At 40.5% G+C, this 121,896-nt stretch overlaps 2 protein-coding genes and 1 pseudogene across 3 annotated transcripts; 1 reads left to right on the top strand and 2 right to left on the bottom strand.

Annotated features, from left to right (window-relative positions):
* Positions 1-42,759: 42,759 nt before the first annotated feature.
* Positions 42,760-67,169, bottom strand: RIOK1 (RIO kinase 1). Of its 2 annotated transcripts, XM_087820658.1 has the most exons (17): positions 66,795-66,903; positions 63,839-64,049; positions 59,024-59,114; positions 57,887-57,956; positions 56,444-56,486; positions 53,793-53,885; positions 52,865-52,977; positions 52,683-52,763; positions 51,705-51,791; positions 51,165-51,302; positions 50,821-50,924; positions 50,498-50,604; positions 48,015-48,080; positions 46,887-47,006; positions 46,094-46,147; positions 44,613-44,765; positions 42,760-43,312 (listed from the first exon to the last, which is right to left on the bottom strand). In XM_087820658.1, the coding sequence occupies exons 1-17, from the start codon at positions 66,863-66,865 to the stop codon at positions 43,202-43,204; spliced, it is 1,713 nt and encodes a 570-aa protein (XP_087676784.1). In that variant the 5' UTR covers positions 66,866-66,903; the 3' UTR covers positions 42,760-43,201. The 2 variants fall into 2 exon arrangements, with proteins under 2 accessions (XP_087676784.1, XP_087676783.1); XM_087820657.1 differs by lacking the exons at positions 42,760-43,312; positions 66,795-66,903 and adding an exon at positions 67,080-67,169 and having other exon boundaries at positions 43,377-44,765.
* Positions 66,864-118,840, top strand: CAGE1 (cancer antigen 1). The gene is made up of 13 exons (XM_087820728.1): positions 66,864-66,882; positions 67,170-67,304; positions 69,451-69,668; positions 71,263-71,350; positions 75,028-75,551; positions 83,386-84,441; positions 86,424-86,570; positions 88,574-88,684; positions 91,046-91,126; positions 91,357-91,464; positions 108,748-108,852; positions 110,575-110,645; positions 118,768-118,840. Exons 1-13 carry the CDS (start codon positions 66,864-66,866, stop codon positions 118,838-118,840), a joined length of 2,736 nt encoding a protein of 911 aa, XP_087676854.1.
* Positions 92,568-92,897, bottom strand: LOC107529123 (small ribosomal subunit protein eS26 pseudogene; annotated as a pseudogene).
* Positions 118,841-121,896: the final 3,056 nt, after the last annotated feature.

Raw genomic sequence — 121,896 nt, forward strand, 5'->3', positions numbered from 1 at the left:
AGTAGAGAGGTGCTTGGTAGGAACAGCACGTGAATGCCAAGTGTTCATGAATGACTGAAGGAACGAACAGATGAATGTGCCTCCCTCTTGCCAATGCCCTATTCATCACTTGCCAGGATGAGGCAGATTTCTAACATACCTCTCCACACTCCAATCCAATTTATTTTCCACATTTCAGTTCAAACTATCTTTTTTAAAAAATTATTTTATTTATCGATTTGAGAGAAAGAGAGAGAGAAACATCAATTTGTTGTTCCCCTTATTTATGCACTCATTGGTTGATTCTTGTATGTACCTTGACGGGGGATGGAGCCCACAACTTTGTCGTATTTGGATGACATTCTAATGAACTGAGCTACCCAGCTAGTGCCTCAAATTATCATTTTAAAAAGAAACCCTAATCATGTCATGCCTTGGTTTAAAATCAATGGCTGTGCACTTCTCACAAGATAACGTACAGGCTTTCTCATGGTTTTAAGGCCCATTATGATTTAGCTCCTACTTACCTCTTCCCCCAACCAAAAACTAAACTCCAGCCCCACTGACCACTGTTGGCTCTTCCCACAGGTCAGGCTCTCTCTTGGCTCTGGGCCTTTGCACATGCTCTCTTTTGTCTAGCCTATCCCCACTTGATATTCAAGACCCAGCTTAGCAATCACTTCTTCAAGGAAGCTACCTCTGAGTCCTCAGTTCCTTGACAAGTAGAATTGGGTACGTTTCTGTGGTTCCCACTACACCACAGGGCCTTGAACCAGCCTTCAGTCACAGCCCTCATCAGCCTGTAGATGAATACCATGTGATGCCACAATTCTTGAGAGCTCAAAGGCAGTCTTTCAATCCTAGCACAGTGGCCTAAGTGAGAAAGGTAACAGATAAATAGTGAGATCATTAACAAAGAGCTATTTTCAAAGTATTTTGAGGATAATTGTGGCCCCTGATTACAATCATGTGTTAATATCTCAGCAGTCACATTACATTGTCTGTGGTGGGAGAGGAGGGGGACAGGCATGGAAGCAGGGAGAGGAGCCTTGTGGTCAAAATAAGACTGACCACAAACTGAAGAGAATAGTTAACTTCACTTTCTGTACCTTAAGCTTCATCCTACCTTTAAAGCATAGCTAGGAGAGCCTATAGATTTTACCATATTCTTTTATTTAGTCCAGTTATCTAAAAATTGGGTATAGGTTTGTTTTTTTGATAAACAGAATATTTTGATAAATATTTTTAAATATTGCCATTTAAAAGAACCAAGATACCTCACACCCACTAGGATGAACTACTTAAAAATACAAAAACAAAACAAACAAACAAAAACAAAAACCAGAAAAATAACATGTTGGCAAGGAGGTGGAAAAATTGGAATCAAAATAGTGTGGTGGTTTCTCGAAAATGAAGACATTATGTTAAGTGAAATAAGCCAGCCACAAAAAGACAAATACTGAATGATTCCACTTATATGCGGTTCCTAGAATAGTCAAATTCATAGGGACAGAAAGTAGAATGGTGCTGGCAGTGGGGCTGGGGGAGGGGGGAGGGGGAGTTGGTGTTTAATGGGGACAGAGCTTCAGTTTGAGAAGACGAAAAAGTCCTGGAGATGGATGGTGGTGATGGTGGCACAATGTGAATGTACTCAAATGCCACTGAACTATACACTTAAAAATGGTTAAGATGGTTTTATGTCATGTGTATTTTTCACAATAAAAAAAAAGAGCCCATAGATGAGTCCCTTTATAAACAAAGAGCTCTTGTATAATGTGAGGAGTCACATCTCTTACCCCTAACTACTCTGTTTTGGAAATCCAAGTTTATGTACATTGAATTTCTTAAAGCTGGGCACTCTTGAGATATGTTTTGCTGTGGGAGCTGCCTGGTGGCAATCACTTCTTCAAGGAGATTCTGTGAGAGGCACTCATTTACAGATACTTTATTCTGTGCTTGTGTCTAAAAATCACTTTGAGAGTCGTAACCATTTACTCACCTCCATCACTATGTGTTGACATGTGTGTGACGACCAACCTGCTACTTAGTGATGTCATTCTGTAATTGTCCCTACTGCAGGGGACTGGTATGTGGCTACGTAGTCCCCATCACATCACCCAGGTGCAGGCAGAAACTCCTGCTCCTCTCAGCCAGCAGTGGGAGTGCCGGCTGGTGACTAATGGACCTGCGACCACAAATGAGGCTTCCTCTGACTCATCCACACACAAGCTGCTTTATCTCCCCCGTCCCACCCACATGCCCTCCCTGTCCTTTCCCCCAGAGAAGCCGGGCACTTAGAAGAAAGTGGGCACACTGCGCCCCCAGTGCAGGGAGGTTGCTGAATCAGGAGCCCGCTTCACCTGCAGCGTGGCCCCAACACCTCCGCCTGGGCCACGTCTTTCATCACGCTTCCACGGCTTTTAGAAAACCTGTCCTCCTGAATCTCCAGGAGCCTCTCCTTCCTGAAAGCTTTATTTCTTCTCATGTCAGCATCTTTTTGGAAGGTAATTGCCTCCAGCTATAAGACTGTTTTCCAAACTTTAATGTGCAGAAAAATCACTTGGGGATCTTATTAAAATGCAGGATCTGATCCAATGTGTCTGGGTGGGGCCTGAGACTCTGAATTTCTAGTACACTCTCGGCTGCCGATGGTGGTCCGGGGACCACACTCAGAGTATCGAGTAGAAAGCCACCCGTAGACAAGCAACACTTGAAGCCTATCCATTCCTTCTCTTAGCAGCGGCTTTCTGGGAGCTTAATTATTTGAGTCTTTAATTATTCTGAGTTAAATCATCCCGACTCTTTAGAGCCTAATTTGCAAACCGTGCTAATGTTAGCGTATCACAGCACTGGAAGGTGCTAAGAAAGTTATGGTTGTTTAAGGACTATGCAAACTAGGGATGTGGTACTATATCTGATCGTACTTCACACAGTTAACAGACATGCTCCTTTAAGGAGCAGTGCCAGGAATAATTGTTTCCTAAGCAACATTCCAACGTAATAGACTAAAAAAAGAGCAAACTTAACAGGCGGTCTCTTGGGGTGAAAAGAAAAATTACTTTCAAACCAACCGTCTAATGCATGTCAAGTACATAGTCCAGACACAGAAGAGGTTTTACTACATACATTTATCAGTGTCGACATGACCTTTCACCCCCAGCATGTAATTCACATTCCCCACCATCGTCATGGCAACACTGATAACCAGCTGTGGCCTCTCAACACCGTGGAATGCCCGGGTCCCCCGAGCAGCCTCGTTCTGCAGGCTTCGGGCCTGTGACCCTACGAGAGGCGATCAAGGCTCCAGGGCATAATTTCTAGGTAATAAGCTGCACAGCAAAGGCTGAGTCCTCTCAGGCTGGAGCCTTCAGCCCCCGGCCGGCCCAGAGCAAGGGACGTGCACCACGGCAAAAGCTTGGCCTGTGCTCCTCTAGCCCGGACGTCAGGGGTAGGGACAAAGGGTGCATCTGGTCACATCTGCTGCCCACCACCATACCCACCCCACCCAGCCCCCTCCCGCCCCGGTGCCTCTGCTTGGGGAGTGTGGAGGGGACAGCGCTGACAGTCCACCCAGGGGCTCCCGGCTGGGGTGGATGGAGCAGCTGATCTCTTCTATATGAGACTTTCATTTTCTTCACAAATTCCCACAGCCTGACGACATGAAACTTTACCTTTTTCTTTAATATTTCAAATGTACTGAGAAGTGCAGATAATACTGCAAATATGCATAGATCCTAGCTTTATCAACTCTCAACATCACATTTTTTTGAAAGAAGCAAATATGCAAGTGTAGTTGATGTTCCCCAGGTAATCCTCCCAGCTCTTTCCCTGCCTCCTTCCAGAGCTAGCCATTACCATGCCTGTGCTATTTGTCATTTGCATGCAGTAGTGTTTTACACTGTTACTTTATATGTTATGTGATAACAAAAATGTGTTATTGTTTTGCTTGGTTTTATATAAATGGCATACCACTCTATGCACCTTCTTGAAAACTTGAGTTTTTTCACTGAGCATTCTCTTTGTGAGATGTGTCTATGTAATTCATTCATTGTAACTTGCTCTATAGTATTCTATTGCATGGATTTAAAACAGTTTATTTACCCATTCTCCTGTTCATGGGCATTGAAGTCACGTAAAATTTTCCCTCTTATAAATAAGGTTGCCATGAACATACTTATAAAGTCTCTTTGTCCACATGGCCTAGACTATTTACCTAGGAGTGGAGTTGTTGGGACACAGCAGACAGATCCTCCCTGGGTGTTGTCAATTTGCTCTCCTAAGTCGACCAGCTTACACTTCCACCAGCTGTGGGAGAGTTCCCATCTCCCCACACTTTTCACTCTCTGGTAGGAAAGAAATGGTATCCCCATCACTTTTAAAAAACAGCTTTGCCCAGCCGGCCTGGCTCAGTGGTTGAGCACCGACCTAGGATCCAGGAGATCATGGTTGGATTCCCGGTCAGGGACATGCCCAGGCTGTGGGCTCGATCCCCAGCGGGGGGCATGCAGGAGGCAACCGTTCAATGACTCTCTCATCATTGATGTTTCTATTTCTCTCCCCCTTTCCCTTCCTCTCTCTGAAATCAATAAAAACAACAACAGCCTTATTGAGATATAATTCCTACACCATACAATTCACCCATTTAAAGTGTACTGTTCAATGGCTTTTAGTATAGTCACAGAGTTGTGCTTCCATCACCACAATCAACTGTAGAATATTTTCATTACCCCAGAAAGAAATCCAGCTCCTCTTAGCCACCTCCCCAATTCCATTCCCCTCCCCTATCCCCAGCCCTAGGCAACACTGATCTCCTTTCTGTCCCTATAGATTTGCCTATCTCTCCTGGGCATTTCAAACAAGTAAGATCATACTTTCATTCTCTTCACAAATCCCTACAGCTTGACTACATAACAATTCCCTTCGTGTCTTGAATGCTGGGAATGTTTCAGTATGTGGCTAGTGCCCATTTTCATTTGAATGTCCCTAATTACCTGTATGGCTCATGAGGTTTTCATATGCGTATTGGTCACTTGGTATTCCTCTTCTCAAAACTGTCAATTTACATTTTTTATCCATTTTTAAATGGGCTTGCTAATCTTCTCTTGTTTATTTGTAGGAGTTATTTAAATATTCCGTATCTGAATCCCTTTTCGGTTGTATATGTTGCGGGTGTTGTTGGAAGGCAACCCTCCCTGGGTTTGTGTGTTCCTGCTCAGTCCAGACCTTCCAGAGCAACAGAGAGTGACAAGCTACAAAGATAGAGAGTGCCTCCTTTCTCCCCAGGCCCTTCACTCCCCATTTTCTACAGGTGATGAACCCAGAGCCATTTGTTTACATTCCAAATGGTTATAGAAACCAGAGCCCTCCCCTCCGCTCCCCAGAGTGGATTCGTTTACGTTAGAGAGCAGAGGGCTCTCCCTCCACCCCCAGAGGGCAGCGGGTGTGCTGGCAGCACCTACGCAGGCCCTGGCAGCCGGTTGTAGAGCTCTTCCCTGTGTCGCAAGCCCTGTACCTGCAGGGTACATCCGGCCCTCGCCCCGTTGCCTGGTGGGAAGTGGTAGTAAGACCAATATGTGAGCAAATAATTGGTCTGTTCTCCATCCAGAAACCTCATGTTTCCAGTCGGGGTAAATAAATGTATGTAGATATAAAAACTTAGATATCTTCTCCTAGTCTGTACCTTGTCTTTTCCCTGTTTATGCTGTCTTTTTTTTCTTCATTTTGGTAAAATATGTATACATAAAATTGATCATTTCAATGATTTTTTAGGATAAATTCAATGGCATTAATATATTCACACTGTTCTGCAAGTATCACCACTATCTATCTGCAGGACTTTTTCATCTTCCCAAACTGAAACTGTCCCCATTAAACACTGACTCCCATCCCCCACTCCCCTCAGCCCTGGCAACCACCTTGCTACTTTCTGTCTCTGTGAATTTGACGACACTAGGTACTCAATATAGGTGGAATCATATGTTATTTGTCTTTTTGTGACTAGCTTATTTCACTTAGCATAATGTCTTCAAGTTTCATTCATGTTGTAGTAGCATGTGTAAGAATGTCCTTCCTTTTAATTGTGGTAAAATACATATAACAAAATTTACCATTTTAGCCATTTTTAAGTGTAGGCTTGAGTGGAACTAAGTAGATTCACACTGATGTGCTGTCATCACCACCATCCATCCACAGAACTCTTTTCATCTGGCCAAACTGAAACTGTCCCCATTAACAATAACTCCCCATCACCCCCAGAGCTCATTCCTTTTCAAGGCTGAATAATATTATACCTATTGTTTATCCATTCATCCTTTAATGGACACTTGGGACATTTCCACCTTTTGGCCGTTGTGAATGATGCTTCCACGAACATGGGTGTGCAAGCATCTCTTTTGAGTCCCTTCTTGTTTATGCTGTCTTTTGGCAATAAAAAAATAAAATTAAATTAAGTTTTAGCATTCACTTTTTTCACCCTTTCCTTTATGGTCTGTGTTTTTTATGGTCCACGAAGCATCATTTTTTAAAGCTGCCATCCTTGCTATAATGGCCTGCCTTGTTTCTGGTTCCCATTGCCCTGTAATCATAATGCTGAGGCTGTTCACCTCCAACTCAGGCTCTAGGAGCCAAGCCTGCCCAAATTAGGGCAAACATGGAGCCTGGTTCCACTCAAGCCTTCTGCCTTGGACCCTCTCCTGGGATTCTCCCCATTAACACTCCTTGAGTCCAACCCTAGTCTAGCAACTCCAGCCTCATGTCTGATTCCCCTTGGCTGAGTCCTGTCTACTCTCATGGTTCTTCTAATGAACGGAATCTTGTGCCTGAACTCAACCTCAGGGTCCAGGCCTTGTTGTGTCCTATGCCTGGACTGCCTGCCCTGCCCTGTGCAGATTGTCTGAGTGCCTGAGTTTTATTCCTGGCTTGCTCCAGGGATCTTTTGTATCTCCCTCCCCAGGTCAGTGAGGTCTTACTTGACCAGGGTCCTGGGTCACTGCCTCCTCCCCAGCACTGTTTAGACTACAGCCAGAGGTGCCTATATTCCTCATGTAAACAAACTGATCACTATCCATTCTACCCTTTTTTATACCACCTACTATGTGCCAAGCACTGCTTGGATGCAGACAAGCAAGATCCACGTCCTCATGGTGCTTACAGGGTGGTTGGGGAGCAGACAGTATATAAGAAAATGTGAACAAATGACGTCGTTACAACCTATGATAAGACTCTAAAGATTATAAACAAGGTATTATGCTAGAGAGAAACTTGGATATGGAGATGCTGCTTCTGTGGTGGTTGGGGAAGTTCTCTTAGAAGAAGAGATAAGAGATCTGAGAACTAAAGGAAGTGAAAGAGCTGGAGAAGAAGATGCTAGACAGGCTCACTGCAGCTGCGTGTTTCAGAGGCCAGCAAGAGTCAACAGGCTGCTGCCTGGGACTGAACTTCCAGCTGGGCCCCTCATCTCAGCAGCCAGCTCTCCAGGGTACTGATCATGTGGCCTGGTCCAGGTCCCCTCATCTCCACCTGGACCTTTGGGAATCCCTCCACTGTGAGCCTCAGCCAAGCTGCTGTGGCCATTTCCACTGCCAAGAAATTCATTCGTAAAGATTTTAAACAAGCATTTACTGAGTAGCTAACACATCGCCAACCTGGAAGAGCAAAATAATTGAAATCAGGGTCTCAAAGTGATATTTTTAAAAATATGTTTTTATTGATTTCAGAAAGAGGAAGGGAGAGGGGGAAAGAGGTAGAAACATCAATGATGAGAGCCATTGATCGGCTGCCTCCTGCACGCCCCCTACTGGGGATCGAGCCCACAACCTGGGCATGTGCCCTGACCAGGAATCAAACCATGACCTCCTGGTTCATAGGTCGATGCTCAACCACTGAGCCATGCCGGCTGGGCTCAAAGAGGTTTTTTTGTACTTATGTTTACAGCAGCACTTCACAAAAGCTGGAAATAATCTAAGTGTCCATTGAAGGATGAATGGATAAACAAAATGTGGTATATACATACAATATAATATTACTTAGACTTTAAAAGGAAGGAAATTCTGACATGATTCACCTTGGATAAATCTTGGAGATGTGAAAATTAATAAAGACGACCTCAACCAATATTGGAGTAGGGAAGGCCTATAGGAGGAGCTCTTATGCCCTACTACTCTTTGAAGTTTGCTCCAAACAGGAGATGCTTTCTACTCTGCTACCCCAGCAGAGGAAAGGAAGATTTTCTTCTCCCATCCCCCCACCCCACCCCACTACAGCTTAGCCAACAGACTGCCACAGCCCATTCAACGCAAAGCCACCACACTTCAAACTCCCAGTTTTCCTCCGATGGGCTGTTTTTTATCAAGCTCCTCCTAACTGCCCCTGTCTCTATAAGAACATTCCTCTCCTTTGTTCTCCAGACTTGCCTATGGTCTTGTCATAGCTCACACGTCCCAAATTGCAGTTTTATTGCTCTTTCTGAATAAATCCACTTTTGTTGGTAGATTAACTGTTTTATTTTTAAAGTCAACAGAGAACTTACGCTAAGTGAATTAAGCTAGTCACAAAAAGAACAAATATGGCATGATTCTACCTGTACCTAGAGTACTAAAATTCATAGAGACAGAAAGCAAAATGTTGGTTGCCAGGCACTGGGGGGAGAAAGGAGTGGGAAGTTTGTGTTTAATGGGTACAGAGATTCAGTTTCGCTAAATGAAAAAAGATGGAAGATGGTGAATGTACTTATTGATGTCACTGCGCTGTGAGAACTCCACAGACACTCCCCTTGAAGGGCTCCATTCAAACCCCTGCACTAAGAGACGTGACCAAGCTCTAGCAAGGGTTCCAACAGCGTAAGACCTGACCCCTGGGAAGACCCAGTCCCCCCTTGAGATTCTTTTCTGGAAAAACTCAAGACTGACAAAAGAATTTACCTTTGTTCTCAGCCAAAAACCTAATTAATCATTTTCTTAGAGCATTTACAAAAAAAAAAAGTTTACAATTGTAAATCTTTCCTCATTTGAGACGCATGTTTCCGCTGCCACCCAGGAGTATCTTTCTAAAGGAACCAAGGATTGGGCCTCTGGCCCCCCTAGTATCTGTAGGAGGGTAGAAACCTAACTTTGATAAATGCCAGTTAGAACACACAGCTGGCCTGATTGCATTTAGAGTGAACAACCCTCCTAGCAGCTTTTAGTAATGTTTCACTCACTTCCCTGCTGTATACAATCCTCCTGCTTCCTCCCCAAGTCCCCCTTTAAAACATCCAGTCATTTTTGGCGAATCAGAAAAGAGCTGTTACTTCTCTACCACAGTAGTTACTGAATAAAATGTGTTTTTACTGCTTTAACTAACATCCAGTTTGGTTTGTCATTAACAACTATGTATTTAAACATGGTTAACATTGTAAATTATATGTTATTGTATTTTATCACAATTAAGATTAAAGAGTCAAAGTGGAAAAAAAAATTACTTTAAAAAAATAAAGCAGACAGGAGGCTTTTACTTAAAGAACGTGGCTTCTAGTTGAAGAAATTCGACATCTGAGGAAGATAGTGAAAGTGTCATATTCGAGGTATAGAAAAGTGACCAGGGGTGTCTGGAGAAGGGAAAGATTACTTCTAGTGACAGGGTTGGGAGAGGGACAGAAATCAGGAAAGCTTTCATAGACACATGAAGAAAGAGTGTTGTCATTGGGGAGCTCTTGGTGTCCCACCTGTTGCTGGTGGAAGTGGGCTTCTTGCAGTGTCACAGGAAAAGGAATTTTCTGAGGCTTCCATGGGAGAACGAGTGATATTTATTTGTGTGGAATTAAACCCCTGAGTTTCCAAGTTCCCTTCTCCCTTCATCCCACCAAGGTAAAGTCCAGCTGTGTCTTCAGCAGAGCTAGGATTAAAGCCATTGCCCAAAGTTTCCACTCCATGTTGGAGCACAGTCCAGTCCAGCATCAAGCCAGCTTAGCCTGAGTTCTCAGCTGTAGTTCATTGCGTGTGGGGTCTGCATAGCCTTGGGCCATGTGGCTTCTGGGGCTACGTGGCTATGGAGGGAACACAGATGAGTACAAGGAAGCAGGGGCAAAGCCAGAAGAACAAGAGAGAGAGAATGCCTTTGTTTGTGGATTTTAACCTTCTAAGATTTCTCACGATTGCAATGGCTCCACCCCAGCTAGCCAGTTATCTTTGTTCCAGACTAGACTGACAGGCAAGCACCTTCCTTATCACCCCTACGTTACTGTGCATGTGCCCAGCTTCCCCTTTGTCCGGTTCCTCCCCCAGTGATCTTTAGGGAATGGACTAGTGGTTCCCTGGAGAGTGTGAAATTGCAGCTTCCTAGTGAAGCTGCCCTGATGGCCGTGCTTATAATGTCTGGCCTTCCCTTTGCTTTCTTCCCATTATTAATAACTAGCTAATTACAATTGTAACAAGAGAAGAGAATTCCAAAAATCCAAGGAGCCAAAGCTTCGAGGTGAGAAAGCAAAGGTATGCCCAGGCAACAGCAGGTACTACCATCTGGTGGAAATTGGAAAAGTTCAATTTGAAAGGTGTTTAAAGGAAGGAAATATTGAAATGGAAAATAGAACCAAATCAGAAAATATCTTGATTTTGCTCTGTAGGCCCGGGAGAGCCACAAATGGTTTTTGTTTGTTAGTTAGTTTGTTTTTAAATTGATTTGAGAGAGAGAGAGGAAGGGAGAGAGACAGAGAGAAACATCAATTTTTTGTTCCACTTATTTACATATCCATTAGTTGTTATTATATGTGCCTTGACCTGGAATTGATCCTGAAACCCTGGCATATTGGGACCACGCTCTAACCAACTGAGATACCCGGCCAGGGAGTAGTTTTTAAGCAGGAAAGGGAGTGATCTAAGTCATACAAAGAGGAAATACAGAGTGCCACCCCAAAATATGCCTTTTGGAATACTGATTGTTTTAAGCTGGCTATTTTAAAGAAAGAATAGACTCAGAGAGAAACTTTGAACGGCTTCCTTACCTGCCTAAAGGAATTCAGATAGAAAAACCTGCTTAAAGGAAGGGAGCGACAGCTTATCATCATAATAGGAACTAAGTGTGGCAGACAAGGAAGAATAAAGTCAAGTCTATTTGTTAGACTCCTCTCTGTGCCCCACTATTTCTAGGTGGCCCAGCAAGAATTTGTTTACCACACACTCATTCTTTCTCATCTACCTGTGAATTGCCTACTTTCCCTTTGAAGTCCCAGATAAGCCTCAACTGCCTGATTTGTCCTCAGGTCCCCATATTCTTATGGAATCCCCATATGTACATACATAACAAGTTTGGTTATTTTTTCCCGTTAATCTGTCTCATGTTAATTTGATTATTAGATCAGCCAGAAGAACATATAAATGTAAAAGGAAAATCAGTTTTTCTCCCTCACAGTACAAAAGGCAGAGGATGCCAGTGGTCTGGCTGTACATTCTAGAAAAAGCACAGAGGCTGGGAAGAAAGGCTGGGAGCCAACACCACTGTCCAGGTGAGCCAGCAGTGGAAGGGAGCACAGAGAGAAAGGTCATGGCCCTAGCAAGTAGCTGATGTGAGAGATCCTGGAGGAAGGCCAAGCCAAAGGAATGCCCAGGATGGGGGAAGGGCAGGGATAGGAAGATGAAATGCAAGAAGAGGAATATATTTGGGGGTTCAGATTTAAACTGGAGAAGCCAACAGGAGATCCATTAATTTATAATGTAAGTCTAGTACTGATTCATTAAATAAAAGCTCTTCTAATTCTTAAGCTGGAAGGGAGACGCCCATGGTAGAGTTGATCAGGTTATTGATTTGACAACTGCTGCCCAGCCCCACTCCTTCTACTGACACTGGGTCTCCTGGAAATTGGGTGCATACTCTAGATTGAATGAGACACCCCCTCCTCAACACACACACAAAGAAAAGATAGAAACTACGTAATGACTCTATTTGTAGGAGTTGCATTACCAGTTCCTGGATAGAACGGTTTGGAGTTGTGACCAGACTGTGGTTCTCAAACTTTGATGTGAACACAAACCTTCTGGGGATCATGACAAAAGGCAGATTCTGACTATGTAGGTGAGTGGCGCCTGAAGTTCCCTCCTTGGTATCTGGATGCTGCTGCTCTGGGAAGCAAGAGGCTAGAACACGCTACTGAGATTTTGAGAAGGCAGGAGGGAAAGAGAAGGGAAATGATAGGATACCTGTCTACTCAGCCCCAGAAGTCACCTGTGCAGCCTCCATCCTGCAAGTGCCTCTGAGTTCAAGATTGCCCCAAGGGCAGTGGACAAGTAGTGGTAAGGAAAGAATGGGAAGAGCTCTGAAGTCAGGCAGACTTGGGTTTGGATCCAAACCGAAATTTGTTAGCAATGTAACCTCTGGCAAAGCACTTCCTTCTAAGATTCCTCAATCTGTAAATGACACAATGAGGGTTACTCTGGATATTTAAAGTAAATGGAATCATACAATATGTAATTTTGTTTGCAACTGACTTCTTCCACCGAGCATATTTTCAAGGATCATCCATGTTGCAGCATGTATAAGAATGTCATTCCTTTTTATAGCTAAAAAAATATTCCATGGTATGGATACGCCCATTTTGTTTGTCCGTTGATGTACAGTTGGGTGGTTTCCACTTTTTGGCTATTCTTAATAATGCTGCAGAAATGCAAAATTTTGGAAGGAGATTTTACTTGGGGTGGTGAACACACAATACAATATACAGATGATGTGTTATAGAATTGTACACCTGAAACAATTTTACTAACCAATATCATCCGGATAAATTCGATAAATAAAAGAAGAAATAAAAAAAAAGAAATGCAAAATTTTGATCCACATTGATTTCAAGATTTCCTAATACTCAAAACAAGAATTGGACGGCATGTACTGCCACATAATGGATATTTTCTAAAACATTTTCAAAAACATTTAAAATACATTCTGGTCCAACCATGAAAAGGTGAAATTTTCATTTAAGTCAGATTTGCCTTTTCCATCCCATGCACTTTAGGCCCACCTTCCTTGTTTCCTCTGGTCTTTTCCTCTCCTCTGTCCAATGCTACCCTCAGCCGCCTCTCCCCCTGCATTCCCAGCTGCTCCCTCCTCCCTCCACACACCTTGCTCCTTTACCGTGGATTTTTCATTCCCCCTCTGTTTGCCAACGTGCATCATCAACATTGCCAAATTAATTCATCCTGGAAAAAATTTAAAAGCTGCCACGCCCGAGCTTCCTTTGAATAGTCATTTTTGCCATTAGCTCTTGGCCTGCAGGCCAGGGGGTTTGTTGAAACCCGCCCTGCCCGCCTTCTCCCTCCCGCAAGTCTGAAGCTGTGGTATTTTTCAAGGCCAGGTTTACTGAGCCCCAGACACTCTCTTAAAAGAGATTGGGATCAGCAGCAACTGGAGGGGAGTGTTTCGCTCCAGATAAGATGTGGAGAAGCAGGAGGCAAGTCGCACAGGGGCACTCGCTCCCCCCAGAGAAACCATTTTGCCTGGAGTTCCCTGAGAGTCAGAGTAAACACAAAAGATAAGAGCTCAGATTCTCGGCCCTCTCCATCCCGCCAGGCTCCAGAGAAAATCCCTGCAAGCGCCAAGGACAGGCCTCACTCACAATAGTGGCGTCCTTGGGAGTGATAGATGGGTTCCAGATCAGTTCAGAAACTTGTGTGGATTTCTGAATTATAAATGTCACTGCCCCAATCAGCGGCTAAAGTGCTCTTACATGGAATACATACCCATTTTTTAACCATATTTTTGCCTTTATGTTTCTGGGAATAGCCAGCATTGAGTCTCACCGCAGTGATTGCAACAGTGCTAACTGCTCTCTCCTCCTCTCCTCTCCCCTGCCCTGTCCCGTGTCCTACCTACAGTTGCACAGGTTGACGCTCCTCCCACGTGTCCCTCACAGACCCCTGTTCTAACCCGCAGGACAAAGTCCCGATCTTAGCCGGGGCTCGGACACATCGGACCTGCCACAATTGGGCCCTGCTGCCTTTGGCGGCTCTCCCACGCACACCCTCTGCTCCGCTCTCCTCAGGACGCCCAGGCGCATTCCAGCCTCTGCTCACACCGCACTATCTACTCTCTGTCTACAAGGCTCTTACCCCCTCATTCAACAAATATTTACAAAGTCCCCACTATGTGCCAAGAGGGGGGGCTTCGCAGTGACCCAGGGCGAGCGAGGGTGGCAGACAAGGCTTCGGGCAGTTCTAGCAGTGTGAGAAGGGATATGGGACTGCAAACCAGTGGGGGGGAGGGTAAACTAGTGGGGGGTGGGGGGACCACGAAAAGATAACGTCAGCCACAGTCAGGGCATGCTTCCAGCAACCTAGAATGGCAGGTACAGTCCTCCCATTCCAGAGGGGCTGGGTTAGCAGTGGCAGCCGGTAGGTGCTGCTAGCCACTCTGGGCATCTCACTTGGTGGCCCACGGCTTCCACCAGCCTCCCTGGATCAGATGGACCTAAGTGATAGCTCCTGACACCAGAAACTCGTGCCTTCCCATCTCATTTAGAAGCAGTGGCACTGGCCCTGGTTCTCTGCAGTGTTTTCAAACTTTGTGTGCGAGTTGTATCTTGTCTGCCCAGCTGGCCATGTCCCTGTGGGCAGGGCATAGTTTCACACACACTATTTGTACAGAGTAGGCAGCCAATAAATATCTGCCGAATGAATAAGTGAATGAATGTATTCATACCACCTGGTTATCTATCCAAAATCATCTGTCCGTGAAATAGCTCCACTGAAGAGAGACAGCTGCTCTTTCCTAGTTCACAGGGAGTGCTGAGTAGATTAATTCATTGGTGTCCCTAATGAAACTTGAGAGCTTCAGTTGAAGACCACTAAACCTTGCTGGATGACAAAAACAAACGTATAAAGTAAAATATATTTTACTTTGTAGTGGAGCCTCAAGTACTCTCCTTTAAACTCATCTAAACTCATAACAAAAAGTGAAGAGCATAGAATAAGCGCGGGGCGGGGGAGGGGGAGGACACTTATTTTTCCTCTTTAAATGCTTTTGCAGTGTCTAGAACGATTTCTGAGCGCTGGTTGTATGCTGCCAAATCGGAAGAATTGTACAACGCGAAGCACAGCTCAGGGCTGGCCCCTCAGGAAGGGTGGATGGCCTGGCTCCTCCAAGGCCTGGACTCTGCAGGAGCTTCTCACTCAGCAATTAAGGCTGCGGGAGCTACACCCAGGCCCCAAGCCTCCAGCTTAGTCTCTGGGAGAAAATGCTGCTGAGCACTGACGAAATCTGCAAGGAGATTAAAAGTAATGACGGAGCTCCCAGCCTGGCTCTCCTTGCCTTCCCCTCCGGGCTGCGGCGGCCCTCCCAGGGTGCCCAGTGCAGAGTGGGTGGTGGCCTTGCAGGGCGACGGGAGCACGGTTGACCACACCCTTCTTCAAGGCTGTCCTCCGTCTTCTCGCCAGTTGTCTTGTCCCACCCACACACTCACCGTCCCCTGCCTTCAAGGCTGCAAGCAATGTTCCCTTCCCTTCTCTACCTTTCACACTCTGTCCCGGCAGCTTACTAATTCCTGCGGTGTCAAATACCCACCCCACCCCGAGTGGCCACCCCCACAGCCTACACCCCCCCATTTACACATTTGCCTGCTGACAGTGAAAACTCCTTATGCCCCAAAGTCTCTCGTTCTCTCTCCCGGAACCGGAGCCTCTGCTGACTTCCCATCCTGATGCCTGAACCACTGTCCACCCTGCCACCGTGGGAGCCAGGAACCTGAGTCACTGAGGCAGTCCCCTCCCTCTCTACGGCTCCTGGTGCTGGGTGCGGCTGGCTGCTGGCTGTCAAGCTCCATGCCCGGCACTGACAGCACTGTCTTAGCTCAGGCCACTTTCTCTCTCGTCAGCCTACACAACAGCTTCTCTGTCTCCAGTCTCGCTCAGTCCAACTTCCAAATCTTGGCCAAAGAGATATTTCTAAAATGCTTATGTGATATGTTCTGCCCCATTTCAATTCTGTCACTGGACTCCTACTGCCTAAAGCAGTGTTTTCTCAACCTGGTTATAGACCTGGGTGGGAGCTTTCAAAAACTAGGGATTCGGAGGACCCAACAAGGGCTGAGCCAGGATCTGCCTCAGACCTGATTTTCAAAGTTCTCTTACCAAAAGAATCAACTTCAAATTTCTTTGAAGTACCTTGGCCTCAACACTCCTCAGCCACCTTAAATGACTTCATTCCCCGCAGGCCCACGCACTCTCGGCCCTGCTCTCCTGCTGCCCAGATGTTCTCTCCAGCTGCAGGCTTCCTTATGCCCCCTGGCAAAATCAAGTCCATCCACCTCTGGGCCTCCTCCTTGCAGTCAAAAACAAAACAGACAAACAAATAAACAAGCAAAAAACCCCGCTAGGGCTGAGGGAAGGGATTAAGAAGTACAAATTGGCAGTTATAAAATAATCATGGAGATTTAAAGTACAGCATAGGGAAGAGAGTCAATAATATTGTAATAACTATGTATGGTGCCAGGTGGGTGCTACACTTACCGGGGGGATCACTTTGTAAGTTATGAAAATCTGATGGCTATGTTGGACACCTGGAACTAATATAATATTGTATGGCAACTATAATTAAAAACAAAACAGAAAAACAGGAAAAAAACCAAAAACCTACTCACTTATCACATTGTACCTATATTGCATTTAAAAAAAATAAAAGATGTTGATCTCTCCAGCTAGATTACAGACGAACTCCCCAAGGGAAGTCTTCAAAAGCTTTGCATTCCTCAACTCCCAGCACAGCACTGGCACACAATTGGTTCTTAATAAATATGTATTAAATGCATGAATATGAAGATGAATATAAGAAAATACATGATTTCCACATGCTAAAGAAAAAGAAACAACAGGCCCAAGGTGGGGTCACTTGCCCCCAGGACAGCAAACCCAGACTTAATTGCAGTTTCAGCCCCTCCCAGGAGTGGAATTTGAAACTAGAATTTCCAGATCTACACTAGTGAGGTAATCTGCCCACAGGACCCTTTCGCCTTTCCCCAAAGACAGACAAGCTTGACACTCCCCAGGGATCCACTGCACCTCTGTCCTTTGTAGCTAATCCCCAAAGCTGGGCAGGAAGAATAGTCCTGGTCATTAGCCAGGATCACTGAGGGGAAAACAAAGCAGCAGGAGAAATTCCTGTGCTGGGGCATGCCCAGCAGAAGCCAAGATGGCCCAGGGGGAAATAAGCACCCGAGCAGTAAGAACTAAGATAGGGACCATAGGGGGCAGGGCCTAGCCTGAGAAAAGGGGCGGACTGGATAAGGACACGGAACCCCCCCACCTGGAAGCTCAGGGAAATGGAGTGCTTAAGGGGAGGACCCGCTGGAAACCCACAACCATTAGCAAGTTGATTGGTTAGTTCCAAAGGGCCTCTGGCCCTTCCCAAGCCCGAGGTACTATAGCAGCCTGACAAAGGCCAGCGCGTCCCCTCCCCTCTCTACGCAGGCTCCAAGCAGGAGCCTGGGTACAGTGACAGCACCCGCCAGAGCACAGCCAGGAACAGGGGCTACGCGAGCCCGACGGGGACAAAGGTTGAACTGGACTAAGCTTGGATATGGGCTGAGCCAGTGACGCAGAACTTCCGGACGCTGGCAAGGCTGGATTCTTTCCACAGTGGGACAAACGGAGATGAGACACAAGGAACCCGGGGGCAGCCTTCTATTTCTACCCCAATAAATCCTACCACAACACCTCGACCTTGCATGCATGCCCTGGAAACGGTTTCCTCGTGCCTCCGTGAAAGAACCCCATTTCCACCAGCAACAGAGTCATTGGCTTAGGTGCAGCCACTAAGGGGTGGCTTTGGCTATGACAATTTTAAAGAAGACAAGAAGGCAATTAAAACCCATTGTTTTTTATTATCAGTATGTGCTGGCAATTCTAAACGAAGTCAGTGATCAAATTCTACTGGTTTCCCCGGCCCTCCAAGTAACCCTGTCCTCTTGTGACTCTTTTTTTCATTGTCCTAAGTGAAGCTGTGTTTGATCTTTAAAGCTTAACCAATTAGAGAGAGAGAGAGACCAGACAAAGCTCTTGGACACTACCTCCTCCTTTACCTTCCTTGGCCTGCTCAAAAGATTCTTAAGAGCATGTGAAAGAATTAAGCATTTATCTCAATACAATGTTTTAATTTCCTTTTCTCTTAAGGGCTGATACTGTTGAAATAAAAGATTGCCAGGCCATTTCTGCTGTGTTTGTAAAGCCTTACCTACAATAAACAGTGCGTTAGAATATTTGATGTCGTTCTGGGTAAAGATAGGTGATAAGCACACACCTAATTTCACTCCCTCTTGAAATGTTAAAATGAACAAAACCTACACAGGGAGAAGGAGGGCAGAAGCAAATAAAACTTTGGAAGCTGGAAAACAGATGGACCAGTGGTAAACTACTTTGCTGAACTGAAAAAGCTGTATGCTCAGCAAATGGCGAAAGCTGAGAACAGCTTGATTCACACCCCAGAATCCTCAAAAGATTCTAGAAACAGGGATAAATGAGGTGTGACCTTTATCCCAGGGAGACTAGCGTAAAAGTTGTTTAAGAAGCAGTAAATCCATGGATCCCCTCCCTCCCTCCCCCACTGCCCTCCCTCACTGCAGAAGGAGAGAGGTGTAGTATCAGGGGAGGGGGCAGGGGAAGTTCTCTGGACTGGGGAACACCTGGCACAGTAGGGGTGAAGAGACTCTACAGAAGGGGGAGGATGGCGTGAATGTTTACACACTGAGGAGTCAGTGAGGCAGTTAGTTAAAGCTTCCCTGCACTAGGCTTCCAGACGCTGGAGCCAGGCCCTCACCTCCAAGCAGGATGCTGCACTGTCCTGTGTGTGTGTGCACCTGTGTGCATGTGTGTGCACGTTTGTGTGTGAGCGCGTGTGCGACATGCACGTCTAACCTGACCAACTCAAAAAAAGACCTAAAGACATGGACTTAGCAGGTCCCATCAAAGGGCCCATCCAAATCACCCTAAAATGTTGCCCTCAGTCACCAAACCTTTTTGGTGTTCTCAGAGGTCCCAATCAGGGGCTTAGTCCTAATTCTTAATTAGAAGCAGGCCAGCAAGAGGTAAAGATATTTGAGGAAGGTCTCTAACATGCCAGAGAACAAAACAAAGAAGGGGGAAAGCAACTTGGAGGAAAGGGGCCACTACAGGGAGAAGATAACTTCCAGAACCCCCTCTAGCTTTAAGAAGGGGAGCTGTCCAGCCTCCAGCCAGGGCCTCAAAACTGGGGCAAGACAGCATTTAAAACAAACAAAACTATATTACAGAGATACAGAGAAAAGAGAGTGTATTCTTGAAAGGAGTGGGAAAATATCAAAAAATTGCATTCAGATAATAAAAGAGGAGCTATTAGGAATTAAAGCAATCAGAAATGGAAAGTTCAAGGTAGGATTGGAAATCTCCCAGAGCAAAAGGCAGAGATGAAAATAAGTCAGGGAACTGGCAACCCAACATAGGAGAGAGGTGAAGAAACATCGTAACTTTTCCAAGCACAGAGCAGCAGTCAGACTTCTTAGGAGAAACATGGCTGTTGAGTCCTAAGGAAGCTCAAGTGAGATGCTAATTTTGGTTTATGAATATCATGTTTTAGTAATAACTATTAACTCACTTAGCAGGTGACTAGTAAGTAGCCTTCACCATATTTAACAATGAAAATAGCTGGAATCGTGCATCATTCACCCATGAAATCAAAGCGGGGACTCAGGCTTTTGGATCAAGAAGATGTTTGGCAGTGATTTCAGAATCATTGGTACAGTAGAAAGAAAACTGATGTGGGACCCATGGATTCAAATCCTGACACTGCGTCTTGGCAGTGGTGGGACTTTGAAAAAGCCACATAACTGCCGAGGCTCAGTCTACCTCTCATTCAAAAGCATTCACAGGAAGGATTGTGTTGATGTTGGGGATACAAGGGCAAGAAAAGGCTCATATGTGTCTCACAATGCATCCGAGAAAAGAGCCATGAGAACTATTTATTCAATTATTAGTTTATTTAATTGGGGTAATGAGTATATCTACCCTACAGAGACAACAAGTGAAAAGGTAGCTCACAGAATGGGAGAAAACATTTGAAATAAAGTATTTGACAAGGGCCTAATATTCAAAATATATAAGGAACTTCTACAACTTAAAACAAAAAAACAAATAACCTGATTTTAAAATGGGCATACTTGAATAGACAATTTTCCAAAGAAGACATACAAATGTCTAGCAAACATATAAAAAGGTGTTCTTTATCATCAAAGAGAAATGCAAATCAAAACCACAATGACATAATACCTCTCACTCGTTAGGATGGCTACTATCAAAAGAACAGAAAATACCAAGTGTTGGCAAGATGCAGAGAAATTGGAATCCTTGTGTATTGTTGGTGGGAATGGAAAACAGTATGGAAGTTGCTCAAAAAATGAAAAATAGAATTATTTGATTACATATCACATAATTATATAAAATCACATAAAATTACACGTAATTATTAATAGAATTATATGATCCAGCAACTCCGCTTCTGGGTGTATATCCAAGAGAACTGAAAGCAGCACCTCCAAGAGATATTTGTATGCTCATGTTCATAGCATTACTATCCATAACAACCAAAAGGTGGAAGCAACTCAACTGTGGATCAATAGCATAATAAATGGAGAAGATGTGGCATAGACCTGCGATGGAGTATTAGACAGCTTTTGTAAAGGAAATCATGTCACATGCTACAACACGGATAAACGTTGAGGACATTATGCTAAATGAAATAAGCAGTCACGAAAGGGTAAATACTATATGATTTCACTCATGTAAAGTATCTAAAGTAGTAAACGTCATACAAACAGAAAGATGAAAGGAAGAAGGGGAAATTAGTGTTTAGTAGGTATAGAGTTCCAGTTTTGCAAGATGAAGACTTCTAGAGATCTGTTGCACAACCACGCAAATACATGTAACACTATTGAACTGTACAGTTAAAGATGGGTAAGATAGCAAATTTAATAATTATGTGGTTTTTTTACCATAATAAAAAAAAGCTTATTCCACAGAATTCTTGTGAGAATGAAGAAATTAAATGAGAAAACCTGCCTGGCGAAATTCTTCACATATAACAGGTGCTCACAATGTCATTTCACAGTGGTCCAGACCCTCACCATCTCCGAGCAGCATCCTTTCCCAGCTTCCCGACTGGTATTCATGCCACCAACCTCTCTGCCTCCCAATCTGTCCCACGCACCACTGTCCCGCAGACGTCGCTTGTGTAAAGTCTGCAGGGCACAGACCCCCTCTGGCACTCAGTCCCATCGCTGCAGGGGCTCCTGAGGACTGGGTGAGATGACACATGTCGAGTGTGTAGAATCCTGTGGACCATGGTGCGAATGCGCGTGAAATCGGTTACGGGAAACGGTGCGGAGGCCCCACAGCCAGTGCTCACCAAGTGGCCGTTTTCAGGACACTAATGGTTTTCCTGACGAAACCAGAGCTTCTCCACTTGGAGAAGGCCTCCTGTAAATGGCTCCCTCTCACTTCATGTACCAGGTGGGCTCACACGGTTGGTTGCCAGCTCAAGGCCATTTCCTCTTCTCCCCCTGAGAGAGCCCAAAGTTCATCAGAGTACATGTGCACCTCGGGGTGGTGACTGTGCTTCAGGGAAAGTGGCCCCTTGAGATTCCCATGAGATCTGAAGGGAGGCTTCTGGAAGACATGTTCTTGGCTGACAAAAAGAGAAAGACAAGTCCATTTTCTGCCTCTGGATACTGTCGTGAGAATGAGATGCACTAATGGTGGCAGGAGAGGATGCTCTGAAGAACCAGGCCCTCGAAGGAGACCTCGGGCTGCTGAACTAACCGTCAGAATGGTCCTACCCCTAGAATTCCCCCCTCGAGTAAACACATTTGTCTCATTCAGGCTCATACTCAGAGGTTCACACTGGAGCAGCATGTGGGTTGCCTGCCTATTGCATATTCCTGTGCTGCTCTGGTAATAGCTGCTGTTCAGAGCCCCCTGAGTGACTCTATCACCCAGTCTCATTCCTCCCCTGGAATTTGCTAGAACTTCCCATAGGCCTCTGCCATGGGAAAATGCTGGTCATAGCAGAGGCCTCCAAAAACTCTATTCCACCATCACAGCCAGGGTCCATTCTGATTGGTTACAACATTAAAAAAGATGTCAAAACAGTTATACAATAAAAAATTTCGATATGATGATGTAGCTGATTAAGTGGGAGGAATTGAACTTCTAGATCCATGGAGGTAAGATGCTTCTTTCTGGTTGCCTCTCAAGTCCACCCGGGTTTTGCTATAACAAAAGTTCGCCTCAGTGGGTAAATTTTTAGCTCATCCTCTGTGAGTCTGACATTATTCTGAAGCAGAAAACTTGAAATTTTTGAAATAATGATCCTGCGTACCCTAACCTTTTTAAGATGCAATGAGAGTAGAAGTTTTAAAAATTATCCATATTCATTGTTGTTCTCATTGCCTGTCAATGCATAGGAATTTTTTCTTGTACATTTTTTCCTTTCTGCTTAATTTCCATAAGTTAATCACCATTTTCTCTCATCTTCATACCCTCTGACCTACCTTTTTTTTTTTTTTAACCCCTAGCAAATTCTTTTGAAATGTCTAAACCATGTTAGCTCTCTTTTTTCCTTCCCAGAATATTAAAAGTGATTTTTTTTTACTGGGAAAAGGAGAACACTTTAAAGATCTACGTTTGTTATGAACTTTAGCCTTGCTGAAAATAAACACAAAATTCATTACAAAAAGAAAACAAAAAAAAAAACACAACAACACACGACATCAAAACAGTTATACAATAAAAAAATAACTACTTTTGTCCTTACTGTTTAGTCCTTATGAGTCGGGGTCCATGGTTACTTGCAACCAAAAGCACGTTAACTGACACACTTTCCCACCCACCCCAGAAGAGCAGCTCTTCGAGGATTGCTCTCGGCCACTCGTTCAGCGTTTCACCCTCCTGCGCCCCGACCCCAACTTAGCCATCCCTCAGTCTAGGTTCCAGCCCCGGCCACTCCAGCCCATGTGCCCCGCTTTGCACATCTGTTGCCTGCACCACACAACTTAACACTTAAAAAGTCTCGCATTATTTCCTAATCGCTTTGTGTATGAGCGTGTGTGCATTTTATTCCATCAGAAATATTAGCATTAAGGGCAGGAGCTAAAGGGTAGCCTTCGCATATCCCCCAATAGCATACCATCGGTAATCTTACAATAATATTAATTTCAGAATGAGAAAAGTAAAGGAACTATATAGTTGTGTTGATTTTAATTGGCTTCCTATTTGTCTGCAGGGGGATTGGTTTTCATTTTATTTATTTTTTGGTGGGGGATGGGTATTGGAAAAGAATCTAAGGTATGCAAGTCTGTGTTTATTGCAAAAATTTACTCCCAGCTCTTAAACCTCTTTTGCAACCTCAGACCCAACTCCCTGTGGCCAAAGCCTCTCTGGGAATGCAGGGTGAAAGATACACAAACCAGAGCCCAAGGAAGGCTCTGGGTGGCATTTCATACCTCTGTTCACATTTTCTACTCCAAAAAAAAAACCCACCACCACAAAACCCAGAACAGACTTACAGGCGTCTGAGAGGCTTGTCAGCAGCCCGGTGGCCTGTGGCGCTCAGGGGCAGCCCCAGAGCAGCCTGGCCACGTCCTTGGGAGTCAATCAAGCTGCCACCGTCAGACCACTGCCCTCAGGACAAGGGCAGAGTGCTGGCCGCCCTGTCTTTCTCTAGTCTTCTCGGAATCGTGTGTGACAGAGCATCCAAAGGCCCTTCAAGAAAGATCCTAAGAGACCATGGAAAAGCAGACCCCATGTCCACATCCAGGGCATAAATCCTATGGCAGCCCCGCCCTAAGCTGGACCAACACAAAGGGCAGCGGCCAGGAGCCTCCTCCAAGCGCCGGGACCTCCAGGCCTTCCCCACCCACTTCAAGGAGGTGATCTGAAGAAGGGGGGCACATGCTCTAAGGGCAGCCCAAAGGCCACACCACCAAATCCACGGCCGCCTGATCCTCAGGTACTTCCATCTCCCCACGGGGCAACCCGGGCTGTGTGAGGCTGCGTCTGCGCTTCCATGAGTGTCTGCAGCGCTGGCCGGGCACACCCCTGAAAGCATAGGTCCGGTGGATCCTGCACCACCTGCGCCATGCACTGCAGGCCGTCCTCATCGCCCTTCACTGTCTGGGGGCTGGGCTTCCACGTGCACAGGTGTGCATGCGCTGCCTCAGTGGGACTGCAGCTCCGGACGGCAGGACAGCCAACCCCAGCCACGCCCAGCCTCCAGAAGCGTCCAAAGCACCCCTATATGCCTGTTGAGGGGGAGATTCTTCTTTGGAAAACAGACCGCTATGTTTGTTGGGGTGCTGATACTGGCTGGCACTTTGCCCACCAGAAGGCCTGAGGCCCCAGGAGGTGGGTGGACTAGAGAAAGCCCATAAGGCTGGGTGGGGCCTCCCTTGGGCTTGAAGACAGAAGCAGCTGAAATTTCAAACCCAAAGTAGAACATCTTGTAGGGGCCTGTTCTTTCTTTGTTACAAAAATGTTTTCCCCTAGTTAAGATCTTTGAAGGATTTTTTTCCAGGACTGCCTTGTCTGCAGCAAGCCGGTTCCAGTCAGAGAGTGAGATTTCCATCTTTGGGACACCTTCGGAAACTCTGCCTCACTCTGGAGGGCTGTGCCCCAAGAATCCGCTCTGCTCCCCATCCCCAGACTTCAGATGCAGGAGCATTTACCCACTCTGGGTCATCCCAGGGACTCCCCAAGGTCAAAGGTATTTCAGAGAGCTCCTTGCAGAACGATTCCAGCTAATGCCACCACTGCTCACTGCTTTTTTGGTGAGGACACTTTCTTCCTCGGCGGGTACAGGCTGAAAGCAGCAAGCATGAAACGTGTCCTGGTTCACAAACTGGGAAAGAAGCAGCAACACCACTGCAGGAGGGAAGGGGGAATCCTAACCAGAGGGGGCCGTCCCACAAAAGGAAGAGCTACCAGCTCTCTGCCTCCACCGGGCTGGGTAACCAGATGCTCCACGAGGCTGCCGTGAACCTACAACAAACAAAGCAGAACCAACAGAAAGCTGCCAAAAAGCAAAAACAAACAAAAGAACCTCCAAAACAAAACCAACCCACGCTCTACTTGAGAATCCTAATCACAACTTTCATGCCCAGAGGAACTCTGGGGTCCCAAGGGGGAGTGGAGTGGGATGCCCAGCCCATTTCCCAGCCCAGGCCGAGCACACACCCCCTTCACCTAATGGGAAGGGCCAGCTTCTGCTCAGGTGCCCTGGTGGTGCAAGCTCCCTGGGCCAGCTCCACGCCCGCGCAGGGAGAGCTTTCCCAACAGGATGAGAGAGCTCGCTCCTCTCACTGTCCTAAGCCAGGGCGGGGCTGGCCACGCAAAACTAGGAAGGCAGGAAGTTTGGCTTTTGGGCTTCTCCACCCTCTCCCTTCTGTGCCTCTCTCCCCACTTCCCACCACACCCCTTCGGCCATTCCCCTGCCCAGCCCCCCCTTGTTAAGATTTGGTCAACAGAAATTAGCCATTTACAATTTAGTGTGAATTTATCTCCAATTAAAAGAAACCCCTTCATATGCTCTGAAAAACATTTTCCAGGAGCAGAGTGTTGGTGGTGAAGGCCATTTTCTTGGCCACACTCCTATGGACTTAAAGACCACAGGGGCCGTCTATGGACTTAAAGACCACTGGCTCTGGAGCTCTTGGTTTTTAAGTTTCAGGGGCTCCTGATTGTAAAGTAAAACGTATTCATTTTGGAAGAGGGTGATAGAGCAGTTAGGGGACACTGCACGTGAACTTGAGTTAGAATTTCCTGGGCATCTGAGAGGAAACCAACACTAACTGAGGACTTTCTAAGTGTCAGGTTTGAGCTTGCACTGTCATCACAGTGGACTTTCATACCATCCTCATTTCAGATGAAGGAACAAGTTCAGAAAGTTCGGTTTACCCAAGTTCACCCAGTTGGCAAATATAGGGGTGGAACTGAACCAGGTTGTCTGACTTGCAAGTTCAGTGCTTAGGAATGGAAGGTGTCTTAGCAGTCACCCAGTCCAGCCTCTCAATTATGGAGAAAAGGAGACAAGGGCTCACGTCGAATGATTTTTCCAACCTCACTGATCCTAAAAAAGGGCTTATGGCAAATGACTCAGGAAATTCGGCCAGGCAACAAGTTAATGAGCCTGTAGGTTTCTGCTATCCTTCCTCCAAATGGCTTTGCTCTTTTTATTAATAGTATTAGATATGCCTTTACTGAAAAATCACTTAAAAATTCTTCACGCACGGTGTATAAATTATAAATAAAATAAGAATAATATAAATTATAAATTACATATATATATATGTATATATAAAATAAAACCCAGCAGATCCTGGACTAGAATTTAGGGTTTCTCAATTCAAATCTGGGACTTTTTCAGTAATAGCATATGGCCTCCTACTAACACCTGCATAAATATAAACAAAAATGTAAATAATATAGGTATCCTCTGCATACTATAGCAACCTTGGTAAAATGTTATAACTAAACGTATGCTCCCCTAGGAGTCAACCTTCTCTAAGAAAAATCCTTCAGCCTCTATGCTTCATTTTATATGAAATACCACCTGCTAGGAACCAAATGAAAATAATAACCAACACTTAGTTTTATAAACATTACTGTGTGCCAAATGACTTATCTGCATTATATCTCACTTGATCCTTACTGTAATATTATGAATTCTATTATCCTACAAATTACAAGCAAAAGTCCTGCCATGTTATGCTTACTCAGAACAGACTTGAAAATACCATTATGATGTCCTGAGGTACCACAGGGAAAACTCAGATAAACATAGTGCATGACTCCTGGACTGTCAGCATTACTTGATGGTAATTTAAAACTTCCCAAAAACTTTTTAACAGGAATTTACTATAAACTGGAATGCAGGATGCACATGGACATTTTTTTAAGCTGAAACAAGAGATTTGACACGTAACACCTGCAGGTGGAGTAGAAGGCAGCTTGGGGCCACGTTCTTCTAATCCAATGAGAGGATCTTTGTTAGAAAATTTTGAGGAACAAACTGACAAGCTAGCAAAATACAGAGTATGGCAAAAGTGGGTTTATAGTTGTCATATGGAAAAATAATATAATAATTAATAAAGAATAATAAAAGAATAAACTCTGTTTTGTGTACTCACAACTGTAAACCTACATTTGCCCCACTCTGAAGTGTTGGAAAAAACAAGTGTTTAATGTCTCCTTTTACTTATTTATTCTTAAGAAGCCCCATTTTCCCTTATTCAATATATATATTATCTGTATTTAAGCAAATTAGAATGGCAATTTTACTTTCAGAAATAATAAATATTCCTGAATATGAAATTTTAAATATATCTTGTAGAAGACTGGGTTAGTTAGACAGATTTGGGGGGACCTTGCTCATTCCTTTGTTTGTTGCTCTATCCCACATGTTATTTAAATGTTATTCGCATTTAAAGTTTTCTACCCCACAGAATATAAAAAATAGGTGAAATTAACTTTAAAATATTTTGACACATATGTTCAAAATATCATTTCAACTTGTAATCAATATATTTTTTTCATACTATGACTTTATCATCCAACATCTCCATTTTACACATGAGAAACCCGAGGCCCAGAAAGATGAGGTGAGTGAGTCTCAGCAAGTTAACTGCATGTCAGATGACCCCCCGTCTAAGGCCCTTTGTGTGGTTGCTTTTTTCTTGAAGTATGTGTATTCTTTTAAAATAAAACAAACAACTGATTAAATGAGCTTACAACTTCTGGAAAATGTTACTGAGGAGTTATTTTTCTGGAGTTATTTAAGAGGATTAATTTAATAATCAACCACCAAACATGTACCTGCTGACACCAGGATCATTCATTTAATTTTTCTTTAAGGGGAATGTAAAGGGAAGGACTTGGCTAGTCCTACGCAGCCTGTTCAGTCTTCAGTTCGGGCAATCAGCCTCCCGCTGTTCATGCCCTCGAAGTACATGCTAATAATTAGAATTCAAGAGCACACCTCCCTCTAGAGGGTCAGAAATTATTGCAAGGACGATGAACAGAATTCCTACTGCAAAATTAAAATGGCACCCATTAAGAAAAAAGCTGCCTTAGGAAATTATGATTCATGTATAAAGCAAATCTGACTTGTGTGGTAACTGGCACCTTAAACCCATACATATATATAAATACATATGTAATTTTTACTTTTAATTTTTTAAATATAAAAAGGTAGTTAAACACAAAGTTAGATCAGAAAACCCTCATTTAATATAGATTATTTTGAAACATACAAAAATTATAATAAGGTGGCTTTCTAGCCCACACTAAAATGTAAATAAAACCTCTTTCCCAGAGTTGTACTCCAAACCTAGTAACAACCTAAAAACTGTTCAAATTTATGGAAAAACAATCTATTATGACCAATTTAAATTACCTGGGAAAGAGTAGGAGAGGGAATTAATAATCAGAGGCGGTTTCATACAAGTGGAAAAGTGCTTGCAGTCACTCCCAATTATACCCCTACCTTGCATATAAATCTAAATCACAATGAAAATAAAAGTGTCTGCATTACGGAGCTGTGAGGTTTTGTTTAAAAAGAAACAAACCAACATAATAAAAATTAACTGTTGGGTATCATTGGTGCACACGGAATGATGTAACACATGAGATTGATAAGGCTGGAAAATACTGAAATACAGTTAAGGCTCAAAACACAAGCTTACTTAAAAAAGATGTCAGAGAAATAAATGCTAGGTAGCGCCCTCGCTGGTTTGCTCAGTGGTTAGAGCGTCGGCCTGAGGACTGAAGGGTCCCGAGTTCTAATCTGGCCAAGGGCACGCACCTCGGTGGCAGGCTGGACCCCCGCCCTGGTTGGGGCATGTGGGGGAGGCAACCAATCAAAGCGTCTCTCTCACATTGATGTTTCTCTCTCTCTCCACCTTCCACTCCCTCTGAAAAGCTAAGGAAAAAAATATCCTAGCGTGGGGATTAAAAAAAATAAATGCTAGATAAGAAAGCAGAACTTTTCAGCAGGATGGCCTTTTAGACCGGTTGGGAAAAACCCAGACACATTTTACTTCACCCCCAACCCACCATAAATTCCAGTTAATGTAAAAAGGAGAGAACAGGTCAAATCAAAGTAAAAAACTTCACAAATCTCTTGCCCCAATGAATTTAGTGGAGCAAAGTTCCCAACAATGAGCTCTTTCACCTGGCATTTCCCCCTTTAGCAACATTTTTCTGTTATGACATATGTTCCATCCGTTCTACCTGTTCCCAGCAAATCCAATCTCCTGAAATCAGTGTTTAATGAGCATAGAAGATTATCCTGGAGTCAAAGATGACACCAACGAACCCTCTAAGTTAACAACCAAGAGTGTAGACCTCAAGTTCTTATTCTTGTTTTTTAATATATGTTTTTTATTGATTTCAGAGAGATGAAGGGAGAGGGAGGGAGAGATAGAAACATCAATGATGAGAGTCATTGATGGGCTGCCTCCTGCTGGCCCCCTGTTGGGGATCGAGCCCGCAACCCGGGCATGTGCCCTGACTGGGATTCGAACCTCAATCTCCTAGATCAACCACTGAGCTGGGCTCAGATTCTTACTCTTATTCTTAATTCAGCATCTGATGATCAATATTTGGCACTAGCTGGATAAGTAAAGGTCTAATCAGAATTTGTGAGCTGAGGCAGATGTAGTTAAACCATAATCAATGTTTGCAGCCTATGAGTTAGTTTCAAACTCTGCTAGCAGGGGTGGATAGCCACACCTACATTATTTCAGAACCGGAGACAACGGTAACAAGATATACCCAATACCAGGCAAACTAGCTTGACAAACAAAAATTCCAGTTAGAAAGAAAAAACATAATGAACAGATCATATCCATCTGATAATTAGCAAAAAAGTCATTTCTCCACCCTTAATCTAGTTTAAATACAGGCAGATATCTTTCTAAGAATTTTCTATATGTTTTTTCCTAATTCTCTAGAGCTTAATGAGAAATTATTTATTCTATAAAGAAATACAGCATACATGGTCACAGCCTAAAATATGCTTATGATAGCTGGAAAAATGATGTCACTTTTAAAAAATCTTGCATTGTTACATCATTACTCCGTGGTAATTCATTTGGTGCAGGGATCTGCCCTCGCCCCAAAGCACGGCATTACTGCCCAGGCTGAATACTAACACTGCACAGAGAAAAGCAGTAAAAGCAAAGTCTCCATAAAACTATTTATTTAACTGCATACCTGCATTCAGTGAATGCTCTAAATTAAAAATGGCACAATAAAAGCAATTTTTTTTTTTTGAGTAATGAGTGTTTTATTATTTATTTATTTATTTATTTATTTATTTTTAATAGTTTTTTATCTTTATTGTTGAGAATATTACAGATATCCCCTTTTTATCCCCATTGATCCCTCCACCCCGCATCCATCCCACCCCCAGGCTTTTCCCATACCAATGTATGTGTCCATGGGTTATGCTTATAAACATATAAGTTCTTTGATTAATCTCTCCCCACCCACTCCCCCTTCCCCGCCTTCCCTCTGAGATCCCTCAGTCTGTTCCTTGCTTCTATGTCTCTGGATCTACTTTATTCATCAGTTTATTTTGTTTATTATATTCCACATATAAGTGAGATCATGTGGTACTTGTCTTTCTCTGACTGGCTTATTTCACTGAGCATAATACTTTCTAGTTCCCTCCATGCTGTATCAAAGGGTAAAAGATTATTCTTTTTTACAGCTGCATAGTATTCCATGGTGTAAATGTGCCACAGGTTTTTTATCCACTCATGTACTGATGGGCTATTTCCAGATCTTAGCTATTGTAAATTGCACTGCTATGAACATAGGGGTGCATAAGTTCTTTCTGATTGGTGTTTTGAGTTTCTTAGGATATATTCCTAGAAGTGGGATCACTGGGTCAAATGGCAGGTCAATATTTGATCTTTTGAGGACACTCCATACTGCTTTCCATAGTGGCTGCCTCAGTCTGCATTCCCACCAGCAGTGTACTAGGGTTCCCCTTTCTCCACACCCTCGCCAGCACTTGTCGTTTGTTGATTTATTGATGGTGCCACTCTGACAGGTGTGAAGTGATATCTCTTTGTGGATTTAATTTACTTCTCTCTGATGATTAATGACTTTGGGAATTTTTTCATATGTCTCTTAGCCATCTGCATGTCCTCTTTGGAGAAGTGTCTATCTAGGTCCTTTGCCCATTTTTTAATTGGATTATTTGTCTTCCTTTTGTTAAGTTGTATGAGTTCCTTATATATTTTAGATATTAATCCTTTATCCGATGTGTCATTGGCAAATATGTTCTCCCATACAGTGGGCTCCCTTTTCATTTTGTTGATGGTTTCTTTTGCTGTGAAGCTTTTTATTTTGATTCAATTCCATTTGTTTATTTTCTCCTTAGTTTCTCTTTCCCTAGGAGATGTATCAGCAAACATATTGCTATGGGAGATGTCTGAGATTTTGCTGCCTATGTTTTCCTCTAGGATTTTTATGGTTTCATGTCTCACATTTAAGTCTTTTATCTATTTTGAATTTACTTTTGTGCATGGTGTAAGTTGTTGGTCCAGTTTCATTATTTTTGCATGTACCTGTCCAGTTTTCCCAACACCATTTATTGAGGAGACCGTCTTTACTCCATTGTATGTTCTTGACTCCTTTGTCAAATATTAACTGACCATAATGGTGTGGGTCAATTTCTGGGTCCTCCATTCTGTTCCATGGATCTATATGTCTGTTCTTGTGCCAGTACCAGGCTGTTTTGATCACAGTGGCTTTGTAGTATAAGTTGATATCTGGTATTGTGATCCCTCCAACTTTGTTCTTCTTTCTCGAGATTGCCATGGCTATTCAGGGTGTTGTTTGGTTCCATATAAATTTTCAAAGTGTTTGTTCTAGATCTGTGAAATATGCTCTTGGTATTTTCATATGGATTGCATTGAATTTATAGATTGCTTTGGGTAGTATGGACATTTTAATGATGTTAATTCTTCCAATCCATGAACATGGTATATTTTTCTATTTGTTTATATCTTCCTCTATTTCTTTTTTCAGGGTCCTGTAGTTTTCCGAGTAAAGGTCTTTTACATCTTTGGTTAAGTTTATTCCTGGGTATTTTATTTTTTTAGTTGCAATGGTAAATGGGATTTTTTTTTTTAGTTTCTCTTTCTGAGAGTTCATTATTGGTGTACAGAAATGCCATCGATTTCTGGGTGTTAATTTTGTATCCTGCCACCTTGCCGAATTCATTTATTAAATCTAGTAGTTTTTTGGTGGAGTCTTTAGGATTCTCTATGTACAATATCATGTCATCTGCAAATAATGACAGTTTTGTTTCCTCCTTTCCAACTTGGATGCCTTTTATGTTTTCTTCTTGTCTGATCGCTGTGGCTTGGAATTCCAGTACTGTGTTGAATAAGAGTGGTGAAAGTGGACACCCCTGTCTTGTTTCGGTTCTTAGCGGAAATGGTTTGTTTTTGCTCATTGAGTATGATGTTGGGTGTAGGTTTGTCATATATGGCCTTTGTTATGTTGAGGTATGATCCCTCTATTCCCACTTTGTTGAGAGTTTTTCATCAAAAATGGGTGTTAGATTTTATTGAATGCTTTTTCTACATCTATTGATATGATCATGTGATTTTTGTCTTTCAATTTGTTTATGTGATGTATCACATTTATTGATTTGCAAATATTGTACCAGCCTTGCATCCCTGGAATAAATCCCACTTGGTCATTATATTAAAAGCAACTTTTAATATAAACAGACAAGAAGCTGCGATGCCAGTGGCCACGTGGCACTGCATACAGCAAAAATAAAGCCTGGGCTTGGTCGAGGAGAAAAGGGAGCGCAGGAGGCGGATTTCAGAGGGACAGCGGCAGGCAACTGTTATACTGCTGGATGTTTGGTTTGAGGATATCTGAGCGCCGGCCAAGGACACCTTCAAATCTAGGTCCCTGCAGCTTAAGGCGCTTCAGGGGGCCAGGAGCCAGACTCAGGCAGCACTGGCCATGCCTCAGCAGCGCTGTTGCACGGAGCCGACCAGGAGATGCTTCCTTCCTGAGCTGCACTGCACAGCGCGCCGCCCGCCCAATGATGAAGGCGCATCCCGGGCGCTCCCTGCACCAGTCTCGCCATCGTCAAGCTGGACCGGTCCCAAGGCAGCAGCTACTGCGAACGTCCCAACTCGTCCGGAGGATCTAAAACAGACGCTTTACAAAGAAACTCTTCACACATCCTCGCTTTCTCGGGGTGCTCCCCTTAAGGGTTCGTGGGTAGCGGTCTCCTTCCGTCTGCCACAATTTCGCTCTTCCCCAGCCTTGGCGGCGGCTGCTCTGGGCGCCCGCAAACCCAGGCAAGCTCCCCAAGCGCTCTCCTTCCGCGCGCAGCCGCCCCCTCGCTGGCGCAGACGGACCCCTCGCCCGGGTCGGTCCCACGGGAGCCCCTGCAGCACCCCGCAGGGCGGCTCCCCGGCAGGGAAGGACGCTGGAATCCTGGCCTCGGAAGCGCGCTTCTCTCCCCATCAGGACGGGAGCGCAGCGCACCCTCGCGTGGCCGTGGCTAACGCGGCCACTGTCTCACCGTCGAAGGATCTTTGGGTGACGCCTGGTCCAACGCGGGACGCAGCAGCCCCTTCCTGCGCGCAGCCCGCAGAGTCCCCGCACCTCGCCTCCGCCCTTAGCCACGGGGTTGGGTGGGGAGGGGAGGCTTCCTCCTCCCTGGAATCTCCGCAGATTCGGAATCTGTTCTGCCTCCTCCAGCCTCTCCAAGTATCGCCCCCGCCCCGCCCCCCAGGAGTGCGGGCGCGCCAACGGGAGCCTCCGCGGGGTGTGGATGCGGGGCTGCTCGCGGAACCCGCGGTCCCGGGGCTCTCCGCTCCCGTCCCGGGGCCTCAGGTCCCCTCTATTCTGCCTTCTGGGGTTCACGCCCGCTCCACGCAGCTTTCGGGAGCTCCCTCCTTCCCTCCCTTCCTCTCTCCACTCACTCATTATATTTTTATTAGACTCTTTTTTAAGAGATGTTTTAACTTCCGTCAGCCTTCTATGGGTCTTTTCTAAATCAATGATCTGCAATACTCTTTAAAATCATGGAATTGTAGGGAAAAAAGATATTTTATGACCATCTATCTGTTCCAATTCCCTCAATCCACAGATGAGAAATTTCCCCTAAAGGAAAGTGGCTTACCCATTCCCCCAGGAAAGAGGGGGGTCTGGTGGCTCCCCCGGCCCCTCCAGCAAGCCCTGACAACGTTTAAAGGCTGGGCAGCAGGAGACAAGCTCCCAAGGTTACTGCCAATATACGTATCATTCAGTGAAAAACCAGGCGGCAAGACCAAACAGCTGTGAGCAACCTGCCAGGCCCGGGCTGGGCTGCTGTTCCATGCCCTGTTGGAGGAAGGATCATGATGGTGCTTCGCTGTGGGAGCTGGTCAGCTTTCCAAGTAAGCGGAGGTCTTGTTTCAACTCAGGACCATCTCTTAAAATCAATTTATCTTAAAAACTTTCAGCCTATATTTAGGATAAAAATGTGCAAATATAAGCCTTGGTTTCAAAGTCTCTTATTCTCATATATTGTGATTTAGTCCATTTTTGGCTGAGCATTTCAGATAACAGTCAAAGTGAAAATGACAACCTAGTTTTAAATTCATCCCTTTCACTGGCTTGATGACAAAAGAGTGCTGCAGCGGCTCTCAGTTGGTCACCGTAAAAAGGAGCCTGGTCACTGAAGCCCAGGGCTGGAGGGCACAAATAAATCCACGATGACTCCTAGTTTTCATTTCCATAAACGTGAGGGGTGCATCGATTCACATAATAGCCTCAAATTTGTGTAAGAAGCACAACATGTTATTCACGTGACTATTTATTGCGCATTTACTATGTTTCAGACACCATTCTGGGTGCTAGGGTACAAAACAGAACAAAGAGAAAAATCCCTGCCTTTGTGGAGTTTACATTCCAGGCAGAGGTTGGAAGGTGAGGAAGGACATAGAGTTGACCCTTGAACAGTGCCAATGCAAGGGGTGAGGGGCACCAACCCTTCGCACAATCAAAAATAACTACAGTTGGCCCTGCATGCACACAGATTCCCAGAGGTGGGTGGAAAATGTATAAATAAATTCAATATGTAAGTTAGCTTGCTATAGAACTATAGAAAAATACTGTAAAGGTGGTAAGGTGTGTAGGGGCCATAAGGAAGGGGACGGACCACAATTCCAAAAAGAGAGGTTAGGATAGGTCACTGAGAAGGTGATATTACACTTTAAAACAAGGATCACGTTTGGCAGAACTAAAAATTCTATCAGCATTTGTTCAATGTACAGGTTCTGTAACTGCTAGAACCTGTAGAATTCACCAGTAGAATCTAAATACCAGAACCAAAAAGGCATTTCAAGTGACGCCTCGCTAGGCCAGTGCCAGGAGGCATTACAATTCTGCCTACACCTCTCTGGACCACATGATTAAACCTTGACGCCTAGGCCAACAAAGTTACTTAATAATAACAAGTCAGATAAAGATGTAGACACTTGTATCGTATAGTACTATGTGACAAGCCCTGTTTTAAGCAATATACTTTCTCATTAAAAAAACACACTCTTTTCTTAGAGATCTTATACATGAATTAGAATCGTATGATGAATCCTACGTGTGGGTCCCCCAGCTTCAGAACTATTACTGCCCTGCTGGTCTTGCCCCGCCGGTTCTCTGCTTCAGGAATGGGGGCTAAGATGGAGTATTTTTAAGCAATCTCAGACCTTCTGCTCACTTCACCCACGAAGACTTCAGAGTCCACACTTGAGAGAACGATTTTTTTTTTTTTTTAATATATCTTTATTGATTTCAGAGAAAGGAAGGGAGAGGGAGAAAGAGAGAAAGAAACATCAATGATGAGAGAGTCACTGACCGGCTGCAGCCCGCAACCTGGGCATGTGCCCTGACCGGGAATTGAACCCTGATCGCCTGGATCCTAGGTCGACGCTGAACCGCTGAGCCATGCCCGGCCGGGCGAGAACGACTTTTTCAAATGGCACAGCACTGCTGTCAGATCTGATAAAGTTAACAATTCCTTACTATCATCTGACTCCATTTTCAATTTTCCCTATTTGTCTAATAAAAAAGCCCATCGTTTCACAACTGGTCTGATCTCATCAGGCTCTAAATGAAGTCCGCAGCATTGGGATTGGGATATATGTCTTTTTATAATAGTCCCCCCCCCTTTTTTTTATTATAGATGCTCCCTTACTTCAGATTTGGTTAATTGGTTGGTTTAATCCTATCCTAGCACCACTTACTCTGTTCCAGTGAGCTGTGTATTTCCTGAAAACTGCTGGCTATATCCAGAAGCTATATAGATTCAGATTCAATGTTATTAGAGGTGGGCGTGGGTAGGCAAGATACTTTATTGGTGGTCCTGTGCACTTCTTTTTACATCACACCAGGAGCACTAAGTATCTGGCTGTCCCACTGTTAATGACTGAGCAGTGGGTTCAGGTATTATCAGCCTGATCCATCCCTTACCCTGCTCCCCAATGCTCTCCCCAACATCCTTCACAATAGCTGTACGAGGCAGGCACTACTATTACCTCCATAGTAGCTAGGCATTTGCCTACTTACTGGAAGCAGGTTCTGAGATCTTGTAGCATCCAACCCTCAGTCGGACCTGTACCTGACGTCAAATAGACCCCTTCCCACCTTTCTAATTCCTGAAGCGCTCCAAACAGTGCCCTTTGGAACTCATGGTCTGATATAAGCAAAAAGCCTTGTATCCTCAACTTCTCCTCTGAGGGTTCCCCTTTCCTTACTCCATTTAAACTCTGACTCTCCTGAGGGTAGTTTCCCTGCCGTCCCTTTTAAATCTCATGTCATCAGGAATCACTCGCTTCCCCTCGTCCTGCCCATTTCCCCTCACCCCCTGAAGATTGAAGCCATGTCTCTCGCTGATACTGTAAAACTAGGCCTCAGCTCCCTGACCTTCTAGCCTTCATTGTATTTGTCTGCTACCCTCCTGTAGCCACTCACATCAGGACTGTCCCCTAGGCATGACCAACAAGGGCAACCCTCTGTAAGTACAACTGCTCATTATCTGACCCGTCTCTCTAGCTTATGAACTCTGGCATCCTGACTCCAATTCTTTGGCCCCAAGGACCTACCACTTTTTTCACTGACAAATTTATGACCCCATGACAGCTACATACAGAATCTGTAAAGGCTAAAATTTCACCCAAAGATGATAAAGTTAAATAGCCTTTAAACAAAACTATTAAGTAGTACTTACATGAGACATGGAGCCCCCTCAGAGATCTAGAGGTAGCTGTGCTCACACATTAGAGGACACCCATACCATTCTGAAAAGAAGTGAAAGGGTTTTGTGGCCAGGTGGCTACTGCAGCTGTATGAAGGGCACCTCTTCACGACCTGGGCCAGAAAGCAAAGTGGGATGTGGGTGACACAGAAAATGGAGAAACGAAAACCAAAGTCAAGAATTCCACAAATTCAAGTCTCAATTCTCCAAATTCAAGTTCAGAGGTTCTTTCCACACTATCAGCCGGGGGAACACAGATGCAACAAAAGCATCATTTCCTTTGGAAACTGGCTGAAATGATTTGTTATCTGACATTTACAATTTCCCCTGGAACATTCGTAAAAGTCTTTATGTCCAACACTACATAAGCCCAAAGGATATGAAGGTTTAAGAGTCCAATCTAAATGTGGGGTATGGGGAAACCCAATTCAGTTCAAGAGACAGTTAGTGCTTTCCAATCACTAACTGGTAGAAACCCTATCCATCCAATGTGGTCAAAAAACACTTTCACGGAAAACTACAACTGGAGTAGAATTTGCTCTAGCTGCTGATCCTTGCAACTCTTTCATCATCAAAAGGTAAATCCCCAAAATCAAAGTAAAGCTCTGACTGTTCATGGTTTAGACAACTAAAAATGAGAAAACCTGCCAAGCTTTTGAAAATAGATTTTTTAAGAAATGACATCATTCAGAGCCCATGACATTTAAGATGTCCTTACATTGAATTTTTACCAGATTCTGAAAGAACTTTTTTCAACTCATTTTCTGAGCCAAAAGGTCAATGAAATCACAGCCACAAAGCAGGATAGGCCTACGACCAAGTAACAGCAAGCTGCCTGCACTGGATTACAGAAGAGTACTCATGAAAGTGGAGATCTCTTCTCAAATTCTTAGTACCAAACTATCAAGTTTTTCTAGTTCTGGTATCCATCTTCACCAAGTTGTAGATAAAGCTGAGGAAAACTCGAAGTCAATCCAGAACTATGGATTCACACTTCATCAGCCCTAGGCCAGCGGCTGCCATAGGCCCTCTCCCGTGACTCCAAGGCCAAGCTCATATGTTGGGGCCCCCAAGCCAGTGAAAGCTCTGGTCCTAACCTGCCTTCTCAGAGGAAGAATACGAACTTGAGCAGCATAGGAAATAAATGATTTTGTGCTTCAAAGAAATTATCCAGATTTCTCACAGTGAACTTTTAGAAACACCTCCATTATTTGAAGGATTAGAAAAATCAATAAAATGTGACAAAAATCGGATACATCTACAACTGACAAAATTATGTCCTAGCCTTTGGACCAAGAGACCCACACCTCATCTCTCCAAATGGAAATTAACTATACAACCAATAGTTCCTGCACACTAAAACCTAACTGTGAAGCAGTCAAAATTCAACTGCAGTCAGCAGTTGTCCTTATGGGTCCCCAGGGTGCCCCCTCCTCAGGCCCGGGGTGCCCCTGCTCACCAGACAGGCCCCCCATGCCCACCCTGCAGCCCAGCAGACCCTCTCCCACACTCCTGCCCCTCCCTGTCTGCGGTTGAGTTGGATTGCTTTTCATCTCTGGGGCCAGACTCAAAGACCTTCCAGCCAGCCCTGCCCTGTGATCCAGAAGATCGTGGCTGGACTCCCAGTAAGGGCACACGCCCAGGTTGTGGGCTGGATCCCGAATGGGGAGCCTGCGGGAGGCAGCCGATCAATGACTCTCATCATTGATGTGTCTATCTATCTCTCTCCCTCTCCCTTCCTCTCTCTGAGACCAATAAAGAAAGATATACATATTTTTAAAAAATCTGCCTAAGAATAGGCTCCTTCTTCCAACCCTTCTGGTGAGGATAGAATTAAGGGAAATAAGCGTTTCACACAAGTTTGGCAAGATTGCCACCAGTGGTTACTACTAACCACAGCCTAGGGCCCAGAATCCAAAGGAAACAGTCATATCAGCAAGAGCTATGGCAAAAATGTTCCTCAAATTAGAATCCTCCTAAAGCCCCAAATCTTGACATTTTACAAGCCTCTTCCTTCCAGCAGCAATATAAATGAGAAGGAATTATTCCTAAATCCTGCAGATACTACTTTTGCCCAAGTGAAAGTGGTTCCAAACTTAGAATTGCATTAGAATCAACAAAAGATAGCTCTGAGGGGCTTGACCGCCTGATTGAAATACACCTTGTCAGGCTACCTACCAGGCAAGATGGATGGCGGAAGAGCCAAACACTGTGCTCACCTCCCATGACATCAAAATTACAGCTAGATTATAGGACAACTGCCCTTGAGAACCACCTGAAGACTAGTTGAGTAGAAATGTCCTAAATGAAAGAATAAGAGAAATCTCCGGGGGGGGGGGGGGATAAATAAAATGCAGGTAAGCAATTTACCAGATAGAGTATAAAACACTGGTTATAAGGGTGTTCGGTGAAGTCAGTGAGAATTTACACCAAGATATAGAAACCATAAAAAAGAACCAGATAGAAATGAAGAATACAGTAGATGGAATCAACATCAAATTAAATAGAGCAGGGCATCAAATAAGCAATCTGCAAGACAAGGTAGTGGAAAACACCCAATCAGAACAGCAAAAAGCAAAAAAAAATTTTTTTAATGAGGATAGTTTAAGGGGTCTCTGGGACAACATCAAGGGTAATATTTGCAACATAGGGATACCAGGAGAGAGCAAAAATTGAAAATCTATTTGAATAAATAATGACTGAAAACTTCCCTAACCTGGTGAAGGAAACAGACATACAAGTGCAGGAAGAACAAGGTCCTAACAAAATGAACCCAGAGGCTCATATCATGTTAAATGCCAAAGGTTAAAGACAAAGAACCTTAAAATCAGCAAGAGAAAAGCAATCAATTACCTACAAGTGACTGTCAACTGATTTCTCAACAGAAACTTTGCAGGCCAGAAGGGATTAGCACGCAATATTCAGTGATAAAAAGCAAGGACCTACGACCAAGATCACTCTACCCAGCAAGGCTGCGTTTTGAATCCGAGACATTAAGAGCTTCTCAGATAAGAAAAAGCTAAAGGAGTTCACCTCCACCAAACCAATATTGTAAGAAATGTTAATGGGCCCTCTTTAAAAAGAAAAAGATATGAATAATAATAATATAGCAATAACTACGTACCTATCAACAATCACTTTAAATATAAATGAATTAAGTGCACCAATCAAGACATAAGGTGGCCGAATGGATAAGAAAATGACTCATACATGTGCAGCCTACAAGAGCACTACTTCGGATGAAAAGACACACACAGACTGAAAGTAAAAGGATGGAAAAGATATTTCATGAAAATGGAAATGAAAAAAAGCTGGGTAGCAATACTTATACCAGACAAAATAGACTTTAAAACAAAGGCTATAACAAGAGACAAAGAACATTTCATCTAGCCACGATATGGAAGCAATCTAAGTGTCCATCGGTAGGCAATTGGATAAAGCTGTGGTACATATATACAGCAGAATATTACTCCGCCATAAAAAGAATGAAATCTTACCATTTGCAACAACATGGATGAACCCAGAGGGTATTATACTGAGTGAAATAAGTCAAAGATAAATATTGTATGATTTCACTTATATGTGGAGTCTGAAGAACAGAATAAATGAACAAAAACAATAACTCAGATACAGAGAACAAACTGGTCGTTAACACATGAGAGGGAGTTTAGGGGGCTGGGTGAAAAAGGTGAAGGGATTACGAAGTACAAATTGGTAGTTACAAAACAGTCACGGGATGTAAAGTACAGCATAAGGAATATAGTTGACAACATTGTAATAATTATATATGAGGCCAGGTGGATACTAGACTTTTGGGGGAATCACTTCATAAGTTGTACAAATGTCTAACCACTATGTTGTACACCTGAAACTAATATATTGAACGTCAACTGTGATTGAGAAAACAAACAAAACACAAATACAAGTAAATTTTGTCAGAATAAGACCAAATGCAACTGGAAGATCTCGAAGATAAAAATCCCCCAAAGTATAGAGAATTACTAAATCTGCTTTGCATTCTCTTTTGTTAACTAAAGAATATTTCATCAAAATTCTATTTCCTATTTTGAACTTTTTAAAAAAGTCCACAAGGGAGGATATTATGAACATAATAAATTTTTTTTTAATCCTCACCTGAGGATATATTTTTTTCCTATTGCTTTTCAGAGAGGGGAATAGAGAGAGAAAGACAGATGTGAGAGACACATCAATTGGTTGCCTCCTGACCGGGGCCAGGGATCGAGCCTGCAACCAAGGTACATGCCCTTGGCCACAATCGAACCCAGGACCCTTCAGTCTGCGGGCCGATGCTCTAGCCACTGAGCCAAACCGGCTAGGGCTGAACATAATAAATTTGACTTAAAATTTTAAAAGCTCAGTTAAACCCCCTCACCCCCGATAACCCATCAACTCTCAAACAAGCAGATGCAAGCTTCAGTTTAATGGAAACAAGGTTTATTTGTAGAAACTATTTCTGATGTAAAGTATATGGTAAAAAAAATTTTGATCCTCTCTCAATATTTGTGTTTTGTTGCAGTCTCACCCTCTTACTACTCCCTTTCTCACCCCAAGCCTGCCCCACTCACATTCTTTCCCACCACAGTAAGTGGCAATTCCAGTAGTCTCTGTCGCTAAGGTCATAATCCGACATCATCCTCTGTACTCACACGTTCCCTGGCACACCTAGTTCACTGCACTTTTGTGTCCTATCTAGAATCCAGCCACTCCTCTCCATGTCCCCTGCTACTGCCCTAGAGCAAATTGTCGTCTTCGCAGTGGGTTACGACAATAAATACCCAACTGTCTCCCACCCTTGTTTCAATTCTCTAGAGGCCAAAGTGATAGTGACCTTTCAAAACAGAAGTCCAGTCATATCACTCCTCTGCTCAAAACCCTGCAACAGCCTAACGCCATCTGATTTCATCTACTATTTTCTCCCTTGTTTCTGGAACTTTTCAGGCATACTTCTGCCTCAGGGCCTTAGCATTTGCTGTTTGCTTTGCCCGGAATGCTCTTCTCTCCTGATATGCACGTGACTCATATTATCCAAGTACTTCCTCAAATATAGCCTCAGTGTGGCCTACTTTAAAATGGCAAACTTACTTCTCCCAGGCATTCTCTCTTCTCTGCAATAATTCTCTCCACAGCATTTGTCACCTGCTGATACACTGTTTTTACTTATTTTGTTTAATGCCTTGTCTTTTTACTAAAATGTAAACTACCCTCAGGTAGTAATTTTTGTCTGTTTTATTTAGCACTGTATCCCCAGCACCAAAATACTCAAATATTTGATGAATGAATGAATATGCCAAATAGTTGAACATGAAATAGCTTCTAAAGTGGGAGGTCCTAGCTCAGGAAAGATTAAAGATGAAGAGTGCATTTCAGATCATCATCAATGCACAGAGAACAAAGCTGCAGTGAATCATCAACAGCCAGGAGAATTCTCCCATAAGTGAAACTCCCTTTTACAGAAACCATGGCCTTTTAATCATGTGACTTCAGATGGGTCTTTGGCATGTACAAACAAAGCAAAACAATTGGCCCAAGTTTGTCCAAAGTGCCTTCACACTGACATAAAGCTTGTGAACATTCAATACATTTAAATATTTATGATGCTTCAAAAAACATAATGGAGAAAAAATATATAGAACTAAAACTGTACAAAGTTCTTCATTAAAATAGCTTAAATAAATTCTCTGTCAGTGCCAGACAGAGTCAGTGACTGGATCTGGACAACAGAGCTTAGAGCTTTTTACATAATTACATGAAACACTTGAATCAGTCTTCACAGACATTGCCGTAATAGCCATTAGGTTAAAATCAATACCCCATCTTCCAGATGTAGCTTGGAGTAAGGCAAGAAAGTAACTGATGGGAAATTACTGTACATAATATAGTTCTGATTCTATCTGCCCTTTTTTGTCTTGGCTGTCTTCTCCTTTCTTTTCTTCACATGTTTAGGAATTTTGTTTTTTCTTTTCTCTCTCTGGGCTTCCTTGACCATCTTTTTTCTTTCCTGTAAAACAAAACCAAAATTTAAAAATAAATCTATGAAATATAGATAGAAGGAAAAAATAAAGACTTACTTGGATAACGTCACAGCTGTTTGCCTATGAATTGAATTTCAAGTAACACTTAATATTAACTCAATCAAGAGGGAAGATGGTATTTAAACAAATTTTCATTTTTTCCTCCTGAAGTTTAGCAGTTTTGAAAGCAGCAGGAAGCACATTTTTTTAAAGACAAGGTTTTCTTTTCATAAGCAAATTCCATTCATATTATTCACATTGCTACAATTAAGTAAAAAGGATTTTTTTTTAAAGTACACTATGAAAAAATAAAAATGATTATGGTTTGGTGGTGGAATTTGGGGTGAAATTGTCTTGAAGGTATCCTAATAGAAATCTGAAGATTGCAAAACAGAAATATCCATGAGGATGTTATTAAATGCTTGCAATTACTTTTCTTTACAAGTTTCATATTCTGACAGAAATAAAGGTTGGAAAGAGCCCAGCTGGGCATGGCTCAGCGGCTGGGAATTGACGTGGGATCCAGGAGATCGTGGTTCGATTCCCAGTCAGGGCACATGCCCGGGCTGCGGGCTCGATCCCCGGTCGGGGGTGTGCAGGAGGCAGCCGATCAATGACAACTATCTCATCATTGATGTTGCTATCTCTCTCTCTCCTTCTCTCTTCCTCTCTCTGAAATCAATAAAGATATATTTATAAATAAATAAAGGTTGGAAAGAGACAAAATATCCCTAGTAGACAAAGAGAGAAAATGTAGTAACAGCAAGTTGGGTATATCTCTCAGAAGTCTTACAATCCATACTTTATAAAATTTAAGGATTAAACTAAGAATGAAGAGTAATAGTTACACAGTTGTCATATCACAGTTGTGGTATCATTCAACCACAAGTGTCTCTTCTGTCTATAGCCAGGAGTGGAAGAAAAAGCCTTTCAGACTCTGGAAACTCTGGGCTGTAAATCTCCCTGAAGGGGCTCTTCAGTATTTCACCACGAGGCAACTCCAACATCATTTGTACTTCGAGCGAATGACAATCACTTCTAATCAATGTACTGAATTCAGTGTGTCCTTTCCGTGGCAGTGCCCAAGGAGCTCCCAACAGAAGCCCAATCTCTAGATAATGTTACCACCAAAATCAAAGTTCATGCTTAGGAACTAAAACTACAATTAGAGGTATTTACTAATCAATAATGTTTTCAGCCACCATAATCTAGATACTTGAGCAAAGAGAAATGAGAGTGGCCATGCTGCCATGTTAAAGAATTAGGGAATTTTCATTCCTGGCTAACCTTTTTATCAACTTCAAGGTCAGTGGTGGCTTTCTTGGAGCAGGCGTGGTCTCCCTGCTCTTCAGATCCTGCGTCAGAACACTCAGAGCTGCCACCATCTTCTGAATCAGAACAATTCTTTTCGTTAACCTGATTTTCTAGGAGTGCAGGGACCTTGAAAAGATTACAGAACCATGTTATTCGATCAGTTATCTGTTGTTATCAAATTTGTTAATGCCAGAACTCAGATTTTAGACTTGCAGATATACTTTGAAAAACAAAAGCCTGTACTCAAACATCAATACGAGGGAGGAAGCCTGGAACACACCACATGAAGAAACTGGGGCTTTACTGGATGACCCAACAACAACATAACTGTTCCACTCCAGAACTGGAAGACAGTTGGGATTTGGAAGGGCAGGCATGTCCTGAGTGATGACGGGGGTACATTCTGAGCAATGAACTCCTATTAGGCGATTTGCCGTTGTACGAACACTCCACAGCTCCTGCTATAATTATGTGCACTGTACTTTCATACAATTGTTAGCGCAGGCTTGTTTACACCAGCATCACCACAAACACGTGAGCAATGTGCTGCACTATGCTGTTGTGATATCGCTAGGCAACGGTTTTCCAGCTCCACTATAATCTTATGGGACTGTAACAGTATATGCAGGCTGCTGTTGACTGAAACATCGCTACGTGGTAACGACTGAGAAATACAGACAGGAGTAAAAAAATGCGTATTTGAATAAATTTGCAGCTGTTTTCCTACGAATCAATTTGAAGTAACAATTATTATTCACCTGATCAAGAGGGAAGCTGATATTTAAACAAGAAATTTTCATTTTTCCCTTGAAGTTTTTTTAGGTTTTTAAAGCAGCAGGAAGCACTTTTTAAAAAGAGATTTTCTTTTTATAAGGGAAAAAAAAAATTTTTAAGTCAATTCTTCCCATAAAAAACAAAGTAAATTTTCAGAGCCAACTGTGATCCTTCATGTGTAAGCCTTTAATTAAAAGAAATAAAAACTACCTTTATTACTGCTTAAGCTAGAATTAATCCCTGTTACTCTAAAATGTAAAACAAGATTATTTTAAGGAAAAAATACTGCAGGAATCCAGCACTATCAGACTGCTAAAGACCTGAGAATGCTCTTCATACATACTTTTAAGAAGCTGGTTGTAAAAACATCAAGAAGCACATGGTTATCATTAATAACTTCACAAATGAAGACCAGGATACAAAAAAGATCAATGCCTCAGCTATAACAACAGATCAATTCAGAGGCAGAATGAAAAATAAACCAGACATTTCTGTATTTCAGACTATGATTAAGAAGACTGAACACAAAAAGGGCATTTCCGAAAATGCTCACAGACTTCGAAAGTATATATACTAATAACTATATCATTGTTAATTTAATTCTAATATACTTTACATTAAATTTTATACCCTTTAACAGAGTTTTCACATAAATAAAGAGCAACACATATTCTTTATACCTTCTGAACTCCTGACAAGTCTTTCTTCAATCCTGTGACGGTTTGGTATAGAATCTTGTAACCACAAAGAAAAAAACAAAAATTAACATAAAACTTGACAATGAAATAACACACTCCAATACTAAGAAACAACACTGTGGGCTAAATGATATACTGTGGGATTATAAAAAGCTGCCTAAAATTCATCTCATAGTAAAAAGAAAGTTTATAGCATGGGTGTTGTTCTTGTCCACCGAGCATACAGGCATCAGCCAATTCTAGCCCACAGGCCAAACCCAACCGACAGACTCATGGCTTCTACTGATGAACATTCGCAATCAATATGACGGAAAACTCTGAATCTCAAGAAAATGAAATGTATTCTCCTCCCCAACGTGACTCCTTCTTTCTCTCATTAGTAGACCAGTATCATGAAAAGCTGTTGTTATTAGTGTTTTATATTTCGTCAATAAAAATCCGGAGGAAATTTTTTTCTCTTTTCATATAATGACCTACATAGTAGCCTCGGTTTTGCTTCTCAGCCTGCAAAGCCTAAAATATTTACTACCTGGCCCTTTAACAGAAACAAATGTCCAGACCCTGAAATATCTATGTTAATGGATCCAGTATAATAACCACTTATATCCTAGACTTAAATACCAGTGAATTCACTTTACACTCAACGTGTAAGAAGGCCATGCGCATGCCACGGGAATGAGGCGTCTCACTAGGTTGGAAGGCAGCTGGAGGCGGCAGCCTGGGCCCGGCAGCTCCCTCTGCAAACGTGGTGCCCCGTGGGCGCCTAGCTACTCACACTGTCCTGCTGGGCGTTCATGGCCATGTCTTCTTCCTTCAGCTTCATCATTATGTCCAGGTCCCTCTCATAGTTTTTTACTTCAGTCAAGGTTCTAGGGATATATGCTCGCTTAAACACCTAGCGAACACAGAGGGAAAGGAAAAACGAAACTGTTATTCGCACACTTCTCACACTTGCTCAGCACCCTTGCCCCCATCGGGCACAGAAAACACACCCTCACCAGCACCCTCGCCCCCATTGGGCACAGAAAACGCACCCTCACCGTCTACAACACTGTCGGCCAGGCCGCCCGCACAGGCTGGTGCTGCGTGGGCTGTGCACTGTGCCAGGAGTAGGTTGTTACCAAGGCTAAAAGACTAAATATGACTACGGTTACCCTTTGAATAGAGTAACACTCCTCTCTCCCTGTTTGCATTCTAAGAAGTTTTTCTGGGTGGGAGACAAAGGAATGTAATTGCCTGGCTGTGCCTTATGAAGGAACACATTCTAACAGGAGCATCACCCACCCTATGCTATTGCTGATGAACACAGGGCACCTTATATTCATCCAGCACACTAATATCTGTGAGAATTAATAAAATTAAAATAAAATAAATAAAATAAAATAAATAAAATAAAAAAATAAAATAAAATAAATAAAATAAAATAAAATAAATAAAATAAAAAAATAAAATAAAATAAAATAAAAAATAATGCCTACTGTGGATCATCTTCACAAAAAATACACTGACTCCCAAGATTAAAATAATTTCCCTTTTTACCAAACACAAATATTTAAAATCTGAATTACTACTGAATCAATATTTAAAAATCCATATTTGCAAACGAAAACAGGCTTTTCCTTCTTGAATCAGATACTCCAATAGGTTCTTTAAAATGTTTTCCATACTCCAATAGGTTCCTTAAAATGTTTTCCACCTAGGACACTGGACTAATGGGTTGCTGAGTGGAATGATGTAATGGAATGTAAGTTATACAACAATTATATAACATATTACATCTCAAGGAAATATTATCATTTAAAATAAGTGCCTATAAAAATCAAGTTCATGCCTTAACAATATTTTTTAAAAGACCTCAAAGCACAAGTGTTTCCTAAGGGTGTGAACAGATGATAAACCTTACCTCTTCATCCACACGATCTTGGTTGGACCTTTCCTCCTTGGTCCTTTGGGATGCCATTTCCATGGCCTTGGAAAGAAAACAATTACTTTCCTTCACATTCAACCTATAGAAGATACATCCATTTCCCAACTTTAGTATAAACCTGTTCTAATCTTCCTCGGTATCACCTCTTCAACTTATAATAAAAAGGACTTGGTGTCTTCTCGTGGTCAGGTTCCTCTCATGTTAGACCTCACCAAAAAGGCTGCTGTCAACCCAAAGTAACAGGATAAATCAACCCTGTCTAACCTCAGGGAGCCCTAACCCCTTCCTCTAAAGTAATCCACTTTTACTAAGTTTCAAACAATTAGCAAAAATACTTACTAAAGGAAAACTGAGACCCCAAAATGAAAGAGCCATTCCTTAATTCTTGAGCAAGCAATGAAGGGATCAAAGGGAAAGCGGATTGTCCTCTAATCTGAGTATGTGGCTCCAGTGCCACTGCAGCATGAACCACCAGAGGAAGCCATCTGAACAATGACACTAAAAGTGTGACACACGTTCTACAGGCATCCTTGGGCTCGTAAAACTGAAGATTTGTTCTCTAGTCTATTTAGAATACACAGAAAAAAGGATAGAACAGTGGTTCTAGGTGGCCTTTTGTTTTGAGGTGAGACAGTAAAATTAGCGTTAAAGGGTTTAGGAATATAAATGATGTGATATTTACTCATTCAATTAACATGTGCTTAGTTACTCCTGCCAGGTACTGATTAGGTATTGGCAATACAAGAGTAAAACTCCTGTCCCTTAAGAGTTCATAGTCTAAGTAAAGTGTGAAAAAATGAAAAAAACTTTATATAGGAAGTGATACAGTGTGACTACTTCTATTAGTTACATAACATGAAAATACTGTTGGCTCTCCACATCTGTGTATCTGTATCTACAGGTTCTTCATCCCCAGATTCAACCAATGTTGGGTTGAAAATATTTGAGCCCTGGCCAGTGTGGCTCAGCTGGCTGAGTATCGTCCTATGCACCAAAAGTCTGCAGGTTCGATCCCCAGTCAGGGCACATACCTAGGTTGTGGGTTCAATCCCCATTTGGAGCACATACGGGAGACAACTGACCAATGTTTCTCTGTCTCTCCCTTCCTCTCTAAAATCAACAAACATATTCTTGGGTGAAGATAAAAAAGAAAAACAGATAACCTGAACATCAAAATTAAAAGCTTTTATACATCAATGAATACAATCAACAGAGTGAAAAGGCAGCCCATGGAATGGAGAAAACATTTATAAATCATATAGGGTTACTAATCAGAATAGGTAAAAAAATCCTTTAACTAAAAAAAAAGTATATGATTAAGAAACAGACAAAAGACTTAAATAGGCATGTCTCCAAAGAAGATATACAAATGGCCAACAAGTCCATGAAAAGATGATGAACATCATCAGAGAAATGCACATCAAAACTTTGTGACACTAGCTTACACTTACCAGGATAGCTACTCAGTAACAATTGTTTGTGAGGATGTGAGAATGTGGAAAAATTGGAACCCTTGCACACTGGCGCATTTTTGATGAAAATGTAAAATGGTGCAGTCACTAAGGAAAACAGTATGGCTGTTACTCAAAAAATTAAGAGTAGAATTACCATATGATCCAGTAATCCCACTCGTGGGTGTACATCCAAATGAACTGAAGACAGGGTCTTGAAGAGATATTTACACACCCATGTTCACAGCTGCAGCATTCACAACAGCCAAAAGGTGGCAGTAACCAGGTGTTCATAGATGGATGAATGGATAAACCAAAGGTGGTATGCGCATACACTGGAATTATCACTCAGTTTTCGAAAGGAAGGGAATTCTGACATCATGAATGAACTTTGAGGACATTGTGCTACGTGAAGTCAGTCAGTCAGAAAGAGACAAATAGTGTGTAATTCCACCTATATGAGTAGTCAGCTTCAAAGACAGAAAGTATAATGGGCTGGGAGGAGGGAGAAATGGGGAGTTAGTGTTTAAGGAGTACTGAGTTTGTTTCGTAAGATGAAAAAGCTCTGTGGATGCCCGGTGTTGATGGTTGCACAACAGTGTCAATGTACTTAATGCCACTGAACTATACATTTAAAAATGGTTAAAATGGTAAATTTTATGCTTTGTATATTTTACCACAATTCAAGAATTTCTGCGATACAGAAAGGCCTCTGAGAAATAAGGGAAAGGAATTAATGAGCAAAAGCTAAGAACATTTCTTACTAAATGTTCCTAACTTTGACAATCTATGTAATCTTGTCTGATGATTAAAGTCAAGAAACCTGGTTTTCCCATTGGCTTTTTACTATACTTTTGATTCTCCATCTGTGAAATCAGAAGGAAAAGGTCTCAGTAAGCTGTTAAATGAACAAAAATTATGCTGAGCAATCTGAGTCCTCAGAAGTGCCACATAAATGCAAATTACTACTGCTAGTTTCTGTTTTTTCCCTTCCTTGCCCCATCTCACCTTTGAGAGATAAGCGTCCATGTTCTCTTGAGTAATTGATGGGTCTGTGACAAATTCAAAGAGCTCCCGCACAGTCATCACAGCAACATTGCGCTTCAAAAAGAAATCTGTCAGAAGAAAAACGGTAATGATAGCTTCACAAGGGAAAAGGTTATTATTCCGACAACTCTATAGAGAAACAAAGAAATAAAAACATATCTTCTGCCAGCTACTGGTATAGGTATCACTGCATCAAACGACTTAGCACTAAGATTTTATATCAACACTTTAACAGATTATAGGCCCAACACACACAAACAAGCTGGTAGACAATTTCCACTTACCATTGACATTGGCACAATCTTTTCTCAAGAACTCCAAGGCATGTGGGTGGTCATGCTCCACAGACTGAGAAACGTCAATGATGTACACACCCCCACCGCTGTACCTGCGGGCCAGACACGGGACTGTGAAAAACACCAGTGATGTGCACACATCCACGAGGGTGACGTGAGGGCTCAACTCAATGACTAAGGCCACCAAGGCAGGAAACACATCCTATACTGTGACCATGTAGAAGCCAACTTTTAAACTTTAGAATTTAGGATGATATCTTGGATTGAAATTTTATTTTTTCAAAGGACATGAAACTACTTATGGGAGGTTCCTAAGGGACGAACATACTCACAGCATGTTAAATTCACTGAGATCTGCATGGACGAGCCTGGCATCCTGATACATTGTTCTCATGTATTGAATGACCTGCAGGTACAACTCCCGAGCCTTGGATTCTGATAACTGGATATTTTTCAAGAGTGGTGCTGGCCTTCAATAAGAATAAAATAACAGTGAAGATAAACTGACAGGGCCCCATTTTCTTGCTTATACTACATTTGTTACAGGCACTTTTCTTCTATAACTCATCACAGAACAACCTGGTTCATTACAGATGTACCTTTCCAGAAACTTGTCAACAAACAGGTGCTTTCCCAGCTTACCATACAAAATATTCCTCAAAAAGTAAACTTTGTTATTCTGAAGCATTTTAAGACTTTAAAAGGTAGAATAAATTAATAACTCTATGCACTAATACACTGGAAAAGAGTCATTAAAAATATTCCAAGACAAAACAAGCTATTTTAATGGGAAATATTCATATATTGGATAATTCAAAGCACTTAAAAATACAATCCTGAGCATGTAATTATTAGGCCTTCCACATACTCACATGTCATCTTTACCAATGAAGCCCATGACAAGAACATGACTTCGTAGCAGGATAGGTTCTGGGCATGGGATCCCTGCTGTGTTTAGCCTGTGATAGTAAAACAGATAAAAGCACAAAAAAAAAAGTTGAAAAAGCATCTAAAACAAATTACAACAGCTACAGTACACATGATGAATACTGCTGCTAGGAAACAGCATCAGGGTCTCTCAATATATTACTGTATTCCAAAAACTTTAAGACACTAGTGATTTTAAGTGGCACCATCACGCACCATCAAGAACGGCAAAACACTGCCAATTCAACTACAACATCCCAAAGCCTCTAACACTCAATCCAATTCCAGAGATGTTAAACTGTGCAAAAAATTTGAGTCTTAGAGTTGATGAAATACAGCAGATATGTCTGCAACGATCTTTCGAGCTGATCAGCCTTAGCAATGATCAGTAAAAACAACTGCACCCATACCTAATAGCTAACTGAACACATGCAGACTTCAGAAGGGTTTTCAAACACTCACTAATACCTGCTTAATACTAAAATAGCCAGCATATGTCACCCATGTACAGCATATACATAAATGTGTCCAAAACTGGACTGAAATAAGAAAAGGAAACTGACAGAGTTTTGGACCTAACAAAACTGTCTAAAACTCTAATACCTGTTTAAAAATGACACATCATTCCCACCACCTGATTAAGTCACTTCCCTGCTAAAAATCCCGTAACAGCTCCTCACTGTCCTCAGTATGAATTCTAAGTGTTTTCACCTGGCTTCTAAGGCTCCTTAAATGATCCAAACAGACAAGATATGGTAGCTCCTACTGTCCAGAAATTGGTTTCTGCTTACTTCAGCAGGTCTAATGGACCTGAACAGCCCCACCATGTCCCTATCTTTGGACAGCACCACACTGGATCTGCCGGTGAGAAAGAGCCGAAGCCAATGTGCAGGCACAGCACAGACACACACTGAGACAGTCACCTGATCAAGTTCCTCATTTCTTTTTCTGCCCAAGTTTTCACCATTTTTCTGGGGTTTCCTTTACAATAGCCATGACGAAATCTTGAACAAGAAAAACATTTGTTATCTGAATCATTGCATTCTAGTTTTTATTTTTTAGAATACAGAAATTAATCCAATTGTAAAAAAAAACCTGAGCTTACCTGAATTCCCCACTTACATACTTATCCCGATCTTTGAACACCAAAATAGAAGTTTTATAAATTTTGATTGCTCTGCTCTCTCCATTTGTTGTGCTGGCATGGTATACATTAGCCTATTTTAGGTCAAAACCAAAGAAAATTAAGTTTGTGTTAAATAACTACAAACAGAATTTTACTTTTTCAATCTATTTGATTCTATTCTCAAAAGTTAAGTCAAATGAACTGAAATAACAGGCACCAGGAACACAATCATCTTTTGAATATATGAATTAAAATATAAACCATCATACCAAAAGACACAGTTAATATATCTCCAAATTACATAAATAGTAAAATCCAACTTAAATACATGTGAGAAGCAGTTTCAAACATTTTTATATCTTGAGCATGTGGAAAATAGTTGAAGACACTCTCACATCCATGATTTATAAATTTATTTACTGAGAACTGCTTCCCATAAGAATGAGTTGCTAATTTAAAAACTCCATCTTTGTTCTATCTGCATATCCATATATATATACATATGGAGAAAGACATTTGTTGACTCACAGAAACTAGACCATAACCTCCTGCCCCTATTAGCAACTATCTAAATAGGACTCAGGCCTGCAGTATCCTGACCATCTAAGCTCACTGCTGAGCACAGCTAGTTGGCCTCAATGGTACGGTAGAGCAATAGCAGTGAAAAGGCACAATTATGTGCACGACTTCCTACCTAGCCATAAATATTAATAAAGCCATTTTTAGAAACATTGATTAAACTATCCTGACTCTTATATGTGTGTGTGTGTGTGTGTATACACACACACACACACATATATGTTTCTTTTTAAAGGCACATTTTATTTACAAAATGCCTTAGTTTCATTTCTTATCTGAAATAAGAAAACTAACATGAAAACATTCAGATATCCAAAGAAAAGCTCACTTCTTTTCCTGTGCTAATGCAGCCATTTATCTCTGATATGATTCCTCTAGTCAACATTTTGAATAATATCATTCGTGTTCTGGGATCCAACACCTAAAAATAAATGCAAAAAAAAGAAGTTCAGAAAGATAGTACCAAATATTTCTCACTGAAGAATTTGACAATTAATAAAACTAAAGAACTTAACTGTATCATGCAATCCTGGTTGGCTAAATGAGAGTTACTATTACAGTGTTTTAATTCATTCTAATTTTTAATAAAGAGAATGTGAGGTGAAGGCAAAGGAACCAGAGAGACAATAAACCAACAAGTCATTCAGTCAAAGAAATCAAAGGCTGCCAAGTCCAAGGGAGGCAGAAATTGACTCCAGACCAATATTCACTAATAGAAATACAATGCTAGTTACCACATTAAAAGATATAAAAGATAACAGGTAAAATTAGTTTTAATACATTGGTTTTAATTCAATACATCTCAAGCACTACCACTTCAACACGTAATCAATATTTTAAAAGTTATTAGTGAGAGATTTAACATTCTGTAACCCTAAGTCTTCAAAATCTAATGTGTATTCACGTTTACGGCACGTCTCATTCAGAACACCACATTCCAAGCGCTCAGTGGCCACTCTATTTGAACCAGGGGTCAGCATCCTATAACTCATGAGTGAAATCCAGGCGGCAGCCTGTTTGTCTACAGCCTGTAAGCTAAGAACAGTTTTTACATTTTAAAACACTTGTTAAAAAAAAAGAGAATTGTGAGCCACAATGTTTAAAGTATTTATTCTTCAGTCCTTTAAAAGAGTTTGCAGCCCCTTGCTATAGATGAGTAAATCAGGGAAAGTGTCTCCTTCCAAGTCAGGGCAGTCAATTTTGAGTAAAGACGACCCCAAAGTCCTCCTTAACAAACAGGAGGCAATGAACTAAAGCCTGCTCCAGTCCATGTCTGAAACCGAAGCAACCACATATTTACATGAAATTTCCAGGGACACTACAAGAGCTTCTCATGGCTCAGGCAGCCCCTCTAGCTTCATAGAGTGAGACAGTGTCAAGTGGCCAAATCTAACTAAACTCTAGGGTCCATCCTTCAATGAGGTGGCTATGGTCATCCCAGAAACCTAAGGTTGATAGAAACAAAATAACTGTAAAAGACTGCAGAACTAAAACCCAAACTACAACCATGGCAAATGGAAGAAAATGAAAGGAAAGTGAGTGACTAGGCCGAAACCAAGCTTCCTTCTCTGCTGCACAGGTAAACAGCAGGGGTGTAAGCTGGCTGAGCACAGGAATCCACAGAGACCTGAGCATCTGCAAAACTAGCAGGTAGCCAAGTCAGGGGGATAGAAAGGCGGAACATACCAAAAAGGCTCAAGATAGGGAAAGAGAAATAAATATAAGAGAATAAACTTACAAGTATGTTTTATAAGGATAGCTTAAGACTCAAAATATATACTCTCATTCAAAATTCATTTCAAAGAGATGAAAGAAGGATTTTAGGGTCTTGGAAAATTAAAGCTGCCTCATCTCTTTGAGCTGGACCACACTCTGATTTCAATCACAAAAAGAAATCACACAGAATAAATTAGAAACCAATGGAGACACAGATCCCAGACCTGCCCCCACCTGACTAAATGTGAAATTCAATTGCACAACTGGTTCTAGATCTCAGGTAGGGTGTTACTCCTTCGGGGATTGAGGTAAATAGTACAAGTGGTGCTATGTCTTAAACCAAGGATCTGTAGGTTGAAGGGGCTGCTACCGCAAAATTTGTTTGTGCACATGTGTGTGGGCAGGGAGAGGGTCGTGGGCTGCAGCAGCAATGTTCTGATCCTTCTTATCACTTTGTTCACATCAAAAATCTGGGTTAATGCCAACATCCAATCACAACCCACTACATGTAGGAAAACTGGGGGCTGACTTTCCCCCATTCTTGAACAGAAAGAATCAAACAAGCATAATTTCTAAACCAAGTAAGGGATTTCTAAATGAAAATTTTAAGGCATTGCCCGTCTCTCTCTCATACACTACCACCCACCCTACTTTGTGGCAGATACCTGAACTGCTTCTGAGAAAGTTCACAAAATTCCTGGAGACCTTGTTTAAGACAAGAGAAAAAGATTCCTGGTCTTACAGTCAATTCTGCTTCCCCCGAGAACAGGGGGTGGGAACCCTTTTTCTGCCAAAGGTCATTTGGATATTTATAACATCATTCCCAGGCCATACAAAATTATCAACCTAAAAGTTAGCCTGCTATATCTGGTCAAACATTTAATTAACTCATCCCTAATGTGATGGCTGGAATTGCTTCTCTTTTATGAGGCCTTGGCAGGCCAGACCAAATGATTTCAAAGGCCATATAGGGGCCGTATGTATAGGGCAAGATGTTCCCCACCCCTGCCCTAGATGAAAGCATTGCATGGTGGCTTCACAGGGCCATGAAGGGGGCATGGTTCTAAATTGTGTATTAATAGTCCTATTACAAACAAAGCAAAATGTAGATCTCTAAACTCAAAACTATAAGAAGGAGTAATTTTATATAGGAGTAATTTTATATAACATTAGTATTAAGCAAGAAGGTGAAAGGAAAACTATAATCCAGAGAGAAAAAAGTGCTAGTTTAAAATAAGAACTTATAACACATTTAAATTGTACCTGTTCTACAGTTGCTCTGTCCGCCTTGTCTTTGATGCGATACCTAACCAAAAAGGAAAAAGTATAGGTGACACTCAAAATTCAGTCAGAGAAGCCAAATAAAAAGTTTCTACATGTACATCATTCCATGAAATTCCTAAGTAGGTAGCTGCTTTAATAACAGATTTCAGGATCTCGACAGTTTCATCACTCAGTGAAGCACCTTTCATTTCCCCTTAATAAGCAATTCAGTTCCCTAGGGCAAAAGGAGCGTATCTGCAGTAAAAAATTATATCCATAATTTAGAAGCATTAAATAAAAAGAACAGGTGGAGTAAAGTAAACTATGCTGTAAAAAAGATCAAGTCTATACTGTCCTTCAAATCTTTCCTGATTCTATTAGTACCTAATTAAAGTCAATTTATAAGGCTTGTTCTTTTAGAGTCCTTTCTTCAGACACAAGTCGAGACATCATTTCAAGCAGTTACTGAGTTCTGTATTAAAATGCAGACTCTGATTAGCTTAAGCTCAAACACTGACTCAATTAGCACACGAACCTAATGTAATAGAGTTAAACACAAAGATTCAGACACTTCAATGAAATAACAAATGACTATGGTGTTTCTCAGAAAGTTAGTATATCTTGCGTATAGCAATAAACCAGAAAAAAATTGTTTTTTTGTCAGCGGAAACTTGGTTTTTAAGTTCAGTTCTAACACTGCTAGTTGTATGATCTTAGTGCCACTTTCTAAAAGATGTTAATGTCTTAGAGTTAATAGCATATAGAAATTAGGCAGATCTTACAAATGGTTTTGAGAACAGAAGTGTAAATGTAATTTGTTTTTGGTTATATTATTATTTAGTTTTAAATCTTCCCTTCATTTTTTTTGTTTTGTTATTCCAACCCAAGGATATTTTTTCCATTGCTTTTGCTTTTCAGAGAGTGGAAAGGAGGGAGTGGGAGAAAGACAGAAACACTGATGTGAGACACATCAACTAGTTGCCTCCTGCACACACCCCCCGAGTGGGGGCAGGCAGTGAACCCACAACCAGGTACATGCCCTTGACTGGGAATCGAATCTGCAACCCCGTGGTTTAAGGACAATGCTCCAACCACTGAGCAACACCGACCAGGGTTTCCCTTCATTTTTAAAAAACATATCACGAAAGGGAACAATTTTTAAATAAATTCTAAAAAGGAAGCATTTTTATGCTAAGATTTTAACCTTTTAACAGTTTAAACATTTAAACAGAAATTTACAAACACTGTTATCCTAAGAGCATATTTGTGAACAAAGGCATTTAAGCTTAAAAAAAAAAAAAAAAAAAAAGGCTTTAAGTATACAAAAAATACACCCCAAAACAAAAATACCATCCTTTGCAAAAGAATTATGACCACAATGCCACTTATTTTGTCTAGATTTAGTCCCTATCAGCCATGTTTTATAGTTAAAATATTACTTACATATCGGCTTCCTTTTGTCTAGACTTTTCGGTGACTTTATTTATGACAGAATCAGTAACATTTAGCTTATCTAAAAAATAGGGAGGGGGAAATCGACAATGTAAACAACGTCTTTCTGAACAGGACACTTCTCCTCTCTTCCTTTTCTATTTTCTAAATAGTTTATTATACATAGAACATATTTTAGTAACAAAAATTTTTTAATGTTTTTAAAGATAAGCTCTAAGTTGTGTTTCCTTGATAACAAGTGTCACTTTTATCACTACAGCCATAATTTTTGAGCCATAGAAATCTTGATATAGAAATCCCTCAAAAATACTCTATCTGCATATGCTGGATTTCAGACACTTAATATTTTTTACAACTAATATAGGTAATGTAACTGCCTGAATTCTAAGTTTAATTCTAAACTTCAGTTTCAGTTCAAATTATAGGTCCATGAAAGGCAGTAATAGGCTATGAGATGCTATGCTAAATTTATAACAAGTCAATGTCTACAACAGAAAAACGACCTTGTATTTCTCTCAAAACATTCTGATTCCTGCGTTCAACAGCTCATTAAATGATTAATGCCTACATAAAATGTCTCTGGTAAACAAAATGTAATTATATCCAGCATTCTAGTCTTTTCAATATCCTTCTATGAGATAATCTGACTACAAAATCTAATATAAAACAGACAATAACTTGAGTGTATCTGCAATTTTGTATCTGTACACCAGGCAAGAAACAGAACTAAAAGAAGCAAAACGCTGCTTCTTTCCCTTGAAGCAATGTTTTTAAGTTACCAAGTTCTTATTTCCTCTAAGCACTATTCAGTTGGTAACACTAAATATACTCAGTTCTTTTCTATTTTTTATGTTTTTATTGATTTTGGCAGAGGGGGTAACATGAATTGATTTTCTCCCATACGTGCCCTGACTGAGGATCAAACCCACACCCTAGGTATGTGCCCTGACCAGAAATCAAACCTGCAACCTTTCGGTATATAAGGTGACAGACGCTTCGATCAACTGAGCCACATCGGCCAGGGCAAAAATACACTTATTTCTTGATCCAATAACATTTTATAACACTTCATGTGTTTCTGAAGAATTTTCTCATAGCCCAATGAGGAAATGTATTTTACAAACTCACCTAGATTAATTTTGTTCTCATATTTCCGTAAGACCTTGTCTGCTGGAGTAGACATTTTGGCTGAATTATAGTTGGAAGGCTGTCGATTTGCCTAGAAGAAATGAGCTAGAATTTAAGGCACTACTTATAAATACACACCTAAGGTTCATCATCATGTGTTTTTCCCCTGGTTCACGACTAACTATTAAAGCATCAACACTTAGAGGAGTACCTGAAGGCCAGGAAGGATCAGACGTGCTCAAATGTTTTCAAACCGCTTCTGAAATAGCTGGTTAGAGTTACTGGCTAAAATGAAGAGTCTGCATAATCTGAGTGGGGTTTTTTAACCTGTTCATAATGTATTCCTCACTACATTATAAATAAATTAAGGTTTAATGCATTTTTCTAATTTGACTGTTTTGTATCTCTAAAACTTGAAAATGTTCACTTACGGCCAATGTGAATAATAAAGAGCCCAGACCAATAATACACTGGTGCTAAGAATTTCATTTTGGGCCTGGTATCTCAAGAAAAGAAAAGATGAAGACTGAGGCTTAGCACTGACTGGTGCCATGTACAAACTTAAATAATTGGAAAAAGAAAGGGGAGGTGACATCCAGAGCACATAAGTAAGAGAATAAAGTATAGATAAAGTATCTATAATAATTACTGATTCCATCCTGTTACCTAAGCCTGGAAATTGGAGGCTGGGGTGTTTATTTGCAAACAAGTTAACTTTTTTCTCAAATGTAACTTTTAAGATAAATTTAAAATTAAAATAATGTTCATAGTAGAAAACACAAGTAAAATTTTAATCACCTATAATATCAGGGCCCAAAGATAACAGCCAGCTGACATTTAAGCACATATATTTTTTTTCTAGCTTTCTTAAAAGAAATTGCACTCTCCGTTCAAATTGTTAAACGTCTTACCCATGAATCAATGGAAGAGTTACCAAAACAAAACCACAAGGGGGAAATTTCTTCAGTTATTTTAGAAGTCCTTGCATTCTAGTCCACAATTTAACTGTTTTAATTTTCAGGGAAATATTTCTTATTTTCTCCCCTCCCTATCTTTTCAGGAACCTTCATGCTCCAGTAAGAGGCACCCTGTTAATCCTATGGCTCTGCAAACACCTGACACTTGGTACTCCCTGGTTGAGACACAGGCTCTGCGTGGCTTGGTCACTTGTGTAGCTCACGGACATATCTCCATGTCATTAATGAAGTTTCCACTGCAACACACTGTACGGCTGCATAATATCCATTGTGTCAACAAACCCTATAGCAAATTTAATCACGGTTGTTTTCAGAGTTCTTCTACTACAAACAATACTAGAGGATCATTTTGGAACTAAAACTTTGGTATGCTCCTAGAAAAACTGCGGAGTAAAAGTGGTTATTTTGTAAGCTTTCATTAATGCCAGTTTGTCCTCCAAATAACTGTACTATTTACTGGACTGTCAATTACATATTTTATGTCTTTGTCAGTTTTGTAGGTGAAAACAAGGCTTCTCTATATATATTTAATCTGCATTTCTTTAATTACTAATGAAGTTGGAAATTTTTCTACATGTTAACCATTTGTAGAAAACTATTCGTGTTCTTTCCCATGCAAATTTTTAAGCTCATTATCTTATGATAATTTAAATAACTTTTTATTTTTATTAATCCTCACATGAGGATATTTTTTCCATTGATTTTTAGAGAGAGTGGAAGGGTGGAAGGGACAGAGGGAGAAAGAGAGAGACACAGAGAGAAAAAGAGAGACAGAAACATCAATGTGAGAGAGACACACTGATTGGCTGCCTCCCATAGGCGCTCCAACTGGAGCAGGGGATCAAACCTGCAACTCAGGTATGTGCCCTCGACTGGGAATCAAACCCATGACTCTTTAGTGCATGGGCAGATGCCCTAACCACTGAGCCTCACAAGCCAGGGCTAAATAAATCTTTTTAAATTTACTGATATGGAAGGAATCTATATTCATGACATCAGGAGAAATATGGAAAAGTAAAAAATAAAAATCAATAAAGGCTGGCGCTACAGGGCAATATAACCTGAAGGAAATCTTTCACTTACTCAATTTCAGGACCACAAAAAGTCTTTTAAAAAAGAAGACATATAGAGACATTCAAGATGGCAGGGAGTAGGTAGATGTTACACTCACTCCTCCCAGGACCAAACTGGAATGAAAACTAAATTATAGAGCAAGCAACCTGAATAACCAACTGAAGACTAGCTGGAGAAAAGTCGCATAACCAATGACTTACAGAAGGAGCCACATTGAGACTGGTAGGAAATGCGGAGATGTTAAAAGGGCTAGCTCCGCTCCCATGGGCAGCGGCTGAGGTTTCAGAGGGATATCTCAGCTGCAAAGCTTCCCCCTGAGAAGCACAGAGTCTCAATCCCAAGCTGCGCTCCCCAGCCCAGAGCACGAGAGCTGGGAAAATGCACCCACATAACTTCTGGCTGCAAAAGTCAGCAAGGATTCTGTTGGCCCTGGTGAGAGAGAAGTCTGCTAGAGACACGGGCACCTTCTTAAAGGGCTAGTGCACAAAATCTCCTTTGCAGCTACTCACCCTTGGATCTAGCAGAGGGAAGGGTGGAACACTCTAGAGTCACATGAGGAGAGACTGAGGTTTGTGGCTACGGGGAGAGAGCTGAAGGAACAGCCTCCAAGATCCTTGTTCTGAGACACTCTCCCAAACCACAGATGCCATCTATCTTGGATGGAGCACTCCCCTCGACAGAGTAAGACCCTGGGGGAATGCAATAGCCCCACCCTCTAGATTTCCTTTCACACCACCCTATAAGAGCTTTTGCCCTGCTGAGGAATCAGCTGCCTGGGCCAGAGTGTAAAGGTCTGGGCAGACTCAGAGGGTATTAGTAACTAAGTTATGTGGCTTTGGGGCAGAGGCCATTCCTCTCACTTTTCCATGAACCTAACTGGGGCTTCCACCAAGTGGGAGATCCGCTAGCCCCTCTCTCCAGGATCCCAGAGGCCCCACCCTATTGAGATTGGGCTCCTGGCAGAATCTGGGTCAGCCTGAGTTGTGTGGCTCAAGGACAAATGCAATTTTTCCCTTACAGAGACCTCCCATCACACAGCCAAATGGTCTGTTTGTGTCTAATAAACTCTGCTGGCCTCACCCTGATGACTCCCCAGATCCTGTCCCAACACAAAGGTGTACAAGCACCCAGTAGGTGAGAGCCAAATTTGGTATATCCTGGGTCATCTGCTGAGTGGCCTCAGACCCAGCATTGGCACTGAGTTTGAACCTACATCAATCTGGTGAACATCATTCGTCCCTACCTGGTGACTCACTGAGAACCTACCTCATGTAATTTGAGTACCGCCAGAGGCTCTTTCAACTACTGAGCCTAACAGGCAGCTGGCAGGCAGAGGCAGTCAAAGGTGGATCTCAGGGTGCCTTGGGACTTTTGTTGACCTATCCCCAAGCTCAGTGCAGGTAAAAACCATCCTTGGCGCACACAAGAATAAACTCAAAATGGAATAAAAACTTAAATGTTAGGACTCAAAATCATAAAAATCCTAGAAGAAACATAGGTAGCAAAATTTCAGACATTTCTCAGAGCAAGATTTTTTTCTGATATATCTCCTTGGGCAAGGGAAACAAAAGAAAAAATAAGCAATGAAACTACATCAAACTAAAAAGTTTTGTACAGCAAAAGAAACTGTCAACAAAATGAAAAACCACCCACTGAATGGGACAACATATTTTCCAATGATACATTTGATAAGGAGTTAAAACCCAAAATATAAAAAGAACTTAATATAACACCAAAAAACAAACAAGCCAATTAAAAAATGGCCAAAGGACCTGAATAGACACTCCTCCAAAAGGACATACAAGTGGCAAATTGACATATGAAAAAATGCTCAACATCACTAATCATCAGAGAAATGTAAATTAAAACCACAAGATATCACCTCACACCTGTCAGCATGGCACCATCAACAAATCAACAAACAAGTGTTGGCGAAAATGTGGAGAAAAGGGAACCCTCCTGCACTGTTAATGGGAATGTGGATTGGTGCAGCCACTGTGGAAAACATTATGGAGGTTCCTCAAAAAATTAAAAATGGAACTGCCTTATGACCCAGCAATTCCACTTCTGGAAATATATCCAGAGAAACCTGAAATACTAACTTGAAAAAATATATGCACCCCTATGTTCATTGTAGCATTATTTACAAAAGCCATGATTTGGAAGCAGCCCAAGTACCCATCAGTAGATGAGTGGATAAAAAGGCTGTGGTACATTTACACAAGGGAATACTACTTGGTCGTAAAAAAGAAAGAAATCTTATCTTTTGTGACAGCATGGATGGATCTGGAGAGTATTATGCTGAGTAAGCCAGTGAGAGAAAGTCCTATATAATTTCACTTCTATGTGGAATCTAATGAACAAAATAGAAACAGATTCATAGATAGAGAGATCAGACTGACAGCTGTCAGAGGGAAGGGGGATTGGAGAGCTGGGTGAAAAAGGTAAACAGATTAAGCAAAGAAAAAAAAAAACCCTCATAGACACAGATAACAGTATGGTGAATGCCAGAGGAAAGGGGATTTGGGGGAGGTAGAAGGTAAAGGGGGGATAAATGGTAATGGGAGACGATGTGACTTGGGGTGATGAACACACAATATGCAGATGATGTACTGTAGAATCGTATACCTGATACCTATATAATTTTATTAACCAATGTCACCCCAACAAACTCAATTAAAAAAACAACAGTAGACCCTCAAAAAAATAAATAAAAAGACATAAGCAAACAACAAAAAGATGTATAGAATCACTTATAAAATACCTGTGGGTTACTCCCTCCATTCGAGATATAACACTTGGTGAATTTTCCAGCTCCATCATCCCAGTCCCAATCATCATCATCATCATCATAATCCTCCTCCTCCTCATCTTCTATCTCACCTTCATCCATCTTCTCAGTCACATTATTTTGAAAGTCTTCAAATAGAATGTCATCTTCCTCTTTGATCGTCTTTAAGTCAATGTTTTCATCACTAGAAATAAAAATGTTTTAGCATGTTTATGCATACTCTAATTAAACTTACATATGTATTTATTTACAATATAATAGACTAAACCTATACCAATAAAACTAAAAGGTTCCCTTACAATATATCTGCCAGTGATCTTAATCTTAGTACCAAGTTCTGTTTTTCAGAGTTCTGTTCCAGTTGTTTGATTGTTCTCTTGGTCCTACTAAAAAGTACATCAGGTTAAATACACCTCTGCCTAAGTTAGAATTTACATTGCTATCTTCTCTGCTGAATGACCTGGCTTTGATCAATATTCCAGATCTGACTAGAAAAACTACTTACAGAGATGCTTTAAGAGAAGTTAAAAAAAAAAAAAAAGCTTTCTGACAAAACTTGGGAATAAGTCTAAAGCAGCTTTACCTTGAACTCAATACCACCCTGCAACAAAAGAAGCTATATTCAAGATTTGTGTTACACAAAGAACTTCAAATCACCCTTGTTCATGAAGGGAAGAAATGGTGAATGTAAGCACCACAAATGAGAAAGTAAGTTGGGTAAAATTAAACAGAGGTAGGGATTGTCAAACCCAGAGAACATGGCCACAGTAGAGAAAGCACAACAGGGCTTATTATTGCCACGTGAAAATTCAGACCCAGTGTTACATCTTAGTTTTTCAAGAGAAGCCAGGTATATGGATTTTTGTGTAAAATCTTCCACTAAATTGGCATTTTCAATTTTATCAAAACGCTGTGCATACCAAACAAAACAGTCTGGCAAGTCAGATTCAACAGAGGTACTACCAGTTTTGACCTCATGCAGAGAATGAAGACAGAAACAATATAAAACAATTGATAATATGCACTACCAGCTTAAGAAGTCAGATGTGAATTTAAGTAAATCCAGATTATCATTCCTGACTTATTAGCCATGGTTTACAGGGCTCCAAATCTCCACAGAACAAATAATTATTAAACACCTATTTACTAGGATTTCATAATTATAATCCATAAATTGATCCTTCATTTGCTAATAACCTAGAGTGGCATGTTAAAGTTAGACCTCCAATAGTACGGGAGCTTCTCAACCTCAGCTGGACAATTCTTTGTTGTGGGAGGCTGTCTTGTTGCCTCACAGGATTGCTGGCAGCATCTCTGGCCTCTACCTACCAGATGCCACTAGTGCAGCAGCATCCCCAGTTGTGACAAACAAAAATGTCTCCAGAAATTGCCTAAAGTCACTGGAGGGGGTGGGGGCACTGGGAGGAAGGAGAACAGAATCCAATGGTTTATCTTTATAATATCCAGTGGTGGATAGTTCCCCTTAACTTCTTCCCTTGGGCCTTTTGTATGCTCATGTGTAAACATAAATCTGGAATGTCCTTCTCATTTCTCCAGCTAAATCCTACTTATCCTTCCAGTATTAGCTTACTATAACTTGCTCGGGGACGTCTTCCCTATTCTTCACCCATTTCTCCTTTGTCCTACTTATCCAATTCAAATACAAATCATTTGTCTAGTTATTTAATATGTTTTCCCTGCCAGAGTGCAAGCTTTGTGTCAAGTAACGTTTACCAATGTATCCCTACCAACACTAGATCTGACTCATAGAAAGTGATCAATGTATACTTATTGGAAAACCTACAATTAAGAAAATTTACATGCAATGAAACCTTACTGTATACATAGGTAAAAACCATTTTCTATAACTGTTTCATTTTGCTTTTGTGTAATAGTTACTCTTAATTCCTGTTGCCTCAGATCCCACATCCAATCTACCACCAAATTGTCACTGCTACCTGCAAAACATATCTCTATGACCCTATCTCTAATGTCCATCATCTCTAACTGAATTACTTTATTACTTTTGTACCGCTTCCCCTCTGCATTCCAAAACCATCTTCTCCATAGCAGAGTGATTCCTTTAAGTCATAAGTCAGATGATGTCACCCCCCTGCTAAAACCCCTCTTAGGGCTCTCTAAGACCTAGAATCTCTCAGCTCCTTACTTGTAAGGCTCTAGGGGATCTGGCCCCTTTTCACTTCTGTATCATTACCTACCAATCTTCTCAATTACCTCTGCTGTGCTCTAGGCACAATGGCTTCTAGATCTTCCTTTCACAGCCAGGAGGGATCTCAAAGTGCAGACTTTGCACTTGCTGTCCCCTCTTCCCGAATGGCTATTCTCTCTCCTCAGCCTCAGGTCAACTCATTCTCGTCGTTCAGATCTCGACTTACCCTCTCCCTGAACAAATCATAACTTAGTCTATCAACTGTTTTAAATTATTTGCATAGTATATATTATCTGGTGTGGGGGTTTGGGTTTTTTTTAAAATACCTTTGTACTTGTCTGCCCTCCCTCTCTAGTAGAAGGTAAAATTCAGTAACAGGGACTGTTTCGTGTTCATCACTATCTCCAGCACTGCGAACAGAACCTGGCACGTATTAGATGCTCGCGTATTTTTGAAACGCTAAATGTAGTCAAAGCACAAAAACCTGTTTCCCAGTCTCTATGCCCAACTTGGCCTCTCAGCGATGCTCACCAACCTGGGAACCCTGGACTCCCTTGACAAGTGGCTTTCATTAACTCAGCCACAAACTGGGACGAAAGTCGCGGCTGGGATGGAAAAAGACGCGAAAGGCTGCGAGGAGAGCCCCCGAGCGGCACTACCAGCGTCCCTCTAAACCAGGGTTCATGCCGTCCAGGGAGCGGCGGCGGCAGAGACAACAAAATCCCAACGGACCCCCGGGTGTGCGTCACGGCCTTCTACCTGCCGGAGGAGTCCGCGTCGTCGAACTGCCCGGGAACCACCCGACTCATCAGCAGCCGCCGGTAGTCCATGACCGAGGGCGCAGGGTGTGAGCGCCGCCGGAGGCCCCTCGCCCAGAGCTGGGCCGCGACTCGCGCAGACGACCCAGCCGCCCGGCCTCCCCGCTCTGCACTCCCCAAGCCTAAGGCGCGGGCCACGTGCTTTCAGGAATTAAAACCCACAGCCCAGGCACTGCGGCCCGGCGCCCGAACGGAAGCCCCGCCCCTACCGGAAAGCCTGTCCTACCGGAAGTCCCGCCCCTGGGCCCCCTGAGGGCCTGGAGCTTGTGCGGTCTGTGCGGGAGGAGGACTTAAGGAAGCGTCAGGCGAACTTGAGTCGCCTTCCCCGCCGTTCTTCCCGGCGGTTTTAGTTCCTGCACCTTGCTTTGCTTGTCCTCCCGTAGAAGGACGCGCCAGCCAGACCACAGGTTGTTGGCCCGGGGGCTCACAGCCACATTCCCTCTCAACTCCGGTAACTGACTTCGAAGTTCCCCGGGCCGCGCCCCCTGGGGGCCGGCGCCCCGCGCGCGCCGTTCCACGCGGAGAACGGCTGGCGCGGGCGGGCGCGCGTCACACAGGAACGTTCCGTCGCGCTAGCGCCCCCGCGGCGAGTTTCTAACAGTCATCCGTGGGAAAGGTTGAAAAGCGCTGTCGCTCCCGCGAAACCCAGTGCGGAGGGGTGGGGGCGCGAGGTCCCCATTGTGGATGTGAGAAACTGCACCGGCCTGGAAGGGAGCTCGCTTTTGCGATTTAGGGGGTTCGGTGCATTGTTGGAGGTGAAAATGAGAAGTGCTTTGAGAAAGCTGGTTTGTCATGACTGAAAAGAACTTGAAAACAAAGTCCTCAAGAGTTTTGACTCGTAACTCCACTGGCACTTCTTTCCCCCCCCTGCATAATTTATTGATTTATTTAGTGCGGATTGCGCGGCCGGTTGGGGGACTGGGCCGGGCGGGGAAGGGGGCGGGGCTGGGGGCCGGGAACGCGAGGGCTGACGCGCGGGCGGCCTCGCCGGTCCGTTTCTTCTCGCGAGAGCCAGCGACGCCTCTTTCACGCCCGGCTTAGAACAGCCCTAGAGTGTCTCTGGAGTATCTATGGAAACATTGGAGTAAATATTTTAAAAGTTTAACATAAATCTGGTAAGCTCAGAATGAAAGATGGAAAACGTAAGCCCAGCTTAAAATAAATTGGCAGATTGTGCCATATGAACGAAGTTGTAATAGTGTAGTTGGAAGTTCTGGGTCCATAAATTTAAGAAGGTGCTTGCGTTTTTTGCATTTGGAAAACAAAACAATGATTTTTCAAACTCCCTTCACCAACCTAGGCAACATTTATGTATTGGGGAATAGGGAAAAGATGAGCATAAAGTTGGACCATTCACCAATCCTGACTAGGCTCGGTGACTTTTTTATACTTAACCAAAGGATGGAATAAATTTGAAAAAAAAAATCCTCAATAAATTATTAATTTGATAATTCAACAAAATAATCCAGGCAAATGAGTAGTGACTGTAGATTGAGAAGTTTTAATAGAAATAAATAATTGGAATGCAGGGTTTATTAAATTAATATTTACTCTGGACAACACTTGTCCATTTGCTTTAGGCGGTATTGAAAAACCATAAATGGACTCTAGTTGAAGTATGTATAACCTGTAAATATAAACACTAACACGCTTGGAACAATGGTGAAGACTAAGTAAAAGGGATAGGTACTGAATTGTGTGTGAGAGATTTAGACTAAATACCTCGTAATTTAAAAAATAGGTGAATGGGTAGATAGGAAGGTTTTAGGGGACAGAAACACTTGCCAGGGCAGACCCCTGAAGTGGTAAGAAGCATGATCTGTTTGCAGGGAAGTGACACTGATCTTACTAGAGCAGGGGAGTACTGGCTAGGTAAAGTGGGTTTAGGCTATGGAAGACCTAGAAAGCCGAGCAGAATAATTTTAAGTCAGTGTGATTGGACGTCCTTTCCACCCCAACCCCCAGTAGTGTGATTGGACATCCTTTCCACCCCAACCCCCAGTAGACCTGAGGAATCACAGGAATATGGACCAGTGTGATGACCTAAGGGATGGAAAGAAACCATGGGTTATGAAAATCATGTTTAAAGGATGAATGGATAGGACTTGGTAAACTGAATAGTCCATGGACAGTGAGATAGAAGGATGCCCAGTTTTCAAATCCCAAGTGCCCGAGACAATAAGTGTGGCATGCGGAAGTGAGGGAAAATTGATTTACAGTGTTGGATTTTACTTGATAAAGAGATATTCAAATGCCAATTATTAAGTAAGTAGAAACTACAGTCAGTGTTTGGTGGAACCTAACAGGTCTCTGATAATATTTTGTGAATATCTTTCGATTAAATAACTTAGAGATCCCTTCACCTTCTGGGTCCCAGGTCTTTTAGGTAATTTTGTTTTGTCCAAATTATTTACTACCATACAAAGTTACCATGGTATACTTGGACTAATTTTTTTTTATTTTTTCTATAACTTGGCAAATGACATTTTAAAATTTAGGGCAATGAACTTTACTGCTTTCTTAATATGCAGAGGGAGGGGGGAAAAGCTTTTTGTTTGCATATACTAAAAGACCTTAAAATCATGTTTTTTTTAAAGAAGCCTTCCATCATTCAATAGTTAGGAACAAGACCTATCAAAAAGCTTGGTCATCACCTTCAGATCCTGTATGTTTTGAAGTGGATGCTTCTCATGGAAAATTAGAAAACATGTCAGAAGCGGATGTCATGAATTTCACCAGTCTTTCTCAAGACTTAACTCACTCAGATTCTCCCTTCTATATGGAAACCGGCAGCACTACTTCAGACTTGCCTCAGGTGTGCATTGCTTATGAGTTCTGGGAGGTACAGGTGTATTTAGCATTCACATTGTGTTCCATATGAAAATTTCTTTAAAAATGTGAGGAACAATAAAAGAAATCTCCAGTGGAGGCATAGAAGAGGGGAATAGTGGAACTGGTTTTCAAGAAATGTAGAATTTTACAAATAGTGTTAAAACTGATCCTCTTCATGAAGTCCCATGAGTATAGCGAGAGGACATCGCCATAACTCAGTAACACAGTCAGGACAAGAACACAAGGAGCCTGACATCTGGTCTGTTTTCATTTTGGAAAAATGTGGTCATAGTATTATGGCATCAGTTGGGATCCAAATTACTGTGTACTGAATTGTAAGGAATGAATGTCTTAAATTACTTGTAAGGAAGTCCTCCCTCCTGGATTTTGCTGACCATTTTATTCTTTATAGAATATTTATAGACCAAGGGAACAAAAGGCTTAGTTTAGCTAAAAACAGTAATATCATGTAAGACAAGAGTTAGAAGTGATCTCTGAAATTCAGTGAGTAGTGGAGTCCCAAGAAGTGTATAATATAGCATCAGCACATGTGAGTAGTGCTATTTTATTTTTCAAGTATATTATTCCTCGTACTTTAAAAATCTAGGAGGAATGATCTGAGCAACAAGTCAAAGAAACAGTTATAAAATATAACAGTTTTTATTGTACTTCAGATACATTCAATAAGTGGAACAATTCTATAAAAAGCATATTGAATAGAAATTTGTAACCAGCTGACTTTAATAAGAGATAAGAACTTTTTTTTGAGCATCACTTAAGTCCACATACTTGATATACTATTTATGATTAAGCCAATGTTTTCCTTAGACACCTAAAATATTTCCCTTATTTATTAATTTACTTAATAAACTCTTTCATCTTAGATAACATTAAGGTAACTTTAAGAATAAGCCCTACATGAATTTTTATAGATTTCTATTTAAAGGATTCATATTTCATCTCATTACTAGATCCCTGTTTTATATATCCAATGTTTAAAAACTTGAATAACAACTACTCTAATGTTGAATAGACAAGATTTAACAAACATCAAAGAATTGTCAGTAAGAGGTATATAGGTTATCACATACCCCTATGTTTATAGAAACATGGTTTGACTTACGAAATGAACAAAGTATTAAAATAGCAAGATAATTGTTTAACTCTAATTTAATATTGTGACATTATTAGCATGATTTTACTAAAAGGGAGCTCAAATATATAGTGGGGGAAAGGTACTAGAGAGCACATTCTAACTGTGCAACAAAAAATACTAACAATTACATAGCGATGGCCCAGCTGGTGTGTCTCAGTGGTTGAGCGTTAACCCACGCACAAAAGGTTACTGGTTGGATTCCTGGTTAGGGCACATGCCTGGGTTGTAGGCTCAGTCCCCAGGAGGGGGTGTGCAAGACGCAGACAGTTGATGTTTCTGTCTCATTGATGTTTCTATCTCTCCCTCTCAATCTCTCAAAAATATTTTTTTTTAAAATTACATAGCAGTGTACATATACCTTTAAGAGACTTACGGTGTTTGAAGTATCAATATTAATGTCTTTTTTTTATCATTAATACAGAATGAAATAAAGAATGTAAAAAGGGAAAATGAGCCTAAATTCACACTTTCTGAAGAAATGTGTAGCACACTAGATGATTTGTTAGGTGGTAAGTATCTCTTTGTTGGCAGTTTACAAACAGAAACTAAGATTTTTTTGTGTCCTGTGATGATGATAATAAGAGCTGAGTACTATGCTAAGCATTTTATATACATTATTGCACTTAATTCATAAACAAGCCCATAAAATAGTGCTTTTCTTCCCCTTTATAAATACGGGCTGTTTTTATCTTCATTTTAAAGATGAGAATAGTGAGGCTCAGGGAATAATACTAGAAATACAAACCAGAATACATTTGACTGTATTTAAAAAATTTGTGTGTCCAAATTACAGTCAACAAAGTAAAAAAGCCACAATCTAAGATACATGTAATGTATACAATTGACAGAGGATTAGTATCCAAAATAAAGAACCAGTAAGGAAAAGACACATATAACTCAGTAGAAAGTTAGGCAAAGTATATGTATTAGTTTGCTAGAGTTGCCATAACGAAATACCACAGACTGGGTGGCTTCAGAAATTCAAATTTATATTCTCACAGTTCTAGAGGCTGGAAATCCAAGATCAGGTTCCCGCAGAGTTGGTTTTTTCCTGAGGCCTCTCAGATGGCCATCTTCTTGTGTCCTCACATGGCCTTTATTCTGTGTCTCCCTGGTGTCTCTCTTATAAGGACACCAGCCATATTGTATTAGAGCCCCAACCTTAATTACCTCCATAAAGGCCCTATCTCCAAATATATGACATTCTAAGGTACTGGGGATTAAGCCATCGACATGTGAATTTTGAGGAGACACGATTCAGTTCCTAACAGTATCTCAGAGGCAGATCACAGAAAAGGAAACCTGCAAGACTATTAAGTACCTAAAATGATGTATATTAAAAGGACCACAAAACGCCATTTCATATGTATCAGCTTGACATGTTGGAGGGATGTAGAGTAAAGGAACTTTACTATAATCCAGAAATTCCATTCCTAGGTATATACACAGAGCTTAGATTAAAAGAAAAAACTTACATTAGTGTACAAGGAAGTGTGTATTAGGATTTTCACTGCAGTGTTGTTTTTAATAGCAAAATTAGAAATATATGCCCTACAAAATGGAAATAAAGTGTAATTCCTCTGTAGAATGAACTAGATCTACATGAATTTACATGGCTAAGTATGAAAAGCAAAATTTTAAGTGAAATAAAGACTTTTATATGACATATCGATATCTATACCTATATATGTAATGTGTGTGTGTGTATGTGTGTGTGCGTATATATATGTGAGAGAGAGAGAGAGATTTATATTGCCCTTGAGTCAGCCCCAGCTCCTGGCAACCCTGTGAATGAGTGATGTCCACAGTGTCCTATCCTCAACAGCCCCTCTCAGCTCCTGGAGGTTCATGCCTGTGGCTTCTTTTATGGAATCAATCCATCTCATATTTTCTTCCTCTTTGCTGTCTTCTGTGTTTCCCAGCATTGTTGTCTTTTCCAAAGAACCCTGCCTTCTCAAGATGTGTCCTAAATGGGACAGCTTCAGCTTTGTCATTTTTGCATGCAGTCATGTTTCATGCTTATGTGCTCTAGGACCTACTTGCCCATCTCTCTGGCTATCCAGGGTATCCACAGAGCTCTCCTCCAACATAATATATTGAACAGATGAATTTTTTTCCTATCAGCTTTCCTTACTGATCAACTTGCACATTTGTACATAGTGATTAGGAATAAAAGGGTGTGGATGGTCTTAGCCTCTGTCTCTAATGGCATCTTTGCTCTTGGTGATCTTTCCTAATTCTTCCATTGCTGCACTTAAAGTCTCAGCTTTTTAAAATTTTTTAATTTTTTTTATTTCTCTTATTTGAATTGATGACTGAACCAAGGTAAACAAAATGTTTAACAATTCTGATATCTTCATTGTCTGTTAAAGTTGCATATTTCTTCTGTAGTCATGGTTTTTGGTCTTCTCAATGTTCAAATGCAGCCTTGCTTTGGTACTTTCACTTTCATCAGAAATTGTTTCAGATCATTGCTACATTCTGCCAGCATGATGATGTCTGTGCGTATCTTAAGTTATTGATATTTCTTCTTCCTCTGAGTCTAGCCCAGTTTTTTGTATATGTTCTGTGTATAGATTAAACAAATAGGGAGATAAAATATATGTGTATATATATGTATATGTATAATGATGCTATTTACATAACATTTAAAAAAATTTTTTTAATTTATTAATCCTCACTGGAGAATATTTTTTCCATTGATTTGTAGAGAGAGAGAGGAAAGGAGGGAGGGAAGGGGAGAGAGAAACATTGATGTGAGAGAGACACAGCTATTGGTTGCCTCCTGCACATACCCCAACCAGGGCTGAGATGAAACCCACAACCCAGATAGGTGCGCTTGACTGGGAATCGAACCTGTGACTCTTTGGTGCATGGGCTGGTGCTCTAACCACTGAGAACACCAGCCAGCGCTATTTACATAACGTTTTAAAACAGAAAACAATACTGTGTAACCACAGTTTGCCCAGGGTGCTGCAGGATCTTTTGATATTTGAAGGAAACAGTGGTACTGGATATATGTTGGGCCCCAACAAATCACTAGCTTGAGATAGTTCAGTATTTCAATATAAAACAATACTACAATCCTTTCCATAACATCTTATTTGCAAAGCTTTGATATTGGAGGTTGCTGTGATAAAAATCAAGTATTGCATGAAAATCAAGGTAGAATAGGAAGTGTGGGTTGGCCTTGTCCAATCTGATTCCAAAGTTTGAGATATGTGGTGCCCAACAGTACATTCAAGTAATAAGTTTGGTTGCTTAAGAATGAAATAAAATATTTTTCTTTCAGTTTATGTGTATTTTGATACAGCTGTTAATTTGGTAGGACAAATACTTAAGTTGTTTGAGCTTAATGACAATAAAAGGAACCGTTAGGTATTTCCTTTGGTCTAGGGGTTCTATGAAAAAGTTACTGAGACGTTAAAGGTATCACAGAATGAGAAAGGCTGGGAACTTGTTATATATCAGTTTGGTACATAGTGAAGAGTGAAGGGAAATATGGATGGGAAGAGTGCATACATACTGGCTCCAGTAACAGTGGTTCTCTGGGGAGGGAGAAAGAAAGACATCAAGAGAGAAAGGAGGGATCATGAATTGATTTTGCATCACTATTTCTATTTTGCCTTATTTTAAAAAATGTATTAAATCTGTGTATAGCATACTGTTTAGACGTAGTATTCTAGAATCTTACCAGCTCTGTGGTGTTAGGCAAGTGTTAGCATCTCTTATATCTCAGTTTCCTTATCTGTAAAATGAGGATAATAGCAGTACTAACTACACAGGGTTGTTATGAGATTAAATAGGGGTATGTGTGTTTGCTATGTACTATTCACTGTGCTTTTGTATTCTTTTGAAATACTTTATAATTAAAACATTTTAAAATTACAGTACAACAAAAGAATTTTGAAGGTATCTTAGACTTTGCTGTAATGGTATTTGACCGTAATAATACATAATAAGCTTTTTGTAGCAGTCATTTGCAAACTTCTTTCCCCCATGTAAAAAGCTGTTTTGTTTTGTTTGCTAGCACAAAGCCAAGCTAAAATCTACTTAATGCAAAAGGTTGAAATACATATAATTCTTAAAAGGCTCAAAAAGTTTATTTCATAAATGTTAATATAACTGTTAACACATAAGCTTTTGGTCAGCTAATTCTTATTTTCTTCTACCTCTTTCTAATGAGATGTCAACAGTGGAAATTATTCACGGGATGTGCTAACTCGACCAATTGACACCAGCGTTTCTGCCTTCAGACAATTTAAACCCATTTTCAAATATCATCAGACAAAAGCATATAATGATGAAATAACATTTCAAAATCTGACAGGTGGCTTACGTTACATAGAGAAGCCAGAATTGCAAAGTCACGTATATAATTATGCAAAAGACAACAATATAATGGAAGATTCATTTAAGGAGGAAAATCCAGTGGGAACCAACACTTCCACAAATGAAGACCAAATTGCTCATGAATGTCTCGGGCAACCTCCTAGAAGCCCACCTGTAATCCACTGCAAAAACGAGACCCTGAAATTCACGGAAATGTCACTAACTGAAAATACTGCCAATGAATCTACCCTCAACTCTAGTCAATCTGAAAGTTTCTTGTGTAAGGAATATTATGTACACAATGATGTTGAAAAACCATTTTATAAAGAAAATAGCTTTAACCTGTATGACCTGAGAGCTAATTATAAAACAAAGGCGGTAAGTTTTTTTGTTGTTGTTATTTGTTCTTATTTTTTTATTTATTTATTGTACACCCCAGTCACCAGACATTACATAACTTAATACATTATCATCCCAATAAATCCCACACTCATACAGCACCATGCCTAGTTATTACAATATTATTGACTATATTTCCTATGCTGTACTTTACATCACCATGGCTATTCTTTTATTGCCATCTTATTGTTTATATTTTTTAAATTTATCTTTATTGTTGAAAGTATTACAGATATTCCCCTTTTTTCCCCCCATTGATCCCTTCTGCCCCACATCCACCCCCCCCCCAGGCCTTCACCACACTATTGTCTGTGTCCATAGGTTATGTATATATGCATATAAGCTCTTTGATTAATCTCTCCCCACCCACTCCCCCATCCCCACCTTCCCACTGAGATTCATCAGTCTGTTCCATGCTTCTATATCTCTGGATCTATTTTGTTCCTCGGTCTCTTTTGTTTATTAGATTCCACATATGAGTGAGATCACGTAAAACTGAATCAGGAAGAATCAGAAAACCGGAATAGGCTAATAACAACTGATGAAATTGAAGCAATAATAATAATAATAAAAAGCTTCCAGCAAACAAAAGCCCTGGTCCAGATGGCTTCACAGGGGAGCTTTCTAATTCTTTAAATGTAGGGTGAGAGAGTTTACTAAAAGTTTTTCTTGCTTTTTGAGGTAGGCCTGTAGTTCTATGAACTTCCCTCTTAGGACTGCTTTTGCTGTGTCCCATAGATTTTGGGTTGTTGTTTGTGCAATTTCATTTGTTTCCAGTAAGCTTTTTATTTCTTTCTTGATCTTATTGGTAACCCATTCATTGTTTAATAACATGCTATTTAGCCTCCATGTGTTTGAATGTTTTTGAGTGTTTGTACTGTAGTTGATTTCTAATTTCATGCCATTGTGATCTGAGATGCTTGATATGATTTCACTCTTCTTGAACTTGTAGAGACTTGTTTTGTGTCCTAACATGTGGTCTGTCTTTGAGCATGACCCATGTGTACTTGAGAGGAATGTATATTTTACAGCTTTGGGGGTGAAATGTTCTGTAAATATCAATTAAATCCATCTGATCTAGTGTGCCATTTAGAGTCACTGTTTCTGTGTTGATTTTTTCTCTAGAAGATCTATCCAGTGAAGTCACGATTATGACTGTATTGCTGTTGATCTCTCCCTTAAAGTCCTTAAGGTTATTATTGATAGGTCCTTATTTATTGCCATTTTAATTCTTTATGCCTATGTTTCTCTATTATTATTATTACAGCAGTCCTTTAACCTTTCTTGCAATGCTTCTATTTCTACTTTTAGTTAGAGCATTCCCTTTAGCATTTCCTGCAGTGCTGGTTTGGTGGTGATAAACTCCTTTAGCCTTTTTTTTGTCTGAGAAGTTCTTTGTTTCACCATGTATTTTGAATGATAGCCTTGCTGGATAGAGTAGTCTTGGTTTCAGATCCTTGTTTTCATTACCTTGAATGCTTCATGCCATTCCCTTCTGGTCTGTAGAGTTCTGATGAGAAGTCAACCGACAGCCTTCTGGGAGTTCCTTTATAGGTAACAGATTGCTTTTCTCTATCTGCCTTTAATATTGTCTCTCTGTCTTGAATTTTTGCATTTTAATTATGATGTGTCTGGGCGTGGGCCTCTTTGGATTCTTCTTGCTTAGGACTCTCTGTATCTCCTGACCTTGAGTAACTTTTTCTTTCACCAGGTTAGGGAAGTTTTCTGCCATTATTTCTTCAAACAGGTTCTCTAGCCCTTGCTTACTTTCGACCTCTTCTGGCACTCCTATAATGCAAATATTGTTACGTTTCATGTTGTCCCACAGCTCCCTTAGACTGTCCTGTTTTTTATTGTTTTTTCAGATATCTGATTGAGTGATTTTTTTCTACCCTGTTTTCCATTCACTGATCTGATCCTCAGCTTCCTCTAATCTGCTGTTTATTCCTTCCAATGTATTCTTTATTTCTGCTATGTCATTCTTCATTTCTGACTGGTCATTTTTAATAGTTTCCATATCTTTTTCATGCTGTTGAGCATCCTTACAATTAGTATTCTGAACTCCATATCTGATAGATTGCTTACCCATTTAATATAGCTCTTTTTCTGGAGACTTCTCTTGTTCTTTCATTTGGGGCTTGTTTTTTGGTCTCCCCATTTTGGCTGCCTGTTTGGGTTTGTTTCTATGTATTATATGGATCTGTTAGGACTCTCAGTCTTTTTGGAAGGTCTCTGGTGCAGGCCAATGTCAGACACTGTTTGTAATTGGCCTTGAGCAACCTCTTTGGAGCTACCAACAACCCGCGGCTTGAGGTCCTCTTTGTTGGGATTGGGTGTGTTTAGATAGGGCCAAGATGCATACCAAAGTCTGCTTTTCGACGTCCCAGGTCCAGAAGCAGATCAGGCAAAGACTCAGAGCACTCTGAGGTCTGCCTCGCCTGCAGGCTGATTAATCTGATCTATGAGCCTTAGGCTGCAGAAACTCCACAGGATAAGGTGAGAGGTTTTCCAGCAGGGTGGGGCAATTGCTTCCCCCTAGGCAAAAGTTGCTTGGAAGGTAAAAGTCTGCCTGTGAAAAATGTCCTCTGATGTATAGGGAATGACTCAGCACAGGAATCCAGAGGGGTGCCCTCTGAGCTCTATCTCCAAAGCCCACAACCCTTGATTTTCCTCACACAGCTCCAGTCCACTCTGCCCACCCCCTGCTGGAGTCCAAGGTGAGTGGCTGCACACAAAACTTTATGCATTAGCTCTTCAAGAGGGTGCCTGCATTTCTAGCCGTCTCTTTCTGGCAGACAGAAACCCGGCTGCTTTTCACAGCCAGATGTTATATGGGCACCTTTCTCAGTTCTGGTGCTCTTGGCCAGGAAGCCCAGCCTAGGGTTTAGGCCCCAGAGTCCTCAGTGGGAACCCCCAGAGCTGAGATCTCCCTCCAGACCTTCAGCTGCTGCCTGTGGGAGGCCAGCCAGCCCTCTGGCGCCTCCACACTTCCTGCCAGTTTCTATGTGGTCTTCACTTTTCCTCCTTGGTTATGAGGGTGCTCTCCAGCTGGTCTTCAGTTGCAGTTGATTATTCAGGATGGTTTTTCTATATTTTAGTTGTAATTCTAGTTTGGTCCCAGAAGAGTGTCAGTATAACTTCCAATCAGTCCACTGCCATCTTTAATCTCCCCTATTGTTCATATTTTTTTAATCTTCTTATTCTTTTTAAATAAGATCCTTTAACATTTCATATAATACTGGTTTGGGGTGATGACTCCTTTAGGTTTTTCTTGTCTGGGAAGCTCTTTATCTGTTCTTTGATTATAAATGATAGCTTTGTAGGGTAGAATATCTTGGTTGTAGGTCCTTTCTTTTCATCACTTAGAATATTTCTTGCCACTCCCTTCTGGCCTGCAAAGTTTCTGTTGATAAATCAGCTGACATCCTTATGGGAGCTCCCTTGTAGGTAACTAACTGCTTTTCTCTTGATGCTTTTAAGATTCTCCCTTTATCTTTAACCTTTGGCATTTTAATTATAATGTACCGAGGTGTGGGCCTTTTCGGGTTCATCTTGTTTGGGACTCTGCACTTCCTGGACTTGTATGTCTGTTTCCTTCACCAAGTTAGGGAAGTTTTCTGTCATTATTTTTTTCAAATAAGTTTTCAATTTTTTGCTCTCTCTCTACTCCATCTGGCACCTACCCCCATGATGCGAATGTTGGTACATTTGAAGTTGTCCCTGATGCTCCGTACACTATTCTCATTTTTCTGGATTCTTTTTTCTTTTTGCTGTCCTGATTGGGTGTTTTTTGCTTCCTTATATTCCAAACTGCCAACTTGATTCTCATCTTCATCTACTCTACTGTTGATTCCCTGTAAATTATTCTTTATTTCAGCCTTCATTTATAACAGGTTCTTTTTTATGCTGTTGAGGTCCTCACTAAACTCCTTGAGTATCCTTATAACCAGTGTTTTGAACTCTGCATCCAGTAGGTTGCTTATTTCCATTTTGTTTAGTTCTTTTTCTGGAGTTTTGTTCTGTTGTTTCATTTGGGACATGTTCCTTCGCCTCCTTGTTTTGGCCACCTCCCTGTGTTTATTTCTCTGTATTAGGCAGAGCTGCTACGTTTCCCCGGCTTGGTAGCGTGACCTAATGTAGTAGGTGTCCTGTAGGATCCAGTGGCACAACCTCCCCAATCACCCCAGCTGGGCACTTGAGGTGTACCCACCCTGTGTGGGCTGTACATCCTCCTGTTGTAGTTGAATCTTGATTGCTGTTGGCACATCAGTGGTAGAGATTCACCCAGGCTGATCAGCTGCAAGGACTGGCTGTGACCACTGACCACCGACCTCCAACCTTGTTGGAGGATCAGCTGTGCAGGGATACACTGCATAGAGCAGGGCTTCAGCAGGGCTCTGGTACCCACTGAGTCCGCCCTTGAGTGTGTCGCTTATGGAGGTGGGTGGGCGGTGGTGTTTCCATGTGATCTGAAGCTGTCCAGTGGGTGTGCTGGCTCTGGAGCCTCCTAGAAGGTAAAGACCAAGGTCAACCACTGCCTGTGTTCTGCCCGGGACCACCAGGTATAATCTACAAAGTGATCTGCAGATGGCTGCTGCTTGTGCTGGGCTTGGAGGTGCCCAGGTGAGGCCAAGCTATATAAACCAAGGCTGCTGCTGCTAGTGCCGTGCCTGGTGCCACTTAGCTGGAGGTACTGGGCTCACTGAGACCAGATGCTGCTCGTTTGAGAGATTTTAGGAAAATATGAAGCATGAACAAAGGCCATTCCTGTGGTAAAGCCACTGGAAACAGCTTGGGTGGGCCCAAAAGTTGGATGGGGTGGGGTCTCAGGAAATCACCAGGGTGGGGTAGAGTGAGCCAAGTTGATGGAGTCTCATATATGGCACTTGTCTGCTGGCTCTGTGGGGGAAGGGCTCATCAAAGGAACAGTGGGTTCAGCCAGCACTTCTGTCTGGAACAAAGCTGCTCCTCCAGCTCTTGTCCTGATTCCAAACAATTCAGTTCCTCTCCATATGTCTCTGGTGCCTTTCAAGCTGTTTTCCCCTTCCCTGGAACTCAGAGGGAGGGAGTCTGAGTAAGTCCATGCCCGGGCCCTTTAAAAGGAACTGCCTGGGACTCCAGCAGCCTCAGCCTCGCTCAGCCTCAATTCCCTCTGGTTTTTACAGCCAGAAGTTAAGGGAACTTCTTTCCCTGGGACTGGGACCCTGGGCTGGGTTGCCTGGTGTGGGATTGGAATCCTTTGCTCTTCAAGGGGGAACCTCCACAGCAGAGGTATCCCTCCTGATTTTTATCTACCACACGAGTGTAGGACCAGGCGGTTCCGTGCGTCCGCCCCTCCTACCAGTCTCGATGTGGCTGCTTCTTTAATTTCATGGTTGTAGGACTTCCATTCAGCTCTGTTTCAGGCAGTTCTGAATGATGGTTTTTCTGTAGTTTAGTTGTAATTTTGATGTGGTTGTGGGAGGAGGGTGAGCACCAGGATTACCTATGCCACCATCTTGGCTGGAAGTCTCAGGAGTTAAGATCTTTGATGGTCAGTACAGTCTATAGAATATTGAAGGATGCGTTGTTGTTTTTTAAAGTATATAATCTGAGACTTTTCCAAGCAGTGATAAATTATTTAATCAGCACAAGGGACATTGCTTCTCTGGGGAAAATGCCTTCCTAGATCTTGATCAATTTAGAAACAAATTTTTCTAATAAAATTAAGTCCATACTTGGAAATTAGCTCTACCAAATGACAATTTCTTTGAGGGTCAAGGCTCTGTCCTACTTCTTTTATGCACCTTAGCATCTACATGGTGCCTTGACTATAAGTTTTTGCATTTCATGAATTAAATTGGCTAGAACTCAGTTTACATAAAGAAAAAACTTGCGAAGAGCAAGCAGTACAGAGATACTAAATTATTTGGCAAGGAAAGCTTAAGATTTTCCTGTCATGTGAGATTTCTATTGACAAGCAAAAATTATTTTTTTACCAAAGTGAAAACATTAACTTGTCTTTTGATGTATTAATCCTGACCATGCATGTAATATCCTAAGAGCACTGAAAATTTTAACAATGTAAATTAAATATGCTCTGAACAAAAAGAAATATTTTAAGAATTGATGTGGGAAAGTAGAAATAATAAAATAATAGCATAAATAATATATTTTCATTGTGAGTTTGATGAGAAAAGCTGACTATTATGTTTAATTTGCAAGTATGACCAGTTCTTTTGTTTGTTTATTTGGAGGCAGCATTTAAAAGAGGACTATATTTCCTTCCCTATGTTTGTTTCTGGGAAATAACATTTTAAAATCTGTTTAATTAGGACTTCCCAAGATTGTTCCTTCCTATTTCCATTGCATTTAGTCATTTATTCATTCAGTCAATAAATACTTTCAGACATCTAATATGGGCTAGGCCCTGTGCTATGTGTTGGTTATATAATGGGGCCCAAAAAAATATGGATTTTGTTGTCATGAAAGTAACATCCTAGTAGAGAAAATAGGCATTAATTGAATAATCACACAAATAAATGTAAATTTTCAACTATGGTGTCATGAATAAAAGTTGCCTATAAAGTGTATGTAAAATGTACATAATATTGTATAAAATTACATATAAACTTGCAGCAATGATTAGTGATGCAGATAAAAGTAAGATGGGTGTCTTATTGCTCTGGTCAGGGAGTTTGGAGAAGTCTTTCCTGATGTAGTAGGAATTGAGCTAAGCTCTGATAGATGAGTAGGAGTTAATTAGGCTGGGGGTGGGAGAGCATTTCATGCATAATTAATGTGCAAAAAACCTGTGGCTGCAGGGAGCATGATCCTTACTAGGTCCTGAAGGAAGCCAGGGTTGCTGGGTTGGAGGGAACAAGAGCAATGAAGCAGATGAAGATGGAGAGGTAGGTAGCATGGGTCAGGCATCAAGATCAGATATTAGAACCTTGGAGGCTTCAGTAAAGATGGTTGTATTTATCCCAGAACAATGAAGAAACATTAAAATACAGAGGTCCATCCTGGCCAGTGTGGCTTAGTTTGTTGGGCATCATCCCATGCACCAAACGGTTGCAGGGTAGATCCCTGGTAGGGGGCGTTGCAGGAGGCAGCTGATTGATGTCTTGCTTTCACATAAATGTTTCTCTCTCTCCCTCTCCCTTCCTCTCACTCTAAAAATAAAAATAAAAAATACAGAGGACCAAGATCTAAATTCTAGAAAGTTATGCTGCCCACTCCTACAGATATCTTTTATGGGGCTTTTATGTCATATTCATTTAAGCATTGTTTTACTACAACTTACTGTCCCTTTTTAACCCCCCCTAAAACCTGTATTGTGGGCAGAAATCAATCACAAGACGTTCATCTGGCATTCCAGTGCTCAGAAGAGTCATAGTACAATGGGCTAATGTTTAACGAGGAATTTAAAAAGTATTTAAAAGAGGCCTCATAGACCGTATGGCAATTGATAAATTTGTTTTAATTCACATGAAGTCAAGGAATGTATGTTAAATGTGTCCAGAAAAGTTTATATCAGAGAAAATGGTGAGAGTATCAAAGTGTAATTTTTCTTTTGTAAAAGTAAATGTGATACATATTTTTACCATATATCTGTTGTTTGTGTTCTACTATGCTGTTAGGTGCTATACATACACTTAGCAATTAATACTTAAGTATTTTTGTTAAGTAGATGTCATTGCTGGAAGTAGATAGTATAGTCGTTATTTTATAGCTGAGGAAATCAAACTAACGATCTATGATTCAAGGCCAGCTCTGACTTCAAAGCTCAAGGTAATCTTACTCTTTCACATTTATTTACTATAATTTACAGGTTGCAGTTTCTTCAAAAGGGATACAGAATTCTTGGGAGATTCCTGAAATGTCAGTCAGTCACCAAAATGAAGTCACAGTGGAGGACGTGGAGAGTCCAGGGATTGTGTCAGCTTGTTCTCCTGCAGGCATTTCTTGGAGTGGTGGAGCATCTTGGGAGGACAAGACATGTGACACAGAGCAAGACTGGGAAAGGTTACAACCTCTGGAAGAGGATATGGCTTTAAATGAAGTCGTACAGAAATTAAAACGTACTAACAAAAAGCAGCGAACTGTAATCCAGAACTTGGAATGTGCTAACATGTCTTTAGAGAAGAAGCTCAAAGAGCTGCAGGTGCCAACTAACAAGCAGCTAGTGTTCGCTGACATGGTAAATAAGCTAAAGGAGAACATGGAAGCATTAATTGAAGACAAATACAGAGTAATGATAGAGAAGAACGAAACTGACAAGACATTGCAGGATTTCCATGATATTTTAACTAACACCCAGAAACACCTTCAGGAGTCTAGGAAAGAAAAGGAAACCTTACAGGTAGAGCTTAAGAGGATCAAGGGAAATTATGTTTGTCTGCAAGAAAGGTACATAACTGAAATGCAAAAAAAAGACAAAATTGTTAGTCAGTACAGAGAGATGGGCAAAGTCTTAAGCAAGAAAGAAGAAGAGGTAGAGAGGCTGCAGCAACTCAAAGGAGAATTGGAAAACGCCACCACTTCTGCTTTGGACTTACTGAAAAGTGAAAAAGAGACCCGAGAGCAAGAGTTCCTCTCTTTACAGGAAGAATTTCAGAAACGTGAAAAGGAAAACCTGGAAGAAAGACAAAAACTGAAATGTAGACTTGAGAAGTTGATAGCTCAGTTTAAAAATGTGCAATTCATATCTGAAAGTGAAAGGGCTAAAAATACAAAACTTCAGCAGCAGATCAATGAAGTAAAAAATGAAAATGCAAAACTTCTGCAGCAGATTGCAAGGAGTGAGGAGCAAAATTGTGGCCCTAAATTGGAGATAGCTCAGTTAAAGGAGCACTTAGAGGGATTTATGAAGTCAGATATCACAAAGGTATTGTCACTAATTAAAAATCTCTAATGCAGAATTTCAGGAGTTTCTAGTAGTCTGGTGATGCACATTAGGCATGACACACAAATTTTTTGCAGAAAGAATTATTAACCAAAAAAGAGAGACAGAATGGAAAATGTACCATGGGTTTGAAAAAAGTTTCTTTGGTTCTTGGGTACTTGTGTTGAAGAACCATCACTTTTGGCCTCTTGTGATTATTTTGGTAAAGATGAAAAATTAACATGGGAATTTTTGTGGGTACCTCTGACCAGTCATCTGAAGCATCCTTTGAGAAAAGATTTTTCTAAGTGGGGATTTCAATCTTTTTATACCATGCCTGCCTATTCAGCAATAAAAGTAAATAATATAATTGCATATTTGGTTTACATGGTAAAACAAACCTATATTATATCATTATTTTTGTAAAATTATAAACATTTTTAGTGAGATGTAACTGATACATAACATTAGTTTCACGTGTACAGCATAATTATTAGATATTTGTATACATCCAGTTAACATCAGTTAAAAACATCATGGGAACCTCATATCAATATTTTTGGAGGAGCTATAATTTGCTATTCTCTGCTATTCAACTGGCTTTTTTCACAGTCAGGAACCTGGAAGCATGTCCTGGAAGTGATAATTTCACAAGACAGAGCACACCAATTTCGGTTTTGTAGGCCTGCCTTAAAATATTTATAGTACAATCTTATTAACTCTGACTACTTAGAAAGAAGGCTAATCTGAACAAGAAAAATGTACACGTAATATTTGCTATGATAACTTGAACTGAGCTGATGTGTGCCTTATAGATGTCCTGAGTGGTCTCTCTTTCATGAATCTGTAATCAGTACATATATGTATTGTTTGCAAGTAAATAATTCTATTATTGATTCTTAGGAAGACATTTTCTCTGTTTAAAAAATTTTCTCTGTGATCTTTTCTCCAAAAAGAAAGAAGGATTATCTAAACCAGTGGTTCTCAAACTTTAGCTTTTGTCAACATCAGCTGTGACAATGCAGATTGTTGGGCCCACCCCAGAGTTTCTGATTCAGTAGGTGTGTGCTGGGGCCTGACAGTGTGTATTTCTAACAAGATCTTAGGTCTCGCTGATGCTGCTGGTCCAGGGAATCACACTTTGAGAACCACGAACCTAAGCAAAGATGACCTAAGTTTAGCTGCTAACCAAATCATGACAAATTTTAAATTGGTAAACTCTGAATGAATTAGTGTAAGTGTATAGAAGGCTGTCACAGCATATGATTGTTTTCTTGAGCTTCCTTTTAAAAAACAGTAAAATTTTTTGTTTTATCTTGATTGATCAATTTGTTTAATATCCCCAAATCATTCTTACTCTGCTTTTAATTTTGCTTTTCGTTAACTCTAAGTCCATTTTCTCAAAGTGTGGTCTGGGAGAGTCTGTGAGGTCAAAAATATTTTCATAGTAATATGAAAACATCATTGCTTTTTTTCACTCTCATTCCTTCACAAGTATACTGTGGAGTTTTCCTGAAACTAAATGACATGTGATGTTGTAATTGTTTTTGAGGCTGACACAGTGTGTGAAGGAAATATGAGAATCCGGCTGTCTTCCATTAAACCAGCATCAAAAATATTCACACGAAAATGTAACAGTTCCACTCTTCTCATTAACTTTTTTGTTTTGGAAAATGTAATTTTTTTAAAAATTTATTTATATTGACACAATTGATTTGTTATTGAAAAGTAAACAAATATTTTTAAATGTTCTCACTTTTCATTTCTAATACAAAAAATATTGATAGACACAACCAACATAAACAAAATGTTTTTGAAGTCCTTAATTTTTATAAAAAATTAAGGGGTATCAAGGGGTCCTGAGAATCAAAAAGTTTGAGAACCACTATTCAGAGTTTTTAGTAGTATTTTACTCAGCATTTTACTTTAACAGTAATCCAGATTCTTTGTTTTTATGGTGACAAATCTGAATTGTGTACACGTAGGATGCAAAGATGACACATTCTAATTTGTTCCTGAATTGCTCACCTTGTGAAGAAGAGAGCCCAAATGCCCCAGATATGAAAAGGACTCAGCCGGCCTTCAAAATTCACTATCTTCTGGCTCTGATGGCAAGACTTCTCACATGCCAGGTAAATTTTAAAACGCATATTTTTATTGGGTAAGGGGAAAATACCAAGGTTAGACAAACCCAAAGAGGCAATGCGAGGTGACAGAATTAAGTTAAGAAAGAAAATAATGAAAGACAAAATAGAGGCAAAACAGCCAATCAGCCTTTCTTCCCCGGACTGCTGCTTTCTGTTTGTCTTCCTTCAACATCCAATTCCCACGAGTCTATAGCATAGTAACATTAGTACTTCTCATGTTTCAGGAAAGCTCTTTCAGAGCAGTAGTCTTCAACTCTGGGTCAGCCTGCTCTAGGAATTAGTGATTCTTCACATTAATGAGCTGTTTACCCATCCAAAACATATAGCTTTGGGGCAGGGGAGTGCAGTGTAGAGCTGTGTCCATTAGGAGAATGAAAAATGTTAGTGTCAGGGGAGTTTGAATTCTGGCTTCACCACTTCCTGGCTGTGAGACTTGGCCAAGTCTCTTTACCTCTCTCAGCCTTAGTTTCCTCTTCGTAAACAGGGGAAATGGTACTTGCTGCTGCCCTGGGAGCTTACAAGCATCCACTTAATGAGAGAACCTATTAAAGGATGAGATACTTCATAGTTTCTCAAATTAGCTAGCTCTTTCTCTACCCCTTTCCTTCTATTATTGCACATTTCTTTGATCTTAAGTGTATTCATCTGATCCAAAGTTTGGTGGCATAGGTGTGTGATGTTGCTGATCCAACACAAGCCTTATTTCTATTTTGTTTTAGCTAAAGTATTTTGAACACTAGCATTTATTGAATGCTAGACACCGAGCTAAGCATTTTATGCAGAGATCACAAAGTGGTGGCCCACAGACTGTATCCACCTAAAGTTTCGTTTTTAAATATTGGAATTTGATTGTGGCACAATTTCTTCTTGGCTACAAACCTTTTCACCCCACCTTGCCCTTCAGACATTTGCTTGCTGACTATATTTGCTTGGTTGTGTCCATCACCCTGGCAGCTGCTGTCTTATTTGCTGGGTGCTGCTTTCCTACCAGACCTCTTAATAATGAATACAGATATTTTTAGTAGATCTCATTACATGCCAAACAAATACTGTATTTGCTTATTCTGTGTCTCCCACCCCACTAGGACATAAGCCTTCAAGATTAGAGACTTGGTATGTTGTATGCCCTGTACCTAATACAGGCTAAGCTCCTAATAGGCACTCAACAAATATTTGCTGACTTCCCAACCTATCCTTGGAGCCATTTAAGTTTACTGTTCCTGCTTTTCATGGATTATCTCTTACACCATTCTTTATATTATCAGGCGTGTTTTTTTTTAACATGGAAAAACAAACCAAGGCTTAGAAGAATTGAGTTTCTTGTCTAAAGTCTCTCATATAATAAAGTCGCAGCACTCAGGCAGAATCTCTCAGGCAGTTTGACTTCAGTGCATACACGTTAGACCCTTAGGTTATTTTAGTATAATTACCTTCATTCTGGGTACCCTGAAAATATCTAGAGTTTAAGTATTTTTGAGGCTGTCTGATTATTTTGATTTCAGTTACAATAATTTGTCTAAAATTTTGATTTGTCAGGGTGTAATGGGTCAACGGGGAGAAAAAGAGATATCTGTAATATTTTGAACAATAAAAATAAATCCATTAACTAAGAGCATGTTTGAACACTTAAAACAATAAAATAAAATAAAATTTGGATTTGTAAATTCACTACATCAAGAAGGGCTAAATGTATGACTGCATGAGCATATATAGTTATTATAAATGAGTATTAATCTCTGAATGATTATATATTTATATCTGTCCCAATAACAATTTATATATGAGTGTATATCTATATGAATTCTTTTCACACTAACCCTTTATTAGATATCTTATGATGTGTAATTGAAGAATTGAGTTCACTATTATTTTACCTCCTTTGGTTTCATCCCTTATTTTGGGAGGAAGATTTGTTTCATTTGTGTTTTTTCCTTCTTTTAGCTTTACTGAAAAAATCTTAATCTAGCTTCTCAAACTGTTGTTTTTAGGACATCAGCAGTCCTGATGCTGAACATTTTAAAGAGAGTGAGAAAGTTAGTGATGCAATTTTGCAAAAATTGAAGACTTTTCATCTTAAAAAGAAAAATTTAGATGAAGAGGTACTGTATGTATTCTTTATCCTAAAATTATATCACCTTGGGTGGGTAGCTCAGTTGGTTAGATACACCGAGGTTGTATGTCAGGGCACATACAAGAATCAACCAATGAATGCATAAATAAGTGGAACAATGAATTTATGTCTCTCTTTCTTTCTGTCACTCTTTCTCTAAATCAATAAAAACATCTCCTTTGGTGAGGATTAAAAAATAACAATAATAAAAATTAAAATTTTACCATTTTTAGTGAAAAAATAGTCAAAGTAAAAGTAGCATAAAAATAGAAAGAAATTCCTAAAATTTGGATGTTTTAAAAAGAATTGTTTTTGTGGACCAGATTAGCTTTTTTTTTTTTTTTTTTTTTTAATATATCTTTATTGATTTCAGAGAGAGGAAAGGAGAGGGAGAGAGAGAGATAGAAACATCAATGATGAGAGAGTCATTGATCAGCTGCAGCCCGCAACCTGGGCATGTGCTCTGACTGGGAATCGAACCCTGATCGCCTGGATCCTAGGTCGACGCTCAACCGCTGAGCCACACCCGGCCGGGCCAGATTAGCTTTACTGTGGCCCTCACTAAGGAGATATATTGTTTAACATTTGATTTGTTTTATGATGTAAGTCTGTATTAGACAGTCTTATTCATCTGCCAAAAAAAAAAAAAATTGGTATGATTATTTTCTCTCTTTTACATAGCATTACTGATTCCTGAAGAAAAATGTATTTTGACATTTCTATAGTGATTTCAACCTTTATCATTTGAAATAATGGGTAAACTGAAAACAAATCATTTTATTTCTCATGTGGGACAAGGGTAACGGAAGAGGCTCCTGAAATTTCTTCAGTTATTCTTTTCTTGGTGTAGTGCTACAGAGACTGAAAAATAAAATTAAAAGAGTAAGTTAAATACGGAAGGTGATAACAGGATGTTAATTTGTGCAGTTTTTAATCTGAGAGGGAAACAAAAGTGACAGATTTATCTGGCTAAATAAGAACAAAAATAACTTCAAATCTGGGATCTTGGGTCATTGTAACAAATTTAGTCCTGTACTATCAGGAAATTACTTCCCTGAACTGAGGTGGATAGAAATTTGTCGCAGGTAGTCGGGGATGACCTTGTCTCCTACGCAGCCTGTAGGGGAAAAGATCAAGAAATAAACAGACATGCACAGAAACTACTGGCCTCCACTTCTTGAAGTCTTCACACGTAAGCTCAGGCAAGGGTTGAACAGAGTGGTACAAACATACAATTTCATATATTTATGTTCTTGGTAAATTTCTCTGTAATTCCTGAAATATTGGCAGACGAGATTATATGATGTCCGTGATTTGATTCGGTGAAGGGGGATGGAGAGGGAAGGAAGTGGTTGGGAACGTAAATGATACAAGGTTGGCCATTAGCTATTAGGAGCTGAAGCTAGGTGATAGTTACATTAAAGTTTCTTTTCTATCTTTTAAAAATATTGGAAATTGTTCATAATAAAAAAAATATTCTGTGCACCACATTTTACTTCACTGATACTTGGAGAAGTTTGAATATTTAGATTTATTGTTATACTGAAGGAACAAATGAACAAATAAGGAATGATTATAAACTGTATCTAGAAAAAGTTGCATTGTTTTTGTTTGTTTTTCTTTAAGGAAGAATTTTAATAGCCTAACTGTAAAAACAATGGAATATTAGTCTAAGCTCCCTGGAGATCCCAAACCCATCTTTAGGATAATTGATTCTCTAGGACTCTAGGGCATACAGTGTACCCACAGCTATGATGTGTTATTGCAGTGAGAGGATACGGAGCAAAATCAGCAAAGGGCAAAGGTGCATAGGGCAAAGTCCAGAGGAATCCAGGTTCGAGTTTCAAGAGTCCTCTCCCCATGGAGTCTCACAGGATGCGCTTCATTCCCTTAGCAGTGAGTTGTGACAACACGTGTAAAATGTTGTCTACCAGGGAAGCCCATTTGAGACCTGTGCCCAGGGTTTTTACTGGGGGCTGTTCCCATAGGCACCTTCTTCTGCCTAACACCTACCAAAATTACAGACCCACCAGATGGAAAGAGGTGTTCAGCATAAACCACGTTCTTTGTTAGGCACAATGAACCATTCATATCAGGGAATGATGGAAACCCTCCCACAATCCAAGCTTCCTGATACAGTAAGGGAGCAACCTGGCTAGCAGACCTTTCTGAGGATAGTGTCTCAGGCCTACTGTGTGAACTCTTTTCTGAATAAGAGCTGTAAAAACAGTGTATCTTTTGGAGATAAAGCATTGGACTATGCATGATTTGATGATTTTATTGTAAGTGTTATAGAATGTAGTTTAATTTCTTTTCATTCTCTGAAATATAAAATGCTTTTTTTTCTTAGCTACGGAAACATAAAGACAGAATCGCAACTTTCAGAGAGTTAATTGCTAATGAAAAAGCATTTCAAGATCAGGTTGTTGACGTGAGTTTAACATTTACTATGTGCTGTCTTCAACTTACAAAAATACAATTTCACATACTTATATTCTTTTGGTAAATTTATTTAAATCCTTCTAGCTCTAAATTCTATACATACTTCTATTATTCTAGCCACTGAAAATCTCTTTGATTGTTTCACTAATAAAGTATTTATTTTCAAATACTCAAAGGAATGTGAAAGTATTAGAAGTGAGCACAAATATTTAATCGCAGGTTACAGACTTTGATTCAAATGAAGCCAAGAACGTCAGAGATGTACCTACCTTGTTGGGAGCCAAACTGGATAAGTACCACAGTCTAAATGAAGAGCTTAATATCTTGGTAAGAAAAACTTTTGTTGCTTTGCTATCATTTTTATACATAGCACCGTTTAATTAACAAGTTTATGAAATTATCTGCCTACAAAACATTTGCTTATTAAAATGGTAACATACTGGCATTGTGGCAGCATTATTCACCCACAAAGTATAGAAATGAAGTTTGCATTTTCAGGTTTTGAAATTTTACGTAATGTCTCATCTGACACTTCTGTTAAGGCTAATCAGATTAATTTCTTTGAAAATGTAGAAATAAAAGATGTGTGTAATTATTCATAGTGAATGAAGCTTATTTACATTGTTGCATATGCTACCACCATTCTTACAGCAATAGCTGTTAATTTTTTTTTTTAATCCTCAATTGATGTATCTCTCTCACATCATCTCTCCCTTCCACTCTCTTTGAAAAGCAATGGAAAAAATACCCTCAGGTGAACCTGAAACCCAGGTACGTGCCCTTGTCCAGAAATCAAGCCTGGGATCCTTCAGTGAGAGGGCCAATGCTCTAACAACTGAGCCAGACCAGCTAGGATGCAATAACTGTTTACAACAACCATGATTAAGGGGTGCTTAGGGAAACAGCACTCATAGTTTATTTTAGATGGCATCTAAAGATAAAGTCATCACTGAAAAGAAATGGTAATTATGTAACTTAATGGAGGTGTTAGCTAATAGAATGGTGGTAATCATTTTGTAGTATACAAGTTTATCAAATCAACAAATTGTATACCTTAAACTTACACAATGTTATATGCCAGTTATGTCTCAATAAAGATGAAAAAATAAAGGCAGATAAAACAGGAAAAATATGTTAGAAGAAAATGAAAATACGATCTTAGTAGCTAAGATTATAATAGTTACAGAGTTACAATCAAATTGGATCCCACTACAATGAAAAGGAGGTTAATTAACATAAATTATTTTTAATAGCAGTTAATTAAAGAAGTCTATCATATTTCTAAGTTATTAAAAAAAGCATATATACTAAATTTATAACATACCCATTCATCTTTTTTTTTTTTTAAACATAATTTCCATTTTATTTTTTTCCAGAGAACTTTTCTTTAGTCCTTAGGATTTAGCTCCTTACATGAGCTTTGATGGCGGTCATGGGGTAGCGTCTGCAGGTCCATATCAGGTGGGGGTGTTGGGTCCTTTTGAGCTTTAGGAGGAGGATTCCTGACCACCTTGCTGTGAATGGCACAGCTCACACAGTAATGTAGTTTCACATAGAGCTTGGGGAGGGCATAGACATTGAGGACACTTGCTTCGGAAATGTTCCTAATGGCTGTGGCTGTGGCTGCTACTATTTCGAATGCGGAACTTTTTAATGGCCTTGTCCTTGGGCACACATCGGTCACAGTGGGTGCAGTGAATAGGCTGCACATGGATGTCGCCCTTTTTTGCACGACCATTGTTCCTTCTTTTCTTGGTCATCTTGGAAGAGAGGACCCAAGAAAGCCCCATTCATCTTTAAAAGAAGAAAAAGTTCAGTGCTATGAAGGCTTAAAGGTTTCTTCTTTTCTAATTCATTAATTTTTTTCATCAAGTAAGTACTTACTGTATTGACTTCCCACAAACGGTTAAGAAACACTAGTCACTATGGAGATAGAAAGCTAAGTCAAACATAGCCCTGCTTCTAAGGAGTCTAGGCAAGAAGATAAAATACATAAAAAATTATTTACAAAGAGTAAAGGGGAAGTTTCTTAAAAAGATACAGTGACTAGCATCTGAGAGAGGAGGTGTTTGTGGGATGACTGGGGTTTGGAGGAAGAACAGGTGACGTCCAAGTGGGAGAATCATGGAGGACTTTGTGGAGGGGCCGGGAGTTGGGCCTTGAAGACGAGTGAAGTTTGAGCACTGGGATGTAAGAGGAGCACGCTCAGAAAATTCTGTTATTCATTAGTTCTGTGCTTCAGGCGTTAAAGAGGATGAGTGTGGACCTTCATCTTCCCAGCACTGGGAAGCTGGAATGAGAAAAAGGGCACAAATGGGAAAGTGTCAGAATACTGTGTCACTTTTAAAATGTGCCACAGTCTGTCTTGTACAAACTATCTCAGAGAAACCAAATAATCGACGAAGGAGACTTCTTCACTGAAGAATGTAAGCTATTGAAAAACAGAAGAAAAGATACATTTATAAAATTATATTTTGCACCCTTGAATAAAATAAGGAATCTAGGCAATTATAATGGCCTTTAAAACCTTTAAACTGAAGACAGGGAGCATTTAATGAATGGGTCAGACTGACAAACACCTGAGCCCACTGATCAATCTCAACCCCACTAGAGGTGAGGCTGGCAGACCTGGGCCCCCTCGCATGATGCAGGAGGACGCACACAGCATCTCTGAAGTAGTCTCACCAAAACAACTGGATCTGACAGCCAGCCGCTAGTCCTGGCTACCAGCTGACAGTGGATAAAGAAACATTAAATGACATCATGAAAACACCCAGAATGTGAAAAATTCTAACCAGTAAACAATTGGCATGAGGACAGGGAGGGAGAGGAAAAGCTGTTATAGGCTAAAAGGTTAGAAACAAATCAGCCAAATGCAGTCTGTGAAACCTGTGTAGATCCTGATTTGAACAAACCCACGATGAAAAGATATTTGTGAGGTCATAGTAGAAAATTGAACACAGTCCGGGTATTTAATAATATTAAAAATTATTATTAGATGTGGCAATGGTATTGTGTTTTTAAAAGCTTCTTATCTCTTAGTGATACATGTTAAAAAGTATTTATATGAGTGAATTAATGTGATGACTAGGTTTGCTTTAAAATACTCCCGGAAAATAAAAAGTTGGTGGTGGGGGGGAGGGAGACTGGTGGTTGGAGACAGATGGAAAAATAATGGGAAAATGTTGATAATTGTTGAAGTGATGGGAGGTTCATTACACTACTCTACTTTTGTATGTGTTTTGAATTTTCCAAAAATAAAAAGGGATTTGTTTTTGTTCTTTGTTTTTGAAATGCAGAAGTGTGCTCCAGAAGGCTCACTCCTCATTTTCTAAGAAACTCCACTTGGTCTCCTGGGGCTAAATTTGATGGCTCAACACTCCTCTGATGCTTTGTCATAGGGTTTTCTTGTGGTCCTTCTGACCCCGTGTCCTCAGTTCTGATTCACAATTCTGATTCTACTGTTGGCTTCACTCACCTCCTGAGACCAGGTGACCCACCTTTGCCTTCTGGCTGACTCTAGCATTTTGGGTGTTTAACTGTTGAGTGCAAACTGTCTCCTAGTCTTAGATGCTCTTGATAAGGTACACCAAAGCCTGGGATTTGTTTAGAGGAAACAAAGAGTCCAGTCACCAGTGTGATGTGCAGGGTTCAAGTTGGGCTTATTGTAATGATTCCTCAAGTTCCTCCTAGATCCCATCTTTAGTAAAATAGGGACCTTTTTATAAAAATAAGATATTCTTTAACCAGTATTATAAAAGATATCCTTTAGCCATTATTATAGAATACATGAAGATTAAAATCTAAAATACTATCCCAAAACATACCACTTCACTATAGCACTTTATATATTATACAAAACATTTACCTAATTTATTATTTTGGTAGCCTCTAAAGTTATGTTTGTTAACTTGTAAAGAAAATACTCAAAGCTAGCGTATTCTTTTTATTTTCATATTTATCTGCTATAGTCATAAAAATAAGAAAACAAGTATTTTGCAAAGCAGAAAATTACTAACTCTAGGAAAAATGTTCTGAGCCAAAAGAACACTACAACCCAGTGCCTCATGGTCCCTCTGAACTATGAAAGATACCCACCATTCCTGGACTTGGAGAGTTTAGAGTTGCAGAGCCTCTGGGCCACTGACCAACCTGAGGAAGAGTCGGGATCCATTAAAACTCAGGCCACAGGTGGGAGGGCCGTCCAGGCCGGCGGAACCTCAGTTCCCACAGGAAGTCAGTCTCGGCATCTGTTTTCTTGTTCTCTCAAGCATTCTGGGCACTCTTCTGATGCCCTGACCCTATTCCTCGCCTTCTCGGTTTTGATTTCTCTAAATCCTATTCTTAGGCCAGGACAAGAAACAATATTTGAACTGTAGACCCTTGTTGGAGAATATATCGTCAGTCTATCTGCTGACCAACTCTTAGCAAGAACTTGTTTAAGCACTCCTGATCTCTGAAGGGTTATCTGTGCAGTCCCTTTCAGCCCTCTGATTGTCACCCACAATAAACATACATTTTACATCTCCATCAAATATACATATGCCCCGACACCGAAGAAACACTGGTTTTATTCTGTTCTATTTCATTTTTGTGTGTGTGTCGGTCATAAATTCATTTCACTACTTAATAAAGAGTCACAACCTGGATCGTGTTCGTTCTTGGAAAGCTGCTGCTGGGGACCCTGCCTTGGCCCTCATACAATTGCTTTTCCTGAGTTGTGCTTTGGTACTCTGTCCTCAACAATCTTAAGAACATCTTGCTCCATTTACTACAGAGAGATTGTTGTTTCCCTTAGTGCTGCTTGGACGAGAACTTCTTCTGAGTCTCAGGCCTACTGCAAAAGCTTTTCTTAGAAACAGCTGCTTTTTCACTGCGTGAATAATGAACAGTGAAAAACCTTGTAACTGACCAGAAACTTTAGTGCCAAATACATGGCACCATAGGCTTCACTGTCTTCATAGCTGCATGTTCGTCTTCACCTCTTCTTACATTCTGCTTTAATTATTTGGTTTTTATTTATATTTTTTTATATGTATTCAATCTCAAAACCTTAGTGTAAAGAATTGGGAAATCAGTCAGCAGTCAGCTATCCCAATCCCCAAGGCTGATCATACTGATGACATACATCCACTGTCACAGTGAATGTTATTTATACTTTGACACACTTCTGCAATTGACGTTAACAGTATGAGAAAACCCATTTGAGGAAAAAAGTGTTAATGTAGGCAAAAGCTTCTTAGGGATCCTGGAAGATAGAGCCAAATATCTCGATTGTGTGGCCAAGCCACTTGCACCTCAAGTGATAGAGGCCTCGGAGATCCTCCTAGAGGTGTGTGGTACACACAGCAGTGGCCTCCCAGGGATGTCCACACCCTGGTTCCAGAGGATGGCAAAAGGAATTTGCAAATGTGTTTAAATCAAGGGCTTGAGATGTGGAGTGAGTTTATCCAGGATTATCAAGAAGGGCCCAGTCTAGTCACATGTATCCAGCCATGTCAGAGGGAGATGTGACCACTGAATGTCAGAGATGCAACACTGCTGGCCTTGAAGATGGGGGAAAGGGTCACAAGCCAAGGAATGTGGGCAGCCTTCAGAAACTGGACAGTCTCCCCTAAAGCCTCCAGGAAGGAACACAGCCCTGCTGATGCTTTGACTTCAGCTGAGTGAGACCCCGGCAGTCTTCTACCCTACAGAACTGGAAGGTGATAAATTTATGTTGTTTTAAGCCACTAAGTTTGTGGTCATTTGTTACAGCAGCAATAGGAAGCTAATACAAGATGTGTGGACCTGTTTTTTTTTTTCAGTGATTCACATTTCAGTGCCTCATAATATGTCAGAGCAAGTTAATATATTATTAACGTGGAACTATGTCTACAAATCTAGAATACAGAGGGACTGTAGAGAAATACTCCTCTGGGGGACTTCATGACTGAGCAGTCCCATCTGGACTGTGAATCTTATCCAGTACCAGCAGCCAGCCAGCTCCTCTGCCTCTCCGTGCCTGCCATTCATAAGAGCAGCTTTTAGGAAGACTTCCTTCTCTACTGTGGTCAAGTATGTGTGGCTGTGGACAGGCCAGTCATGGGTGCTCTTCCTCTGCCTAACCCTGCCCTGCCTGTGGAGCCAGCTTCTCCAGATAAGTGGCAAGGTCCATCACAACTTACTTGGGTCTGTGTCTGTGCTACGTGCTCTAGCTCACATAGGCAGGCCCCACAGGGAAGGAGAGCTGGGGAGGTAGGAGAACATGCTGTTGCACATGCTCTCAGCCCTCAAACACCCAGGGGTAGGGAGGTCTTGTTAGACCTTGTTTCTTATCTCCATGTATGTAAGGGCTGTGATGCTATCTTTAAAAATATTTATTCAAAATATTTTACACCAAACTATATTTAAGCTAATATGACAAATATCCATGTACCTACCACCCAGGTTAAAAAGTATGATTGTAATTCAAGCCCCCTGTGGCCCCTCCACCCAGTGGTAACTATTATCCTTAATCTGGGATTTACCTTTCCTGCATAGATACTTATCTCTACACAATGTATAATATTGTTGGGTTTGTTTGTTTGTTTATTTATTTTTGAGGAGGGGAGTGACATTTATTTTATTTTACTTTATTGTTGAAAATATTACAGATGTCCCCTTTTTTCCCTCTTGACCCCTTCCACCCCACACCAACTCCCCACCCAAGGCCTTCACCACACTATTGTCTGTGTCCATGGGTTATGCATATATGCATGTAAATTCTTTGGTTAATCTCTCCACACCCACACACCCACCCCTACCTTTCCTCTGAGATTCGTCAGTCTGTTCCATGCTTCTATGTCACTGAATCTACTTTGTTCATCAGTTTGTTATGTTCTTTAGATTCCCCATATAAGTGAGATCATGGGATATTTGCCTTTCTCTGCCTGGCTTATTTCGCTTAGCATAATATTCTCCAGGTCCATCCATACTGCCCCAAAGGGTAAGAAATCCTTCTTTCTTACAGCTGCATAGTATTCCATGGTATAAATGTCCCACAGCTTTTTTATCCACAGAGTTGGGTCACTTTATTGGATATCAAACTATACTACAAAGCCATCGTAATCAAAACAGTGTGGTATTGGTACAACAAGAGACACATAGATCGATGGAACAGAACAAAGACCCCAGAAATTGACCCACACCATTATGGTCAATTAATATGTGACAAAGGAGGCAAGAGCATACAATGGAGTAAAGACAGTCTCTTCAATAAATGGTGCTGGGAAAATTGGACAGGTACATGCAAAAAAAAAAAAAACTAGATCACCAACTTACTCCATACACAAAAATAAATTCAAAATGGATAAGAGACTTAAATGTAAGTTGCAAAACCATAAAAACCCTGGAAGAAAACCTAAGCAGTAAAGTCACAGACATCTCATGTAGTGGAATTTTCACCAATAGATCTCCTAGGGCAAGAGAAACAAAGGAAAAAATAAATAGGACTACATCAAACTAAAAAGCTTCTGCACAGCAAAAGAAATCCTCAAAATACAAAGGAACCCCACAATATGAGAGAACATGTTTGCCAAGGATACATCTGTTAAGGGGCTAATTTCCAAAGTGTACAAAGAAGTCATACAACTCAACAAGAGGAAGACAGACAATCCAATTAAGAAATGGGCAAAGGACCTGAATAGACACTTCTCCAAAGAGACATACAGATGGCCAAGAGACATATGAAAAACTGCTCAACATTGCTAATCATCAGTGAGATGCAAATTAAAGCCACAATGAGGTATCACTTCACACTATCAACAAATCAACAAATGGCATGTGCTGTCGAGGGTGTGGAGAAAGGTGAGCCCTAGTGCACTGCTGGTGGGAATGCAGACTGGTGCAGCCACTATGGAAAACAGTATGGAGGTTCCTCAAAAAATTAAAAATGGAGCTGCCTTTTGACCCAGTGATCCCACTTCTAGGAGTATATCCTAAGAATCTTGAAACATCAATCAAAAGAATATATGTACCTCTATGTACATAGCAGCGTTATTTACAATAGCTAAGATCTGGAAACAGCCCAAGGGCCCATCAGTAGATGAGTGTTTTTTTTTATTTTTTAATCCTCACCTGAGGATATGTTCACTGATTTTTAGACAGAGATGAAAGGAGAGAGAGAGAAAAAAACATCAATGTAGGGGAGAAACATCAATTGGTTGCCTTCTGTACACTCCCTGACTAGGGATTGAACCCACAACCTACTTATGTGCCCTGACCAGGAATCGAACCCACAACCTTTTTGGTGTACGGGATGACACTCCAACCCACTGAGCCGCCTGGCCAGGGCAAATAATATATAATATTGTTTTGCATGTCACTTAAAATTGTATTTTGTATGTCCTTTTCTAAGTTTTTTCTTCCTCAACCTTATAATTCCAAGATTGATTCCTGTGGTAGGTATAGCTGTAATTTATTCACTTTCACTCCTGTATAGTATTTTAACATGAATGAATCATAGCTCATACTAGAATATTTCAGACACAGCCAGTTTTTGTTCACTTATTTTTACAGAGTTGAAATTTTAGTGTCTATAAACTCTTAAATTTTGTTTTAATTACTATATCACACATTTTGCATGTTACTATGCTATCCCTATAGATTGTATATAATTCGTAATGGCTGCATAATATTCCAGAGTGGAAATACAATAATTTTTAGCTATTCACCTTGTTTGATATTTGGGATCATTCTGCTTTTATCTGGAGAGGCTTTTCCTTTGTAGGTTATTTTCTTAGAATAAATTACAGAAATGTGGTTACTGCTTTTAAAGCTATAAATATGCATGTGAATTTCCAAAAGAGTAGAACTTTACCTTGCAGGTATCAGTGTGTCAGTGATACTGTTTCACCAAACACCATACCAACATTAAGTATTATCACTTGAAAATTTTCTAAACAATTACCCTTCTAATTTATCCTTATAGTAAGATGGAGCATCTTTCAGTATGTTGCTTTTGCTAATTGTATCTCTGAGACAGTCTCATATGCAGATTTTAACAATTTCATTTAACACAGATTTTAACAGATGCATTATATTTTCAAAAAATAAGAATCGTGACAGACTAAATAACATCCACTATGCTATATGCAGAGTCCAGACTGCTTTCAAGCCAAGGTGATTTAAATCTGTAGAGTAACATATTCCTGGGCCGGGTACCCATCTAAAGATTTTTTGCTTTTTCTTCAGCTTAGCTTGTCTCCAAGTCTATGATTTCTTCTACCTTCACTTAGATATGGGCACTGACTTGGGGAGTTGGGAGAGGCAAGGGAAAGGTTTCTCCAAGAGAGCTGAGGTGTTCACTGGAGGCAAAGAGGGTGCCAAAATCAAAGCACTAAGCAAGGTGAAAACCACACATGAGTGTCATGCTAAAAACCTAGGAAGTTTTTGGTGTGCATTCATGAAAACATTTTAGATTTTTTCAGTGATTTAACTTTAATAGACTGTCTTCCAAAACTTTTCTCTTTTGAAATATTTTTTTTAAACTTTAAAATATTGAGCTCTTAATGAAAAGATGAGCCACAAACTGGTAGAAAATATTTGCAAGTTACGGATCTGGTGAAGAACTTGTATCAAGAATATGGAAAGAGTATCAAGAATATGGAAAGAGCCTGGCCAGTGTTGCTCAGTGGTTGAACATTGACCCTTTCACCAAGAGCTCACCAGTTCAATTCCTGGTCAGGGCACATGCCCAGGTTGCAGGCTCGATTCCTGGTGAGGGGCATGCAGGAAGCAGCCAATAGATGTTTCTCTCTCATTGATGCTTCTATCTCTCTCCCTCTCCCTTCCTCTCTCTCTAAAATCAATAAAGACATATTTTAAATAAGAATATGTAAAGAACCCTCACAACTCTACTTATAATAATAAAATTAATAACCCAATTTGAAAAGTGGGCAAAACATTAAAAAAAATAAAATCTTACCATTTTTCGCAGCATGGACAGACCTAGAGGGTATTATGCTAAGTGACATCAGTCAGAGAAAGACAAATATAATTTCACTTTATACATGGAATAAAAAACAATGCAAATGAGTAAACCATACAGAAACAGACTCATAAGATACAGAGAACAAATTGATGGTTGCCAGAGGGGAGGGGGGTTTGCAGACAGGGTGAAAATGGTGCAGGGATTAAGTAAAGCTTGGTAGTTACAAAAATGTCATGAGGATGTAGAGTACAGCATAGGGAATATAGTCAATAATACTGTAATAACTATGTGTAGTTCCAGGTGGGTACTGGAAAATATCAGGGGAACACTTTGTAAAGTATCTGGTTGTCTGTATTTTACACCTGAAACTAACACAAAATAATAAAATAAATAAAAAGTGGGCAAAAAAGATTTTAGCAGACACTTCATTAAGAAGATACATGGATGGCAAATAAACACATGAAAAAATACTCATCATGAAGAGGTAAATTAAAACCACAATGAATAGCACTGCACAACTATTAGAATGTATAATAAAAATAATGAACAAAAGATATTGAAGATACAAATAAATGGAAAGATATTTCATTCTCATGGATTGGAAGAATTAATATTAAAATTTCCATGCTATCCAAAGCAGTTCAATGCAATCCCTATCAAAATTCCCATGGCATTTTTCACAGAAATGGGACAAAAAATCCTAAAATTTGTATGAAAGCACAAAAGACTCCAAATAGCCATAGCAACCTGGAGAAAGAAGAACAAAGCTAGAGACATCATGCTCCGTGATTTCAAACTCTGTTACAAAGCTGTAGTAATTAAAACAGTATGATATTGGCATAAAAAGAAACACATAGATCAATGGAATAGAATAGAGAGCCCGGAAATAAACCCACACATATGTGGTCAGTAAGTTTAAAAAAAAGGACAAAGAATATACAGTGGGGAGAAGGACAGTCTCTTTAATAAGTGGTTTTGGGAAAACTGGACAACCACATGCTAAAGAATGAAACTGGAACACTATCTTTCTTATACCATACACAAAAATCAACTCAAAATGAACTAAAGTCTTGAACATAGTATCCAAAACCATAAAACTCCTAGAAGAAAACATAGGCGGTAAGTTCCTATGACATAGGTCTTGGTGATGATTTTTTAAATCTGAGACCAAAAGTAAAAGCAACAAAAGCAAAAAATAAACAAGTGGGACTACGTCAAACTAAAAAACTTCTGCACAGCAAAGGAAACCATCAACAAAATGAAAAGGCAACCTAGTGAACGGGAGAAAATATTTGCAAATCGTGTCTGACAAGGGGTTAATATCCAAAATATATGAGGAACTCATACAACTCAGAGCAAAAAAAGAAATTTTCAGTTAAAAATAGGCAGAAGATCTGAGTAGACATTTTTGCAAGTAAGACATATAGGTGGCAAACAGGTACATGAAAAGATGCTCAACATCATTATCAGGGAAATGCAAATTAAACCACAATGAGGTATCACCTGGCACCTGTTAGAATGGCCATTATAAAGAAGACAGGACAATGGGGGGAAAGTGGAGACAGCTGTAATGCTTTCAACAATAAAGAATTTTTTTTTTTTTTAAAGACAGGAAATAAGTGTTAGCAAGGATGTGAAGAAAAGGGAATCCTTGTACACTGTTGGTGAGAATGTAAACTGGTACAGCCACTATGGAAAACAGTATGAAGATTCCTCAAAAATTAAAAGTAGAACTACCATATCACGTACATGGTCATTATGCTAAGTGACATAGGAAAGATAAATGCCATATGATTTCTCTTATATGTGGAATCTAAAACACAAAACAACAAAAACAAGCTCACATACAGAGAACAGGTTATTATTGGTGGTTGTAGGGGGTGGGGGAGGAAATAAGTGAAGATGGTCAAAAGATTTTTTTTTAAAAGATGGGACAAAATACATTCCTGGGATTTGGGGAAGTGGGACAACTTTGAAGGGGACATAGTTCAGGAACGTGTAGCTGGGAGAGTGGAGAACAAACATCACAGTTTGATCAGTCAGTGGAACCCATGAGGTATGGAGGAAGATGTTAACTTGGGAGTTGAGGACAAAGTGAGTGCTCCAGTTGAGTGAAAGCTGGGAAGGAATGTTTGGGGGAATAGCCAATATCTCAATAGAATCCTTGCCCTAGAGGAGGGTGTGAATTCCTCTCTAGCTTCAACCCCATGGATGTTTATGCTGAACCTTTCACCTCCTGATCTAAAAAAAAAAGACCGACCATACCAGGGATTGGTGTGGATGTAGAGCAATTGCAACTCTCATACACTGCTGGTGGGAGTATAAAATGGTGCAACCACTTTGGAGAACATTTCAGCAGTTTCTTAAAAAGTTAAATGTACATCTACCATCATTCTAGTCCTAGGTATTTACCCAAGAGAAATGAAAGCATATGTTTATACAAAGATTTGTACATGAAGGTCCCTAGCAGTGTTATTTGTAATAGCCAACAACTGAAAGGAACTCAAATGTCTACAACAGATGAATGGATAAACATACAATGACATACTTGTTAAAAAAAAAAAAAAGAGAGATGAACTACTTACACACAAGCAACCTGGATGAATCTCAAAATAATTATGCTGAGTGAAAGAGCCAGACAATAGTAAATGCTGTTGGTTTCATTATATAAAACTCTAGAAAATACAAACTAATCAATGGTGACAGAAAGCAGATGAGCATTAGCCTGGGCTAGCATAGTGTGGGAGTCACAGAAGACAGGCAGGCAGGAGGGAGGGATTACCAAGAGGCTAGAGGAAACTTTGGTGGGAAGGGCAGCGATGGAGTGTGATGATGGTTTCATAGTTGCATGTATATGTAAAAACTTATCAAATTGTACTCTTTAAAATCTGCAGTTTATTGTATGTCCATTATACCCTTAAAGCAGTTAAACTTTACACTCGTTAGCAGAAACTTAAAATTTTAGGTTCCTTTTATTATAATCCAAAAACTGCTTTAAAGAGCTATCCCTTTATCTCAAAAATAATTATATTTTTAGAAATCTTTTGCTCTTCTTTCTTTAATCTGAGATCTTATAAGGGTTATTACTTTGATCTGAAAAACCCTTAAAGAAATTCAAAATATGCCATGAAGTCTATAGTGAAAAACAGACGTGAGGAGGAATTCCATGTTGCTTCAGTAAATTCCATGTTGCTTCACTTCATGAGTTTTGTAAAGCTAAGAGTGGAACGCGACCCTCCAGAAGGAGATGACATGCAAAGGCACAGAATAGAAAAGTCTTATGGTAATGGGTGATAAATATTTTCTACTTCTAGACACATCCTTTCAAAAATCTTTTAAATTCTCTCTACCTAGGTTTCATCTGTTAAGTTGAAGTAATGATATCTGTACTCCCTACCTGAAATAAGGTTTGCAGTCAAATGAAATCCCAACCCATTGCTTCATTTACATAGGAAAGAAAAACAAATTAGTTGCTATTTCTACAACAAATTTGCCTTGCCTTTGCTTCCTCTAGTTATTTCACTACAGACATGTAAGTATATTTAAAACATTAGAAGATTGATGGCCATTCTTAACATTGTTATTTAATTGGAACATTTCTGACCTTTTTCTTCTATAATTGCTTTGAAAATTAAGGTAACTGATAAAGAAATTTGTGCACACCCCTTTCTGATTATCCTAGATGTCGCTTTTAGAATACAGTTCTTAATTTTTAATGGTTTTTCTGCAAATAAAAAGTAGACCATAGGTCAGAATATGACATATATTGAGCTCAACCTTTTTTAAAACTGGCAGTCATTTATACAGGTGAGTATTTATCAAACCTGAAAAGGATTTGACAAGCACAATATCAGTGCTTTACTCAGAAACAAACAAGTCTACAATGGTTACATCTGGAAAGAATGTAGTTAAGGGTTGGGGCTGGAAATTAAAGATGGTGGCCAACAGAGTGGAAGCTACACTGACACTCCCAAGACCAAACTGGAATTACAACTAAAATATAGAAAAACCATCCTGAATAATCAACTGCAACTGAAGACCAGCTGGAGAGCACCCTCATAACCAAGGAGGAAAAGTGGAGAACACAGAGAGACTGGTAGGAAATGCAGAGGCACCAGAGGGCTGGCTGGCCTCCCACAGGCAGCAGCTGAAGGTCTGGAGGGAGATCTCAGCTCTGGGGGTTCCCACTGAGGACTCTGGGGCCTAAACCCTAGGCTGGGCTTCCTGGCCAAGAGCACCAGAACTGAGAAAGGTGCCCATATAACATCTGGCTGTGAAAAGCAGCCGGGTTTCTGTCTGCCAGAAAGAGATGGCTAGAAATGCAGGCACCCTCTTGAAGAGCTAATGCATAAAGTTTTGTGTGCAGCCACTCACCTTGGACTCCAGCAGGGGGTGGGCAGAATGAACTGGAGCTGTGTGAGGAGAATCAAGGGTTGTGGGCTTTGGAGATAGAGCTCAGAGGGCACCCCTCTGGATTCCTGTGCTGAGTCATTCCCTATACATCAGAGGACATTTTTCACAGGCAGACTTTTACCTTCCAAGCAACTTTTACCTAGGGGGTAGCAATTGCCCCACCCTGCTGGAAAACCTCTCACAGTACCCAGAGGAATTTCTACAGCCTGAGGCTCATTAAGAGAATCAGAGTAATCAGCCTGCAGCCAGAAGTGGACCTCAGAATGCTTTGAGTCTTTGCCTGATCTGCTTCTGGACCCGGGCCTTGAAAAAGCAGACATTGGTGTGCATCTTGGTCCTATCCAACCACAGTCAGCCCCAGCAGAGGAGACCTCAAGCTGAGGGTGGTTGATAGCTCCAAACAAGGTACTCAGGGCCAGTCAGGAACTGTGTCTGACATTGACCTGCACCAGAGACCCTCCAAAAAGACTGAGAGTCCTAGCAGGTCTACATAATACATAGAAACAAATCCAAACAGGCAACCAAAATGAGGAGACCAAAGAACAAGCCCCAAATGAAAGAACAAGAGAAGTCTCCAGAAATAGAGCTAAATGAAATGGAGATAAGCAATCTATCAGATATAGAGTTCAGAATACTGATTGTAAGGATGCTCAACAGCATGAAAAAAGATACGGAAACTATGAAGGAAATGAAGACTGACATAGCAGAAATAAAGAATACATTGGAAGGAATAAACAGCAGATTAGTGGAAGCCAAGGATTGGATCAGCAAATTAGAAGATGATATAAAAAAAATCAGATCTAAAAAGAAAAAAACAGTTAAAAAACAGGAGGACAGTTTAAGGGAGCCGTGGGACAACATGAAATGTAACAATATTTGCATTATAGGAGTGCCAGAAGAGGTAGAAAATAAGCAAGGGCTAGAGAACCCGTTTGAAGAAATAATGGCAGAAAACTTCCCTAACCTGGTGAAGGAAAAAAATCACACAAGTTCAGGAGGCACAGAGAGTCCCAAGCAAGAAGGATACAAAGAGGCCCACACCCAGACACATCAAAATTAAAATACCAATAATTCAAGACCAAGAGAGAATATTAAAGGCAACTAGAGAAAAGCAATCAGTTACCTACAAAGGAGCTCCCATAAGGCTATCAGCTGACTTCTCATCAGAAACTCTACAGGCCAGAAGGGAATGGCATGAAGCATTCAAGGTAATGAAAACAAGGATCTGAAACCAAGACTACTCTATCCAGCAAGACTACCATTGAAGTTAGATTGTGAAATAAAGAGCTCCCCAGACCAAAAAAAAAAAAAAATGCTAAAGGAGTTTATCACCACCAAACCAGCATTGCAGGAAATGATAAAGGAACTGCTATAATTAGAAGTAGAAATAGAGAGAGACATAGGTATAAATAATTAAAATGGCAGTAGATAAGTATCTATCAATAATAACCTTAAATGTAAATGGATTAAATGCTCCAATAGAAAGACATAGGGTGGCTGAAGATAAGAAAACATGACCCAAATACATGCTGTCAACAAGAGACCCGCCTCAGAACAAAAGACTCACACAGGATGAGAGTGAAGGGGTGAAAAAATTTTTTCCATGCAAATGGAAATTTTTAAAAAGCTGGGGTAGCAATACTCATATAGGATAAAATACACTTCAAAATGAAGACCATTATGAAAGACAAGAAAGGTCACTACATAATACTAAAGGAATCGATCTGACAAGAGGATATAACATATGTGCACCCAATACAGGAGCACTTAAATTTATAAAAAAAACTTCTAGAGGACTTTAAGGGAGAGGTCGACAGCAATACAGTCATACTAAGAGACTTTAACACCCCATTGACTGCACTGGATAGGACTTCCAGACAAAAAATCAACAAGGAAACAGTGACTCTAAATGATACACTAGATCACATGGATTTAATTGACATTTACAGAACATTCCACCCCAAAGCTGCAGAATATACATGCTTCTCAAATACACATCAGTAGATGAGTGTATAAAAAAAACTGTGGTACATTTACACCATGAAATACTATGCAGCTATAAAAAAGAAGGATCTCTTATCTTTTGGGACAGCATAGAGGGAACTGGAGAATATTATACTTAGCGAGATAAGCCAGTCAGAGAAAGATAAGTACTGCATGATCTCACTCATATGTGGAATCTAATGAACAAAATAAACTGATGAACAAAATAGATCCAGAGACATAGAAGCATGGAATTGACTGAGGGATCTCAGAGGGAAGGTGGGGGTAGGGGAGTAGATGGGGAGAGATTAATGAAAGAACTTACATGTTTATAAGCATAACCCTTGGACACAGACATTGGTGTGGGGAAGACCTGAGGGTGGGGTGAATGTGGGGTGGAGGGGGTCAATGGGGGGGGGGGGGAGAACATCTGTAATACTTTCTACAATAAAGGCAAATTAAAAAAAGAAAAGAGTTGGGTCTAACAAGTATTTGTATTTACCAACAGGTATTGAATTATTTGCAAAGCTGTTTCATAGTGTTAAATTAGAGAAAAGCTGAAATAACAATTTCTGCTCATCCAGTTTAAATGCAATCTAAGTAGGATCTGGCTCATGACATCTCTTTTATTGATTGATTTTATTATTATTTTTAATCCTCACCCAAGGATATTTTTTCCATTGCTTCTTCAGAAAGAGTGGAAAGGAGAGAGAGGAGGAAAGAGAAACATCGATATGAGAGGGACACAATTGGCTGCCTCCCGCATGCGCCTCGAACTGGGATGCAGCCTGCAATCGAGCTACATGCCCTTGGCCGGAACCAAACCCAGGACCCTTCAGGCCATGGACTGATGCTCTGGCCACTGAGCAAAACTGGATAGGGCTACAGTATCTCTTTTTAAATTTTTTATTAAATTGATTGGAGTGCCATTGGTTAATAAAATTATATAGGTTTTGAGTGTACAATTCCATAATACATCATCTATAAATTGCATTGTGTGTTTACCACTCAAAGTCACCTCTCCTGTTACCATATATTTGACTCCCTTTACCCTTTTCTACCTCCCTACCACCCCCCTGTCCCTCTGGTAACCATGATACTGTTGTCTGTGTTGGTTCATAGCATCTCTTGATTCACCTATGGTACAACTCAGTTTGAGAGAATATTGGAATAAAGTATAGCTCACAGTTCTCATTTGTTCTTAGCATTCATGCTTTTATGGTTGTTTCCAGGTTAATATTTTTACTTATGTCTCCCCACAGATTGCAAAATTGGGAAATCTTCTAGAGTCAAAAGAAGACCATTGCACCAGGCTCATTGAAGAAAATGACAAGTATCAAAGACATTTAGGCAATTTAATAAATAAGGTACAAATTTTCTTACAGAAATTTGTCCTTTAAAAACTATGCCAAATATTAAAATAATCAAGTTTTGGAATTAGAAAGGATCTGAGGGATGATACAACACATTCATATTGATTTCCTTTTACTTCATAATGACATTATCCCCATTAGCCTTTCAGCTGAAAGTTAGCAAAAGAACATTGTGTGTATCTATCCTTCTGCTGTCAGCAACTTCAGGTCTTAATATTGCTACTTCACTTTGAGGGTAATTTTAAATCTAGCCAACCCAGTGTTCTAGCTTGCTTTTAAAAACTGCATTAACATATGGAAGCAACCCAACTGCCCACCAATAAATGAGTGGATAAAAAAGCTGTGGTACAAATGTACAGTGGAATATTACCTAGCAATAAAAAAGAATAAAATTTTACCATTTGCAACACTGGATGGACCTAGAGGGTATTATGCTAAGTGAGATAAGTTAGGAAAAGACAAATATCATGTGATTTTACTTATATGTGGAATCTAAAGAACAATATAAATGAACACACAAAACAGAAACAGACTCATAGATACAGAGAACAGACTGATGGTTGTCAGAGGGGAGGGGGATTGGAGAACTGGATGAAAAATGTGACAGAGTTGAGAAGTACAGATTGGCAGTTATAAAATACTCATGGGGATGTAAAGTACAACATAGGGAATATAGTCAGCAATATTGTAATAACTGTGTATGGTGCCAAGTGGGCACTGGAAATATCAGGGGAACACTTTGTAAAGTATATGATCTAACTACTTGGCTTTACACCTGAAACTAATACAAAATAATATTAAATGTTGAAAAAGTGACTTTTATATGATTCTATATTTTAAAAACTTTACAGTATGATCCAGCAGCTCTACTCTTAGTTATGTACCCAAGATAAATGAAAACATATGTCCACAAAAAACTGTACACAAATGTTTATAGCAGTATTATTCATAATAGCCAAAAAGTGGAAATAATTCAACTGATGAATGGATATATAAAATGTGGCATATCCATATGGTAGAATGTTATTTGGAAATAAAAGGAAATGAAATACTGATATGTCCTACAACATAAATGACCTTGGAAAACACCATGCGAAGTGAAAGAAGCCAGTCAGTCACATATTATATTATTCCATTTATATGAAAAATCCAGAATGGGAAAATGTGTGACAGGAAGTAGATTAGTGGTTGTCCAGGGTTGGGGTATGGAGGGAGTGGGGATGACAGCTAAGGGATAGGCGGTTTCTTTGTGGGGTAATGAGAATGCTTTGGGATTGATTGGTGATGATGAATGCATCCATCTGTGAATGCACAAAAAGCCATTGAACTGCGCATTTTAATGGGTCAACTGTGTGCTATGTGAATTATATCTTAATACACTGTAAATAAAAACTGTTTTAAAAGCTCCATTAACTTGAACCAAATCGACTATATCACTTGGTTGATACATACACCACTTGTCTAGTCCACAGCTGGATCATAGTTGACACACTACAGTTGTCCATTTTTTGACACATCACTTTCTGCATGATGAATAGACACATTATAATTCCATTTCTGTTTTCAAAAATATAAGAAAGACATTTTGCCTATTGTAAAACTTTCATTGCTGGGGAGTCATAATTGAACTTCAACCTGTAGAGATTTAAAACAAAAAAAAAGTTTAAAAATTCTAGAATTTATCGGAGAATAATTTGTTTAGCTTCTTTTTTCAAGGTTACATCATATGAAGAAATTATTGAGTGTGCTGACCAAAGGCTCAAGATATCTCACTCCCAGATTGCACAGTAAGTTGAAAAAGCTTAATTTTTAATTTTTTAAACATTTACCGATATTTTATTTTGCTCTCTGGCTTGCTAAATTCATTTTTTCTTACACTCCTAGAAAGGAGGAAACTGTGCAGTTTTATATATTAAGACCATTCTTCAATAATATAGTGAGTCTGCTGAGGGTCTGGACTACTTGGCTCACCAGATTTTCGTCTTCCTTTTTCAGAGTTTCCTTTGATTTGGGGTAAGGGGTGGGGTGAAGGAATTAGTGAGAAACATCCAAAAATTTTTGAGGATATTGCCATGGTATTCAAGTAAAATAACCTTGAAATGCTTAGTATTTATTCACAAAAGGTTTTTGAATGTACACCAAATGAAACATACATACATATATCAAGTACCAAATAAACTTTATCATTAGAATGAGATTTAGCTTGAAACACTCTCAAATTGCTGTTTTTAAATTCTGCAGCTTTTCCTCTTATGTATTACCCTCATTTCCATATGCCTCTTCCTCCAATTTCATTTGTACTGTGCTGGCTATCTCTAGAGCGAAAGCTCCTCCCAAAATAGGAACTTTCTGTAGAGCTAACTCACCACAAGATTATTGAAAGACACCATAGGTATTTGTACTTTGGAAAGCCTGCTTTTGTTTTTCATTATTTTTTCTAAGCAGAATGAATGATAAAAACAATTTTCTCACTTTTCAGACTGATGCAGGCAAGTTTAAAATTTTGTGGGAAAAGGGGATGTTGTTACACAAGTCAAATTAGACTCCCCACTAGTTTAGAACCAAAGAAACAGCTCAATCATCATGGGCTCATGAAATATAAAAATAAAGAATAACCTAATATTTTAAAAACAGTATCAAACTATCACTTGGCTATATTGCTTTGCCCCAGTTATTTTTTTAAATTTAAAAATATTTTAAATTATATTTCAATTGAGTAGTTGATCTGGTTTGTGTTCAAGAAGAAACTTAGCATCCAAATTCTATAACCATTATTAAGAAGGTTGTCACCTGTGATTGCTTATTAGGATTGCCTTGAATGCTTCTTAAAAAATATCCAATGCCCAGGCCCTACTCCCAAATCTAATACACTAAAACACCTGGTGGGAAGGGCCTGGGTATTTTTAGAAGCTATCCAATGATTTTAATGTCTGGATATATCAAGAACAACTGCCAGATATCACTTGAGTTGAATTACTTTAAGTGATCATTATTTTCATTTTTAAAAATCAAATATAGGCTGTTATATCCACAAATAACTGTATTTTAATTTAATTATAGTGAATTATCTTTGATCTCGTTAAAATGTATATACTGCTTCAAAAATTAACAATTGGCGCTTGTCTATTCTGTTAAATTTAGCAGTGTTTGAGGTATCTTCAAATACATTCACAGGCTATACTGTAAGTTATCAATTCCCCCATGCCTTGGATTTTTTTAAGTGAGTTTCAATTACAGTTGACTAATATTATATTAGTTTCAGGTGTACAAACCAGTGATTAGACATTTATATTACTTACAAAGTAATCACCCCGATAAACCTAGTACTAATATCTGATACCATACATAGTTATTATAATATTTTTTCTCTTTAAAATTTTTATTTATTAATTGATTTGAGAGAGAGAAGAAGGGAGAGAGGGAGAGAGAGAGAGAAACATCAATCAGTTAACTTCTACACATGCTCAACTAGGGATTGAAACTGTAACCTAGGTATGTGCCCTGACCAGGAATTGAACCCACAGCCTTTTTGGTGCACAGGACGATTCCCCAGCTAACTAAGCCACCTGGCCAGGGCTATAGCCTTTGTTTTTAAGTCTGTTTTGTCTTGTATATGTATTGCTACCCAATTTTAAATTTCCATTTTCATGAAATATCTTTTTCCCTCCCTTTACTTTAGGTCTACACAGATCTGTCTTTAGATCTGAAGTGAGTCTCTTGTAGACAGCATATATAAGGGTCTTGTTTTGTTGTTTATTCAGCCACCATATGTCTTTTGATCAAAGCATTTAATCCATCTGCATTTAGTAATTGTTGGTAGATATGTATTTATTACCATTTTATTAGTAGTATTTTTTATCTTTTATTTATTCTTCTTAAAGAAGACCCTTTAACATTTCTTTTAATACTGATTTGGTGGTGATAAACTCCTTTAGCTTTTTCTTGTCTGTGAAGCTCTTTATCTATCCTTCAATTCTAAATGATAGTTTTGCTGAGCAGACTAATCTTGGTTGTAGATCCTTGCTTTTTATCACTTTGAATATTTTGTGCCAATCTCTTTTGGCCTGCAAAGTTTCTTATGAGAAATCATCTGACAGTCTTATGGGAGCTTCCTTGTATGTAACTAAGTGCTTTTCTCTTGCTTCCCTTAAGATTCTCTCTTTGTCTTTAACCTTTGGAGTTTAATTATGATGAATCTTGGTGTGGTCCTCTTTGGGTTCATCTAGTTTGGGACTCTCTGCACTTCTTGGACTTGTATGTCTATTTCCTTCACCAGATTAGGGAAGCTTGCCATCATTATATTTTAAATAGGTTTTCAATTCCTTGTTTTCTCTCTTCTCCACCTAACCCCCATGATGTGAATGTTGATATACTGGAAGTCCCAGAAGCTCCTCATACTATCCTCATTTGTTTGGATTCTTTTTTTTTTTTTTCTGTTCTGATTGGGTGTTTTCTGCTTCCTTATCTTCCAAATCACTGGATTGACCCTCTGCTTCATGGTACTCCACTGTTGATTCCCTGTTATGTAGTCTTCATCTCAGTTATTATATTCTTCATTTCTGACTGGTTCTTTTATATGTTTCCTATCTCTATTAAAATCGTCAGTGAGATCACTGAGCATCCTTATTACCTATGTTTTGAGCTCTGCATCTTATAGATTGCTTGTTTCCATTTATTTAGTTCTTTTTCTGGAGTTTTGTTCTGCTCTTTCATTTGGGACATGGTTCTTTGTCTCCTGATTTTGGCTGCCTCCCTGCATTTGTGTCTATGTATTAGGTAGAGCTGCTAAGTCTCCCAGTCTTAGTAGAGTGGCCCTATGTAGTAGGTGTCCTAAAGGGCCCAGTGGCACAGCCTCCCTGGTTGCCTTAGTTGGTGCTCTAGGTGGGCTGTGTGTACCCTCCTGTTGTAGTTTAGCTTATGTAAAAATCCTTGCCCAAGGATATGTTTTTATTGATTTTTTTAGAGAGAGAGGGAAAGAGAGAAACATCAATGTGAGAGAAAAACATTGGTTGTGTCCCATATGCACCCCAACTGGGGATCAAACCCACAACCTAGATCGAACCCACAACCTAGATATGTGCCCTGACTAGAATCAAACCTGCAACCTTTTGGTGTACGGGAAGACACTCCAACCAACTGAGCCACCTGGTCAGGGCTGTAGTTTAGCTTTGATTGCTGTTGGTAGGTCATTGGGAAGGATTTACCTTCAGAATGATTGGCTGCAGGGACTGGCCTTGACCACTGTGGAGAATCTGCCAATCCCACAGAACAGGAATTGCTTTGGTGGGGCTCTGAGTCCTCCCCTTGAGTGTGTTACTTGTAGAGGTGATTGGGTGGAGCTTTGGCATCATCTGGAGCTATCTGCTGGGTGTGCTGGTTCTGGGGCTTCCCAGGAGGTGCAGGCCAAAGTCAGCCACTGCCTGTGCCCTGCCCAGGGCCACCCAGCACTAGCCACAAAGTGATATGCTACTTGTGCTGGGCTTGGGGTGGCCCAAAAGAAGCCAGCCTGTGAACCAGGGCTGACTTGCCACTAGTACCAGGCCTGGGGCCACTTAGCAAGAGGTATGGGGTATTTTGAGGCCAAATACTACTTGTTTGAGAAATTTTAGGGAAGTCCAAAACATGAGCCAAGACAAGCTGTTAGTGTGGAAAAACTACTGGAAACAGCTTGGGGGGGGGGGGGGGAGCAGTGTCTCAGGGAATCACCAGGGTGGGGCAAACAGTGTTAGGTTGATGGAGACTAGGTTATGGCACTTGTTTGCTGGCTCTGTTGGGACAATCGCCTCTGCCAGCACTTCTGTCTGGGAGAAAGCTGCCCCTCCAGCCCTCCTCCTGAAGCCTGACATTTCACTTTCTCCCCCTGTATCCCTGGTGCCTTTCAAGCTTCTGTGATTCAGAGTAAGTCTGTGGAGGCATGCCTGGGACTCTAGCAGCCCTCCATTCCTGCTGATTTTCACAGCCAGAACTTATGGGGGTTTCTCTTCCTGGACTGGAACCCTGAACTGGAGATCCTGGTGTAGGGCTTGGATCTCTGGTTCCTCAGGAGGGACCTCCTCAGCTGAAATATCCCTCCCAATTTTTATCAGCCCCACATGGGGTGGGACCACCCATTTTGCATCTCTACCCCTCCTACTGTCTCAATGTGTCTTCTTCTTTATATCTTTAGTTATAGGATGTCTGTTCAACTAGCTTTCAGGAGGTTCTGAATAATGGTTGTTCTGTAGTTTAATTGTTATTTTGATGTGATTATGGGAGGTTCCCAGTACCATGTTTATGCCGTCATCTTGACCTCTACTCTATATGCCTTGGATTTGAGAAACAGATGCTTACTTACAAAATTCATTAATGATATTCAATTTTTCTAAAAGACTAAAAGAAGGTACTTGTTGAAGTCCATTCTGTTTATGCAACTAGAGTTATCTTTCTGAAATATAAATCTGATCATGCCCTTTAAAACACTTTAGTGATTTTCCATCACCTTTGGGTAAAAGCAAAAATCCTTAGCATGGCCTACAAGATTTTTTTAAAAGTGTTTTTATTGATTTTTAGAGAGAGAAGGGAGAAGGAGAGAGAGAGAAATCAATGTGAGAGTGTAACATCAACTGGCTGCTTCCTGTACACCCCCCACAGGGGATTGAGCCGCAACCTGGAGCATGTGCCCTGACCGGGAATCAAACAGCAACCCTTCAGTGCTTGGGCTAATACTCTAACCACTGAGCAACACTGGCCAGGGCAAGACTTTAATCCATTTTGAGTTGATTTTTGTGTATGGTATAAGAGACATAGTGGTCCAATTTCTTTCTTAGCATGTGGCTGTCTGGTTTTCCCAACACCATTTATTAAAGAGACTGTCCTTTCCCCCACTGTATATTCTTGGCTCCTTTGTCATAAATTTATTGACCATGTATACGTGTGAGTTTATCTCTAGGCTCTCTCTTCTATTCCATTAATCTATGTGGGGTTTTTTATGCCATACCATTGCTTACCATCATGTGATCCATGGTTACAGTGTACAAGTTTTGAGGGTACTTGTCAAGGTCCTCAACAGACATTAAACCCATGATCTGTAAAATAAAATTTTGATCTTTCGACTTCATCAAAATTTAAATCTTCTTCAAAAGACTACTCTTAAGAGAATAAAAAGACTAGCCACCATCTAAAAGAACATATTTGCAAGTCATATATCTGATAAAGAACTTTTATCCAGAATATATAACAAACTCTCAAACTCAATAATAAGAAAACAATCCATTAAAAATGGGCAAAGATTAGAACAGACAATTCACCAGGAAAATATATAAATATATGGATGACAAATAAGCACATGAAATGATATTCAGCATGATTAATAGGCAAATTAAAACTGCAATGACTACCACTACATACCTATTAGAATGTCTAAAAGACTGACCATACCGAGTATTGGTGAGGATGGAGCATCTGAAGCACTCATACCCTCGTGGCGGGAATGCACTATGGCACAACCACTTTAAAAAACACTTTGGTAGCTTCTTAAAAAGTTAACTATCCACTACCCTATGATTCAGCCACCCCACTCCTGTGTGTGGATCCAGGGAAAAAAGAAGGAATGTGTTTACACAAAGATGAATGTTCATAGCGGCTTTATTTTTAATAGCCCCAGGCTGGAAACAACCCAATGTCCCTCAAATGGTGAAATGATGAACAAATCGTGGTGTAGCCACACAGTGGAATACTACTCAGCAATAAAAAATGAATGAAATTACATGCAACAACATGGACCAGTCTCAAAATACTTAGGCTGAGAGTAAGATTCTATAATATTAAATTCTGGGTAATGCAAATTAATCTATAGTGAAAGAAAACAGATCAGTAGTTTTCTGGGGCTGTGGTGGCCAGGAGGGATAGGAGGGAGGAGGGAGGAGTTACAAAGGTATATGAGGAAAATTTTGATGGCGATGGATATGTTCATATCTTGATTGTGACCAGTTTCCCAGTTGTGTACATATGTCAAAACATCAAATTTTTTACTTTAAATATGTGCAGACTCTATGAAGGGTAAATCTGGTTTCCACTTCCAAGTGGGAGATCACGCCACCTGGTGGCAGGCACAGTTAGCACCATCAGTCCACCAGCTGTGGCTGCTTTGCTTGCCTGGCTCTCTGCATGGGCCGTTGGTGCTTTCCAAGGGAGGACATCAGTTCCTCTACTGCACACCAAGGACCTCCATTTACTTAGGCTTAGGCTGTAGCTTTTAGCTGTCAGCTCTATACACAGGAGCACTGTGTATAAGTATATTTCACTGGTGCTTTGTTCACACCTGGAAAAACTTCACTTTCTCTCTTTGGTTACCCTCTTCCCCCAAGACCTTTTTTTCAGCTCTAGAAATACAAAAGATTTATTCCATGCCATTTCTCTGATAATAAAACATGATCAACTTAGATTTGGTATAAAGAGGGCCGACCTATTTAATAAATACTGTCATGACTTCCTGGGTTGGACAACTTCTCATCTTTACCCTTTGAAAACAAAAGCCTGATAGCCCTAGACAATAAGGCAGAGGTTTCAAGTGACAGTCTACAAGTAAGTAATATCCTCAGGCACATGTGTTTTGCTTGGTCTGTATGATATTTAAAAGATTTTTAAATTATTGCCAAAACTTTAAAAGGACAATTTCCTATAAAAATTTAGATTTCTCTCTCTTTAAAAATAAGGTCTGACATCATTGCTGCAACATTCCCACATGGCAACATTCGTCAAGAGCTGATCTCTGGTTTGTCCTAATCCACATTTATCTGGCTTTGGTCATGTCACACACTTGCCCGACTCTCCCATAAGCATTTGAGGTTATAATCCCTGCAATAGAATTTCCTGTCCCCTAAGGGTCTGTGTACCCTCTATGGCAGGCTGAATAATGCCCCCTAAAGATACCTGGAACCTGTGACTGTTCCCTTACATAGCAAAAGAGACTTTGGAAATGGATTAAATTAAAGATCTCGATATGGAGAGATTATCCTGGATTGTCCACCCAGGCCCTAAATGCAAAATGCAATCATAATTGTCCTTACAAGAGGGAGGCAGAAAGAAATTTGATGACAGAAAAAGGCAATGAGGCCATGGAAGCTGGGGGAGAAAAGGGGATGCAACGAGGGAACCATGAGCCAAGGAATGAGGACAGTCCCCAGAAATGGAGAAAGCAAGGCAAAGGATTCTCTTCTAGAGCCTCCAGAGGGAGCATTTCCTTGCAGACACCTTGATTTCAGCACAGTGAAACTGATTCTAGTTTCTGACGTCCAGAATAGTGGGAGAATAAATGTGTGTTGTTTGAAGCCACCAACTGTGTGGAAATTTGTTACAGCAGTCACAGGGAACTAATACCCCCTCCCTAGATGGGAATGTAAGTTTGGGAGGAGACCATCTTAATTGAATTTGCCCTCCTAGGGAAAACAAGGGAACCCACTAGTATTTCTTATGCTAAAAGCCATAAAAACAGAACGCAAGTTAATGTCTAGCAGGCCACCTGAAGGCTGTCATCCTTCCTGTAATACTCACACATTTCCCCATGTCAAAGCAGCTCACAGCTCAGGGTCTTTGTTAACAGCTTGCCCCCAGGATCATGCTGGGTTTACTCATACAAAGTCATCAATTCTCTACCCGCCCTGTAAACAAATAGAAGAACATCTGAATGTCACTTTATAGGTTTACTACTATCTGCTTGCCTTCATCACCACTGGAACCTATGAAGGGAAAAACTGATTAAATAATTTGGGTTTTGAGGAAAGAATCCCATTTATCCATATAGTGAGATTGATGGATGATGTGGAGAAAGCTACATTTGAATTTTTCTACTCAAATCATCCAATGAATCTACAAAATATTAGTTTAGAAAAGTCCATTTTAGTCAAAAATTGGAATTGTTTCTTCTTTCAGTTTAGAAGAGAGAAATAAGCACTTGGAAGGTTTAATTAGGAAGCCCAGAGATAGAACCAGAAAACCAAGGTAAGGTTTTTTTCTTTTTATAAATAATGTCTTTAACTTTAGAATATACTTATAATAAGATATATATGTACAATAAGTAAAACATTTTAAAAGCATTTCTTATCTCAATTTAAGATAAACAAAACATTATATGAAAGTGCTTGTTTTTTTGTTTTTTTTTTGTCTAGCATAAAATAGTTGCTTGATAAATGTTTTCTGTAGGCTCTGAATTAGAAAGCCAGGTTCTCTGCCTTCATGGAACTTCCAATCACTTCTTAAAAAGGTTCTATAAAGATTATGAGTTAAGATTTTGTCTACAATAAAGCAGCTTATCCTGCTATAAATATATAGTAGACCAGATTTTCTTACACCAATGTTAACACTTATAATCTGTCAGTATTTGATACTACAGGTATATTTGTAAATCTAATGGAATTAAGACCATAGTATTGTTGCCGGAGGATTGGGTGAGTGCATTTTCTCTGTAGCTAGCGGAAGTGGGATTCTTGCAATATCTTCAGAAAAGGAATTTCCTGAGACTCACAGGGGAAAATGAATGGTTTTTATTTGCGTGGAATTGTATTTCTTGATTTGCAAGGTTCCATGTTCCTTAAACCAGTCCTGGAAAATATGCAGCCGGGGGTTTAGTAGAGCTAAAGCAGGGCCAGTGTCCAGAGCTTCCATTCCATGGTGAAGCTGGGTCCGATGTAGCATCAGGTTAGTTAAAGTCCATTAATCCATTGAGTGGGTCCCACATTGGCTGTGGGCCACGTGGGTGAATGTAGGGGAGTGCACCACCTACAACAGGAGTCCCAAGAGAGGGAACTTTCTTTGTTCTTAAGTATCTCAGATTTCATTCTCTTGCAGTGGCCACACCTATTCTGGCCACTGACTCATTCCCAGGTGTGACTGACAGGTAAGCATCTTCCCATGTCACCCAGACTTTACTGGGCATGTGTCTATTATCCAGTCCCTTCCCCCATCGATCTGTGGGAAATAGACCTGGAGAGAGTTAACTGCAGCTTCCTAGCAAAGCCGTATAAATGGCATGCCTATATTATCTAGTCTCCCCTTTGTTCCTTTCCTGTTAAATAATAACCAGGTTATTATAACGGTATTAGTAGGATTTTAAAATCGGACAGTTCCTGGCCTAATTCCTGAGGTGCCAATAAAACATTTACTAGTTCCCAAAAAGAGAATGGGTTCCCCCCACGTGCAGAGGTTTGAAGGAAATTTCAGAGAACTTGTTTCATGACTCACATCCCTTGGTCAGATGCAACATATAAAAAAGTGTGCAGTGGGGGAAGATAAGAGATTTCTTTAACTCTGTCAGAGTGTGAGCTCCCACTATCCCCAAGTAATTCTACCTCTTTTCCTTAATGGCTTGTGAAGGGATTTCAGGAGATCACCTAAAAGGCTTGGAAATGCTTTTACTAAGGGTTGGGAAACAGGATCAGTGACTCACTCATGCCTGAGAAAACTAAAGCAAGCTGTGGCAGCACGAGGACAGAGGGCTGTGTTGGGGTGGCCCGTTCTCCCTGAGACTGTGATCACCACAAAGGATGTATGTGATGGTTTCTTAAGAACCGTGCAGGTGAGACTTGAGTTATTTTGCACTCTGCCCAAGGCTGCCTGGAGGGGCACCAGCAGCAAGGAGCTGAAAGGGAAACAGTTCTTCAGGGCTGAGGAGGAGAGACGCATCAGCCTGGTCCAGGGAACTGCAGGACAGAGGTCCTGAGCAAGGCAAGCTCCGAAGGAAGAATCAGCTTTAGCCATTTGCCGAGCCCAGAGGTTCTGTAGCCACCAGCCAAGTAAGAATGTCCTACAGGCTTACTGCCCCTCTCTCCCACTGTGATGGAGGAGGTGGTGAGCAGAAAGGGCAGAAACAGACCTCAAAGGGCAGGTGGGGTCCCCCAACTGAAGGCTTAGCCGAGAGAAGGGGAGGAGAAGTCCTGCTTTGGAATGAAGATTAGAGGATTGATTAACATTTAAGACTGGACATCCTGCCTACTGAATTGAGACTGTGTTTATGCCTCGCTGTGAGGACTGATGTTACCTTAGAGTAAGTGAGAACTCACTGGGCCTGCTGCGTGGTCAGCCAGCAGCAAAGGAACAGGTTCCCCCCTGAGTGACAAAAGTCGAAAGCAGAAGAGGAGGCAGACATTAAATTTGCATGTTGATCATATTATGTGTCCTGTTTGTTCAGCATACCATTTGCAAATACAACTATGTTTTAAAAATCTAAATCCCTTAGTAGATTTATGCCAGTATTTGCAAAGTGATAGGTTAACTACAATTTCTTTTTGATGCCTGGTGTATTACAGATGCTCAGTAATTGCTCATTTAAATTGTGAATCTTCCGAGTTGCTGAGAGAAACTGTGAAATATTTTTTTCTAGAATAATTCTAAAATAAGAAAATTTGCATATCAATTCACACACTTTTCACTAGTTCAGATATTTGCTTACTGTATAAATAACATGTGCAACAAATTTAATCTACTGTATAGATTTAGCTTGGCCTTGAAGCAAGGGGCTGAGGTAAGCGGAAGAGCTCTCAAGATTCTTTCTTAGAAAACTCAAGACTTACATCAGCCTGCAGCCACCACTGTCCATGAAGCCTTTCACTGGCCAGTGGCCTCACTGAACTCAGCATGGGAACATGCTTTAGACTACCTCTGCTTCATCTCAAAATTTTGACGCTACTTTTGCCAGTTATCTCAGTAAAGAGTTGGAAATGGGGAGAGAAAAGTGAGCACTTTCAGTAGTCTGAGATGTCTTATTTTTGCTTCTAGTTTTTAATCACTTTCAAGGAAATTTCTTAAGTTTTCAAGTCATAGCCAGAATTTTATCCTAAGTAAATCTATGAGAATGTTAAAACATAATGAGCTTGGCCAGGCGTGGCTCAGCAGTTGAACATTGACCTAGAATCCAGGAGATGGAGGTTCTATTCCTGGTCAGGGCACATGCCCAGGTTACGGGCTCGATCCCCGGTAGGGGCATGCATGAGGCAGCCGATCAGTGACTCTGTCATCATTGATGTTTCTTTCTCTCACTCCCTCTCCCTTCCTCTCTCTGAAATC

This window comes from Miniopterus natalensis, chromosome 9 (genome assembly GCF_054644295.1).
Source record: "Miniopterus natalensis isolate mMinNat1 chromosome 9, mMinNat1.hap1, whole genome shotgun sequence".
NCBI lineage: Eukaryota > Metazoa > Chordata > Mammalia > Chiroptera > Miniopteridae > Miniopterus > Miniopterus natalensis.

Excerpts from the sequence above, each read along its gene's own strand:
- CAGE1 (XM_087820728.1), top strand. Across the intron at positions 71,351-75,027 it reads ACTAGATGATTTGTTAGGTG|ATGTCAACAGTGGAAATTAT; the intron begins GTAAGTATCTCT and ends CTTTCTAATGAG. Across the intron at positions 75,552-83,385 it reads CTAATTATAAAACAAAGGCG|GTTGCAGTTTCTTCAAAAGG; the intron begins GTAAGTTTTTTT and ends TATAATTTACAG.
- RIOK1 (XM_087820658.1), bottom strand. The coding sequence starts at position 66,865 with ATGGACTACCGGCGGCTGCTGATGAGTCGGGTGGTTCCCGGGCAGTTC. Across the intron at positions 57,957-59,023 it reads TGAGAACAAAATTAATCTAG|ATAAGCTAAATGTTACTGAT; the intron begins GTGAGTTTGTAA and ends CCTATTTTTTAG. Across the intron at positions 44,766-46,093 it reads ACTTGTCAGGAGTTCAGAAG|GTCCCTGCACTCCTAGAAAA; the intron begins GTATAAAGAATA and ends AATCTTTTCAAG.